Source organism: Megalobrama amblycephala, linkage group LG3 (genome assembly GCF_018812025.1).
Source record: "Megalobrama amblycephala isolate DHTTF-2021 linkage group LG3, ASM1881202v1, whole genome shotgun sequence".
In the NCBI taxonomy this organism is placed as follows: Eukaryota; Metazoa; Chordata; class Actinopteri; order Cypriniformes; family Xenocyprididae; genus Megalobrama; species Megalobrama amblycephala.
Window position 1 is genome coordinate 20,898,214 of NC_063046.1, and position 144,179 is coordinate 21,042,392.

The following is a 144,179-nucleotide window of genomic DNA, read 5'->3' on the forward strand; positions in this document are numbered from 1 at the left end:
TTTCAAACCGTCTCCCAGGGATAGCAAGATACAAATTTCAGGTGTCTTCATATGATAGGTCAGTGTATAATACAGTTATAAAACCTACATCTAGCATATCTCATATAAAATATTTCTAGAATCCTTTCTGTCAGTTATTTGGATTTCCTCAGGGAACTGCACAAACCATTTATACTAGGAAGAAAACTCCAGTGATTTTGGTGGCCACCAGTTTGTGCAATCCTCCAGATCAATCCCTGCTGGCCTGCTTATTAATTGAATTCCCTATGGATCGGTCAACTAACATTTATGCAATTTTATTATTTCTTTCAGGGCTATTTCTTATCAGTTCTTGTTGGTGTTTACTTGGTAATTGTTCAATTGGTCTACTCTTAATTCTAAGTAGTTTAGCATGTTTCTTCAAGCCGACATATGTTTTTGTTTTTCCATTTCTCTTAGTACTTCAGCTGTTTTTGAATGCAGTTTTTGAGAGGTTTGTCTATGGCTTCCCATTTTTTTAAAATCCTCGTTTCATCACTGTACCTAAATATTTTAAGTGGCATCCTCTACATACAAAGTGTCATGTGGAATTGAATTTGGAATTCGAAACAACTTTTTCAAACTATATTGATGCCCCTTGTGGGCCTATTGTTATATTATGACCCCTTTTGTGTCATTTAGCCTCTTCTTTTCGAATTCTGGGTCCATTCCTAAATTGTCACAGCTCAAGGTTCTCATCCAAAATCAAAAATTTACCCTCACCGAACACCTCCAACTGTCCACAGTCAATCCATCAAGCCGAAGTGAAAAATCAGTGTTGGCTAAACAAGTCTAAAACACAAAAGATTGACATTTTTCGCCTTTTGTATGGCAAGAAAGACAAAATTTTCACCACTGTTTAAAACATCCAACCAGACTGACAACATGGCCTGGCAAACCAAACCTTTCCGTCAGCTAAACATACCACCTCCACTCACCGAAACTCAACCAGGCCAACAGAAAAACCCAGATGTGACCAGTCACCAGAAATCCCTGACTTGGAGTGGTCCCAAACGTTTTAGATTGTATTGTATTGTATTGTATTGTATTTATTAATTTATAAAGCACTTTCCAGGCTACTCTGTAGCTCCAAAGTGCTGTACATTGTAAGCAAAATCAATGATTAAAATACAATAAATCAAACAAACAGCACAACAAAACACATCATCATCAATAACAGTCATCATCAATAATAAATACTCCTGTGTAAAAAACGCCAAAGAAAGCAGATGTAATTTTAAATGGCTCTTAAAGATACCTAGTGTAGGGGACGATCTAACCTCAAATGGAAGCTTATTCCATAGTCTTGGACCAGTGACAGCAAAAGTGCAGTCTCCCTTAGATTTAACATTCATTAGATTTTGGGATCACTAATAACATTTATTTGAGGATATTAGCATTAACATTGAATTTAATTCAGTTTTTGGCATACATGGCTCATGGAGTTGCTCTTTTATGTACTTTCTTCATTTGATAATTGTTTTCTCTACATCTTTTCCCTAAGTCTCCTAACCAGTATACATTAGCTCACAATCATTTACTTAACTCTTTAGTGCCTCTGCGTTGATTAACGCTTTGGGGAACGTCACGTGACCCAGGTGTCTGAAAGCAACTATCCAATAACTCCAATCCCTATTGGCCAGCGACAGCCTAAGACGTAATATGGCATGACCCGGACGTATAAAAGGAGCGCCTGGAGAAACAGAAGACATCTCATCGTCTTTCGGTCCTGTTCTGTCTGATCGCGACTATATCGACTCCGGTAGGGTTTTTGTATATGCCTTACAAACGTTCAAGAGGGCGTGTTTATCCGTGTCACGCCCTCGGCCTCCGGTGTAGCATTTGGAGTTCAGCTGCGTACTCTTCTCGCTGTGAGAATTTATGGTGCTTTTTCGAGTACTTTGAGTGGCTAGCCCCTCAGGGTGTAGGCTGTGGTGAAACATTACTGAGGTTTGGTTTGAACTGCATCCGTCTCCCTGAGCCTGATCTTACATTAGTTGAGCTAATAGCCACGTAGATGTATAAGGTGGATCTATTCAATGCTCCTAGAGATGGCCACTGGACTTATGCCATATGTCTAAAGGTTGCTAGGCCCTATGGGCCGCCTTTTTCAACATAGTGGTATATGTTGACGTGTATTTCTCTTTGATTCTCCCTTTATATACACTTCTGGTTGGCCAGGGGCCCAGATGATATTTAACTTCCTTTGTGTCGGTTATTTATCGTTCTTTGGTGCCTAAGAACACTGCCACGAGCTGATGCCATGTGTCTGTTGAGGTGATAGGCCCGCACGGCTCTTCCTCGACTATGTGTTGGCGTATGTTGTACTCCTCTTGCTTGAAAGAGTAAAAAAGGTGCTTTTACTGAGTACACTGCTTGTTGGATTGTGTTAGATAGATTATAATGCGGGTGCTTTGCAGCCTCTTATGCTGCCATTGAAGTTGCCTGTCTGCTGCCAGCAAGACAGGTGTTCAGGGTGGCCCCTCCAGGCCACTTTCTGAATATACTTCTGTATCATATTCAGTTACTTTCATGTTGTAGGCCCTCTTGGCCTCCATGAGTATGTGCATGGTCTACCTGTTAGGTGAGCTTAGTACTTCCCTTTCGGGTTATGTACGTAATAGTGCTTAGCTTCCTAAGCTGATCATGGTGGTAGGCCTTAATTAGGCCTCCTCCTAAGATTCAGCCGTAGGCTGGTTTGTGCTCCCCTGAAGCATCAGGTGTTTAGCGCACAGCCTCCTCAGTGCATTAATTAAGCACTGAGTAGATCCTAGGATGAGCGGATCATACTCCCCTCAATATGAGGGTTCATAGCACTCAGCTGAGTTCTGCTCTCCAGAATGCCCGTCTCTACGCGTGGGTTTGAGTTGCTCCTGCCCTTTTGCAGTTACTTTTACCCATTCCCTTCTGTGAAGGATGCGTTTTTGAGATTCTCTGTTCAGACAGGGATTGACCAAGACCAGGTCGGCCTCCCTGGTGGCATTGGGGGTGACTTCGTTCCCCTCTAGTGACTGGTCGGGGTTCCCTTTGGTTCCCTGGCCTCATTCCCTAGAAGGGACCACTTTGTCTGCGGAAAAGTTGGTCTCAGATGCTCTAGCGGCCTTATTAGGCCTTCTCTCTCTATAGAGGAAGGCCTTCTGTAGGCTCAGCTTGGGGCTGTTGGCCATAGGGAATGCCGTCACTGACAGCCTGGTGTGACCCGAGGGTGAGTTGCTAAGCGTTTCCTTCGAAACTGCTCGACGTTTGTCAGCCATATTTTTTGGCATGCACTCTCATCAAGCATGGCGGCATGGGTATATCGTTCCCCAAAGCGTTAATCAACGCATAGCGAGTTCCCTTTCGAAAGGGAACGTGTCAGGTTTCGTATGTAACCATAGTTCCCTGAGAACCAGGGAACAAGATTCTGCATTTCCTTGCCATGCTTCGGGTTGCCTGCCTACAGAACAGTCCCTCAAGATGATAGATGTCTTCTGTTTCTCCAGGTGCTCCTTTTATACGTCCGGGTCGCGCCATATTACGTCATAGGCTGTCACTGGCCAATAGGGATTGGAGTTATTGGATAGTTGCTTTCAGACACCTGGGTCATGTGACGTTCCCCAAAGCGTTAATCAACGCAGAGTCACGTTCCCTGGTTCTCAGGGAACTATGGTTACATACGTAACCGGAGACGTTTTAGGCCAATGCATACAGCAGGGAATAGACTAGGCACACGACTGTTACTTTGTGATTAGCTTGACACTAAAATAGAGTTATTAAATGAAATAAACCTCAGAAAACAACCCATTGTGGTACTCGCGCCATCTGACGCACACACAAAATATGTGCACAGAAAAGCTGCACCTCGAATAGCGCGCAATCCCAAATCCAGTTCTCCTTTGCGGCCCTCTAAGAGTCAAAATACCTGTCTCGTCGAGTATTCATATAAGCATAGGTTATGTCATTTTAGTTTTTAAATATATTTAAGGGTCAAATACATTTAAATGTCCACATCGATAGAAATTTACAAAAGTGATTTTATATGCATAGAAAGCACATTAAATGCAAGTAAAATGTCTACTTCTAAGGTTTCAAATAAGTTTTGGGAGAATAAAATGTCAAAATTTGGGTGAAATAATGTTCCATTGTCATTCAGTGTAATACTTATATTTATGTAAAAAATGAAACAACATACTCTCACCTGTACATATTAAAATATATAAAAGAATAAGTGACCATACTAAATTTTATTACATTTTAAATTAGCAAAACATTCTTGCTCACAAATGGGCAAAATAGGATAGTGGCAATTTTTAAAATGTAAAATTACAAGTAATTAACATTTGGGGTAAAAGTAATTAGACTTTAATGACATTTTAGTGGGTGTCTTCTGTAAATCATGGTAAAAATGAATAATATTTCATTTTTTGCTCAGAAAAACACAAACAAATTAATCCTCTATGGTATGCATTGTTTTCTAACTATGAATTAAACAGGACCCATTCTGATGTATTGAAAAAGTAACAACAACTCAAAGCTCTATTATACTTATTGTTTTGATGCTTGAAAACCCTTTTTCATCTTTGACCCTTAAATCAATATCGTATCGCATATTGAATTTTTTACTTTAATATCTTACAGCCCTACCTCTTTCTTCTACTCTTCCTGTTATGTCAGACATCTGTTTCTCCGAAGGATCATAAGGTGGTTCATGTGGAGACGATCTTTCCGTTTCCTTTTCATTTTTGTCATTATATCTCCCTTTGACCTCCCTAATTTTAATGATTTTTTTATCAATGATTCAGTTTCTCTGCACATAACCACATCAAATGTTTCCTCAGCTTTCCTTATGTATTTAAGCTTTTTGTCCTTTTTTCCTATTTTCTGGAGGCTGTCCTATAGTATATCTGTGTAATTGATGTCTAGACCTTGGCATCTCTATAGGTGTTGATGCTATTCTAAATTATTATCACTATATGTTTCCCACTTTTTTAGTAGGCTATACCTCTCTAATCCCAGCTTGCGTCTATTCTTAACTAGTTATCACCATGATGATCAGACAATATTAAGATATTTGATTAGTCTTTCTTAGGTATTTTAAACATGCAGTTCCTCTATTTCAGGTCCACTGGTGGGAATAATATGTTCAATAATCAAAATGTTGTTCAAAGTCTATGTTGGAATTTGTTCCCCACTTTCTGGTTTATAAAATAGTCAGAACCAGAAAGGGTGAACTTTTTCTCTTTGTCTTCCTCCCTCTACACCTCCCTCTACACAGACTTCTCTCCTTTCGCAGCCCTGCCTTCACTGCACTCTCAAGTTTTCTCCTCCCTCTGTCAGAGGCAGCCCCTCTCTTACTACACTCTCTTTATACAGTGCAGGCTTAATCACACACTCTTAAAACAATCACACACCCGGATTTTCACTCATGCAGCATACATTAAAAATTACTATACACCAGTTTTTGCAAAAAATGTAAAAACAGAGTTTTCTCTATTACCTTTTCCTTAATTGTTTTGACTTATTAAGGGCTGTGTTTCCCTGTCTGGATCACAGCGCTTACAGTCTGGAAAGTGTCCAAATAAATGATAATTTCTGGGTATGTTCTTAGTTTTTTTTAACAGTTCTTTTACAATATTTTACATCCCCTTTATAATGTTGGATTTTAGTGTCCATTAAAATCTTGCTTTTACATTTCACAAAACCTGCAGGAATATTCACATATATTTTAAACAGCACTCTCATATGCTTTTGTCAAATTTACACCAAGCATTAAAGCAGTATAAACAAAACAAGCAATTCTATTTTATTTTCTTCCTAATTCTGCATTATACACAATATTATACATCTCAGTCACTGTTTTTTTAAAGTCTCCCTCCCTTCACAAAGCTTTCTTTATTTTAAAATTAACAGTTCAGGGGCCTTATTTATAAAACTTTGCGTAGATTTCATCCTAAAAGTGTACATACTCGCAAAAGCTAGATTCTGCGTACGCAAAAAAATATTCAGATTTATAAAACCATACGTACGCCAGAACCTGCGCACAAATCCCTTTATAAATCCCATTCAGCGGAAGATTGTGCGTACGTGCATCTCCACACTGTCTCCTCCCCGAAATCACCATATATGGAGCTTATGACGCCTAGTTTTACTATGCATAACCTCATCTGCATATCATTTCCATGCATATTCCCATCCACGTGACACCATGGTTAACACCGCCAAAGGTACAAGACATTGGAAAATATTAGATATGGACTATAAATGCCATTTGTGCAATACACTACAGTGATAAAAAACATCCAATATCCTCTTTATGTTTTAGAATAAATATATCAAAATATCCATAAAAACAAAATTGTATCAAATGCTTCATATAAAGGTTTTAGAATAGAGTTGATTCTTCTGATTCCACTGGCCAAATAGTATTATAATAGTTTTAAACAATTCAAATCAAATTTATGCAGTTTTGCTGATAAGGTGAACATATCTTTTAGGAAGTTCATAGGCTATTTTTAGTGGAAACAGATCGGCCTACCTATTTATTGCAGTGTAAATACAATTGTCTGACTCGGCACTTCACTGACAAAGTATTTTAAAAAAGAAAACACGCAAATCTTACCGTTTTCCTCAAATTAGATCCTTCAAATACAGTGGTAATTGTTTAAAGATCCTTCACACAACATCAACACCCCCGTGCAGCTGTGGTTATACAGTTTCTTCCAAAATATCCAAGTTAAGTGTGCATCACTGATCGTCACTCTCGCTAAAATATTTTTAACATCTGCAGTTTAGTTTAAAGAGTAATTATTGTGCTCCGAGCGCTCCGAGCTGTCATTAAAACAGCGTGTCACAGAAAAAGTGATCGAAAGTAGCACATCTACTGTCTAAATTCATATAATTTTTGTTTAATTTCTCCATAATGACTGCGTAATGTAATTTCAGTGCTTATTGCCAATCGTGAAAGTGTAATATTAATGTAAATGTGTATATCAAATTGAAAACGTGAGATTCCATGCGAGTTTAAATCATTCTTTTATTTCTTTAAATTGTTATTGTGAACATGCACTGTATTTATGATTAGGACTTTAGAGTGGTTTTCCTTCATCTGCCATCAGTCCCTCAGATCACCATCGGTGTCGCCAAACTGCTCTGTCTCCAAAATGTTCGTACGCATGGGTCAGAGTTTGTGTGGAGGTGCGCAAATTTTCCCGTCAAGTTTGTTTTTATAAATCTCAACTTATGCGTAGAAACTGACATATGCACTTTCAGGGCCTGTTTTGTGCGTACACAAAGTTTTATAAATGAGGCCCTAGGTCTATCTGACAGCCAGCCAGGAGCCCCCGCTCAGCGCTATCACACAGACAAGCATGATCACATACTTCAGCAATAACGCGCTTCTTACACATACAGACAAATGCACTTCACATACAGACAAATAACGTTTATGTGCCCCACACAGGCAAATTTATGTAAACCCCACTCAGGAAGACATTTTGTGTCCCACACAGGCAGACAAAAAACGCACTTCTTGCGTATAAAGACAAACAACACTTAGACACACGCATGCGCTACCCCTGGGACCTGGAAGTTACTTCTCTTTTCCTTTAATCAATTTAATCAATTATTTAAATTAACTATTTTAAATTCTATTAATTTAATTTTGGTTCGTTTTAGTGAAGTCTTAAGGGGGTTGCACACGACACGAAGCTCAGCGCCGCGTCGCGTCTCGGACAACTCCCAGGTATCGCACACGCGCAAGCTCAATTTTGAATCGACTCCTGATAGACAAGCTGCACGATGGGTGAGTTTTATTTTGACAGGCAAACGTTATATATGCCTACGCTTTAATATTTCGCACTGAGGTTAGTGTATGGAAAAATGGCACAACAGAGCAAAATTAATGATAAAGGTACGTTTATTGTACTTTTTTCCCAATATTTTTAGACTTTATTCAAGCTGTTAAACTAAGAATGTAAAACTAATGTATCTTGCAGCACAGGGTGAAGTCAGTATGTACATTAACGATGATTTGAGAGAAATACAATATAAATTTAATGTAAAACAATGTAAATGGCGCTCTGTAGCACGTCAGGATTTTGAACAACTTCCTGAGTCATAGTTAGGCGCTGCGGACAGGCGCCGAATGGCGCCGCCGGTGTGCATACACTCATAGAAAACAATGCGTTCGAATTTTAAAGATGTGGCGCTGTGCGGCACTGAGCTTCGCGTCCGGTGTGCAACCCCCTTTAGGCAGTCACCACGCAGGTATTAACTCACAAGGGGCCACACAAAACAAATATAAGCAGAATTGCTTACCTTATTTGTATGAGGCCTTTGTTTTGTGAAGCCTCGTGCCAGCACGCCCACCGCAGTTCCACCCCAACCACTTCCTGACTCAGCGCTCGCCAGTTATGTTGTGGCAAATTCGATGTCTCTGTGTCCCTTCAGTTCTGGTCTCAAAGAAAAACTCTCAGAGCTGAAGTTCCAGGTCCCAGGAGTTTAACTTTATTGACAAGCAACAAAGTGAGATGCCAGCTCCACATCTGAATATCTCTAGCCAGGGCACAGTTTTTATACATTTTTCTTATCTGTTAAAACAGTGTAAGATCCACCCCTACAGTTCTATTCCATGATCTCATTTACAGGTGCTCTCCTCCCATTCTCTTCCTGGAGTCTCCCAAGTACTCCCCAACATTTTTACCACAGTCACTTCACCAATTAAACTGCAGGTGTTGCTTATGCAAGAGATAATTCTCTTTGTAAGGGTGGCCAATTGCCAACTAGTCTACATCTTTTTACTTAATCTCTCGTAGTGGAATTCTACCAATTAATGGTCAACTCTTTCTCATAGGCAAAATGAAACATTATAACAAAAACAATCAACACTCTCCAGAGGCAAGAAGCCTTCACATGACACCCTTAATAATGATCTTATTCATTTCACATCCTCCTGTTGTCTGGTGGAAAACTACTAGCAAAATATGCTTAGTGGCCAAGCTAACTTCTCAGATACATCTGACCCTTACAGTCACGTAGGCCAAGAGGCCTCAAAACACTTCTGGCTTTTATAGTAAGCAAACTAATTCTACAATTGTTTTCTGTAAGATAGATAAAATACTCCATCACTGGCAATAGCTCTGAACTAGCACCCAGTTCATGCTGGTGGAAAAGGGGTAACAAATATCTAATGATACAAATGTAAAAAAAAAAAAAAAAAACTTTTTCAAAGGATGCAATTTACTATTTCGTTCCCTCGATTTATAAAATCATGCAAATAGTAAATCGTGCACACGATTTAATTTTTTTTTCTTGCATGATATGTGCGGGGCTCCGTAGATCAGATTATCTTTCTTACAGTTAAATTTATATCAATTATTAAGTTGCAGTTTCTAATGAAGTTACTGGCCAACTGATGAGTTTTATTTATTTGACAAAGTCAATTTCTTTTTGTATTTGGTGCTTGGTTGACCCTCTTTTAATTAAATATGCAAGGGAAGATGGGAAGATCGTTCCCCATTCCCATGTATGGCATAACATCCTGCTTTAAAGCAAATTTAATCCACTGTAGTTTACTTCTGTAGTAGGGAAGACTGAACAGACAGAAAGTTTGTTTGTTTGAGATGTCACTAAACAGGATTACTTATGAGCGCCACTGTGTATCTCCTATGGCTGGAGACACAAAATTTCATTTGGAAATGGATTACATGGATTGAATGTATTAAAGTGATTTATGCCCAGGCATTCTCAGACAGATGATTTCAATCTCTCAAAAATCATAATAAAGACTAGAACCCATGGCTTTACTCTATCAAAAATCTGATACCCTATGCACAGTGACAGCGCATTGTTTTCCACCAAATTGTATGTCTAATTGCAAGTTAAAGTATTTTTGGCTACCTAATATAGGTCTGTGGTAATCAAAATATGACAAATAGACTAAAGTTTAAGTATCTTTTTTCCAAATAACACTGAATGCTCCATTGGGCCGACAATGTTATTTATAGTCGAATGTTATGAGAGTCCAATTAGTCGTTGATTTTGGTTTAGTCCACAAAGTCTGTACTCAGTGCCAGTCTCTCTTCATGTCTCCTTTTTAAGCCTCAGTGGGAGTCTATTTGATGACAAGTGTGCTTCTGTGCTGTTGTGTGTTATTAGGGCAGAAAAACAACTTTGATTGAGTGTGCTTCGCATTAACCATGTAACAAAAACACCCACCTTATATGTTCACAACTTCATTTAGGCCTGTGTGCGCATGAACATACAGGGTTGTCTTACTTTTGAACATCAAGATATGGCAATTCTCTCTGTCTCTCTTTCTGCTGTCTCTCTCTATTATTGCTAAATGTGATCCTTTTTTCTACCAGTTTACAACTGCCAATTACTTACACACCAGGGAGTCCTTGAGATAGGAAAATTCCCACAGCAGTACAGGGTTTTTGATGTTATCAATCGAAGCTTACATCTTTGTTGTGAAAAATCTGTCTTCTGTCTCTGCTTTTAACTTGCATAATCTCTGTCTCTGCTCTGTTCCCCTACACTCTCTAGGATCCACTGATTGCCTCCTTATATGGAGTAATATTTTACTATTACTGCAGTTTTCTTAGAGCAGGTATTCAAAATTTGTGAGAGCAGTTTTAAAACAATAATAAAAAAAAATGTAAACAATAAAAACTTCTCCAAATGTGCTTTATATATATATATATATATATATATATATATATATATATATATATATAGAATATTTCAAATTGCGAAGAACTACTCCACAGGACAGCTTACTATTTGGCACATTTTGCACTCTTTGTTTGAACATGTGTCCGAATTAGCCTACCTGTTGCATCCTCACCTGTCTCTTCATTATCGATCTCTTCCTGACACTTTCTATCTGTTTCAGCTGCCACAACAGCACTGGTTGTATTTGAATCAAATTAACTGGATAGTTAATCATACAGGTCGAACTGATCAGTTTTTTCCACAGTGTATTTTCCCGCTGTGTAAGTTTCTAACGCTGTTTTGCTGATACCACTCTTTGTGCCTCCTCAGGATGTGGCCTTTTTATACTTGGAAAATATTTTTCATTATTCATGTATTGATGGAGCAAACATTCAGCATCAAGAGTTAAAGAAGTTAACATTACAGTTGATATCATTTAGCCTATGTATATTTTCATTAATTGAAGCAAAATAAACATTAACTGATTTAAAAAAAACAAAAAACAAAAAAAAAACTTATTTTATTTCAACTAGTTATCATGGCAACATTTCTCATTTTTGTTTATTTTAACCTGAAGTACTAAAATAATAAAATCTTAAAAATAAAAATGCCAAAAAGACATTAAAATGGATAAAACTAACAAAAACTTAAATGAAAATGGAAAATATAAAAATAAAATTTAATTCGAAATATTAACAAAATTATAATAGTATACAAATGATGCTAAAATAAAATGTCTCGGATTACATACATAACCTAAGAGAGGAACGAGACGCTGCATCATGGTGTTGATGCTATGGGAGCGGTTCAGTCTGAGCCGGTGTCTGAAGCACGTGTCTAAATGTATCAACGCGTCCATAGATAGATGTCAAAAATGTGTGTCAACAGATTGAATTTGTCTGAAGAAGACGCACAGACATAGCCAGGGTGTGGCAAAACAACGCAGCATCTCATTACCCTATCACGGAACCAGGTTACATACGTAACCTGAGACGTTCCCTTTCTAGTGGAACTCAACACTGCGTCATGGCGTTGACGCTATGAGAACTTCAATTCCAATGGGACATGGGATCATGGGGTTAAATCCATGTCCAAATGATAAATGTGTGCAGAGAGGACCAGCCTGCGGCAACACAAACATCCTGTAAAAGTACACCTCTTGCAATATCGCTAGAAGAATATGCTACAATCCTAGAGGTGAAGCCACACCTCGTTGGAGAGGGTGATAGCATCTGTAATCCAATGTGATATACAGTGGGCTCCACAAAAATTGGCAACCTTGGAAAAAATTAGCAAAACTGTGAAAGTTTGTCTTTGCTATTTTTCCTCTTAGTCTTTCATTCAAAATATTCACAAAAAGCTAACCTTTAATTGAAGTTAATTTACACAAAATATAAATATGGAATAAATTAAATAAATATGTTTTCTCCAAAATATGTGTGTCAAAAAATAAATAAAATAATCTAACTGAAGTATATTCCAATTATGGTATGCTCACCTTAGTGATCAGGAAAACTTGTGAAAAAGTGATAAGTCATGACTTCCTGTTTCACAGGGCTCTAAATATGATGTGACACAGGCCATATTCTATAGTCTTCTATCACTATGGGAAAGACCTGAGAGTAATGATGTGTGAAAAAGGTTGTTGAGCTGCACAAATAATGAAATGGCTGTAAGAAATTGCACTCTTTGTTTGAACGTGTTCGAACTACCTGTTTAATTGTTGTAATACTCATTTCTACTACATGGGCAATAATTAAGTTTAAATTACCTGGAGATGGTAAGAATCTGCCTGGAAGGGGATGTGTGTCTATATTAGTGTTGTCAAAATTACAGACCACGCTTTTGATGCTTTGAGCACTGTTGAGTGGATTCATAAACATGTCTGATTGGCAGTTGTGTTCATGCGCTCATCAGATATATCTTTGATTGGCTAATGGTGGAACTCTGGCTTCTTCCAAAGTCATAGAGCTTGTAGCCTGTGCCGTGTGTCCCTTACAACCCTGGAGGGATGATTCAAAGGAAGAAAACCTCTACTCTTGAGCCCTTGAGGCAGAACTGAAATGGTCTCATGTTGAGCAGACCCAAGCGAATAATGTTGGCTGCTGCTGCTGCCATAGGACCTTAAAAGCCTCTAAATATCTAAAACAGAAAGTGCCTGCATCGTGGTCGAATCCCACACTACCCCTAAAAAAATGGTTCTCTGTTTGGGAGAAAGAACACTTTTCTTGGGGTTTAACCTGAGTCCCAGATGCTTCATATAATGCCTTAGACTGAGCTAGAATGAGCCAGTTGTCTATGTAGTTCAGTACACGGATGCCCTGAAGTTGCAGAGGAGCCAGAGCATGCTTTCATGCACTTAGTGAATATGCGTGGGGACAAGGCTAGGCTGAAAGGAAGCACTCGACATTGGTAAGCTTCCTGTTTTCTGGCAGAGTCTTGATGTAAAAATAGGCTTGGATTGGATTTCTGAAACTATGAGTTTGAGAGTATGCATCTTGAACCTGTATGTCCATAGAGTAAAGTTCAAGCCTCTTAGATCTAAAATCAAACACAGCCCCCCGTCCTTTTTGGGTACGATGAACTACTGACTATACAAACCTGCCTCTCTCTGGGAGGTGTACATGTTCTATGGCCCCTTTCGGCAGGTGGGAGCGCAGTTCTTAGTTGATAAATTGACTTAAATGTCCTTTCGTTGCCACGTCACCTCGGAAATGAGGTGGACGGGAAGCAAAATTAATTCTGTAAACTTTTGTCATAGAATTCAGGACCTACTGAGAGACGTTGGGCAGAAGTTGCCACGCTGCTCTGGGGATGCTATCAGATGGCGTGGGTTGTCTGCTTGGTTGCCTGGAGGGCTAAATCTGTGGCTCGGCAAAGCTTTTTACTGCCTAGCATGCTCCTCTCCCATACACATCACACACATCGGGTGAGAGTCATCCGCAATAATATAGCGGGTATAAGGTGACACACAACCTAAATCTCGACCCTGACATGTTGACAGATATAACTCCTGACTTCTTTTTCACAGACATGCAAGACAAACACACTCAACAAAGAAGCTGTCGGCATGCATTTCTGGCGTCTATTTATGGACTCTGTGATGCACTACGCTACGTCACGACATCCATACATTCAACCAATCAGAATGCCACATATGTGCTTCAGACACTGGCTCATGTGGAAGCGTCCCTGTAGCATCAACCAAGTGTGCTGCACAAGTCCTGAAAAGTGAAGCCAAAGCATCTCGTTCGCCCCCAGGTGCTTGGTCCCAGTATAGGTCATAAACTCCGCCCTCTCCATGTAAGCCCTCTCTAAACAATTAAATTACACTAATAATTTTTTTCCAATGATGGTTTCTGTCATTTTATGCAGTATTTATCATGTTGATGTAAGTTCAAGTGTTTAAAATAAGTTTGGTTTTTGTTAGTTATTTGATGCTATAAAAACGGGGGTGTGATGTCATGATTGACAGCTGTGATTGACAGCTTCTCTGAGCTAAGTAGTCACTGATGCACCAACAGACTTTTTTCGGGAGGAGATTGGAGCTTTAACTTTTATTTTTTACATTTCCATAACTGTTTATTTCACCCTGACAATGAGTTTTTCAGCAGTAAACTGTACTAAAAGATTCTGCTGGAGTGTGGGCGAGGCCTTGATAATTTTGATTCTATGACTTGAGAATAGACCTAGTACATGGAAATAATATTTTTAAAATAATTGTACAGGAAATAAATTGTAAATTATATGTAGAGTTGGTCATAATAATTTCTGTCCATCAAAAATGAATTTATTTAATTAGATTATTTAGATGATCATACATAGAAAAGAATATTCAGTTCTACTTGTTTATTGTTTACTTGTAAGTGCCTCAAACACACTATGGTTATTTCTTGCTTGTTTTGTGAGCAGTATAACTGAATACCTACTATGCCCTTTACAGTACTTTCTTAAACAATGAAAAAACTCAAATTTTGTAATATTATATATAAGGAAATGATAGCATGTAGCCAAAAATATAAAGAACCTAAAACCACACTGATGCCCTTTCACTGGAAGTTTGAGAACTTCCAGGGATGGCTGTCTGAAGTCTCAAAAGTTATGGTGTTTGAGAGAGTAAACAGGAAACACTGTTGAACATCACCACCAATCTTTGCTCAAGAGAGTGGAACAGAATCATGGCAGAAAGGAATGGTTGGTAATTAAAAGCACCCTCAGTGGCCACAATTGCTATTACTGTAAATTCCTCAGTGTGCAGTGGCCACAGCATGTGCTGATCCAGTCAGAATTTCTTTTGGCTAGCTGAAGACCCATCAGCCCTGCATTAACTGCTCATTTTCAACAATCAGATAACCTATAATGGTAAGGCTCTCAAGCATGTCCGAATCACTGAAATTAACCATACAATATTTATTAAAATCACAGAGGCTAATTTCATAGCTAGCATTTTATGTATCCTGAATATGCACAATTAAACAATATTTATACTTTTTGCAAAGTTTCACAAAATGACAGTGTGACTAGAAAAACTGCACAAAAATAACATTTCTGTTCAAATGACTTTTTTTAAACATTTATTAATAAACAATAACATTATTTTTATGTTGATTAATAATTAAAATGATTATTATTATAAAATAACAATTTTATTTTATTAGTAATTCTGTTTAATATTTAATATTACATGTTATTAGTAATTCTATTTAATTTAATAACACTAATACTACTACTACTAATGATTTAAAATAATAATTTGTATTAATAAAAATCAACCCCTGGTACATAAAAGTTAAATAATCTTCAGTACTGAAAGCTGAATGTTTGTATGAATATACAATTTTTCAGGAGTCAAAATCACATTCAGACTGTAAAGTGCTTTATACATTTTTTATGCAGGCTTCATGGAAAAAGTAATAGTGCATCCATTGTTTTGAATTTCTCCAGACAACAACACAGCTTATCTGGGTGCTGCAGTACTCCTACACATGCAATGTATTTGGCCCACCTCACTGGAAACTAAATGGAATATTAGCATCTACCGGAAAACAAAATTCCATATCCCTCATGTTTTCTGGAATCAGTTATCTGCACTAAACCTTGCAAAGGTAACTGACTGATCTACAATATGGACTGTGTCCATACTTTTACTTTCTGGCACAGCCTAACAAAAATAACCACTGGAATTATTTACTCTACTGAAGAAGACCATTGATTCCTGGCTTCCTCTGTTACACCCAAATAGTCCCTGTTAAGGGAGGAAATGCCCTGCGGTGAACCTGTTTTCTAACTTTTAGAGATGCAGCCCTCTTACGAAAGGCCATAGCACTGGCAGATGTCATTCCATAGGGAAAACAGTAATGGAAGTGGACGCTGAAACGGATTTCACCAAGTGCAACAAGTTCCTGGATCAACATTCCAATCAGGCAATCAGATTTGAGGGACATGTTTATTTCAAGTTTAGGCTTACAACCAGGGTTAAGTGCTTGCATCAGTGTTATTAACCCATCATTTTACTCTGGCTGGGTTAGGATTACATTTTCAGACAGGAATGTTGTTTCAGGATCTACAAAATATGTTGACCCAGGAACTAACTTGGCAAAATCAGGACGCGTGAAGTGGACTGTGTAATACTGCCATTCAGAAGCTAATACTAAGCATAGCTAAATCTGTGGCCTACTATATAATGGTAGAAATGAAGGAAAAATATCACTTATCAGTATGGTGAACTTGGATTAGCATACAGAACCTTAATATTTTATTTTATTATTTTTAATTTTAATTAAATTTCATACAACTCAGTTTGTTGAAGTGCTCATACTCGATGCCATATTATTTACCCATTCAGAATAATAAGCATGTTAAGGTGATCATTTGTTAGTGGTGCTTAAATTGGAAATTAATTTACAGTCTTTGTGGTAAGTTGCAATCTGTGTAATTAAAAATAATGAGAGGAATTATCGGGAGATGATTTACCGCTATGGAACATTTCTTCTTGTCAGCAGGGTTTTGCTAAATGTTGAATTAATCTTCTTTGGACAGCAACACACTCTCTGTCTCATTTGGCGGATTTAGGTCTTCTCTGGCTGTCGACAGAAAGTATAGATTTTATCAGTGCGGTCACATGGATTAATCTTCGGCGATTGGATTACAAGGAGAGAACAAGGCCCTCAATATGAAGAGAACCAAAAAACCTCTTTAATTGCATTACGGCTGCAGAGAGTCTGCAATTAGCTGGCTGTCTGTGGAGAGCCAGCTTGACTTTTATTGGCTAAGCAAATTTGATGAAAGTTTGTGGTTTTGACCTTTTTGGTGCATTAAGCAAGAACACAGGGCAGACCACAACAGATAAGATGAATAAGAGTGTGGGCAGAGGAGAGAGAGAAGGAAAGCAGAAGGAAAGAGGCAGGAGAAAGTGTTATCAGCACAGAATATCTATCAGTATCAGGAGCGCTGAGAGAGCAGAGTGCGGAAATTCAGAACAGGTCATCTCTCTCTCATCAGTGGAGGATACACAGACCGGAATAACTGAGTTTAGGAGGATGACCAAAACACAAATAAAATAAAATAAAATATAAGGTATCCTGAAGCTGAATTCATATAATTCATCCTCAGTTTATATAGTCTTATCCTGGGAAACACTACACTAGACATCCTATAGATCTGCTAATAGATAAGATCTATTTACAGGGAATGATGGGATTTACTGCACACTGATTGGTCTGATTGTGCTCATAGCAAACAAACTCAAAGTGATTGTTAATTAAGAGCATTTCATATAATTATTAAAGACAAATAATAATTGATAATAAATATATTTAGCCCAAATGTCAACTTCTCTCAAATTTAGTCAGCGTGTTGCAGTAATTTTTAACCAACCTAGAAATCACTCTTAAGGAATGTTAATCTTTTTTGCAATTACCACCATATACAGCTCAACTCATGCAATGCTGACTCACAATAAAACTAATTTTAAATCATAAATTAGTTTCAGTCTTGCTATTGTTTGCCTAATGTGTTTTTGAAAATGTCAATCTTGAAAAGCAATTATACAGTAATCTGACTCTATTGCGTCATTTACACACACAGACACTCTGCAGGGGAGCATTGGTGTATTGGTCACCCATTACCTTTGCTTGTTAAAGACACATTTACTGTAAGAGGTTGTGGATGGAGAGATCTTTCACCTCCAGGTTCCCTGATTTGTGGCATTTCAGTACAGTGTACAGTTAATGAAGTTGGCTTGAAAAAGAGCTTTAAAGCTACAACCACCAAACTCGGATCAGACCTTTAGACTGTTCTGACTCGGGTTGCTATATCTTTTTAAACTGATCCGACTTATGGTTTTCCTAAAAATGACGATTAAAACTTGGAAAAATCCCGTAGACTTTCATTGACAGAATACCATTACCAGTGAAATTAATGATTTGCCTATTATCTTAGCAAACTTTCTGGCTAGGCTTTTTCAAGCCAACTTAAATTTTGTCTACAAACTTTTCAATCTAGTTTGTATTAGTAATAGTATATGCTGGAGTTTTTACTTTATACACATTCTCGCATACTCTCATGTTGGTTGTCTTTGAATTTTCTTCATATTTTTCTTTATGCAATGTTTTCTGTCTCTTCCAGTCTGCGTTCATCTCTCAGTTGCAGAAGCTTGTCATTTTCTCTCCTTCATTATTTTCTGTCCCAAGATTAGACAAACTGAAGCAGAATAAAGCCTCTAATCTCCTTTCAGGCACTTAATTCCTGCTGTCTCCTGCTCATGTAGTCTGTTTGTCTTTCAGACTAATTGGCGTCGTTCCCACTTTTTTGTCTTTCAGCATTTTTTTTTCTTTATAAGCAAATCATTAATTTCTCAATACAAGGTCAAAGGTACATTGTTTCATTTGTCCTGTAAGATTACATACGGTGTGCGTGAGTGTCTGAGAAAAGAAAGAAGAAGTCCCTTTCCCTTTGCCAAATGTGTCATGGTGAAATAGAAAAGAGATGATTTTTATTTATTTTTTTATACTTTTTTGTTGTCATTAGAAATACTGAAATGATTATCTGCATGTTTATTTCTGATCTCAAGATTCAGATACAGGTTTGTGGGGATGCTCTTTTTTAATATGTACTCCAGAATGTACTAGATCAAACGTAGCAAGAATATACAATTTGGTGCAGTTGCTGATATTTTTATGGCCAAAAAGGAGAAAATTCTAATAAATATCAGTCGTCATTCTATAATATTCAAGTAATATGTCTTAGTAAGATGATATTTAAAGGTGCCCAAGATTCAAAAATTGAATTTACCTCGGCATAGTTGAATAACAAGAGTTCAGTACATGGAAATGACATACAGTGAGTCTCAAACTCCATTGTTTCCTCCTTCTTATATAAATCTCATTTGTTTAAAAGACCTCCGAAGAACAGGCGAATCTCAACATAACACCGACTGTTACGTAACAGTCAGGGTGTACGCCCCCAATATTTGCATATGCCAGCCCATGTTCCCAACATTATGAAAGGCATTAGACAAGGGCAGCCAGTAACGTCTGGATCTGTGCACAGCTGAATCAACAGATTAGATAAGCAAGCAAGCACAATAGCAAAAAATTGTCTTTCTACATGTTTCGTTAGCATGTTGCTAATGTACTGTTAAATGTGGTTAAAGTTACCATCGTTTCTTACTGTATTCACGGAGACAAGAGCCGTCGCTATTTTCATTATTAAACACTTGCAGTCTGTATAATGCATAAACACAACTTCATTCTTTATAAATCTCTCCAACAGTGTAGCATTAGCTGTTAGTTTGAGGCTATGCTCCGTGGCTCATTCAGAATCAATGTAAACATCAAAATAAACACTGTACAGTTTACGCGATTAGACATGCTGCATGACGAACACTTTGTAAAGATAGCTGTTTGAACTTTTTTTATGTTGTTTAAGGCAAGCGTGAGCTCTTGGAGCGTGGAGCACCAGATTTAAAGGGCCACACACCTTGAATCGGCTCATTTCTAATTATGCCCCAAAATAGGCAGTTTAAAAAATGAATTAAAAAAAAAAATCTATGGGGTATTTTGAGCTGAAACTTCACAGACACATTCAGGGGACACCTTAGACTTATATTACATCTTTTTAAAAAAAGTTCTAGGGCACCTTTAAATTGTTAGTTTTATGATCAAAGCTCTGTAGTTAAAAAAAATTAAACTACAATAAATTAAATTAAATATTCCTTACAGTATAAAAGTTGTTACACTGTAAAAAAAATATATATATATTTTTATTTACTCTAACAAACAGTAAAAATATAGTAAAAATGTATACATATTTACAGAACAACTTGTAAAGCCCTTTTCTGATGAATTAGCAAGGCCTTGATGCTACTTAAAGGGTTAGTCCACCCAAAAATTAAAATTCTGTCATTAATTACTCACCCTTATGTCATTCCAAACCAAGTGGCAACCTCCCACGGTCTCTCTTAAAGCCAACACGGAAATGACAAACTACAATTCATTGACTGGCCACCAGAGACAGACTCCAAAAGGGAGTTAAATCAGAGATTGTATTATTATAGGGAGATGAGAGGGTCTGTATCTCTTACCATTGGAGAAAGCGTAACGGCTAACTTAATCACGTGCGGCACCTCTGGTCTCCTTTCCTGCATACTGGCAGTCTTTACCGCATACTGGCAGTCTTTACCGCAGCTGCAGCATTAGCATTAGCTGTTATGCTTTTTTGGCTAATGGTTGCAGGCTTGTCGTCTAGTGGCTTTCTAGTGGCCCCCATGTTAAAATGTCCAAATTTACAGCAGAAAAAATATGTTTACAGCCTGGTACAAAAAGTGATTTTGGTCTATACAGCTAATTTTCCCCTTCATGACAATTGTGTGGAGGTGGATTTTTTTATAACTCATCCGGTTAAATTATATTAAGCCTTAAAGTTCTGCATAATTAAGGCTGTGGCCACTTGAGTGACAGGTGGATTGCCACTGCTGTTACTAACGCCGTGGTATGATGAGCACACTCGGGCTCTAAAACGAGCTGTGAGAAAAGCTGAACGTAGTTGGAAGAAAACAAAACTAGAAGTTTTTCGCCTTTCGTGGAAAGAAAAAATGATTGAGTACAGAACGGCTATAAGAAATGCTAGATCTACTTATTTTTCAAATCTCTTAATAGAAAACAAACATAATCCTAGGTATTTATTTGACACAGTGGCTAAATTAACTAGAAACAGAGATTCAACTGCTGACGTTTCCATAGAGCACAGCAGTAATGACTTTATGAACTTCTTTACTTGCAAGATTGATAATATTAGAGAGAAAATTAAAAACATGCAACCGTCCACAGTTTCGCTTCAGACAGTGCACTGTAGTGTCCCTGAGGTAAAACTAGAATCATTCGCCGCTATAGGAGAGGAAGAATTATCTAAACTTATCAAATCATCAAAATCAACAACATGTATGTTAGACCCAATGCCGACTAAACTACTGAAAGAAATGCTTCCAGAGGTCGTAGGTCCACTTCTTGATATAATTAATTCATCCTTAACACAAGGATACGTGCCAAAAACCTTTAAGCAGGCTATTATTAAACCTCTTATTAAAAAACCTCAACTAGATCCGAGAGATTTAGTAAATTACAGGCCAATCTCGAATCTACCTTTTCTGTCAAAGATACTAGAAAAGGCAGTTTCAACACAACTGTGCTCCTTTTTAGAAAGAAATGGAATCTGTGAGGATTTCCAGTCAGGATTTAGACCATACCATAGTACTGAGACTGCTCTCGTTAGAGTTACAAACGATCTACTCTTATCATCCGATCGTGGCTGTATTTCTCTATTAGTGTTATTAGATCTCAGTGCTGCTTTTGACACTATCGATCACAACATTCTTTTAAAAAGACTTGAAAACTATATTGGCATTAGTGGAATTGCTTTGGCATGGTTCAAATCGTACTTATCTGACCGTTATCAGTCTGTAGTATTTAATGAAGAGATGTCGTATCGATCACAAGTTCAATATGGAGTACCACAAGGCTCAGTACTAGGACCGTTGCTTTTCACTCTGTACATGCTGCCCTTAGGAGAGATAATTAGGAAGCATGGTGTTAGTTTTCACTGCTACGCTGACGATACTCAGCTCTATATTTCCTCGTGCCCTGACGAAACCTACAAATTCACAAAACTAACAGAATGCATAGCTGACATTAAAAACTGGATGACAAGAAATTTCTTATTATTAAATTCAGAAAAACTGATATCCTAATCTTTGGACCAAAAACTTCCTCACGAAAAAACCTTGAATACTCTCTAACACTTGACGGGTGCTCCATTAAACCTTCGTCCTCAGTTAGGAACCTGGGTGTGCTCTTCGATACCAATCTTTCATTTGAAAGTCATGTTTCTAGTATCTGTAAAACCGCCTTCTTCCATCTAAAAAATATATCTAAATTACGACATATGCTCTCAATGACAAATGCGGAACAGTTGGTTCATGCATTCATGACCTCAAGACTAGATTATTGTAACGCTCTACTGGGTGGTTGTTCTGCTCGGCTTTTAAACAGACTACAGTTGGTCCAAAATGCGGCAGCTAGAGTTCTTACTAGAACCAGAAAGTATGACCATATTAGCCCAGTTCTGTCAACATTACATTGGCTCCCTATTAAACATCGTATAGATTTTAAAATCTTGCTACTTACTTATAAAGCTCTAAATGGTTTAGCTCCCCAGTACCTAAGTGAGCTCTTAATGCATTATAGTCCTTCACGTTTATTGCGATCTCAGAATTCAGGCCAGTTGATAATACCCAGAATATCAAAATCAACTGAAGGCGGCAGATCCTTTTCCTATTTAGCACCTAAACTCTGGAACAATCTTCCTAGCATTGTTCGGGAAGCAGACACACTCTGTCAGTTTAAATCTAGACTAAAAACACATCTCTTTGCTCTTGCATACACATAACACATTATCAATACATTAACATTTTTCAAATCCGTTAAAGGATTGTTACGCTGCAATAATTAGGTCGGCCGGAACCGAGAACATTTCCTATAACACTAGATATACCTGTACATCAGAATAAGAATGGCATCTACGCTAATATCTGTCTCTCTGCTTATCCTGAGGTTTGCCGGGTGCTGGATCCAGGCCGTATCCAGATCAGATGGAGAACCTGTGTCTGGACCTGACTACAACGTAGCCCAGGAGACAATGGGCCTACAGATCCAGTTCTGGCTGCATCTATAATTCAGATTTTTAATCCCCGTATCCGCTTACATATATTTATATATAATCTATTTTTAATCTCTATAATAAAAATGTATAATTCAGATTTTGATCTCCATATCCATTTACATATATTATATATATCTTCCAAGGGGTTTTTTCCCTCCTAGGACTTTTTTCCCAGTGTTAACACGCTGGGTTTTTCTCCTAGGGGGTTTTTTCCACCCCTGGGAGTCAGCCGACATTGGCTTAATGTAGCACCATCTTGTATATGTTACATATTACCACGCTTGTTTGTACAGCTTATTTTTAACCACTTCCCTTTTTTCTGTGCTTCTAATATGTAAAGCTGCTTTGAAACAATTACCAATTGTAAAAGCGCTATATAAATAAATTTGACTTGACTTGACTTGACTACTAGCCATTTGTCTGCTGTCTGTGAGCCGTCACGTCACCTCAGCTAATTCCAGCCACTGAACTTGGCATCTCTGCAATGTTTGTGCTTTTTTCAGGATTATTTCAAACAATTATCAAATAATATGGCCTGCTGTGCAGTTAATGGTCAAGACAGATATATGTCTGCATACATGTGCACGCATGCAAAAGATAAACAGAACACGCGTTGTTGGATTGTCTTGTCATTGGCTAAAACTCTGTCAGATTTACTACAATGACAATGGCTGGAGAACACGCCTCTCAAGACACCACAAAATCTGACAGCACTGCTTGGATATTATAACTAAAACTGCTGCACTATTTTGAAAAGTTATACTTTGGACACGGGCTAATTTGTTTGTGAGAGTCCAATGTATATGATCGTATACAGTTTTACAACATAAACGGTGCTCAGATTGGATAATTTCTTGAAGAACGATGTTGGAAAGCAGGTCGTTCAGAAGAAATGTGATGCAAACAATGGATAATATAGCAATATTTCATGGATTTAATGCTTTTGTGGACAAAAAGTGCTGTTGGATATTTTTCACTGGACACTCATGGACATTTTACCCAAGTGCAATGGATTGGATTCATCTTGCGATCACTATTTCATTAAAAAGGTATGAAGTCCCGTTTTGATTTTGCGTGTTGTCATTTGCACACCCGACACAAATTACAATATTACTGTTGCTGGAGCATCTATATCATAAAACAGACAGTGTAGATTGACAGTAAACCCTTAGAACTTTAAAATGATATAACTTTTCTTTATTAATATTTTAGATAGTATCTAAGATAGATAGATAGCTCCTTAGCCTGAGCTAACTTGGTCACGTCGAGCTAGGTGGGTGTGGTTTCAGCAACCAGGCACCTCAGCTCTACCCACGTCCTGCCTCTTTGCCCATTTTCTGTTATTTGGGAGTGATGCACGGTGATGTGATGCCAAGATGGCGATGGCCCACTTTAGGCTTCAAAAATGCTCTTCAGAAACCTACGGGTGCAGTCAAGGACACAACATCCATTTTTTTTACAGTCTATGTTCCAAACCCGTAAGACTTTTGTACATCTTCAGAATGCAAATGAATATTACATATAAACATTGACCAGTGAACATAAACAGAAGCTCAACCAAACCTGAATGACGCTTGTGAACATATCTCTTCCAGAAGCTCAAACGTGCTGCGTAACACAAGAGAATGAAGAGGATGAATCAAAGTTCATCACAAGTAGCTTATTTTTACTTAAAAAATGGTACATTTAATAGAATTTTACTGTAAAATTACATTAAATGTAAAGTCTATTACAATTCCCTTTCAGTAGGTCACGTTCGACGTGACATACTGAAAGGCCCTGAGACGGGCAACCCAGAGATGGAGGGAGCAACTCTTTGGGAGATGGTGACTGCACCACTTCCTCCCCCGGAAGAGGGCAGAGTGGAGAATCTTTTGTTTCATTTTGTTTCTGTTCTACTGCTGGCCCTACAGCCAGCAGTACCCAAATTATCAAAGAAAGAGCAATTTCCTCATCTCTAGGTCCCAAGAGGGTATGAAGAGCAGTGGGTGGTGTCGAACCATACCACTTTCATCCTCCTCTTCCATCCCCAGCGGGCAACACAACCAAGACTTCTCATGCACCCTCTGGCCGTACCTTTCCAGGTAAGTGTTGCACCGCACACCCCACTGCGGGTACGTATGTAGTCCCACTGGTCCCGCTTGTACGGTCTCTGAGAGACTGGGTAGTGCTTCCCAGCCTGTCTCGATGGCTCATCTGGACCATCACGCCCAGCGTCCCCCTAAGTTCAGGGGCATCCAGTTCACCTCAGTGAAGGCTGGCAATGCTCATGTCTTGGGGGCGGAGACCGCAGTCTTACTGGCAAAGGCTGCGATAGGGTTCTACAGGCCCCTGCCTCATTGTACCAAAGAAAGGTGGTGGGTTACGGCCAATCTTGAACCTGCGAGTTTAGAACCGAGGCCTTCACAAGCTACCGTTTAAATGCTAACACAGACACACATTTTTGAATGCATCCTTCCTCGAGATTGGTTTGCAGCAATCAACCTGAAGATCGCATACTTTCATGTCTGAATTCTCCCTCGACACAGGCCGTTCCTGCAAGCATATCAGTACAAAGTCCTACCCTTCGGGCTGTCCCTATCTCCCCGCATCCTTACAAAAGTTGTGGAGGCGGCCCTTGTTCCCATGAGAGAACACCGCGTTCACATTCTCAACTATCTTGACGACTGGCTAATACTGGCACAGGGACTTGGTGCTCAGTCACCTCAGCCAGTTGGGACTTCGGGTCAACTGGGAAAGAGCAAACTCTCCCCTGTGCAGAGGTTGAACAGACAGCATGCCTCACAGAGGAATGTGCTCGGTCAGTGTTGAACTGCTTGAATTCATTCAAAGGCAGGACAGCGGCCCCACTGAAATTATTTCAGAGGCTCCTGGGGCATATGGCAGTCACAGCAGCAGTAACACAGCTCGGTTTGCTTCATATGAGACCACTTCAGCACTGGCTTAACAGCCGTCTCAAGATGGGCATGGCAACGTGGCACTCACTTGGTGACAATCACACCACCCTTTCGGTGTCAGCCAGGGCACTGGAAGGGACAGCATCAATGGCGCTTCGGTAGGGATTCCCAATTCATTGGTTTACTCAAAGTAATGTTGAACGCAACAGACTGAAAGGGAAGGTCTTGATTTCGTATGTAACACTCGTTCCCTGAAGGAGGAAACGGAGAAGTCACCTCCTGTCCCCACCGTTGCTGTACCACCGCTGGGCTGCTGGGTCACCAGCTCGGCTCCTCAGTGAAGTAGATTTGCACCCATGCTGCAGGTTGTGCCAGTCAGATGCAAAAATCGCATGTCAATGTGCATTGGCTCATTTAGTTACACTCAAAGAAGATTGGTCTCTCTAGCAAGATTCACAATTCGTCGGTTCACTCGACGTAACTTCTCCGTTCCCTTCTTCAGGGAACGAGGGTTACATACATAACCAAGATGTTTTTCTCTGTATATATTATGGGAACTTGCTGTTAACCAATTAACAAGTTTTTACAGTCACATTTTACTGTCTTCTACAGTTAAAATTTCAATCACTTTTACAGTGTACTTTATGAAAATCAGTGGATTACACCGGACATTTTTAAAATTTTATTAAAATGCCTTTTACTAGCGAAAAAGTATAAACTATCAATCGGATGACAGAAGACCTGTAGTTTCCGGATGTTGATAATGTAGAGACCTTAGAATTTTGCGCATCAAATGATTCATTAGGCTTTATAGGATTATTTGATTAAGCAGTAAAAGACAATATATATGCTATGTCAGTTTTGAATAATCAAGTTTGGTTCATAAAAATACTTGGTTTAGTGAATGTATTGCAAAAAACTATTTGTTTAAAACAGTTTAACAGACTGTTACATTATTCAGTGGATATTATGAGTACCATAATGGATCAGCCAATCCATCTAGCACTAACTTTTTTTGAATGTACTGAAAGAGAGGAGAATCTTCCAGGTTTTGAATTACAGTGTTGGCTTAGGGGCATTATGTGGCACATACTCGGCCTCTGTGGAGCTAAGGCTCTGTGTACATCCGGCAAAGAGACAGGTAAACAGAACACGCACAAAAAGCAGAATGCTATTGAGAGACAGAAAACAGCGCTGTCAGCCTGTGCTCAGCAAAACATAACACTGTTGTAGTCTATTATCAATATGACCAAGGGCCACAAAACAATGAGCACTGTCAAGTGTGTTTGTAGTAAAAACAAAACAACAGGAAATGCTCCATTAAGAAGACAAAACACTTTTTTATATTTGTGTACTGGAAAGGACTTTATTGTTATAATGTGCATATTTTGACTTCTTTATATATATTTGTCACACAATCAAAAGGACGAGTTTGTAGATGTACACATTATTCTGTAAGCATGACTCAGAAATGCCAGAGCTGCTCCGTTTACATTCATGTGGCTATGAAACCCCCGGTTACACGGAATAATACATTTCTGTATACTTATATCTTTACCGACATCACAAAGCATGATATAACAGTAGACACTTTGCTTAAAATGTTTTACATTCACGTTTTATAAAGAATTTGATACATACAATATTAGATATATAACAAAAGAATATATTTGTATCTCTTTATATTTCATAATCCACATATGTTGCTTGCTTCCTACCAGTGATCTGTAGTTTTTTTGTATTCAAAATTATTCTACACAAATAAATAAAACACAAACAAACAGGGAGTTGATTTTGGCACTTAAAAAGGTTTAAAAATGTTAAAACATTTCCTTCAAGCGAGAAAGCCATGGTGAACCACAAAATGTATTCGTCATCTTAAGACAAAAACAACCACATAGACAATTGATCTTGACTGGTTTGAAAACCTAAGAAACCAAACCTGTTATCGCACATGGACACACACACACAACCCATAAAAGGCTTGAAATGTTCAAAGGGACCACATGATAATGGGACTGTACCACAAAAGCTCAATTAATTGAATTGTCAGATTAAAGAGATTTTCAATAAAAACTTTTGTCAAATCAAACACAATTCGAAGTAAGCTAACCCCCTGCCAAGTGTATCCAAACACTAGTAAGCTTTACATGGTCATCTGGACTTCAAACAGTTCTTAAGTTCAAAATATAATGTGTTTGGTCTGTTGTTTTTGAATCTCTTGGAAGATGCAAAAAAGTTCTTGACATATAATATTTTTTACTCACGAATTTAGCTAATTGGTCCTAAATAAATGTTGCTCTAATTCAAGGCCATAATTATAACATGAAATATTGATCTGTTGACTAAAAACTAAAAATCACTTTCCCCTTATTTAGATTTAAATATAACAAAAGAAGAGCTCTTGAGCTTTACTTGAGGCGTATCATTGGATCTCAGTTCATTTTGAAAGCTACGAGTATAAATTCCCCTTGGCATGGAGTTAATTGAGACTCTCTCTCAATGAGATGCTTTAGTCATGAAGAATGTCCCTGCACTCTCTTCATAAGGATGAGAGGCTTAATGACAGGAAGTTTATGGCTAGATAAGGCACTGACACAGTGGTGTATGTCTGCTTTGTGAGGTGTGTCAAAAAGGGAAAAGATGTGCTTGAGATAATTCTTGGTGGACCCTTAATGTAAGCCAGCTGTTGCACAATCAAACCATTCTTGGGAAACAAGGTAAAATGTGAGAAACTCACAGCTGCATGATAACATATACTGTAGCAATGACTCAAAACGCTCCAAGCCTGTTATATGGCCTGAAAGATTTCCCGGAATATCAAGGGGGTTTCCATTTCTCACCATGTCACCTACAGTAAAACTTAAACCTAGGGTGTAAGTTATCCTGTCACACCCACTTATTCCATATGAACACACATTCAACTGCCAAACCATATAGGATAATATTTTACCAACAATGACTTATAACCATCAGAGAAACTAAAACGAGAACCAAAAAATTATTTATAAAGAGAAAAACATATGTGTTTAACATAAAAATTATGTGTTTTGAAGATTTCTGAGGTCTTTTGAGAGGTATTCGGAATAAAACATTAGGGTTTTTTAAAAAAAAGTACAGGCACAACATTTATTTTGCCCCACAATATAAAAAAAAATTCAAGTCAACCACTGAACACAAATGGAGCAGACTGGACAGTATAGTGTGTGGTTGGGGAAACGCACAAAGCCATCGCTTCATTCTGTCCTTTTCTCAGGGGACACTTTTCATACAGTAAAAGATCTTTGCAGAAACCTTTCTCTCTCACACACACCATATCTTCTCCAGCATTCAAGTAGCAGTAGGGAACTCCCATCTGACCCCTTCATCAGATGGATAACCAATGTCTGAGCTGGAAAAACAAGACATAATGGACAACAGAAAATGTAAGGACATTTGTTTTGCGAAAGTGCTACACTCTCTTAGCTAAATATTGGTAAACTGGTAATTGTAAATGGTACGTTTTGCATTATTACTCAGTTCTTACCTTGAACTGTCTGACATTACCCTCGGCCACCAAGTGATGTTCATGTTCTGGAGTAATGCAGTACGCTATCCTCTGCAATGGAAGAGAGTCAAAACATAAAGTGAACTAGCAGGCATAAACACAAAGCAATAATGAACCACAAACCTAAACAAAAACTCAATTATCTGCTTTGAAACAGAAGGCAATGTGGCATTTGATTCTTCATATGTTAGATGATCTCTGAAGCCATTTAAGGTAGAATACCGCTTGTGGAAAATATGAGTATGAAAGCACTGAGCCAGATGTCAGTAGCATGTTTGTGGCTTTGGGAAGTGACACATTTACAGATGAAAATATAACAGTTCTAGGACCACACAAAGTGATGAAGCAGATTTAAGTCAAGGACAGATTTGTGGAGGACATTGAACACAAGATGAGAATCAAATAAGAAATCTACAGGAGGCTCTGCTGGAAGTTTGTCTGTTGAGCGTTCTTACTAGTGAGAGGTGAAGGGGTGTACTAATGTAAAACCTACTATAATCTGACTTGACGTTATGTAAAATGTAATTATAATTTGTATTTTTTCAACTGAAGAACATAAGAACTAGGTATGAAAATGTGTGTGTGTGTGTGTGTGTGTGTGTATATATATATATATATATATATATATATATATATATATATATATATATATATATATAATTTCATTTACTCCCACTCAAGTTGTTCAAAACGTGTATGAATTTCTTTCTTCTGTTGAACACAGAAGAAAGAATATGGGTAACAAAACAGCTGATGGGACCCCATTGACTTTCTTGTTTTTTTTTTCCTACTATAGAAGTCAATGGCTACATCAACTGTTTGGTTACGGTATGGAAATTAATTCAGGTTTGGAAAAACTTGAGGGTGAGTAAATAATGACAGAATTTTCATTTTTGGGTGAACTATCCCTTTAAGATGTGTGTTATAGTATTAATAACTTGCTGTATGAGTGTATGTGTTTGCTAACCTCTTTGAAGCTGCCTGGCATACTGAGGAATTTGTAGATGGCATAGATGGGTACAAACAACATGGAGGACAAGGCTATGGACCAGCCCACAATATTTGACCAGTAAGGGAATGTATATTCATCATATCTCAGGTCGCCGGAAGTAACAATGCTGGCGATCACCACAAACTGCACAGAAAATAGAAGTCAGGAAGTACAGAAACAATAAGAAGTAATTCACTATTCTGTACAAAAGAATCAGATTTGTCAGCATAAGTAAATAAATCAAGTTTTTTTTTGGTTGAAACTATTCAATTGTATCAGCTGTATTTCACATCCAAATGAGGTGCCTGTTTTATCTGAACAATGAGGAAAAGTTTCCCCTTTTAGCCTGTAAGAACTGCTGTGGTACTGTAGGTTAGTTTTCATCCCAGAGTGAATATGTCATCCTTTACTCATATCAGAAAATATTCCAGACATGCTAAGAACCACAGATACCACATAAAGTACATTTTTAGGTTAACTGACGAAGCTAACAGTGGGTAGAGATAGGACATAATATCCCTAAAAGTCACATGCTTCGCTCTTTTTCACTCACCAATAAGAACACTGGACTGACAAACTTCCAGCAGAGCCTCCAGTAGATTCCTGGTTTGAAGCCCATCATGCGTTCAATGTCCTCACTAAATCTGTCCACGCCTAAGAGGCAAATACATGAAGAAATTAGCAGCATCTGGACATCATTTTAAGATACAGGAACCCAAGACCTTTCTCTGAATGGTGTCTTCTCTTCTTACAATATCAATGATGATCTGAACTCTCTGTACTGTACTCTTAGACAGAACTGTGTTCAAAAGTTATATAATGCAATTTAAAGGAGATATGAGAAGCGTTCGATGTCAGGAAGCAATGCCACGGAATGCAGTGGCGATAATCTTGAATTTTTTTAATCCTGAGGCTTTGAACTATTTGTAAATGTTTGCTCTGGGGGGAGTTACTGATCCTTATATTCATGAAGTAGCCAAGGATCTTTCCTGAGTTATTGTGAAAAGAATTTTACAGATAATGCATCTGAAAGTAAACAAACAATTTTAAAATTTCACAGAATACATAGTAGGACTATAATAAATGACCTACCATTCCTTGCACGGGTTGTCTGCAACTACAACTACGTATGCTTTGGAATAATAATAATAATAATAATAAAAGAAGATATATGTATCCACATCGATGAGATAAATGCTTGTGTTTCTCAATCCTGCTGGAAGATGCAAAAACTACACTGTTCTGGGGGCAGACTTTATATATATTTTTGTCTAAATATACTATTGCATGGTTGTCTGTGGAGAAAGATGCCCCCAGAATCCTGCACCAGCCATCGAGGTGAACTGCCAAAATCAAAAATGTGTGAAGCTGAGGACCCCTGGGAGTAAGACTGAAATACTAATACAGGAAGACTATAGCACACAACAACAGTGTGCTGTAAAACCTGTTACAGACTGCAAAGCACAATACTTTTACTAGATGCAAGAAATTATGTTATTACATAAACGAAAACATGAACAAACATACAGATTTACAGATTACATGGAAGGATCATCATGTAAATGTGAATTAGGTTGGATCAGTAGTGGAAGATGATCTATAAACATGAATGTATGTAGTTTATATCTGCTCACCATAGAACCAAGATACTCCAATGGCCTCAATCAGCACCCCAAATAGAATGGATGTCCCTGCAGCATACTTGTCCAACAAGGTCAACACATAGATCCCTCCCTGTCATGACCGAGATACAAGACAAATGCTGCTGAATAGAGAACTTCTATTGATTAATTCATCATTATATTGTTTGCATGTAATTTTGTATTGTGGATTTAGCCTGCTCATGATGTAAGTAATCATATAAAAATGTATTCACAAAAAAAAGTTCTTATTTTGAGTATAAGCCTATATATGTTGAAATGATCCACAGTGTAGCTTCAGTTGATGCAATCACATGGATGACAGCACTGAATCTAAAGACAATGAATACTGTAAATATTATGCATTAAAAACAGCACAATATTTACAATCCAAATACAATTTTGGAAATGTGATATTTATGTGACAAAAAAAAATATCAACAAGTGCATTTTCATATTGTGATACTGCCTAAACACAGGCAATTGTTGGACTTAAAATTAAATGTCAAAGACCCAACAGACTTACATTTGTGACGCACAGAAGGGCTACTAGGAATGTCCCAAATGCTGTAGCAAACGTAAATATCTTTCTATTCCTCTTGAGGATTTTGAAGTCATCTGAGAGCCCAGTGATTACTGCCTCCATGCCGCCCATCTAAACAGGACATTACATCAAATAAAAGGAATATATTTTACTCTTAAAGCTACAGTCTGTAAATTTTGCCTCTTTGTCGTCATCTCTGTTTGAAACCTGCAATTGCAGTTATTTTCGGAATTATCATCTTTACGTGGGTTGTGCATCGGCACGGCTCCTCAGCTAGGGTGAATCTAATGCTTGCTGTCAGTCAACACACCGGTGTGGATACTGTACTTCAGAATCACAGATTGGAAGTATGACCAAAGTAAGAATTTTCACTGGAAAATGTCATCTGTACAAGTAAGTAACATATCTGCCACTTTTGTTCTGACCAACTGAGAAAAAAAGCATTACAATAAATTGCGCTGCCAATGGTGATTAAATTTAACGATCGCCTAGCAAGGGTCTATGGAGGACCACAAGTGTCACAGAAATAGTAATAAAGCATATCATTAATTAATAACTAACATACAATACAAATGTGCATTAGTAAATGTGTTTACAAATTAATTAATTTAAAAATAAATAGATTAAATTGCAAAGTAATTCATAATTTTATTTTTTAATGGGCAATAAAAGCAGTAATTATAAAAAAAATATTTATAAATGGAATACTAATCCATCAATAAATGGTTCAAATTAAAAATGGATTTACTAAAACAACAAAACACTCAATAAGTATGTCATTTAAAAATACATTTATTAATTGATAATAAATAAATAAATAAATAAATAGTGGAAATTCAAATTTTATTTGAAAATGCAATTTAAAAAGAAATAATTAATAGGATTCAGAAATTGAATTACAAATATAGGTTCTAATCATGCATTAAAAAGGGCAATTCAATTAACCATTTGCATTTGCCCGCTGTTTTTCCATTAGCTATTCGATTTGCTTAACCATTTATCTTCTCTTTTTAGCCTCTCCGTTTAGCATTTCAGTGACACTTTGAGCCTTACGCACTAGGGAAACGAGTTAAATAAATAGTGGAATTTCAAATTTTATTTGAAAATGCAATTTAAAAAGAGAAATAATTAATAGGATTCAGAAATTGAATTACAAATATAGGTTCTAATCATGCATTAAAAAGGGCAATTCAATTAACCATTTGCCCGCTGTTTTTCCATTAGCTATTTGATTTGCTTAACCATTTATCTTCTCTTTTTAGCCTCTCCGTTTAGCATTTCAGTGACAGTTTGAGCCTTGCGTACTGGGGAAACCAGTTAAACGTGAGATGGGTGTAACAAGCTCTCTGATTGGCTATTACCTGGCAAGTCATGGGCAGACGTATGTCATTGATGTGGAAAGGAGAAGGTGATTGATAGAGAACCTAAAATCCTAAAATGGAAGAAACAATTTCCCACACACGGGATAACACAATAAATGCCATAATTTCTTTGGCTGACTATATCGACAGTAATGTCCCAGTTGACTATGACTATGCTCTGACAACGTTGCTTCATCTTAGGGAAAACTTGAAAGCATCCTTTTGGCATTTTGAGGACACCGTTTGATGAGGTGGAGCATATAATTCACCAAATGGGAAAAATCTCAGAGTTTCGGCCCTCTTGACATACAAAGAGACGAGGTTCAGCAACAAATCTCCCTTGGAATCTAGCGCAGGGAGATAGCAAAACGCTTTGGTGTGTCGTATCTTGTCTTGTCTATTGCTTTAGCTATGGCTAACGACTTGTAGCATCGTCATCCAATGCAGGCTGTCCTTAAAGTCCCCGACTCCCCATGAACCGGATTTGCAAAAGACTTTTCTCCAGTGTTGTGAACACTACATGTCGTTAGCCATAGCTAAAGCAATACAGCAATGTTTCTTACCTTATTTCCCAATGTGCAATCCTGCGATGGAGAGGTTTCAAAGACACACCAAAGCGTTTTGCTATCTCCCTGCGCCAGATTCCAAGGGAGATTTGTTGCTGAACCTTGTCTCTTTGTATGTCAAACTCTGAGATTTTTCCCATTTGGTGAATTATATGCTCCACCTCATCAAACGACATCCTCCAAATGCCGACAGGATGCTTCCAAGTTTTCCCTAAGATGAAGCAACGTTGTCAGAGCATAGACATAGTCAACTGGCACATTACTGTCGATATAGTCAGCCAAAGAAATTATGGCATTTATTGTGTTCTCTCATGTGTGGGAAATTGTTTCTTCCATTTTAGGTTCTCTATCAATCAATTAATTTGTAAACACATTTCTTAATGCACATTTTTATTGTACAATTAGTTATTGATTAATGATATTGTCCACCAACGTTTACCATCCAACCTGACAGAACAGGAGAGGATCTGCAAGGAGGAATGGCAGAGGATCCCCAAATCCAGGTGTGAAAAACTTGTGTGTTGCATCTTTCCCAAAAAGACTCATGGCTGTATTAGATCAAAAGGGTGCTTCTACTAAATACTGAGCAAAGGGTCTGAAAACTTAGGACCATGTGATATTTCAGTTTTTCTTTTTTAATAAATCTGCAAAAATGTCAACAATTCTGTGTATTTCTGTCAATATGGGGTGCTGTGTGTACATTAATGAGGAAAAAAATGAACTTAAATGATTTTAGCAAATGGCTGCAATATAACAAAGAGTGAAAAATTTAAGGGGGTCCGAATACTTTCCGTACCCACTGTATATTTTAGAGCCACACAATTTTAGTTTTAGTATTAATTGTTAGTGTATTTGTATGTATTTTTTGTCTATTCAATTTCATGTGAGATGGCACTGGCAAATTTTCTTTACCATAAAAAGACAATACCATCTGGCAGCATATGAACCTAGACAATAACAAGATTCATTTGTACTCACAGAGCTGTCAATTCCAAGTGTCAGAAGCATAATGAAAAAGACTATCGCAAAGAATGTAGATCCAGGTAGAGTTGAAATCGCTTCTGGGTAGATAATAAACACCAGTCCAGCTCCTGCACACAGATATAAGCAATTACAACACAGATCAATAGACAGACACTGCACTTTCACAAAAACGTTAGATTAGGGTCACACTCTGGTTAACCACAAAAGAAAGAAAAGTACACAGTGTAAAATTGAGAAACATGAAAAGGGCGAGTAATACATAAAAAAGACAGGACAGTGAAGATGTGGGAGTAACAGACCCTCAGTGGCCACATCCTTTATGTTGACACCATGTTGTTCAGCCATATACCCCAGTACTGAGAAGATGGCAAACCCTGAGAAGAAACTGGTTATGCAGTTTATTGTGCTGGTCAGAATAGCATCCCTGCAACAAAGCACAAAATGAAAGTTTACATTACACCTTAAGTCTCAAAACTGCTGAGAAGGATCTACGAGCACTTAAAACCCACAGTGAGGCGATGCCAAAGTTGTGGCTTAACCTCCTTGTGGATCCGCTCAAGTCTCTATCAAGATTCATTTAGACGGTTCCTGTGCGGAGCACAAACTATAAAGTTTCAGGTTTAGCGTTGTTTTTTAAAAGCTTGTTTCCATGTTCCCACAATGTTTGCCAGTTGCAATGGCTAGACATTACAATAGTCCAATTCATAACCAAACAAAGACCAGGTCTAAGAAGGAAGAATATAAAAATACAAATCATGTCTGATTTTGAACATTTTAAAGTGTGTGACCTATAGGGTGGAACCATTTAGTGTAGTCTGTGAAGAAGCACATAAATCTGAGCAGCCATCTGCTTGCAACATATTATCCTGTTGGCCAAATACTGAAAAGGTGAAAAATGCTGCAGAATATTAAATGCACTACCTTATTTAAATGTAAATAATGTGGACATGAATATTTTAAACTGATATTTTAATTGCTGTTCTTAATTTTATTTCAGAAACAAATATTTTGTTAACAAATATTTTGACATGACTGTAGATTTTAGGTCTTAGTAAAACATCTGTTCCCTGGAGAGCAAAAACCTGTTGGATCAGTGGGGTTCCAGCTTTAGACATCAACATATTGGGATGTGAAATCAATACTGCTGACTGCAAGTCATTAACGTGCTTTACTGACTAGGCATCAAAAGCATGTTTGAAAGCAATTTAACACAAGCTAACCTAAGTGGGCAAGATGAATAATCTGTATTTTGCCTCTTCACACTTTCAAAACACTTGAAAGGAAATCACCTCATCCATAAGCCTTTTGTGAAGAATCAAACTGTGTATCAATTTAAAGTTTAAAGGTACCTGACAAACTGATTATTAACTGAAAAACTTCTTCCATTCTTTCATCCTTACCCTGACAATTTCCACCTCTGCAATAAAAAACTTGTTAACTAGTCTTGTAATGTAATTGAGTATTATGTGATTAAATTCTCAGTGCACAACCGAATGAGTGGTGAAACATCTTGACCTCCTGAGAATCTGACTGTTATCCACAAAGCCTACAAGGTGATTGCCACCTGCTGGCCCCACCAACAACTTTTCCTAACTTTTGTCTCTGGAAACACCATGATGGAACTTCAACCCTTAAGCAAGCACAGCTTCACAGTCTCAGCGGACTACCATTGTTGAGCTGCAGTGTGGAATGGACATGGGCTAACAGATCAATAAATCAATAATGTAAGCTTTCAGGTAAGATTAATTTGCTCACATTGGAACCTGTTTTTAGTGACCGCTAAGGAAGAATCGGGTAATTCTGCAATTCTGATGAGAAGTTATTTTTAGAGAGTTTACCACTTGTATCAAAGATTTGTTGTACCTGTAGCAGTTATTGTCAAATTTATTGTAGCTAGCGAAGGCAATAAGGACTCCAAACCCAGCTCCTAGAGAATAGAAAATCTGAGTAGCTGCATCAATCCATACCTGCAGCAAACAAAAATAAGTGTCAATCTATCTAAGAGAAGTATGTTGTTGTGACTATTTTTTTAAGGTTCATGATAAATATATGGAATTATTTCATCAAATAAGTTGAGCCCTATTAGCTTGAACTTACTTGAGGGTTATTGAGCTTCTTTAGGTCAATGTGGAGATATGCCCTAATTCCATTCATTGCACCAGGGAGAGTGATGCCCTCGAATCAGCAACACCAACAACACTATGTAGGGCATAGTAGCTGTAATATACACCACCTAAACACACACAAATAAATAACTCTTTTATTTATAAAATTTTTGCCCATTGATTTGAGATCACTTTACAAAGAAAAGTGCTATATAAATTGAAAATATTATTACTAAATACAGAGAGAAATGTATTAGACTCATGATTGACAGAAAGGACAAAATCAATCATCTGTACTGCAATTATCATTTAAGAGTTTTTGCACCTTTCCAGAGGATTTGACTCCCTTCCATAGGCTGAAGTAGAGGATGAAGACGACCATAACAAGACAGATGGTGAGCTCCCAGCGAGGAAGACCCAGGTCATCGATGCCTTTACTCTCATGAATGTGCAGCACCCCCCGTCTGGAGGAGGAGAAATGGCAAGTCACATTAAAAAATGACTGTCCTAATTTGATATTTTGCGATAAAAGCATTTTATATGGCATATTTTCACACGTTAAAAAAATATATACTTTGGAATAATATAATATTCTTTCTAGAGAAATGTAGCGTTGTGCGCCTTGTTCAAAGGCTTGTCCAAAGAAGTGTCCTGGGCCACAATCCTTCTGGGACCACAAGATCCTTTTGAGTGTTTTCCTCATCAAATTATGGATGAATCATATCAATGAATCTCCAACAAATAAAACATCCATTATTATTATTATGTGCTATATTTTTAGTTGTGCATAAAAATATTCATCTTCACACAAAAACTGCTTTTGAATAAATACTGTCCAGGTCCATTGGTGTAAGGAACACCCTCTACACAGGGGTGTGGGGGGCCTCACTGAGTTACAAACCACTGAAATTCTGGGAGGATGTGGGAGTAGCTTGTCACTTGACGTCATTGCTCTTATAATACTTGGAAAAGGGAGATAAGTATCCCTCTTGAATGTATAAAATAGAAAGGGATGTTCATCATACAAGTCAATGTATGATGAAACCTTGTCCTAATATCTTAAGATCTTATAAAGAATCTACAATTACAAAGAATTTAGTCTATACCAACTCCTTCTAGGGAACTATATCTTGTTTTTATAGCACATTCTTACACCCTTTTATGTGCTTTATATGTTATGCTTACACTCACTCTTGTTTTATGGCAGTTTCCTTTAGATAGTCCTCTCTGTCCTGATGTTTATTTTATACTAACATTAACTTAATCTTCACAAAAGCTTTTATAAATTTGATGAAAAACAGGCATATTAACAAGCATATTATGAGCCTTTCAAAATAGTGAGGACCACTTCAAATGGCAGGTTTGACTATATTATATTAAAAAAACTGGCTCTCACTAGTGCAACAATGGGATCTCATAAAATATGGAGCACTGGATCCAAATGCAGTGTATGAAATTATATAACATAGAAGGAACACAGAAACGAGGAAACAAGCTCATCAAACAATACATCCATGTAAGGACAAGACTTGACAAAGAACACTGGAAATTACAAGGGCTTACAGTATATACACAAGGGCTAACTGGTAAGATATGGGTAAGAACAATCAGGGAATAACAAGGAGAAAGGAAACCAGGTAGAACTACAAACTAAAAATCCACATAACAAAAACACTCAGACATATAACCATTCAGCCAATTTCAGTCTATGTCACACACACCGTGCTGCGTCAATCGTTTCAAAGATTTTCCAGATCGTAAATTACCCATAAACCCCTTTTCCCCTCAGGTTCTATAGCTCCCCAAAAGGGATGACCTATGTTTCTAACATTTTTTATGGCTGCGTAAATAAAAAAGGGGTGAATAGTGTTTAAGACCAAAGGTTTCTCAACCATCCAATGATGAATATTATTGCTGGTTTCTAGCAAAATGTCTGGATAGACCCCATGAAAAGAGTCTCTGTAGAATGTGATCTAAATGATTCCTGTACTGCACCTCCCAGTGAAGTTCAAAGAGGAGAAACAGTACAGGCCATTGTTCTTACATTATAAACAAACCCCTATAGCACTGCCAGAACACTGCTGTAGCTTTTCCTTCTGAAAGAGGTATCTTGTAGAGGAAAAACGAAAGCTGCTCTGTTTGAATACACTTTGTTTATGAGTTCCAACTTTAGTAGCCATGATATGAATGGAAGCAGATTTGATCCATTTCTATTTTACCTTTAAAGGGACCTATAATGCCCCATTTACAAGATGTAATAAGTCTCTGGTGTCCCCAGAATGTGTCTGTTAAGTTTCAGCTCAAAATACCCCACAGATAAAGTATTATAGCTTGTCAAATTTGCCCCTATTTGGGTGTGAGCAAAAACACACCTTTTTTTGTATCCCTTTAAATGCAAATGAGCTGCTGCTCCTGGCCCCCTTTCCAGAAGAGGGCGGAGCTTTAACAGTTCGCTCTTCAGTTGCTCATCAACAACAAAGTTGGAGAATCTCACGCAGCCAAAATGACAATTGTCAGTAATGGTGTTCAGCCTTACATTGTTCAAACCGGAGTCGGACACTGATAGAGAAACTCTAGGAAGAAGTTACAACTTTTAGGGCTCATTCACACAGAACGCATCTTTGCGTCTAAAAACGGTTGTCAAAAATGGTTTTAAAAAAAGCGCAGAGCAGAAAGCGAGGGTCTCGAGATGCGCTTTTGAGACGTGATGCAATAATGGCAATAACAAACAAATAAAACAGTTGCCATGCCAACTTGCTACTGTAAACAGAAGCTCACAATGCTTGCCCCGTCTCCGAGTTCTTCTGATTGGTTCACTGTTTTGGAACTGACAGTGATGAGTGGCGCCGCGTGTAAAAGTTGAAATTCATTCAACTTAAAACGCTGCACTCATGTGAGAGGTGCTGCAAAAGAGGCGAGATGCAATAATAGTCATGCACGTCTGTCTAGCGTGTTTACATAGAAAAACAATGGAAAAGTAGCACAATGGAATAGAAAACCGCGTTCTGTGTGAACGGCCCCTTAGAATGCAACTGGATGTTTCTGAATGGTTAGTAGATAAATTGATGTAGTTGTTGTGGAGCTGATTCAATTCATCGACTAGCATGTGCTGTCATGTTAATCTCTTGTGCAAATCCATCATTGAATTGACCCTCGTTTGTGAAGCAGTCTGGCATAAAATGGCGGCATGGCAACAACACTCTACTACAACAACTCTTCCTCTTCCCTAAAGCAGCCCGACATGGCCTCAACCCCTTTGTTGCATGTTCTCGGGGCAGGGTTTATGTAAATCTTAGGGTTAGTGATGTCACTAACCTGGGAAGAAGCTCGTTGTAGTCCCTATCAGCCAATTGTTGTAGTCCTTAAACAGCAAATTCTTTAAAAGAAAATATCTCCTTTTGCATTGAACTTTGTGCATTGTAACTTTGCAGTCATTGTTTATGCTCTAACAGCAACATTACACACTAACTAAAGTTTAAAAAGTTAAATCATAATCAACCACCCCTTTAACACTCTGGAGTCTGAGGTATCGCCAGCGATACCGCCTCGGTTTTTTTCTTACCAGTGTGAAAGAGACTCAAAATACTCTGTCAATGTTGCACATACAATTAAGAGTTATACACATTTTAATCTGTGGAATATCTCGAAAACAAATATTCTCTGTTTATGTAATCTGTATGAAAAAAGAGCCACGTCAGAAGTCCGTGATTCAGCTCATTATCTGCTAATGCGGCCACGCCCACGGAGGGAGCACTGTTCAGACGCAAATTCAGAGGCAATACATGCATACATCGTAGCAATCGTGTATTTATTGTCTTCAAAAGTGTTTTGCATAGGCTGCAAGTATGAATTGAAAACACAGTATCCAGCGCTCACAGTGATGACAATAAATATTGAATAAATATTACTCCTCTGTATAGAAAATTGACATAAACATATTAGAATCCATCAATTTCTCCAAATGTGCATACTTTTAAGCTAAAAGCCTATATGAAATGCCACAGAGGTAACATAATTGTTCAGACACTTTGCATCACAGAAATACATCATATTTTAAAGAATATAATAGAATACCATTATTTTATATTGTAATAATTTTTCTGTATGTTTGATATACACCATGATGAGCTTGAGACATGATCACAGGTTTTTTTTTTCACAGCCTACCTGACTGAAACGTCTCATTATTTATGCAGGTCATTACAACTCATTATGCGATTATTTTATCTTCTCGGGTGTGAATGACCCATTATTCATGATGATTCACGCCTCCACGCATACTGTGTTTCTTGACAAAAAGTGTCTTACAAAATTTAAATCTCTCTATTGTTTTATATAAACAAGTAGGTAGGATAATTTTTACCTAATTTTGAAGCAAAAACTCTAGTCTACAACCTCCAATACCCAGAAGTCTTGTGAACACATATATAATATTATTTTTTTGGTCTTATTTCACTGACTTAAGTTTTTTGTTTTTTCAATAACGACGCATAAACGGTATTCCTTCATAAATACAAACATGTACATACATGTTCCTCACATATTATGGTAGCCTAGTTTGTGATGAATACAGTGTAATGACACTTTTTCCATTAATATGTTTATGAACAACTGAAAAAAGCACAAATGTCAGGGCATGTCAAAACTTCTCCAGGCCCCAAATCAGCCTCAGACTCCAGAGGGTTAAAACAAGATTGAAGACCCAGAATATTAGCCTTAGGACAGCTGTCAAGTGACAACGTGTCATCCCCAAATGATTCCCTTTTCAAATTCTTCCCCATCTGTTCAGCTCAACTGATTAATCTCCTGCATGTGTGATGTTTCTGCATAGTATGTCACATCTTAATGTTATGATGTAGACAGTAAATCAGTATCAGTGAAGGATTCAGTAAAGGTTTGGTGTTGCGATATTCTAAACAAAGGCACTTGTCTTTAGGAGTTACACTTTAAACTTTAAAGCTGGAAAAAGCTTGAAAATTGCTCAACTTCTCATCAAACAAGTAATTTGGTCATGCACTGGGAAAAAGGGAATAAATGTGAGTGTGAGGTCTACAGAAACATTGATGTTGAAGACATCAAGGCTGAGTTAATGAACAAAAAGGAAAGCCAGACAAACCCTCAAGGTTCAAGACACAGGAGACGGTCCAATCCCTGTCCACTCATTGAGAGTATTTGAAGTCTCCAATTTGCGTCATCATTGCCAATGACATCAAACTTGGACTTGTCGACCCGCCTGTCCTGCTACGGCTTGACCTTCAATCCACTCTCTGTGACATTTCATTTGACCCCTGGCTCTTTAACATTAGATCAGTCTGTCATGACAATAAATACTTTCACTCACATTTTACGCTATTTTATGTAAAATGTTACGCAACAAATGCAGAAAACTTGACTAGTGCAGTAGACTACAGGTATAACAAAATGTTGCATGTGACCTTAGTCTTAATGAACTTTTCAACATGCACAAACAAAAATAAATAAATAAATAACAATATGACATTAATAAGGCTGAAACATCATGGTCACCTTTTGTTCATTCTTTGACTTTAGTCTTTCACATGCACTTTTATGCTGCCTTTTAAAGGATCCCATGACTTGTTATTTATAGCAAATGACAAATGACAATGACAGATCATTGTGTTACACAATGACAAAAGCAACTGTGATAATTTATAGTCTAAGAACATGCAAACAGCAAAACCATCCTGGATAATCTTCCTAAATTCAAAAACACACTACTCTTTTCATTCTGTGGCAGCAGATCTGGAGCTTCAACTCAATCTGTGTGACAGTGGTTTGGTCAGGACAGATGTGAGCACAGCCTCCTCTAATTGAATAATTACATTAGATTGGTGAGGATCTTGGCAAGCGTTCCCTCTAGAGCTCTTCATTCATCTGATGTCCTGTCCTTGCCAAGCTAAATCCAAACACCTATGATTTCAACATATCCTCAGCTATGTACCCTAAGCCAGAAAACGGCTACAGAAGAGAACTCTGATGGCATGTGAAGTCTCATCACAGCTTGCTTAACTCTGGAGCAAATTATATTTGTTTTCATAACAAGCAACAGAATGTCCTAAGATGTGTTTGTGAAACCGCACATTCGTTGTGGTTATGGACCCCTCAGTCTGGCACGAGTTCAGTGCTATTTATATATATTTCATATTTTCTTCCTTTATACATTTGTAATTGATTGAAAACAAGCATTGCAAATAGTGATACTTATAACCTTCATCACATTAATAAGTGTACTTACTGAAAACAACCCTATGGTATTTGTTTAAACTTCATGATAAAAAAAACAAAATCAAACAACCACATTATAATGAACCTACATTCTAATAGTTCATTATTATGTGTTTGCTTATTATTTTATTTATTTATATTGATTCTTATTTAAAGGCACAATAAGCGTTTTAAAAATCTCTGTCTTGGCTGCATTTTGCAAATGATTGTATTTTTTTCCTCGAAATCCACTATTTCTGTCCTCATGACATCAGTCGGGTGTTAAATCTGAGACTGTGTATGATGTAACAAGATTTCAGTAATGATGGAATAATTAGATTTTGGACACCCGCTGTGTAAAACAATACAATGGAGCAGTAACGGTTCATTATTCTCAACAAACAGTGATTGACTCGAACATGTCAAGATCAGCAGAGACAGCATAGTGAAAGGATATGTGGGTGGCGCAGAAGATGATGAAATTGGCTTTGTTGAGCTTGTCATTTTTTGCTTTTGTCTGGTTGTCGGTTGTTTAGAAAGATGTGTAGCATGAGGGTTTGTGTAAGTCCAATGAATTTGACTGGGGTGTCCGGATTGATAGCTACTGGTTCAACAGCTGTTTCTGTGATTGGTTTGTAGCTCTCCCCATCATTTTAGCTATTCTGAGCAACACACTGCTTAATCTCAATATTCAGTGTTTGGCACACCTGCTGAGCACGTGAGTCTGCTGTATGCGTGACAGTAATGTACTGTGTGCTGTCCCATGATGGTAGGATTACTGGTGGCCGAAAACTATTATATTGGAGCGCCATGAGGGGGGAAGAGTGGAGGAAATGACAGCTTTCCACATCCCCTCACATACAGAAGACAGCTGGGGAAATGACACTTCAAAGCACTGCTGTGTGGGAAACCAGTCCAAAAGCAGGCAAGAGCACAGGAGAGGGAGAAAGTGAGAGAAACAGCTAAACAGACTGTGAGAACAAGACAAGCAGTAAGTACAAGAAGTGGTAGATCACCGGGAAAGACAAGAAAAGGGAAGAAGCAAGTTGAGGGTTGGAAGAATTACAATATATAATATGATATTATATTGATATTACAAGATATATTGATGAACATTCACACTATGAAGCAGTGACATCTCAGGGAAAATCAAATTTGTTATCCTTATCCAGGATACTAACTGAAAAACATTAGAAAATAGCAAAACATTTTAAGCTTACTTAAAAAAAAAAAAAAATGTAATCATTTAAAATTAATAAATGTATGATTTAGCAACAGTTTGTGAATATATGTGTCTGTATTTGGGGCTATATTTCTGTGTATTACACTTTTTTAAAGGTAATTCTCACACTTAACTTCTCACACATAAGACTTGAGCAATAAATTGAAGGAATGAATACACAGGAACCCTCACTAGAATCTGATGACATGTGTCTCTATGATTTTGTGGAAGTGATGTAGATTCTTCATTGTTCCACGCATTCTTCTGGTTTCCCCTAACACAAGGAGCCAGATTTTCCCTTAGACACAGAAAAGGACGGCTTTTCTTTGAAGTGCAAGTGCCTGCCTTTCAGTCTACATCAAAACTTTTACATAGCCCTGTATACATTATAGATTGGAGACTGGAGTTTCAGAGTTTTGAGTGCCGCATAAAAGTTTCAGCGATGATGACCTAATTTTGAGCACTTGTAAGCTAAAGTTTTTGCATCCGATCAGATAATCATTGTGCCTGTGTTCTACTCATGAGCAGCAACAGGCTACAATATACCTGGATGATTTAAAGGGTTAGTTCACCCAAAAATGAAATTTCTGTCATTTATTACTTACCCTCATGCCGTTTCACACCCGTAAGACCTTCGTTAATCTTCGGAACACAAATTAAGATATTTTTGTTGAAATCCGATGGCTCCGTGAGGCCTGCATAGCCAGCAATGACATTTCCTCTCTCAAGATCTATTAATGTACTAAAAACATGTTTAAATCGGTTCATGTGAGTACAGTGGTTCAATATTAATATTATAAAGACATGAGAATATTTTTGGTGCACCAAAAAAAAAACAAAATAACGACTTATATAGTGATGGCCGATTTCAAAACACACCTTCAGGAAGCTTCGGAGCATAATGAATCAGCGTGTCGAATCAGCTGTTCGGAGCGCCAAAGTCATGTGATTTCAGCAGTTTGGTGGTTTGATCCGAATCATGATCGACACGCTGATTCATTATGCTCCGAAGCTTCCTAAAGCAGTGTTTTGAAATCGGCCATCACTAAATAAGTCATTTTGGGTTTTTTTGGCGCACCAAAAATATTCTCGTCGCTTTATAATATTAATATTGAACCACTGTACTCAAATGAACTGATTTAAATATGTTTTAGTACATTAATGGATCTTGAGAGAGGAAATGTCATTGCTGGCTATAGAGGTCTCACTGAGTCATCGGATTTCAACAAAAATATCTTAATTTGTGTTCCGAAGGTCTTACGGGTGTGGAACGGCATGAGGGTGAGTAATAAATGACAGAATTTTCATTTACGAGTGAACTAACCCTTTAAAGTAATAGTTCACCCAAAAATGAAAATTCTGTCATCATTTACTCACCCTCGTATAATTCCAAATCTATATGACTTTCTTTCTTCTGTGGAATGACAAAAGAAGATATTATTAAGAATGTTGGTAACCAAACAGTTTTGGTGACCATTGACTTCCATTGTTTGGACAAAAATCTATCAAAATATTTTATGTTACAGTATGTTCCACAAAAGAAAGAAAGTCACACATGTTTCCAATGAGGGTGAGTAAATGATGACAATTTTCATTTTATAGTTGAAGTTTCCCTTTAATAATGAAAGATCTTATGATTGTTCAGTTCCCATTTTTTTCTCAAAGGCCTTCTAAGTTGAAATAACTCTAAAATGTGGCAATACTAATAAATATATGCAGACTGAAAACATTTACTTTTGAATTCCTCTGTGATTACTAAAGCCAACAAACTTGTCCAAATGGCTGCCCCTGATACATCTCTCTGAGAAAACCAAAAAAGAAAAATGGGTTTTAGCTTCATAGTTCTAGAAGAAATTATACCACTTATTGCTTTTAAATTTTCCTTCAGTAAGGATAACAATCCTCATCCACAAAATTATGATAACTGCTAGAATTGCTGGAAATCAACCTGTCTTCCAATACTAAACTAGCAATGATACACCTCTCCGGTTTAGTCTCTTTCATATGGCTTCACATTCAACTAGCAGCAGGGCTGGATTTATGCATAGGCATTCTAGGCACATGCCTATACTCGCACGTCCGGTGCGATTACAATGAGGAGATTACAATTTTTTATTATTATGTCACTCTAATGCTAACATTCTATAAGACAATTAAACTAAATGAACAAAATTTAAAATGTCAGGCAGAAACCTCGTATCTCCATTTTTTCTCAGAAATCATTACTATTGGTCAGCCTTTACATCTGTCGGTGGGTTTTGCAAATATTTAAGCAATGAAAAGTATTAAAAAGAGCTTCAGACTAAACCTCGTATCTCCATTGGATCCTAAAACTGTCAGTCAAACATCATAACTCCACCCTGCCTCTACTGTGAACAAAGTGCCGCACAAACTTTGGACCGTTTGCTTGTTTGCAATGCAAGGGTAAATAAAGAACTGATTCTTTAAATAAGAACATTGATTTCTTTACTCACAAAACTATGGAAGCTTGTTTCCACCACTAAATAAAAATAAAATAAAAAAGGTAATTGCGACTTTTTATCTCACAATTCTGACTTTTTTCACTCAGAATTGAGATATAAACTCACAATTGTGAGTTATAAAGTCAGAATTGCATGATATAAACTCAAGGTTGCGTCTTACAAACTTTTTTTCTCAGAACTATGAGTTTATATCTCGCAATTTTCACTTTATAACATGCAATTGCAAGTTATACAGTCAGAATTCTGAGATATAAACTCGCAATTCTGAGAAAAAACATAAGTCTTTTTTCCCTCACAACTGGACTTTATAACACACAATCAAAAGTTTATATCATGTAATTCTGACTTTATATCTCGCAGTTGTAAGAAAAAAAGTCAGAATTGTGAGATAACGTGTCGCAGTTATCTTTTTTATTTTTTATTTCATGGTGGAAACAAGCTTCCTTACGAAACACTATATATTAAGGCTATTGTTTTATGTATTTGAGGAGCGGAGAAGAGTGTCTTAGTCTAGAATTTGACTTCGAGTCTTAACCAATACTGTCTTAAATAGCCTGTGCAAATGACAAATGAACAAAAAAAACTGAGCTCTGACATATAGGCTACAATATATAGTGTTACGAAACACTATATATTAAGACTATTGTTTTATGTATTTGAGGAGCGGAGAAGAGTGTCTTAGTCTAGAATTTGACTGAGTCTTAACCAATACTGTCTTAAATAGCCTGTGCAAATGACAAATGAACAAAAAAAACTGAGCTCTGACATATAGGCTACAATAAACTTCATTATTACATTGATGAAAACGTAATGCGACGCACTTACTGCCTCAGGTGTGCCCATTCTAATGATGGACAAAACATGTATGTCCGACATTCACTGGTCAAAAAACTTTTAACTCAGTTTGAGCTCGATTATGGTAGGATGTTAATAATATAATAACGCATACAAGTGTTTGGCTATATATAAAGCCACAATATCAACTTTGAATACAGTGGCCCAAAAATTTATTTTGCCTTTGTATGTCACAATGCGAGGTACCTTGACTAGCAGTAATGATTAACTACAGCCCAAAACCCATCAACACAGCCTGACAGAAACACAGGCACAGCCAGGTTTGAAATGTGTTTTTCATCTTTTCCTGTCTGATCCAAAAGAAATCATCCATATCAGTAAGAATGTTTTCATGATCTCACACAGACACACACACACAGTTACGCAGCCAATACTGTGCAGATGCGCCATGATTGTGCCAGCCCTGCAAAACATTACATACTCAATGGAATGAAAGAAAGGATAGAAAACAAATCCCAAACAGCGATAGGTGAGTGATAGCTCCATTACATGCTATATCAGCAAGACTCCATAGGAAGCGGCAAGCAACTGGTACATGACAATTTGGATCAATGTCGAAAAACATCACAGATGTTATGAAGAATCAGGAAACACCTGACTAGTGAAACAGCTATATCACTCATAACTGATTATTTTGTTAGTGGAGATGTTTCATGTTCTTGTTTTAATGCGTTTAGAACATCTACTCACAAAATAAAATAAAAGAGTTTGTTTCAAGCAAATCTCAAGCTGACTGCTGTGGATTAAATAGTAAGCCTATCAACTGTCTGCCTGAATTCTTTTAACTGACATTGACATTGCTTCCCACCTTAAACTTTGTTTGATTTCATACTACTGTAAGTAAAGTCGTGCAATAATACACAAAAACTCAGTTACAACTGCAAAGCCACGGAGCAAAAGACATTGGTAAAAAGAATTTTTTAGACTCACTCGTAGAACTCTGCAGCCGGTGTGTTCTTGTACTTGGCATAGGAGGTTCCATTACCCAAGAAGGTGCCATTGATGAGCTTTGGATCTGTGCAGTTGGGGCTGTTCCACAGGTTATTACATCTGAGCCAGGGCAGCTCACTTGTCAATGAAGCATATAAGTAATACAGAGACCAGGCTATGATGACGTTGTAGTAAAAGCCCACATACAATGCTATGACGATCACAGTGTAGCCCACGCCTGAGGAGGAAAAACAAATATTTTGTTTTGCTTTATCTGTTTCAGGCCTCTGTTTGCTTTAATATATGAAGTTAAAAATGTGTGCATTGACTTCAAAGTCACATCAGAGCCACTTTATAAATGTATAGTTCACTGCCCCAATAAACAGAGTTGTCAGCTTTTGATGGATCGAGTTAATGCGGTTTGTGCTCGCCAGGTCAGTGTGAAAATGAAACATCCAAAAGGCTATTGTAGAACATTTGTTTTGCTGTTCATTGGGTAGTGAACTAGTTATACGTGTTGCAATTCACAGTGTTTTGAGAACATGGAACATTTCATCTCAAAATCTTTTATGATTACAAATTTACCTTTAAATACAGGGCAGATCTTCCAAACAGTAGCTGCTCCCTCTCTGTTGTACTGGCCCAGGGCGAGTTCCATGTAAAACAGAGGCATCCCAGCAATAAACAGGAACAGAATGTATGGGATCAAAAAGGCACCTGGGGGGACACATTATAGAATTTTACATTAGATTGCTGACAGAATTCTACAGATGGCCAAAGAATAAATGACAGCTGAACATTTCGTCACCTTGGAATTATAAGGTTCTATCTGACATTTTTGTCAAAATTTCACATTCACATATTCTTGTTCTGTGACGACTTATTTACATTATGTGATGTTTTTTTTTTTTTAAGTTGTGTAAAAAGTTGAATGGAATGCAAACATTTTGAAGCTCAATATCTGCTCAGATAGAACCATGTAAATCCAAAGTGGCGATTTGTCATTGTAGCTGCAAATGTAGCGAATGGTCCGTCCACAGTGGAGTTAGAGCCAGTTTGATATAACCATAGTTTTTAACTCTGACTTTGCCTTATAATATATTCAGATGTGAAAGATTACTCATGGTGTAGCCATTTCTTTAGAGGTGAATGATATCATGTCACATGCTATCTTTCCATTAAACTGTCTGACCCCTGACCCATGATGTTTTCAAAATCAGAAATGTTAGAAATCTACTCTGCTCTATTTGTATTTGCTGAAGCCGGTTTCAATATTATAGTTTTAATATTGTAATTGGTGCTTTGTTTATCATGCAAAAGGAAACATTTTGTCCTCTGCATAACATTTATGCAGAAAAAAAAAAAAAAGTTTATTTTACTAAAAGGCCAGTGATTGTCATAAAGCATTTAAATACACTTTTGCAAAAAAAAAAAAAAAAAAAAAAAAAAAAATGAATATTTCATTCATAAACACATTTCTGTCTCAAACCTGACCTACATGCCTAAAGAGTGAGAAAACATGTTTAGTTACTCATAAATTATAAAAGATAACAAAAATGTTAAACAATAGCCCACTAGTAGTTAATGAGTTCGCTGACACTGACATTAGTTCTAGCACAAAGTGCTGGCAGGTTGTTCAGAGAAACAACTGGTTCATAATTCTTGAATGATTTGAGTCATAATCATTGGAAAAAAGTGGGATTATAAAATGAGCTCTTTTCAAGTATCATTGGTCAAAACCTCTTGAGCCTAGTAAGTTTTTTTAACGTCTAAACAACAAAAACTAAAAAAAAACGCTTCTTTATGTGTGTTTCACTTTTTTTTTTTTTTTAAAAAAGGTTACATTCCCAGAACTTCATCGTAAAAATTCAGAGTTGATGTAAGTGTTATAGGATGGCATCTTGGTGACTGCATATGTTAGTTACGCGTGTCATTAAATTATATTGTGTTGATATGCCAACCTAACATTTATAGTTTAAAAGTATACATATTGCTTTGTTAAATAAAAATACAATAAAAAATATTCATGAGTAAATCATAGGCCTACTTTTCATTTTTGAAAAAGTTAAATCTTTAAAAAGAAAAATGTTTAATCTTTTAAAATATATATTTTTTCATGTGTTCTCATTTATTTTAAGATCCTCTTACTAATCAGAACAGCAATAAATTAATTTAACTTAAAAGTATTTCTGAAACAGGATGTGTTTTAAAAATTGTTTGAGACACGGTGCGTCTGTTAGCCTATAGTTTATGCAATTCAAATAAATTCCAAAGGCAATAACAAGTTTGTAAGCTGCTCCACCAAATAAGTATATATTACGTAAAACTCATATCGTTCATTAGAATTAGCCAGTAATGTAAAAGCAAAGGATGACCCTCAAAATAAATAAACCTTACCTCCTCCATTTTTGTAACACAGGTAGGGGAACCTCCAGACATTGGCCAGGTCCACAGCAAAGCCTATGACAGAGAGTAGAAAGTCCAGTTTCTTTCCCCATGTCTCCCTGTCCACTTCCTCAGCGCAGCTCGGAGAGGCCACGACAGAGGAGTTCGTGTACTGGACCCCATTCTGCTCCTTCACCAGGATCAGCTCCACTTCCTTTTTCTCTACGTTAAACTGTTTCAACGGGGCCACCGAGGACAGTTTGTGCTCGGGCAGGACTTGGATGTTCATCTTTGCGCCCAGGCGCTCTCGTGGCCCCGAGGATGTGGAGCAAGTGAGGAGCGTGCCGCTCGCACTGACGATGATGATGCTGCTGATGATGATGCTGAGGATGATGAGGATGATGATGATGAATAGGAAACGCTACAGCAGTTGGCTCTCCCGGTGAGGAAGAGATTGTTCATCAGCTGAAAGAGAGGAGAAATTAAAGTTTACTATAACAGTGAGACATGAAAGCATCCCATGCACCATCAACATGTTAAACAACCGAGCGCGCAAAACGATTTACAATCAATGAATGTGCGAAAGCGTTTTGTCGCTGGTAACGAAGAAAAGAAACTTTAGTGACAATCAGTCGACATTTCCTGTTGGACGCACCACATTTCACATAATAACTGTATATATCTGCATAAAGTGTCGCTTTTGGAGTCTGGAAAATTTAAAGATGACTCTGTACTTGTCAACATGAGGGGGTCCCTCCATGATCCGTCCCTCCTGCTTGATCCAGAAAATGAGAGACTGCTGCTTCTCATGGAAGTTTTACTCTCCCCTCCCTTCCAGCTTGGAGGCTATAAATTGTGATCATTTAAACCAAAATCCAGTTTCTCCACACGTGATATTTTCTATATGTTCAGCATCATCGTCGCTTGTTAATATTTTGAAGCTTCCCCTCCGCCCCCGAATGCCACACTCATCCACAAACATGCGGTGCGCCACCGCTGGACTTAAAAAAAAAAAAAAATTAAGCACCTTCGAGATTTTTTTTTTTTTTTTTAACATTTAGATCTACTACGAGTTTTTAAACATACACATTTTTTGTGTGATAGCCTTTTATAATAAAATAGCCGGTAACACGTACGATATGATCTCATTCGTTAACGTATTAGGCTAACTAACATGAACAATGAGCAATACATTTGTTACAGTATTCATTAATCTTTGTTAATGTCATATAATAAAATGTTCATGTTCATGCTAGTTCACAGTGCATTAACTAATGTTAACAAATACAACCTTTGATTTTAATAATGTATGAGTAGTCTAACTACTAAATTTGAACATTAACTAAGATTAAAGTGTTAGTTCACCAAAAAATCAAAATAATGTCATTTATTACGCACCCTCATGTCATTCTACACCTGTAAGACCTTTGTTCATCTTCGGAACACAAATGAAGATATTGTTGATGAAATCTAATGGCTCAGTGCGGTCTGCATTCACAGCAATGACACTTCCTCTCTCAAGATCCATAAAGGTACTAAAAACCAGGCACGCCGTCGGCACGGGGGACAGGGGGGTCAGGACCCCCGCAGTTTTGAATTTTTCTGCTTTAATCAGTCACAATATATCATCTTTTAGCTTAGGATATTTTCTTTCAAATGAGACCATTTTCACGTTTCTGTGAGCATTTGTTCGTAAATAATCAACTGTTTTGTCGCAGATGTGAACAGGAAATGCGCTCTCGAACGGAGAAACACGCGATCTCCAAGCAATCGATCACAGCGTGCTAACGTTTTAGGACAGGTCGATGGTATATAAACCGTGGCCGAACGTTAGCGTTTGTCAATCAAGCCAAACCGTCCAATTAGAAACCGAGAAATTTGACACTTTAAGGTAAGGAGGATGATCTATCAGGTTGATTACATCTAGAAAGTTAAAAGCATTGATGGCATCTATAAAAGAGATATCTAAAAGCGAAACGAAAGTTATTGCCTCGACCGGCGACACAGTGGGGAGGACGCACAAGAGGAGACCTGCGCGTTTAATTGGTGTATACTGTAATGCTGCATTTACAAAGCTTATCAGTGGCATTTGATCGCGAAAGTGAAAGTGAATCAGAGTATCGAATAATGATTTGGACCGCCAAACTGTTGAAATAACGTGACTTTGGCACTCCGAACCACTGATTCGATACGCTGATTCATTATGCTCTGAAGCTTCATGAAGCAGTGTTTTGAAATCGGCCATCACTAAATAAGTCGTTATTTTGTTTTTTTGGCGAACACCAAAACTGTGAACACCAAAAATATTCTCGTCGCTTTATAATATTAATATTGAATCACTGTACTCACATGAACTGATTTAAATATGTTTTTAGTACCTTTATGGATCTTGAGAGAGGAAATGTCATTGCTGGCTATACAGGTCTCACAAAGCCATCAGATTTCAACAAAAATATCTTAATTTGTGTCCTGAAGATTAACAAAGGTCTTAGGGGTGTGGAACGACATAAGGGTAAGTAATAAATGACAGAATTTTAATTTTTGGGTGAACTAACCCAAAACTAACTAACCCACCTGTTTTTGTGCGCCAAAACCCCCCCCCCCCCCAAATAACGACTTTTCAACAAGGTCTAGTGATGGGTCGATTTCAAAACACTGCTTCAGAGCTTTACGAATCAAATCAGTGAATCAGAGTGCCAAAGTCATGTGATTTCAGCAGTTTAGCCGTTTGATAGGAAATCCGAATCACTAATTCGAAACAAAAGATTCATAAATCTCAGAAGCTTCATGAAGCAATGTTTTGAAATCAACCCATCACTAGATATTGTTGAAAAGTCATTATTTTTTTTATTTTTTTTTTTTGGCGCACAAAAAGTATTCTTATCGTTTTATAATAGATAGAACCACTGAACTCGCATGAACTGTTTCAAATATATTTTCAGTATGGACCTTGAGAGGCCTCACTGAGCCATTGGATTTCATCAACAATATCTTAATTTGTGTTCCCGAAGATGAAAAAAGGATTTTATGGGTGTAGAACGACATGAGGGTAAGTAATAAATAACATTATTTTCATTTTTGGGTGAACTAACCCTTTAATAATCCTAAATGCTGTAGCATAATTGTTCAGTCTTAATTCATGTTAACTAAAGCAGTTAATGAAACCTTATTGTAAAGTGTTAACCAAATAGCCTAATATATAACATCAGGACAGAATGCGTTGCCACACAAAAATTTTCCAACAGAGGCTAACTATAAAAAACTATAAAACTATAAACACTAACTATAAAAAAGGCAGGGTATCGAAACAAGTTTTTAAAAGTTTAACCTCTTTTAATGTGACACAACGTTTTAAAAACACAGACGCTAAAACAAAAGAGTGAGATGCAACACAACAGTGAAATGGTCAACAGAGTGAAGAAACTTTTTTTGGCACAAGCTTCAAAGTCACATTACTATTGTGCCACCTGTAAATACTTTAAAAACTAGCAGCATGTACTACATGCCACCCACAATCAGATCTGTCACCCGATGAATGTTAAAACTCTTCTGCCAAAGGCATGTTTACAGACAGAAGCGTTTTAGCAAGGCACCTTCTCTGATGTCTTTTAGCTTACTCTACTCTAATCTAAATCATTACTGAAATGTTTGAAATTGCAGTGGAGGGGGGAAAAAAAGGCGTAGCATTGGGAGATACTAAGAAAAAGTACGTAGTGGGCCTATTCATCTGGCCATATATGATCTCAACATGTGGGCCCCCATGTGGCGATCTGCTCCATGTAAAATACAACAGCTTTATGTTCTATGAATCATCATCTTATTTAGGTGTGCATGCCTTTAAACATGTTTAGAAAATAGTGCTCACTTCCCCCTACAATAGTAAGGTCAAATCCCCCCAAATCCCTCTCTTAATTCACACCCTGAGTAATTTGCCAAAAAGATATAAAAAAAATAAATAAATGAATTACAACTGTTTGATCCATCTCCCATCACTACAACAGTTTTTTAAAGTCTGTTTTTATTCTTCCCTTGAGTTGCCTGTTTCTTCTCTCTTCTTCTACATAGATTCAATTAGTTGTTTTCTAAGAAGCAGTAAAAGCATTGTGTTCCATGTGTAATCTAATTCCACACCCGCTTTAGCCAAAGGCGATGATTTCTATTAGATATGGGCAATCAGTTCATCCCATTAAAGTCAATGAATGTCCCCTTAAAGCTATCCAGCGTTTCTTTTATGAAACCTTTACAGGCCTGTTTTTGTGCAGTTTTGTACATATTCTGGTTCAGATTAGATAATAAAAGGAAGAAACCGGGTTTTAGAGGCTGATTTATTTGTTCCTCAACACACATACTTCCTCCAAAGGAGCTGGAATCTCTAATTTCTATTTCAGGATGTTGCCATACTTGTGGGAGTGATGCTAAAGAAGGTCACCTTTAGAGCAAAACAACCTTTCCTTGAAGCATGACGGATATTTGCATAACATGCATCGATATTGCAATTAGACTTCTTTTGACAGGAGTAAACACTGGTATTACCTGGTATGCTCAAGGCATCTTATAACACGTCAATCGTGTTATAAACACAATCCTTGACCTTTGACCTACCAGTCTCATATAGACTGTAAAATCTCAGGACAAGAATTACAAACACTTATCTATTATTCAGACCCACTAAATTCCTAGAATGGATTTTATATATTTATGCTACACTTCAATTCCTCTGTAAAATGCACGTGAACCCCAAACCAGATTGACTGACGGTGTCAAAATGTTACTTAGTGCACCAGATAAGGGCCTTGATGTCAAGATAATAGTATTCTTGAAATCCCCTAATTATGCTGTTCCCAGTTCTGTGACAGATCAATATCACAAATATGAAGTCATGTGTGTCATTCAGGACAAGACTGATGAGCTAGGATCAGTTTTGCCCTTTTCGTTTTCTAATTATATTTACATGTAGTTTGGATATAATCTTGGATCAATACACATAATCTGCAATGTTTTACGAAACATATATTAACCATTAAATGCATATTCATATCCGCTGAGAGAGAAGAGTATATAAAATGAAAAATAGAAACATTGATCATGTCTAGAAGGTTTTAGTCATTTTGATTTTGAAAAGGAAATACAGTATAGCATGATTTAAAAGGAGTCATTGGCATTCTAATCCTTACTAATCATATAGTCAGATTGAAATTTTGAAGGTTTGTTACAGAGTGTTAAACAGAGATAGATTAAATTCGTATTTATGAAATCCCATACCAAAGAGTGTTGTGCATGCCAGTCATGAGTCATAGAGTCTGACGAATAACTCCTACGTTACCGGGAAACCACCACTCCATCACCTAATGTTGGCTAAATCTACCCTGACTCAACGTCACTCTTCTGTGTATATCAGCATGAGATCAATGTTGATCCCAATGTTGATGAATGTTACATTCTTTCACATTAAAGGTCTATAATTACATATGTTTATCAGTTTCCAGACTTGTTGACAGTAAGAGTTTTGGGCAGAATGAACAGTGAACCCACTACTTTAAAATCTTGCCTACAAAACCCAGCAGCTTGCAGCTTTCAATTTAACTAACATCAATATTACCCGATCTGGTAACACTTCAGTTTAGGGAACACATATTCACTATTAACTATGACTTTTCCCTTAATAAACTTCTAATTTACCGCTAGTAAGCTAGTTGTTAAGTTTAGGTATTGGGTAGGATTAAGAATATAGAACAAGGTCATGCAGAATAAGGCATTAATATGTGCTTAATAAGTACTAATAAACAGCCATTATTCTAGTAATATGCATGCTAATTAGCAACTAGTTCAAATAAAGTGTTAATAAAGTGTTACCATTGATCTATATGTCACAAATGCCGTTAGTTATACATATTAAAAGTAAAGGGTGTCCTTCTAATTTCCTCATTATCAAAACTTAATTGGAATTAAATTTGTTGCATATCATCGATAATGTTATACTTGTCATAGCGTGACTCATAATGTAGTCTAAAATCAGTACATATTTCTATTAAAGTACAGTGCATATTTCTGAGCTTTCTGTTTATAAAAGAATTATGAAAAAAAAAAAGTATTACGTTTTCCACAAAAATATTAAGCAGCAACTGTTTTCAACTGGCATAAAAAACAATAAATATCACGTCAATATCAATACATTACGATTATGTACAATAAAATCACACATTTACTCTACTTGTGATCAGATAAATGCAGCCTTGGTGGACATAGAGACTTCTTTTTTTACAGAACCCAAACTTTTTAGCAGTAGTATTAATTAATTAATTACTCAGTTTTAACTAGTCATAAGGTATCTACAAGCATACATTGCATCATTGTTTTCTGTGATGATAAGCATGAAATTGAATGTTGTGCTTTGCTTTTCCTGATTGAGAGTTCAGAACATTAGCATGAATTCATCCAGCGGTTTGCACAAGAATAATGCATGGTTTACTGTATATGTGCTCTTACTGAGAGGAACTTTAAGATGCATCTTGCCAAGGTCAGGGCCTCCTGCTTTGTGGGCATAACTATTTGGAGAGAGAGAGAGAGAGAGAGAGAGAGAGAGAGAGAGAAATTCAAACAATAAAACACAATGACTGAAAGCCATATTCTGACATTCTGACAAGGTAAATTAAAGTTAAGGTCTAGGGGAGAGAGAAGAAAAGGAAAACAGAAGTATGCAACACATTTCCTTCTAAGAGAAAATTATTTGCTCTATTGTCTACACATGCAATGGGAGTGAAGGGCTTGTGATTTGCAGCTATTTTGCAACCCGTCAATGAGCATTTAGCCTGTCGGCACTGACCTTTTCAGACGAGCCCCTGATCAGCCCCCTCATCTGTTTCAGCACAGACCTCCCAGCCAAAGTCCTAACAGCTAACGCTTGTTTGGTGTTGTGCAAATAAAACCCGATTACTTGGGCTGATTGCCACAATTTGACTAGGCAGACTCACCTCAGGCTGAAATAAAAATGAATGCTGCAATATTGTGAGCAAAATAAGGGAGAAAGGGAGAGCATGAAAGAGAAAGAAAAAAGGAGAGAGAGAAAGAGTGAGAAACAGTAACAACAATGTGACTTAATTGATTCCATGCAATCTCATCAATTGTGATTAAAATGAAATGCCCCCCTCATGTTTGAAAAGGTTAAAACAAATTGACGGTGGAAATCACAGCTGGTTATCGCAGTGTGTGGAGCAGCAGGACTTTAATGAAGTGAGTGCAATTCCATCCTTCATCCTGCTGTATCAGACGAGAGAGAGAGAGAGAGAGAGAAAAAGAGAGAGAACATTAGCTTCTCATAAGACATCATTGTCCCTGATCTGCCCTCTGATGATATTACATCGGCAAAAGCACTCTGTAAGTCACTCTCCGAGTACGTTTACTGACTGACTTGGTTTTGATATACTGCAGCTCAGCACAACAGACGTACATTATAGAAACCACTTAACGCTGAACTTATTTCTCCTTTAACACTCTTCTTTATAATATTCAAAAAAGACAGTTATTTCATCATATGCTGATGAGAAGGCATTGTAGCATTGTGTTTTTATTTACTGTATTTTTGCATTAGGATGAACCAATGTACTCCCTCAGGCCCTGTTCCAAATGGCAGTCTGATGGACTTGTAATGGCCGCCACATACATGAGCCCATGAAGTCCATGAGGAAATAGCTACATGTGTATGATCCCTCCCGCCAGCTAAGGTCACCGAATGAGCAACGTCTTCTTGTTCCTTCACAAGGCAAAAAGTCATTGTCCAAAACTTTCACCCTCTCTGACGGAACGATATTTCCTTGACCCGAACACCAGAGTCCATCATTATTTTTTAAGAAGCAGCTGAAGACATACCCCACACCCTTGAATCAATGCACTTACACAAAACAAAAACTGTTCTTCTCTGCATTTCTAGCTTGCTTCCTAATCTAGTAGTAAAATAATCCTGCCGTTGTATATTACGAATATTGTTGACTCCTTGAGAAATTGCTTTTGTTCGCTTTGGATGAATGTCTGCTAAATGTATAAATGTAAATAGGGGCTGTGTCTGAAAGCTGAAAAATGCTGCCTTCACAGGCAGTTAGGAAGGCAACAATGCATGTCTAAATTATATGGTTGTGTCACATTCTGTCTACTGAGATATCTTCATCTGATTGATATTTGAAGGCAGAATATATGTATTCTTCACTGTCTATGATATCCCACTGTGCGTTAGACTCCATGACAGTTGAGCTAAAAAATAAAATGGTGCCTGAAAGTTGTGGTGCTGGTGGTCACTTAGTTTGCTTAAAGGTGCTAAATAGGATGTTTTGTTTTATACATTTTTGCAATATTACTTGAAATTGTCTTTACTAACTGATAAAAGACTATTTATTAGATGCACTGAAAGGAATAATATTAATATACATCATCTGTGCACGAGGTAGGGCCTTAAAAACATCAGCCAATCGTTTACGCGATCATCGCGTAAACGATTGGCCCTCTGGCTTGTCAATCACTGCCATGACGTTCCTTGTGAGAGACGAGCGCGGCTGCGCGCTCCAGTAACTTTCCACACTCCACAGGCGCCGCATGCAATGTTTTTGTCAGGAGACAGGAGTAACAACTGCAGATTATGAGTTACCTGCAGTGAGTCCGACATAATGAATCCACTAACACGACACAGCGAATGCCGGTGGTAAACACTCGTGTTCCAATACTTGTGCACAAGTTTTGGGAGGCGTTCCCTTGAAATGAGCTGTGAAGGAGGGGGGTTGTTCTTGCATGCGCTCATTTCAAAAACTCATTAACAGTCTTTGGTTTCTCAGTCGACAAAAAGATCCTATTTAACACCTTTAAGACGCAATCATCTGGATCAACATGCACATTCCCAAATTTCTATATATCCTAATTATTGTTAATATGTAATTCATTTCTCCAGGAGCTCATTGCTTCTACCTTCAGTTAAACTGCTAACAGTGATTGTAAATTAACTGCCTAAATTATTACATTATTTGCTAACTGCATTCTTTAAATTGTAATGTTGACATGCATTCTCTGTAAAGCTGCTTTGAAACGATATGTATCGTAAAAAGCGCTATACAAATAAACGTGAATAGAATTGAATTGGTTATCACCAAGAATCTTTTTTGTTGAAGATCATTAGACTGTTATGCTGCCTGTCTCAAATCAGTTTTAGGAGATACCTTCATGCGCAAACGCTGCCTGTGAAGTCATTGCCCAATAGGGCAGAGAGGCACCAAGTCAAATGCCTAAAATTTCGGGTGCCGTCAGGGTGTCTCGCTTGTCATTTTGATGCAAACTTAAAATGGCAAATAGACCTTTTACAGCAAGGGTGCCAAACTCACCTCCAGGAGGGCCACAGTCCTGCAGAGTTTAGTTCTAACCCTGCTCCAACACACATACCTGTAGTTGTCAAATAACACTAAAGGACTTGATTAGCTGTATCAGGTGTGTTTAATTAGGGTTTAGGTTAAACTATGCAGGACTGTGGCCTTCCAGGAACTGAGTTTAGTAGCCCTGCTTTATAGCCACTATACACTATTCTGCAAAACAGGCTGCATCATTTCTGGTCCAGGTATTTTGTATTTGCTTTAAATATTGAGCTGTTTTACTCAATATGCCTTCAAAAGAGCTACTAAAGATGAACATTAGTGACAATATATATTGTGTAGAGTTCACGCAAAACTAAAATTTCTGTGTGATAAAAAAGTCAAGTTTACAGAATTTTAGTGTCAGTATTATAACTGCTATAAATATTAAACTATTATATATAATGTTGAATATAACATATAATAATGCAATGGGAGAATATTTGAGGGTCCTGATAATGTCTAATGTCTTATGTTATCAGTAAAAAGTGCATTATTTTAAATATAACTAGTCAGAGACAGAGTGCAAGCATATTCGTCAAAAACAATTCTGTATTTTCAGCGTCAGAATCATGAATGTTTGTATTCTGGTGTCACCTTTGTCCTGTTCATTGGGTTACCAGCACCAAGTCCCAGCCTATTCATTTCCACCCACCAGTGTAATGCCAAATTTAGCATTATAATCAACAGTAAATTTTTTGTTAACCTTTTACCATATGTCTTGGAGTATCGCAATAATATCGTATCGTGTTATTCAAATTGTGACATGAGTGTACTGTTACACCCCTAATGTTAAAGGTGATAGAGAGGATTTTTTCTGAGTCCAAAGACTGTTACTGAGTTTTTGAAATGAGCGCATGCTGTTCCCCTTCACTGCTCATTTCAAAGGAACGCTTCCCAAAACGTGTCCACGAGTATTGGAACACGAGTGTTTACCACCAGCATTCGCAGTGTCGTGTTTTTTGGATTCATTATGTCGGACTCACTGCAGGTAACTCATGATCTGCACTTGTTATTCCTCGTCTTTCACAAGGAACGTCATGGCGGTGACTGACAAGCCAGAGGGCCAATCCGCGCAAGTCTCTCACAAGGAACGTCACGGCAGTGATTGACAAGCCAGAGGGCCAATCGTTTACGCGATGATCGCGTAAACGATTGGCTGATGTTTTTAAGGCCCTACCTCGTGCACAGATGATGTATATTAATAATATTACTTTCAGTGCACCTAATAAATAGTCTTTTATCAGTTAGTAAAGACAGTTTCAAGTAATATCGCAAAAATGTATAAAACAAAACATCCTCTTTAGCACCTTGTGTGTGATAAATAAGTGATATTTTAGAATCACTTGTGACCATAGAGAAGTAACAAAGGGAATTTCTAATTTTACATTTTGCACACATGCATCCAGAAACTTGTACCACACTCTCATTGGCATAAAAGCAGGACTATATCCACTATTATGGATGCACATTTACAGTGTTTGCACATTCACTTAAGATTTGGATTTGATTTCTTTAGAAACCAGGAACGATTTATGCAGAGGATCCGCTTATATACTGGGAGTTGCTGTCACCTAGTGGATATTTTCAGTATAAAAAGTATTTGTTAATCAGCAGTTTTTCTTCCATATCTCCTGATAATTCACAAGAGTGTACAAACTCTAACAAGTTTTCATGCACTCAAACATAAAAGGGACAACAAATACTAGTTAAAATTCAAAGGGTTTTTTAATGGCAAAAAAACTAACTTTGCTGTGTTAACAAAATCATAATTGCAACCTGCATTGCTAAATAAGTACCACTGCAGTGGGATAATTTGGAACCAAGCCCTCTGGTGTGTGCTACTGTGGGCGTGTTGTGTTGCCTGTTTGCTCACAAATTGGCCTATTTTCAGTGGATGCAACAGAGTATTAGTCTGAACAAGCAGCAGGGACAGAACGCTAACTCAGCAACATTTCCCCTCAATGGGAATGCAAATAAAAACAAGATGAAAAGCAAAACCTTTGATTAAAACTCAGAAGTCCCTGAGCAGAGAGAAAAGAAAAGAAAATTAAAATAAAATAAACTTTGTATTTGTATAAGAAACTCTTTTGTAATATATTAATTCTAAAAAAAAATATGTAATAATGTTTCATAAAGTGAGACCTGTGTACAAGTACAGGATCTCCATGAATTGAATCATAAAATCACTTTTTTTTTTCTCAATTAGATTTAAGCAAATAATATTTATTAATTAGACTTCCTAAAATAAAATAAATGAAAAACTGAGCTGGGACTACAAGCTTCATGTCTAAAAGCTGAGAGGTGAAGAATAATCAACTTTTTTTTTTTTTTTTTTTTAAAGGGGGGGGGGGGGGGAATCACACAGTTTCTGCCAATCTCATGTTAATCTTGAGTACCTATAGAGTAGTATAGCATCCTTCATATCACTGAAAAGTCTTTAGTTTTATCATATTTATAAAAGATACATACGCTGTACAGTCTTTCCGAAAACAGCCGAGTGCCTGGAGGCGTGTCGTTGTGAGCGGATATAGAGTGACGAGCTGTCACGAGCACGCCCAGCTTTTGCGTAGAGATCAGCTTGTTTATTCTATATGCACTTAGGCGCCTATTGCCAACAAAACAGACATTTGAAGCAGTTTTACTCACCAGTTTTACTGACTCAATAAATATCATTATTGCTGTGACCGCTCCATCTTTCAGTTTCAAACGATTTGTAAATCCAGCATAGAACTGGGCCTTGTTTATGAAACTATAAGCGCCGATCCTGAGGGCTCGAACAGCCACGGAAAACACAAGATATTCTCCATTCATTTTAACCAATAAAAACGCAATTGCAACTATCAGTTTCTATGGTAATTTTAATAACAAATATCGAGAGCGCATCAATCAGCTCCACTTAACACTGGGTTCTTTGGGAAGCAAGGTTATCTTTCCCTCACAACCAAAGACACACTTCTTTAGTGACATTGTTGATTTTCTGAAGTCCTGTGACCTGTGCAGCGCTGCCGACGACTTCCGTAAAGCCGAACGCGCGTTGATGGGCGTGCTCTTGCTATCTCTCTGGTCGACGTGTGTGCGCGCCTTTGTGGGAGAAGTGCCCATACAAGGAATTCCACCCCCATTGACGTCACTCAGGCCCATACTCGAAAACCCCCCCCCGAAGTTTGTGAGGATTTGGAAGAGTATTTTTGGCACAGAAATACTCCTTCATACGTCCAACTCGTGTTTTGACACTTTGGCCATGTTTAGCATGATAATCCAACTCTTTAACAGTGTAAATAAGTCAGAATGCATATAGCAATATAGCAAAATAGCATTACCCCCCCCACACACACACACACCCCTTTAAAGGCAGGGTAGGTAAGAAATTTTGTTCCAAATTTGTTTAAACTTTCTATATATATACATGCATAATTAAAATGTAAGAACTCTGATAAAAAGAGTATAAAAATCGAGTGACTCTAGACCGTTTAATCTGTATTAAACACAGCTCATTATTTCCATCCGGGACGAAACATAGGATTGGCTTAGGCGGCTGTCACTCTCTCGCAACCATGGCAACCACCCTTTTGCCACACATGACCTGCCCACTTGCGCGCGCACGTTTGATTTGGGGAATCCAAGAGGCACGGATCCTAGGAATACCAAAACAATGGCAGAGAAACAGCAAGCTAAATTCACAGTATCGGCCTATGCAGTTAGTGAAGGCAAACCAGGCAAAAAAAGGAAGACAGTAACAGTACAAGAAAAGGCAATGAACAAAAAGTCTTTGGATAAACAAAGAAATAAAACGCGAGTTAATATCGGCGTGGCTTTCCAGCGATGGCGAGAACTGAGGGAACTCAAGGGGCTGAAAAGTGACTCCTTGATGGCTTTATTTCTGCTGGACAGGTAAATCTTTCTTTTTGTATTTTGATCATACATATTTTTTTGTTTATTTTTTCATGAAGCATGTTTCATTAGCACACGTAGCTGCGTAATATAGCTAACATAACATTACTTAGCGAGCCGTAGTAGAGACGATAAATAATGATAGCTATAGTGTTGAATTGTGCATAATTTTACCCTCTGTCTAAGTCTTTTACCATGTTCACCTGCAAGTTTACCTGCACGTTTTTTTCGCCTTTGTTTTGTTTTTATATTCTCTACCTATGTTTACTGATGTCTTTATCTTGTATCTGTGTGTGTCGTACACACTTTGTTGTATGTGTGTGTTATTATTTTGTGTCTGCAATGCAGTTGTGAGTTGATATTTGAGTGTATGTTACTCTGTTGATCTGTAGAACAACGTATATGTTATGAATCTTACACGAAATTCATCTTCATCACAGTGTAAATGATGGTAATGGAAAAACGTGTATCATGCAACCTGTTTTTAGCTTTGCCTTATAGATAACTAGCTCGTTAGCGAATCAAAAAATATATATTTTAAACTTTACCAATATCAATATGCTAGCTTGATAGTGAGTACTAAAATACATCTTGTTTGTTTATCTTCATAATTTTAAAGTTATTTTTATTACATGTGATTCTGACATGATGTCACTACATGCACTGTGCTCCTTCCTCTCCGCTCGTCTCAGGTAAATAATGCGTCTTCCAGCTCAGTGGTCGGAGTCACACGTTCATGCGTTTTGGGGGCGTGGCTTTGGAAGGAGCCCAGAAGGGAGGGGGTGGAGTGAATGGAAATAATGAGCTGTCTTTAAAACAGTCGTGAGAGGTCTACAGACACTCGATTTTTATACTTTCTTTTTCAGAGTACTTACATTTTAATTATGTATTGATATATAAATAAAGTTTAAACAAATTTTGAAAAAAAGTTTTTTATACATTTTTTTGCCTACCCTGCCTTTAAGCTGCAACATATTAAGAAGTGTTTTAGCACGATTATACATTTTAACATTTTGTAAACAATGAAAGCCTTTAAATAAATCTTTGAATAGTTTATGGAATACTTGGTGGTGTAAACAGAAAACCAAATTTGCTGATAGGGCATATGCTTGTGTACAAAAACACTCCACCCAATCTTAAGGCAAGTGTTCAAATGGCATGGCAAAGTATGAACCTCATAGCTGCATGCTTCTTCAACTGCGTCAGTCATCTTTCTTATCAGAGGTACTGTCCTCTTGGTCGTCATCATGAGAAGCAGAACAGAAGTAAGAAAAAGAGGAGTCACAGTCTGGCTCCCCACCCTGGAGACCCTGGTAACGCTGTAGCTCGATGTAGGTGGTGAAGAGCTTGGCATACTCTGGGTGTGTGAGAGCGAAGGAACGAAACTCATCTGAGAGAGAAAATGAGATCGGAAAGTTACTACAAATGTGTTTACTCAAAAGGAAACCAAACGTATCAAGTGATGTAACTGATTGGCAGTAATGAAATGATGTATGGTAATTAGAAGATTTACATCAGGCGCTGTGTAAAAACAAGCCTTATAGACTTAATTTTATTTTGGACACTCAAGTAGGTCCTATCCAATATATGCAGCTGATGGCCTGAAATCAACTCCCGGCAAGTAACACAAAAATGACTCCACATTTCAATAGGCAATCAGTCATTGTTTGAATAAAAACATGTTTCAATAGATTACACAAATAACCACAAGCCTTTACTTAAAAGTGCTCAAGATTGGACACAGATCTTTTCCAAGGCATTCACAAACACAGCATGGAATCACGTGCTGCTGACTGTGATGCTTTCATGTGCAGAAAAAAGCCTGGGCCTCTGGGTGATGTTCTTTAAATACCGTGGAAACTTTTGTTGGACTATTAAACATTTACTGCAGTACCACAGCATACAGTAATCTGCTAGTTCTTGCTTGCTGAATGCATTAAACAAATACAACAAAGACAAGGTTTACTTCAGACAAGTCAAGAACCTTGAACCTTGACATGAAATGATCTCTGGACTGTGAAAAACCTTGGATTGGTATAATCAAGTTAAATCCATTTTTTTTTAAAGCAGCTTCATGGGAAAAATACTACTATAATATCTATAATATCATCACCCAATCTAATTTCCCAGCAGCTTTTTGTGAAGTACTCATTGATCAGTTGTATTTAAATGTTCATTGGAAGAATTATGCCTCAATATATTTTTAAATCAATAAGATCAAGGCCCAGTTTCACAAACAGGGCTTAGACTAAGCCAGGATTAGGCATTCGTTCAATTAGGGCATTTAAAGGGATAGTTCATCCAAAAATTAAAATTCTGTCATCATTTACTCAACCTCGAGTTGTTCCAAGCCTGTATAAATTTCTTTGTTCTGTTGAACACAAAGGAAGATATTTTGAAGAATGTGGGAAACTGAACAGTTCTGGGGCACCATTGACTTCCATAGTATTTTTTCCCCCTACTATGGAAGTCAATGGTGCCCCAAAGCAGCCTGGTTACAAACTTTCTTCAAAATATCTTTCTTTGACAAAGAAATGTATACAGATTTGGAACAACTTGAGGGTGAGTAAATGATGACAGAATTTTCATTTTTGGGTGAACTATCCCTTTAAGTAACGTTTATAAACGTACCCTAGAAAAAAACATTACTGGTGTGCATCTTGAGACAAAACAATGGCACTGACATATTTTAAGATACGTCATTGCAAGTTGCTTTCAGTTAAAACAGCTCAAACCTGCATTTTAGTCTGGGACTAGGCTTAAGCCTTGTCTGTGAAACTGGGGGATTGTTTATTATTTAGATGATGTTAATACAATGCAATTCAGAATTGAGCATTTACTTAACACACCCTAAACTGGCACCCAAAGTTAACATTGCCAGTGTTAGGCCTGTGTTCTAATTTCTAATTTCTACTATCTAATTTGCCAAACAAGACAACCACTGTCACAGTGCCTGTGATTTGAGTGTCTATGTACAGATATGATTATGTAAATTCTAAATGGCATGTTGAAAAGCATTTGACCACAGACTATCTAACCGAAACTTGAGAGCCCACAAAACCCTTGATTACAAGTGCAATTATAATGGTAGGTTATTTGTTTGCTAAATTTCATACAATTAAAAAAAAAAAAAAAAAAAAAAAAAAAAAAAGTCTCTGAATGATAGCATTTCTAACATGCCTGACAGTCTTATCTCACTGAGGTAGTTGCTATACAGTTGGCATACAGACCATAAGTTATGTGTCCTGATCCATCTGCATCAATTTCTGCAAAGAGGCTGTTGACGTCAAGATCACACACTCCAAGAGCAGAACGTATCAAACTGCTAAACTCCTCTTGTGTGATACAGTTGTCCTCATCGATGTCAAACAGCTGCAGAAAGAGTTCACAGACACAACTGGACAATCTACCTCATTTTATACATATACATGAACCAATTTTGACAACAAATCACTTGAGCGTAATCCATCCATCCATACGCTCTGCTGCTGACTTGTTTCTTTTTGTCAAGTAGTTAGAGATTTTGAAAGCCACCTCAAGGTGCTAACAACCACTGACACGTTGGTGATTGTATGGTTTACCCTCATAACCACATTACAATGTCTTCTTTAACTATTTACCATCTTTGCACAATTATACAGTAGTTTGAGAATGTATGGATTGCAATTGTCTTCTCATAGTAGCATCAGTGTAATCTGTGATTTCATTACCTTAAAAGCAGTCTGAATGACTTCCTCATTATTAGCTGGTCGGCACAGAACAGTGACACCAATGACATACTCTCTGAAATCAATGGTGCCATCCCCATTCTACAAATAGACACAGAAAACATATGCTTTATATAGGCCACACTGTGAATAAAATATAATGCTGTTTTATTCATCCTGTCCCAGAGATTTATATTGGTTGTGGACTGAAAATAGAGTAGATTTTAAATCTTGTATTTCATACATTCAGCTTATTTTCTGTATCTTTGTGGGGCTCTTTTCCATATCTTACTCTACATGGTTAGTTATGGACACACTCACTCTGTCAAACAGGGCGAAGAGCTCATGTAGAACTGGGCTGAGAGGTAGTTTGAGGAAGCTGGCAAACTCCTCAACTGTGATCCTCCCACCTTTGCAAGAACAGGCTATGTTGGCAAAACTCTCCAGTTCCTTCTTCACGTTATCCCATTTTAATCTGAATTTACAACAGAGAAACAGAGATTTCAAGCTTAAAGTTGGCATAAAATAAAAGTTGAGATAGTCTTTTTATTCTTATTGTGATGTAGATCCATCCAAAAGAAACGGCTTCTTGAAATAGAAAAAAAAAAAGTAAGACTTGACTGGATGGTTGTGGTTTGCTATTGCTGTTATCTCATGTGAGTGACGTGAAGTTTTTTGATAAAAAGATTATGATGGCATGTGAGTTTTGAATTCATTTTAAAATAAATACTGCAATCTTACATAAAAGAACAAGAATTTCATGGAGCCTTTAAATGACCTTTTTTCATTTTGTGTAGTCATTTGGGCTACGAGTATCACAATATTTAATGATAACAAGGTTATGCACTTATTTTATATTTTTATAATAATATATTAATATATTATTTTATAATAGTCTTACTCCAATTTCCTGCTGATCTTGGTAAACTCCACGAGACCTGCCTCCATAGGCAGTGTCAGTTCTCCAGCTGCAATCATCAGACGACAATCTTCGTAAGTGTGGTCTGTGACCGGCAGGCTCAGGGACCTAGTAACAGAGTCAGAAATTGTGATACAATTCTTAAGATAGAAATATTGTATTATGCACACGTTGTAAATGTCCACCAAATAAAATCTTATAAAGACATGGAAGAATAAATAGCTTACACAGCCATGACAGATCTCACTGACTGGGCAAACTTGATAGGACATTTTTTCTCCATCTCAGTAGGAACTTGAGGGGGCAGAAACTAAAGCACAGACACAATACATATATTCACTGAAATAATTTGTATCTATATAAGATTTTTGAAGATTAGCTAAATGTGAGACTAAATTAATTAAGTCATTTGTTTTAGCATCATTTTTCTCCACAGCTTTTTGATGCTCTTTTGACATGTTTCTACATCAAAGGTGCAAAAAGCAGAGAATATTAGCATTAAATATGCAAATATTTCTTACAGACCTCAACCTCCACTGTAGTATAGAGCTGGCAGAGTGTGAGCAGCAGCAATCTGGCCCTATAACAGGAACTGGTGGTGAGGTTCAAACCAACAACATTTCAGGAAGCATTGCTCTCTATATAAAGTATGCATGACTCTGCAAAAAGGGTCTCAAGACCAAGCTTATCTAAGAAAGTGATCTACAAGACTGTAGAGAGGAGGAAGATAGCAATTTAGTCATCCTTTTTTATTTGATTATGACATTTAGCTCTATTTTTCTCTTAACTTGCATGCCAATAAACCAATGAAACATCCTTTTTGGCTCACCAGAGTGTTTCTTGCAGCATTCTATACATAATCCTGGCATTTAAATCAGAATTCTGATCACTTTTTTGCTGTAACAGTGATTGGAAAAGGCCTAACTGTAGAAGCATTTTGTCAGTTGTATAAATGCTTTTGGCTTTGTTTATGTTTAATATTACTTACGATTTTGGACCCTGCCATGTCCATGTGACTGTGTCCTGTAAGTATTAAAAAAAATACAAAAGTAAGAATTATTCTATTTTAAAATAAAAAAATTTTAACAGGCATGAACCCATTACAGCTTGAGCAAGACTGACATACATGGAGAGCCTTTAGCCACTTGTAATTTTGACAGGTGGCCTAATGCAATTGCATGCTGTTTTATGTTTGGTCTACTACAGTACTCTCTACTTAGTTATTAAGGTTATTTATTCATATGTACTTTACATATGTTAGAATTTATTTTGTTACTCCAGTGCATCATGAAAACAAGACTTCTGTTGAATTTATACTGACCAACTTATTTGGATATCTGATAAGAACAGGCTGTACCGGGACCCCTGGGACAAAGGCACCTATGGAGGTAAAGAGAGTAGCAAATAAGCACCTTTCATTCATTCTCTTTGTTCTTTTTGTCCTTTTAGCTACATTCATACCTCCTGAAATCTGCTCAGTACCACTGTCCCATCCGCTTTCTTTATGGAGAAATATATTTCAGAATAAAGTTAAATCCCTGTCTGACACTATTGATCACACCGTGTGCTGCGTATCAGGTCACAGCTATTTGACTGATTCTCAAATGGACAATCAATGATTATCAGTGAAGCAAACACTGTCCAAATGATATGACCTGAATGTAGATAAAACCTATAGGTATTACATAATACAACAATAAATCTCACTCTGATCAGCTAACTTAAAGCCTACTGCAAACCGATTTTGTTTTTGAAATATATTTAAATAAATGTCACAGACTCAAATGGATAAAATCTTAGTGGTGTGTGGATAATACCTATTCATAGACAATGCTCACTCTCTTTTATGTGCTGCTGGTTTTGCTGGCCTCAGCAGACATCATTCTAGTTTCTTTAGTACACCAAAACAAACTGTCAGCATTGGAAACCACTAATTCCATGATAGTTTATCTGCCCTGTTCCTTGTATACATTTGCATTAAGTAAATTAGTTTACTGATAACAGACAAGAAGATTTTCATATGGTGCAGTTCATACACAACTTTCATTATCTACCGAGTTATGGACTTTTGCTACAGTACAAAAGTCTGTACATCTTAACTGGATCTTAATATTAAGGGTTAGTTCACTCAAAAATGAAAATAATGTAATTTATTACTTACCCTCATGTCGTTCCAAACCCGTAAGACATTCGTTAATCTTCCGAACACAAATGAAGATATTTTTGTTGAAATCCGATGGCTCAGTGAGGCCTGCATAGCCAGCAATGACATTTCCCCTCTCAAGATCCATAAAGGTACTAAAAACATATTTAAATCAGTTCATGTGAGTACAGTGGTTCAATATTAATATTATAAAGCAACGAGAATATTTTTTGGTGTGCCAAAAAAAAACAAAATAACGACTTATTTAGTGATGGCCGATTTCAAAACACTGCTTCGGAGCATAATGAATCAGTGTGGCGAATCATGATTCAGTTTGCGTGTCAAACCGCCAAACTGCTAAAAATAACGTGACTTTTTTGCGCTCCGAACCGCTGATTCATTATGCTCCGAAGCTTCATGAAGCAGTGTTTTGAAATCAGCCATCACTAAATAAGTTATTATTTTGTTTTTTTGGCGCACCAAAAATATTCTCGTCTCTTTATAATATTAATATTGAACCACTGTACTCACATGAACCGATTTAAATATGTTTTTAGTACCTTTATGGATCTTGAGAGAGGAAATGTCATTGCTCCCTATGGAGGCCTCACGGAGCCATCGGATTTCAACAAAAATATCTCAATTTGCGTTCCGAAGATTAACGAAGGTCTTATGGGTGTGGAACGGCATGAGGGGGAGTAATAAATGACAGAATTTTTGGGTGAACTAACTCTTTAATTCTGCATTATTATGTTGTCCAATATCATAATTAACCTTTCTATATAACAAACAAACAAAAATAAACAGAATCTGCTAACCTTGTTTGAAGGTAATGAGACATGATCTGTTTGTACATGTTCCTTCAGGAAAAACGAGCACCTAAAAAAGAAAATAACACCAGTATTTTATATAATTAATATATATATATATATATATATATATATATATATATATATATATATATATATATATATATATATATATATATATATATATAAATACTTCTCAATAATAAAAATTCAGAAAACTAATTAAACTATGTTGTAAAATCCACAATGTTGACACAGGTCATTGTTTAGGAACAGGATATCCAGCATTTGAGGAAGTATGGGTCTAAGAGTAATTTCCTTCTTTCAAAAGATGGATTCACATTGTGAAATTCAAGTTTAAACGTTCAACTTTGTTTTATTTTTGACCATTATAAAGTCACACGATAAAATAAAATAGGAGTGGAGGCGCTCACCTGTGGCCAGTGTCCTCCTGACTTTGCTCTCCGCTCAATCTCAAGTATAGTGTTTCTACGAGAGTCTGGATCTTTGCGTGAAACAAGCACTGGCTGCACACAGCGCAAAAACCCTGGGGAACATAAAAACAATAAAACAATATTAAGTAATAAGATAAGTGGTGGCCCCTCAACGACACATTTAGGTCTGCTTTTCTGATTTGTTTCCTTGTGTTGACTGGGGTATTAGCAGTAATCAGTAATACCAAAACTGATCAGCTATATATATATATATATATATATATATATATATATATATATATATATATATATATATATATATATATATATATATATATATATATATATATATATATATATATATTTTTTTTTTTTTTTTTTTTTCAAAAGCTACTCGAGAACATTATCAAAATGTTATGGCATTTCATTTGCTTTTTGTGTTTCTTTTTGTAAATAAACACAATGCTTACTGCCAAAGATTGGTGCTTCCAGGGACTCTGAGCGGGATACGGTAGAGGGTAGACCAGCTTCAATACAGGCGATGGCATCAAAGAAAGAAGAGTGAGGGGCCACAGCTAAAATGGGGGCCTCTACACTGCTAGCCTGCTTCCCCTTCACCACCACCCTGAAACCCATCCCGAAGAAATACATGCGGCCTAGAAAGGTCATCACTCTTTTGTGCAAGAACCTATCCACAAAAACATATACAAGCACACAAAACATGAGGAATTATAGTGGATAATGACTTCGATTTATCAAACATACTGACACATGCACACACAAGCACAAAAAGCTTGCTTTAATGGCTTTGACATGGTGTGCTCATCGCGTGTCAGATCAGCATGTTGTTGCATCAGTTAAGATAATAACCACATCCCTCCAACAGCCGTGCAGCCTCCTTCCTAAGACTTAATTAATCTGATCAGTGTGGTCAGTATGAGGAGAAACAAGACACAAAATGAGCCTTTTCTCAAGAAACCACATGGCCTGTTTGACAGAGAAGCATGAATTAAACAGACTGGAAGGGCTCTGTAATGCACAACATATTTGCAACGGCTGATATGCAAACCACAAATTTCACATCACTAACTCACACTTCTATTATTAATTTAGGGGAAGCAAACACACCTAACAATATACAGGCTACTACGCACACAAGACCTAACAAATTACTATTAGCTTGCATTTAACAATCCCTTCTTTGCATGTAGCAAAATATACAAATCAGGAACAAAGACAAAATCAGAAAATTGTAAGAGGTTGTGTTATCTGTAAGATTAACTGGTTAAGATTTAAGGCACTGTGCTGTCAGGTTTAGTTAGCAGGCCAAGAGTATAAGTGTTTTATTTTGGTTTAAACAAGCTGTAACCTAAAAAAAAAAAAAAAAGGTGCATTTTAATCTTGTGCTGAAATGTAGGAGGTGGTGTCTCTGTGTGCAACATGAGTGTACAAGGAGTGGTGTTTACCTTCTCCAGCCAGTCATTGGCTCCACCGCTCCTTTCAGAGACTGTCTGAATGTAATCATGACAGAAACCGGCCACATGACCATTAGAACGAGAAGCAAGAAAATGGCACGGAGCGGCACAAGGATGATTCCTTGAAGAAAACACTAAACACAGACATAAGAGAAAAAACTAGACACAATCACATAATAATGTCAAAATTAAGCTATACAATGCAAATGACTTTCTATGTTTCTATTCAAGGCATCTGCAGCGATTCAACCTCAAAGATGTTTCTATAAGGGCTTTTTAAGAGCAAGACTGTGATGTAATTGGTTTAAGGGAAAAAAAAGAATTAATGTATAAAACAAACTCTTAAATAACTAATGCTAAATAAAACCCATCAATTCAAGACGGAAACTGAAATCACACTCCGCCCGCCCGCCCGCCCTCCTCATATAGCTATTAGAGTTCTACAGTACTACAGTTCTTTAAGAGTCTGGAATCACAAAATTGAATTGGTTAATTAATTCAACTGGAAAAAGCATCTGTCATAATTACAGCAGAAAGACCAAAAATATTAAATCATATAAGGGGGGTGGGTGCTTCAAATATTGTGTTGGACAACAGGGGGCCTTCAAGTCAAAAAAGTTGAGAACAACTGACCTAGCATGTCAGAAGTCTTGACCTTCTTTATAGTTTTCAACCATTAAACCATACAATTCCAGATTTTTCCACATAATCAATTGGATTGATATTCAAATTAATTGTAGTATAAACAATTTTATTGACTCATTTTAATGATTGTAAATTCAGAAATGTTAATATTCCCTTATTTACATTACCACATGTTGTGCTTAACTCTTGTTACTGCATGTTTTTCCCTTACTACAAAAGCTGTAACATTGCTTACAGTTGTAACATCCAAAAAAGTAACATAATTTGGACCCTTCATACAGCACAGATAGCAATTTTCAATCATTTAGTGATTAAACAGTTTCTCAATCTTCAGCCCTGTTAACCAAGTTATTGTAAGGCTTGTCAAAACTAAGGGAAAGAAGGAGGAAATACGGTAGCTTAAAGGGAAACATATTAAACAAATCAAATAAGATGTAGATACATTAATAAGATGAAGAACTGAATGACCTCATTGAAGAATAATATTGACAGCCAAGTCATAAATTAAGAGTATGGACTCACTTTGATTTTATCGGCTTTGGTTAAATTGAGGTCGTGTAGGAATGGGTTGATGACGGCGGGCAGCAGCAGGGAATGCTGTCTGGGCAGCGCGAACACTCTCTGCGGAGGCATCTTCACTCATCACAGCAGTGCAGTCTTCATGTGTCCAAGCCTCTGAACGAAGCGCTTCCTCGTTATCACACGCTCGACACGCCACCTTGTCTCGAGCCCTAGCGGTCAGCGGATGTGTTTCACAATCAAATAAGCTACCTCCCAACTAGAATCTTTTTTCGGCAAGTTTGTGCATCCCACGAGTGTGGTGTCAGAGCACAGTTTCTATGCATGCAATAGCTGACTCAAAATGCGCATAATGCTGTCTAAATAGGCAGTTTAGTTGGTTTTGAGACACCCCCCACCTCTTACGGAAATAATCCTATTAAGCCCTGTAGTAGTCACTAGGGCTAAAGGTGCCCTCGCTGTTTTTCCTCTATAGGTTAACCGTTTGAACAAGTGGCGTCGCTAGACTCTTTTTTTTACCGGGAGGCACGCCATAATAAAATCTTCCTGATAAATCATTATCTAACGAGGGGGTGTACCGAGCTGAGAAACATTTTCTTTGACCATATTTCAGCAAATACGTGTGTCCAGTATTGCTGACGGCGGTCTAGAATCGGAAGCAAGCTCGACTCGATAAAGAATCACTCGTTTGAGTCGATTCTTTTAAATGAACCAGTGCAGCGTTACAAGACTCTACTGCAGTAAAGACATTTTCTAACCAAAAGAGCATAAAAAAAACAACAACAAAATATCATTTAAAGTACTAAAGAAGTACAATTACATTACTATGTTTTACCCAAGACTATAAAGAGTAAAATACATGGCACATATACCAGTACAGAGATAGAGAACTTCGCTTATTATACAATGAACTGCTAGATGTCGCTGTTTGTCTAGATATGTGACATCTGAGTAATCATCAAAAGCATCATCACTAGGATGCAGTACAATGCTTTCCAAAAACTAATGTTAAATCGAATAGTTGAATGATAGAATTCCATTTAAAGAATAATTAATATTTATTTTGAGACAGTGACAAAGTGCACAAAGCATATTGAAAATAATAAAAGTAAAACATTACAAATATAAACATTGTATATGTCAATTCAAAAACTACAAAAAAAAAAAAAAAAAAATTAAAGAGTACAAATGATTATTAATCAGTATTCTCTTGATACTTGCTTGACATGAGTCCATCATGCAACAAACCCTATACAGTCTTCAGGCAACCCGTGCCGTGAATCTCTCTGTACCACAAGACGAAAGAAACAAGACTAAAAATGATATGCTTTGACAGTTGTTTGGTCTCTGTGTTTGTACACAATTATCATGTTTAAAATGTGTTCTCTTATTAAATGCAGGAATTTTTATTGGATAGTATTTACTACAAAATAAAACAAGAATTAAGTCCTTAATCTTTGCATATCAGTACTAGCAAAATATTACAATTGTGCTTTTTACATACTGCCTGGATGGATTTATTCTGTGCAATTTTTTAAAAAAGGAGATACATCTCACTGACACCATTACCACATTTACATGTAAATGGGAAATGTCAGAAGTCCTTTTAAAACTGATGATATACATGTAGGTTATATTAAGGGGTAGGAGCTGCACTAAACCCTTTCATAATTAAAAACAAGAAATATCACACGTTATGACAAAACAGCAAATATTATGGTCTTGTTTGCCTACTGTATGTCTGGCATGCAGAAATGGTCCTGGCAGTGAGGCTTTCCAGGCCTCTCTGGTTAGCTAAGGATGGGTTATAATCTAAGAGGCTCTGACTAACCAAGAGGGGCAGAATGGTAAAATTTGAGTGCTGTCATTTGGCACATTAACACTGGCCTTGTTTTTATCTAGTGATGAAGGTCATCACAGAGTGCCAGGGGCTGAGTGTTCTGCTGATGTTCAGCAGTGTAGCCAGTCCTTTTTGACCTCCCCAACTTTGACAATTTTCAGAGTGCTGTCATCCATTTTGAGATAGTGGGAGTCTTTGAAGAAGTAGCTGTGACCTGAAAACATTTAATAAGTGTAAGTACCAAATGAAAATAAGTTAAAGTTAAATACAAATGTACTCATTTCACTACAACAAAATAAACAAAGTTCAAATGTTTTTTTCTAAATATTTTTAAAAAAAAAATATATGTTATGCTCATCAAGGCTGCATTTATTTGATCAAAAATACAGTAAAGCAGTAATATTGTGAAATATTACAATTTAAAATAACTGTTTTCTGCAGCATGTTCTCTGGTCTTCAGTGTCACATGATCCTTTAGAAATCATTCTAATATGCTGATTTGCTGCTTCTTAATATTTTTGTGGAAGCCGTGATACAGTTTTTGTTCAGGTTTTTTTTGATGAACAGAAAGGTCAAAAGAACACTTTACTGTCATTTTTAATCAATTTAATGTGTCCTTGCTGAATAATAGTGAAGAATAATTAGTGTACATTAAAAACATCATAATACATCATAACAGAGGTAAATTAAATTGTGTCTGTTTAATACAGCTTGGTTAATCAATGGCTCTATGCAAGTAATCATTTTTTTCTGTAAAATTTTGGAGTGTGGGGTTGTGTTTTTGCTTGCTTAGCTCCAAACAGCCTAATTACAAATACACACACAGAGGAACCTTTCAGACACCACACAGGCCTGCTCTAAGAAGTATGTATGTGTGTGTGTGTGTGTGTGTGTGTGTGTGTGTGTGTGTGTGTGTGTATACCTGTATGAGTGTAAATGTGTGTTAGTGACAGCAGAGGAAAAAGTTGGGTGGTTGAAAAAGCATGCAGGTTAAGTAATTTCCAGTAAATCTAAATGAAACCAGAGTACCTTGCCTAAAACCATTATAAATCCTATACCCCTCTCTCTTTTAAGCTTTTCTCTCATTTAGAGTTTTTATGAGCTTTTCAGGCGGTTTCTGGAAAAAACTCCTCATCTTGAGTAGGGGAGAACCATATAGCTGGGGTTTTTTGTTGTTGTTGAAGGCCTAATGCCAGCAGTAATTGGGTTGGAGTTAACTGCCAAGAATTCTCTACTAGACTCTACTTCTCTACCAGACCCACACACACACACAGCAAACGGTTATTAAAACAAATCGGATGTATATGTGAGGGCTAACAGAACGTAGGTTAATTCAGGTTAGAGGTTACGTTTTACTTCTCTGCAGAGGAATACCACAGACAAAGCTGGATCTGAAACCAAGCAACTTTTAGTCTCTTACCATCACTAGTAAGGCTGAGGGCGGCATCTATGTCATCTGGAACAGCACTCCAAGAATCCGCAATAAGTTTAGGGAAGCCTGGATCCATCTTTTTCTTGGCTTCATTGTATCTGAGAAGTCATGGAAAAAAAGTGAGCATCTACACTCTTACAATCAACACATTTCTACATTTCTTTAACTTCAAAATTCTCTGACACTTCTTCAGTATGTGTGTAGTTTTAAAAGCATGTGTAAATTCCTGTAAATCTCAAGTATATATAACAGTGTGATTTACAGTGGAGAAACAAAGGCTTCACAAGAACTTTGATACGAGTAATATTCACTAAAACTTTGGGAATAATATTGTAAAGTCTGCTTTTTTTCAACAATTTTAACATTTGTGTAACTTAGGAAAAGAATTTAATAATTCACAACTGCCTGCTTCTACAGGGAGTGCAGAATTATTAGGCAAGTTGATTTTCTGATCATATTTTTTTCCCAAGCACATTTTACCAATTCCAATCCACATCAATCTTAATAACTACTATTAATATTGTTTTTAATCATTTATAAGTGATATATAATTGTTCATGAAGGCTGGAAATGAAAAATGCCTTATATTCAGGTGTGCAGAATTATTAGGCAAGTTTTCTTTTACAGGCAAAATGAGCCAAAAAAGAGATTTAACTCAGACTGAAAAGTCAAAAATTATTAAATACTCATGAGAAGGACGCAATACTAATGCAATACTAGAAATTGCAAAGTTAAAGCATGACCAAGGGACAGCAAAATGCTCATTGGGTCAGCGGGGTCAGACAAAAACAGGTGGAAAAGAAAAGACACGTTAACTGCAAAATAATTAAGAATTATGTGTGAAACCATCAGGAACCCTTTAGTCTCCAGCGCCACCATTTTCCAGAACTGCAACCTACCTGGAGTCTCCAGAAGTGCAAGGTGTCAGGATCTCAGAGACTTAGGTTAGCTAAAGAATCCTAAAAAATGACCCGCACTTGATAAGAATCACAAGCTGAAGTGTTATAAAATACATGAAGACTGGGTTTTTATAGGCCTTATAAACCGACAGCTTGAGAGTGACTCCTGAAGGACCAGCACCACATCCTCTTGTACCACTGTTTGAAGAATTTATCTTCCAGAATCTGGCAGTAAGTTTTGGAAGATCATTTTTAGTCCATCTCTGCAAGACAGACATTTCAGGATAAGAGATGGACTAAAAGTGAACTCAAACACCTTACTGCCAGATTCTGGATAAATTCTTCAAACAGTGGTACAAGAGGATGTGGTGCTGGTCCATCAGGAGTCATTCTCAAGCTGTCTGTCTATAAGCCCTATTAAAACCCAGTCTTCATGTATTTTATAACACTTCAGCTTGTGATTCTTATCAAGTGCAGGTCATTTTTTAGGATTCTTTAGCTAACCTAAGTCTCTGAGATCCTAACACCTTGCACTTCTGGAGACTCCAGGTAGGTTGCAGCTCTGGAAAATGGTGGCGCTGGAGACTAAAGGGTTCCTGATGGTTTCACACTTAATTCTTCACCTTAATTCTTAATTATTTTGCAGTTAACATGTGTCTTTTCTTTTCCACCTGTTTTTGTCTGACCCCGCTGACCCAATGAGCATTTTGCTGTCCCTTGGTCATGCTTTAACTTTGCAATTTCTAGTATTGCATTAGTATTGCGTCCTTCTCATGAGTATTTAATAATTTTTGACTTTTCAGTCTGAGTTAAATCTCTTTTTTGGCTCATTTTGCCTGTAAAAGAAAACTTGCCTAATAATTCTGCACACCTGAAATAAAGGCATTTTTCATTTCCAGCCTTCATGAACAATTATATATCACTTATAAATGATTAAAAACAATATTAATAGTAGTTATTAAGATTGATGTGGATTGGAATTGGTAAAATGTGCTTGGGAAAAAAATATGATCAGAAAATCAACTTGCCTAATAATTCTGCAATCCCTGTACTATAGTGTCTTAAAGAACAAGTATATTTTGTTCATTAATCTTAGTGAACACATTCATTATATAGCACACATATGTTAAGAGATATTGGGAAAAAGAAAAAAAAAAGGGATTACCTCCAGAACTTGTTGCCAGCAAATAAGTAAGTCTTCTTGCTCTTGTGGAACGAGTAGGCAGCATCAATTCTATGCAAATCTGAAGGAAGACCCATGCTGGAGATCTTCTTGGGATAGTCTCTCTCCAGAGTACTGGCAGAATATACCCACATCTCATCATCTAGAGAAACAATTAAAATATTTGTAATACAAATTTTGTTTGGACACACAAACAAAGAAAAATGCACACATACCACAAAAAACAAAAAACAAAATTACATAACCCAAACTTATAATCCTTGCTGAATAAATGTGTTAAACCCTTCAGACCCTGCACCCACTGGAATGGATATCACATGGTTTGTGGTTTAAACCAATACAATTTTATGTGTTTATTGTCATGAATGTGGCTCCCACGGTTCATCCTCCGGACCGCCGGAGGGAGCCATCACCGGAATACTGATTCGCTACCATAGGCCCTCATTCCTGGGACTGATTGCACACACACTATTTAAGGCACACACACACTCACTATCATTGCGAAGTCTTGATTTGCTACGGTGGTCATTTCTGAGCGCTATTCTGTGGACTGATATCTCGTTGCTACCTGGACCGTTTATTACCCTTGAACCTCTGCCGCCTGCCCTGATCCTTGCCTGTATTCTGAACTGTGTTTGTCTGCCGCCTGTCCTGATCCTTGCCTGTGAACCGACCCTGATTCCCTGCTGCCAGCCTCGACCCTTGCCTGTCCCTGTTTACGGTATTGCCTTGCCCTTGTCTGTAATACTGCTGTGTTTAATAAAGCTGCAAATGGACCCACTCTCTGCTGACCCTTCATTACATTTATAATATTTATAATATGACAGGAGGTCCTTTTTGGTCCTTTTTCTTTTTAGATTTTAATAAGCTAATTTATTGTTATTGTAGTCTCATCAACTTGCATTATTATAATCTTAATTGTATTAAGTGATAATATTCAAAGTTACTTTGAAGATCTTTCAGAGTTGCATAAGGAATAATTTACTCCGGTCTGTTGAATTATTAGAAAATAATGCACACCCGAGGTGGTAATGCACGGAGTGACCATTACACCTCGGTGTGCATTATCAAAACATTTGTCAGGTTTTTACCCTTAAAATACTCATGTGTGGGACTAATTCCTTACGGATCTCATCCCAAGCCTCTGTTGCTAATTCCAAAATGTCATTTCAGAACTAGTAAAGGAGGCTTGAGGCATTGATAGCAGACTAATACAGTTATTAAGGTAGTTATAAGAGAGAGATGGAGAGAGAATAAGCATCTGTGAATTAGCCTACCTGAGTCTGTGCATCTATCAGAGGTGTTCAGCAGCATTGTCTCTACTAATAGTGAAACTATTACCTCAAGAAGTTATTTCCTCGATGGTGAGAAATGTTATGTAGCTTTTAAGCTGCTAAACTATTTTACTGATTAATTCGTCAAAGCAGCACGTTTTTGTGCGAGTGTGCGTCCATACTGTATGTGTGTGCGTTTGAGTGAGAGAGCAGGAGAAAGATAGTATGTGCTTTCAGGAAATAATAAAATGTATTTTGTGGCAAAAAAAACATGGAAATATTTATTACATTGAAACTATTTATTAAATAGTCATTTTTATTATCTTGTTTACTATATTTGCTTGGTCAGTGTCGTTATGGGTTTTGCTTCATTTGCGTTTCCCTGAAAATAATTGCACATCTTAGAACGTTCATCAGCCAATCAGATTCAAGCCTTCAACAGCCCCATAATATAACAATAAAATGTCTAGTAGTTCTCTGCGGATACATGAGCGCTGAACAATCGCTGATGGCCTGGAGCTCACATATCCGAAAGCGTCTAAACAAATTTTCAAATATGCGCTATATATTCACATATAAATCGCATATCTGGGGTCTAAATAACTACTTTCTAGCCTAAAAAAACTCTTAAAAATACATTCCATTACAAAATAACAGTATTATCTATAAAAACATGTTGGGTTTGCTCGTCTGCCACGACACTCGCTGTGAGAATGCTTAAAGGTGCCCTAGAACTTTTTTTTAAAAGGTGTAATATAAGTCTAAGGTGTCCCCTGAATGTGTCTGTGAAGTTTCAGCTCAAAATACCCCATAGATTTTTTTTAATTCATTTTTTAACTGCCTATTTTGGGGCATCATTAAATATGCGCCGATTCAGGGTGTGTGGCCCTTTAAATCCCGTGCTCCACGCCCCAAGAGCTCGCGCTTGCCTTAAACAACATAAAAAAAGTTCACACAGCTAATATAATCCTCAAAATGGATCTTTACAAAGTGTTCGCCATGCAGCATGTCTAATCGCGTAAGTACAGTGTTTATTTTGATGTTTACATACTATGCTCCGTGGCTAACGGCTAATGCTACACTGTTGGAGAGATTTATAAAGAATGAAGTTGTGTTTATGCATTATACAGACTGCAAGTGTTTAATAATGAAAATAGCGATGGCTCTTGTCTCCGTGAATACAGTAAGAAACGATGGTAACTTTAAACCACATTTAACAGTACATTAGCAACATGCTAACGAAACATTTAGAAAGACAATTTACAAATATCACTAAAAATATCATGTTATCATGAATCATGTCAGTTATTATTGCTCCATCTGCCATTTTTTGCTATTGTCCTTGCTTGCTTGCTTACCTAGCTGTGCACATCCAGACGTTCTGCCCTTGTCTAATGCCTTTCATTCAGACGTTAATACTGGCTGCCCTTGTGTAATGACTCATTCATGGGCTGGCATATGCAAATATTGGGGGCGTACACCCCGACTGTTACGTAACAATCGGTGTTATGTTGAGATTCGCCTATTCTTCAGAGGTCTTTTAAACAAATGAGATTTATATAAGAAGGAGGAAACAATGGTGTTTGAGACTCACTGTATGTCTTTTCCATGTACTGAACTCTTGTTATTTAACTATGCCGAGGTAAATTCAATTTTTGAATCTAGGGCACCTTTAAAGCGGAGTGTTTCAAATGGGCTGGAAAGACCTATCAGCCAATCAGATTCGAGAACTAATCAAGAGCTAATCGAGAACCAGAATAAACTGCTGTACAATATAATATAATTAATATAATATAATGTAAGGAATACTTGACGACGGGCTGTTGAATTATTAAAAAATAACGCACACCAGAGGTGGTAATGCCAGAGTCAATTATTCCACTTATACTACGGTTACCACATCTCAAGACACTATTCAGATGTTATATTTCAAGATATTTGTCAGGTTTTTGCCCTTTTTGTCCCACACTTTTGTGTGTTGGACTGATTTCTTCCCAAGCCTCCGTTGCTAATTCCAAAACGTCATTCCAGAACTAGTAACGGAGGCTTGAGCCATTGATAGCAGACTAATGGTGCGTTCAAGTCACATCGGAAAGATCGTATTTACGAGCTGAACGCACATGAACACCACCCCAATATTGTAAATACAAGTAAATAGGAAGCTTGGGATTTTCTTTAACCCCCGATCTGTATGAGTTGGGGGCGTGTCAGTGAGAAACATTGTGGAATACAACAATACTTATAGGTGTTTAGCAAGTATATTGTCAGGCTTTTCTATTTACAATGAAGTAAGTGAATTGCCTGCACAAAATATGATAGCATTATAATATAACAATATGTTAAAAAAAAAAAAAAAAAAAAGTTTACAGAGGCTTCATAAATTAAGTAAAAAGCAAAACGCACCTAATGCACATTGTTTGTTCTTTATTTTTTTATAAGTAGAAAAGTGACTTGAACCAAAGACCCTTTCAAGGAAAGTCTCCAGGCAGCTATTTCGGGCATCCAAGACCAAGTCCTATCCATTTGAATGGGGGAATCCTGAAATCTCAAAAAATGCTTGCCAAACTCACAATTAAATAATATATTTCAAATCAGTAACAAAATCTGACATTATCTGTCCCATAAATGTTGTTTCTTATACTCAAATAGTGTTAAAAAAGCTTATTTTTTAGGCTAGACCAGTCAGTGCTCATGTGCAGTCCTAAGCAAGAGTCTCAGGTTTCTATGGTGACCAGAGCTTCTAACGGCAGCTGCAGTGACGCAATGACTTTACCAATCAGCGATTGGCTCTTTTACTTAGGAGGCAGGTAGTTTTCCGTATTGCGCGTTGCAGTTTCTCCCATTCACAAGTAATAGGAGTGAACAGACTTCCTAAATCTATAGTCTTTGCATTGAACGCCCTTGCCCTCGTAAACACGACTTCCCACCTCGTAAATATGAACTTCCCAGGAGGAATTGAACACACCATAATACAGTTATTAACGCAGTTGAGAGAGAGGAAATAAGCATATGTGAATTAGCCTACCTGAGTATGTGCCTCTCTCACGGCAGCAGTGTCTCTACTAATAGTGAAACTTTTAAGTTTATCTATCTCAAGAACTGCACAGTTATTATAGCCTGGATGCCAGCCAAACTTAGCCCCGCCCACAACATTTTGAGGTCGGGGAGTTCGGTCTGGACTCGATCTGTAGAGGAGTAATTATGCCCGAACAGAAACTGTTCGGACCAATCACATTTGTCAGGGCGATGATTGACAAATTATCACCAGAAACGTAATCAGCCACGTCATCAAAGAGCGCTTGGGTTGAATTAGTTTACAACAATGATGGCTGTTGTTGAAGAACTGAGATGTGTAGATTCCGCCATCGCGTCCGTTATACAGCGCATTAATTGGCAAGTACTCCGTGTATACTTATTCTTTTTACAACACCGGCAAAGATTGTTTACGCTCATCTTCTTCTAGTTCCAGCATGTGTGCAGTTGAGTTCTGTTGACAACTATGCGTCGCTCAACATACATCACTTACTCTGTAGCTCTGATTGGTTGTAGGTCTATCCAATTGAGGTCTTTCCTGGATCGGTTGAAATACGCCCCCATAATCAAAGCCCAATGGAGCAGTATCAGACTCATATTCGAACTAGAATTGAGTATGACCACGTCAGGCTACAGTTATTACCTCGCTGGTGAGAAATGGCATGTACAGTAGCTCGTTTTTATCCTATGTTTTTCTATATTTATTTGCTTGGTCGGTGTTGTTGTAGGTTTTGTTTCTTTTGCAATTGTAGGCTTTAAGGACCTTTAGAATTAACAAAAAACATTTGGTCAAATTAAGTGATATTGAACTGTAAAGCGGTCAAGACCAGCCTAGAACTACTTTAGCTGTGCGTTTCCCTGAAAATAATTGCACACCTTAGAACATTCGCCAACCAATCAGATTTGTGCATTCAACAGCCCTGTAGTATATTATTATTATTATTATTATAAATAAATATTATTTTTATATATATATATATATATATATATATATATATATATATATATATATATATATATTTTCCCCAGGTGGGCAGTCAGGGCCTAATGGTTAGATAGTTAGACTGATAACCCAAAGGTTCTCAATGCCTGCAGGAAATGACTGAGGTGCCCTTTAGCAAGGCACCTAACCCCTAATCGCTCCCCCGGGTGCCACAGTGAATGTCTACCCACTGCTCCAGGTGTGCATGTCCACGGTTTGCAGAGCGTGTGTGTGCACTAACTTGATGGTTAAATGCAGAAGACAAATTTCGAGAATAGGTTACCATACCTGGCCATGTCATGTCACTAATATGCTTTAAAAGCATGCTTAAATAATGCACAGATAATATGGAGTTAATGGATGATTAATGAAGAACTAAGCCATTCATTAATGATTACTGCATCAGCAATTAATAAAGAGACTGATTAATAATTAAGTCATATGAATTGCTATTAAATTAAATGTTCAAATAAATGTTTAAATCAAGTGAATATATAGTTAAAATGTGCTGGAAATATATATATAAAAAAAAAAAAATACTGATACACACACTGAAATCATTTTACCATGTTTTATATTGAAAACCAACAAATAAAATTAGCAGCACTATTGTCATGTCTGATTTTGGTTTGGTTTCACATTCATGTCTTGATCATTCTCAGGTGTATCTTGTTAGTCATTAGGTGAGTTCCACATGCAGCACCATGTCAGAGATGGTCTAATGCTGCATTCACCACACCCCATAATTACCGTAATCTTGAGATGACAACACGTGATGTTATTTTCGGAGCCGTTCATGTCCTCGGACTGGGAATTATGCTTTTCTATGGCACCACTCAACGCCTAAATGAATCTACAGTGGTCAGGTGGTACAACGGCTACGTGGTACACGTGGGAGCTTTCAGAAAACTCCCAGCTTACAAGCACACAGGGAACCGCCGCGATGTGACCAGGTACACAATCGCAACTCGCAATCAACACGGGCAAATGCTGTGAAAACAGCTGTTGAGAGCTGTAATATAGCTCAAAGCTCCTCTGGAAGCTCGTGGCCTCGCTGTAACGTGCCTTCACACAAACCCAAAGAAAAGAAGCTCTTCAAAGGCTATTCAAATGCAAATATTGCACGGCAATTCCATTGGCTTGTTTTAGTTCACTCAAAGCCAATAGGGCTCTCTGGCGATATCCCAATTTGTCGGTCACTACCGACGTACGTCAAATTTGACCGACTGAAAGGGAACAAAATACATTTCTAGTTTGAGTCAGAATGACAAATGATAGATATTTTATCTGCTCTGTGAATAATACTAGATTTATTATAAGCAGAATTGTTTAGATTTTTAGAATGCACATTAGCTTATTTTTGGTTACAATTTAAAACTTAAATTGCATAAATTTGGTCCGATTTTCACATTGGTATGAACAAAAATGGCAGAAAAGCTGAATAAAGATATAAATTCATTCTCTGAAAGTAGGTGCTGTTTATGGAACAGCAGCAATAAAGTGGTTTCCCCAGAAACCACTAATACAAAGCAGCTTATCAACACTACTTTATTAGACCTTACATGGAGGTAGGATGAAAAGAAATTGCCATTGAACAAAAACTTTCTTTAGGCAGCCCGTTCCCTTCAGCTATCTTTGCCTAATGCTGGACAGTATTTAAGAGTTTTTCAAGAGTTTTTGAAATCATGCAAGTCAAATACAGTTTTAATGATAATTAAAATATGAAATGGAAGTAATCTGGATGTGTTTGAGGAAGATATTTCCCTGTTTCTCCTAGCCCTGCTGGTCACGCCCAGTCCTGAGTCTTCCGTTTTATCACTGGTTCTGCCCAGTCCTGAATCTTCTGTCTTCCTTGCTTGTTCCGCCCAGCCCTGAGTCTCCCGTATCCCTGCTGGATATGCCCAGCCCCATGTTGCCTATGCTGCTTGTGATCCCTCCCAGCCTCCCTCTCCCACCTCCTTTACCCAAATTAGCCAGTTCCTCAGCCCCGCCTCTGCTGTTTCACTTCAGCCCTGCATCTCCTCTGGCTCTGCTTCCAGCCTACAAACCCATCACTCCACCGTGGCCTGTCGACCTATCGGCTGCGCCTTGGCTCTTCCCTCCCTCGCCTCCACCAGAAATCATCATTCTGACGGCTCTACCGGGCTCCCTCATCCCACCGGCTCCACCTTGGTCAGACGTCCTGCCTGCACCTTTGGCTCCGTCTGACTCCACCTTCATCCTTAATCCCAACAGCTCCTAACTGAACTATGTTCAGTTGTCAGGGTTATGTTCAGTTGTCATGTCTAAGTTGACCCAGTTTCCCAGTGTGTGTCGGTTTGTTCTTTTTGATTTATTCCGTTCACCTGTTGTCTAATTAATTAAATCATTAGTTCCTGTGTATACTCACTGTTTGGTAAAGTTCCTTTGTCTGGTGTCATTTATGTTATGTGAATGCGTTTACCTGTGTTCCTATGTTTCTCCTGTGTGAATTTATTATAGACTATTATTCCTGATTTCTCCCTAGTGGTGAGCTCTTTATATCAGGCCCCCATGACAGGTTCTGTGCTAACTTTAATTGGTAAAAATGTTTTCTGTGACCTGTTATGGATCAAATTTAAATGATCAACATATGTATGTATGTTTCATATTTTTCGTAACATATTTTTGGTATCTCTGCTCATGTGTTTTTGTATTCGCCACCATTACTTTGCCCCGCTGGTAGCCATAAATATTGCAGATGAGCCGTAAAGTCACATGACTGAAACCGATGAATAAGGTCTTGAGTGCAGGACTTAATGTAGATGGCTAAAATTTAAGTGCCACCTGGTTCTTTTGTTCTGCCCTTAGAAAACAAATGAGTATGTTCTGCTTTACCTGCAAAGAAGACCGTCTTCTCCTCAAGAGGATTCTCGTAAGCTGCATCAATCTTCTCCGGAAGTTCACTCCAGAAAGTAGCCACCAGCATAGGGCCTGTAGGCTTCCTTCTGACATCAGCAGATCTGAAAAGGAACCTGTAACAAAAGAGTTTAGAGTTAGACAAACAAGAGGCAGAAAAAGAAAAATGGCAACACTATATTTGTGCACATAAAAAAAGAAAAAGAGCAAATGAGAGAGAGAAGGGAGAAGAGATGAGAAAGAGATAAGATGGAAAGAAGAGTCTTCTACCGCATTCTAGCTACAATGAGGTGATTCACTGAGCAGATGTTTCTTATTATGGTTGAGGAGTGAGTTAAGAGGCAGTTGGACATGTCCAAACTTGCCTGCTGCCCCAGAATTAACCACAAAAACAATACCAACCACCCCAGAACTCTTTCCACTGACCTATTTTTCAAAAGGCCAAAACGTTTCAACCTCAGAGGAGAAGACAGAGAACTCAGGACTCAGGACTTTCAAGTGGCTACAGCTCACTGGAGTGAAGTAAAGCTTCTGTGAGCAGCAAACAACCTCTGTCAGCAGTTATTTCACCATATGTTAAACTTAAAAGGTACACTATGTAACTTTTGTCCCTCTAGCGGTTAAAAAACAAAACTGAATGCATTTTGTGGAAGAACTTTGTTTTGGTTGTGCGGATGAAAATGGCTATCCTTACAGCTCATAAAATTTCACTACTTTTCACTACTAGGCTCCAGTGTTTAGATGTAAAGAATCTCAAGCTGACTAGCTGGAGATTTTACTATAGCTTAACTCATTAATAGACACGGTACTTCCTTCAAAATAAATTCCAGCACAGCGCAACAACAACCATAATGAAATGACCCCTCACAATAGATAATGCTTTACAATGAACTCTGTTAGAGAGCAACATATGGCAATTTATCTGGTCAATAAAATAACTTACTCACCTGATAAGTAATAAAAACTCTTTTATAACATTTCATAATCTCGCTACCTCTGAAAAGCCAAGCCACTGTTGATTCTCATTTTATTAGGAAATCTGTCACATTCTCTTTTTTTCAGCGGACTCTCCTCTGGTTGGCGTTTTTTTGGCGTAAGTCAGGTAATTCCCCGGGGGTTCAAGATTTAGCAGTTCCCTGTCAAACTTTCTCGCTCATTGTGACATCAAACCTATACCACTCCCAAAGTAGCCAGAGCTGGAGCTGCACTCCCAAAGTAGCTGGACGAGACACGCACAGACAGGTGATGCAAGTAAGCAGTTTCATGTGAAAAGTATCCTGTTTGGTCTAAAATAAATACACTTAACAGGCTTACAATAGTGAATCAGGGTAACACGGTGTCTAAACTAAACGTGACTTTTTTTGCGTCACGGCGCAACAGCTAAAAGCTGTCTACACTGAACGCGACAAACCAACTGTTGGAAAGCACTTGGACTATGCTGGAAATAGAACTGGGAATCCGTTTACTGTCGGGAATTTGTTGTGCAGTGTCGCGCCACATCCAGTGTAGACAATATCACTGATTATAACAGGTTCTGTTATCTTTTGACGCGTCGCGCCGCTCGCATCCGGTGTAGGCACGATGTAAGACAAAAACATGTTTTGGAAATATATTGACTTGTGTAAATTTTGTTAAAAAAAAAAAAGTTACAAAGTGCACCATTAAGATCACAGCATTAGGTAAGAGTTAAACTGTAATCAAACATTTTGCCCCAAATCTTCACTTCTTCAGCTGTGCAAACACTTCTGAAGATCCCTCCCTTCTCTGTCTATGCAATTAAACGTGTTATAACAGAACACTCTTGTAGTTAAAACACTAGTTGAGTTCTCAGTTCAGCTCTTTTTTTGCAGCTGTCCTATGAACGAAACGATACAAGACAGATGAAGAATTCATTTTACCAAATGCCTCAGATGTGGCTTATAAATCTGAGCCAAAGATTAGATAAAATAAAGACTTTCTGTTGCAGCTGAATAAATAAAACATTGGTGAACCTTTTGGGGGTGCACTCTCTGGCCTTACTCTCTTCTCTCTATTCCTCCCTCTTTCTCTGTGGAATGGCTTAAACAGCTGTCACATTTATCCAGCTGGGTGAATATCTGAGATCTCAAGTCATCTTCTCCACAAAGTAAAGTGAGACTTTCAGCTCCAGGGATCCTCAGATCCACAGAATTACACTGTAATTTGATCATAACTCTTATGATAATGACATTTCCACTGCTGAACTGTTTGACTGCATGCCTGCACAGACAAATAGTATTCATCAGTGAAAATATGGAGAGGTTCAGACACTCGGAGAAGATTGATTTTTCGGTCAAACTCCCATAGGCAGGAACTGCCAGAAATCCACAATACAATATTATATCAATAATTGGATTGTATATTTTACTGTGAATTAGAATTTTTTTTTTGTACCATTAAGCATTTTTTTTTTGTCATAAATCCAGAATACTTGAAATTGAAATAATTTATATTACAATACTTTCTAACATTTAGATATTATTTATTAAAAAAAAATTGTAACACTTTACAATAAGATTCATTAGTTAAACATTAGTTAATGTATTAACTAACATGAACTAACCATGAACAATACATTTGTTACTGTGTTTACTAATCTTCATTAATGTTATTTAATGAAAATACAGTTGTTCATTGTTTGATCATGTTAGTTCACAGTGCATTAACTAATGTTAACAAGATTTTGAGAATGTATTAATAAATGTCGAAATTAACATAAACAAAGATAAGTCAAGTCAAGTCACCTTTATTTATATAGCGCTTTTTACAATGCAGATTGTGTCGAAGCAGCTTTACAGTGATAACTGGTATATAATTTTGGCTGCACAGCAGCTCTTAAAGTCCCCCTGTATTCAATTATTTTATCCCTTAAAACTCATCTTTGATCATCAAAATGACATATTTTAAAAAAGTAAAAAAAAATTAAAAAGTGCCTTAAAATAGCATGAATGTAACTCTACACCCTTGCCTATATATAATATACACGGATCAATGAATATGCAAATTAGCCCCACCTCCACTCGCTCACGCCAGCTCAGAGAGTCTACTGTTGCCATAGTGATGAGCAATTTATTGTTTGTGTTGTGGATATTTAAGAAAAAAGCTTGCTTCGCTTCGTATATTCAGTTTAATTTCTGACACTTAAAGGTGGTAAAGAGGATGTTTTGTTTTATATATTTTTGCAATATTACTTGAAACTGTCTTTACTAAGTGACAAAAGACTATTTATTAGGTGCACTGAAAAGAATATTATTAATATACATCATCTGTGCACGAGGTAGGGCCTTAAAAACATCAGCCAATCGTTTACGCGATCATCGCGTATTATGAATGTAAATTGATACTTATGACTGATCGCGCTCAAACACGTCCAGTCAGAGCCAGTTGCTTTCTGTCTGCGATTACAGTCGGTGTTCAAATTCCATGTGAAAGTATATAAATCTGCTTCAGGAGCAGGAAACTATCGCTGTATGTTGAGCATAGTCAGAATGTTTTAGCTAGTCGTAAAATGTGTATCATTTCAAACGCTCATTTCAAAAACTCAGTCGACGAAAACATCCTCTGTACCACCTTTAAATTTTGAAATTTTTTGAAATTATGAATTGGTAAAACGCCTTTGCAAAACGGTCTGAATCCACTTGCATTTCTTTGGATTGCTCTCTCACTGAATCACCTGAAGCGATTTCTCAGTAAAACAGACAGTATCGAGAGAACAAGCAGCCGTTTTCCACTGTGAACATGCGCTAAATGGATGTTTGACAATTTTGTTGCTTTTTGGAGTTCAGATTTAAAAAAAAAAACATTCAGATGAAATCCTGCAGGCGCCCGTGCCTTCTCCATACATGAAATAAATGCACATCCTTGAATGAGCGCGGATTTCCGGCGTATTTACTTGAACTTATCAGGTAGGCTAATATCTATGGTTTGGATCCATTCCAGAGGCGGCCAAAATCAGAAGTTATAATGGAGTGAATAGCTCTCTCAGAACTTGGTGTGCCATTAGGGCTGTCGCGATAACCGCAATATCGCAATACCGCGCTATTGACGAGCATAACCGCAGAGGAATGCAACAACCACAGCTACCGCGATATTTGCTTATTTTCGTTTTTGTAAGGTTACGGCACTTTTTGTTTTACACTTTGTGTGTTTGTACTAGATATTAGTAATGGTAACATAATATTAACCATGTTTATTTGTACAGAGGCTCAGTAGATTTGCACTTAAGTTTAAACAGACTGCAAATGAGAGAGAGATTGACTGATTGTGTGCGATTAGCTGCGTCTGTCCTTCAGGCAGAGTCATGTATATTTGTGAAAATAGGTTGTCATGTCCAAGAAAAGTGAAATCTGGCTTAGAATCGACGCATTGCTAGTCAGCTGAGCCTTTAAAAGTGGCGATCAAAGTTAAAATGATTTCGACAGCGTGTTTCATTAATATATCTCCCTATGAACGAGTCAGCGTTTCGAACGTGTAGTTGAATGAACGGTTTAAAAACTCACTCAAAGACGGTCTCTTGCCGCCACTTTGTGGTGTAACAATGAAACTGCACTGACAGCCCGTCTAGAATGCGCAGGAGAAATATCAACAGAAAAAGTCTCTTGTCAGTCAGATTCGAGGATCAGAACTAACTAGGCTAACGATAGACTAACGATCTTATCGTCAGGTTTATGCTTTATGTGGACCGTTATTTTGTCATTCTTTTCTTTTTACTTCACTTCCTGTTTCAACGCGATTTAGTTTCGGTTTCATTGCTTTCTGAATATGATCTCATTACATCATAGCACATACACTCAAATTTTATCTATATGCGCGGTAAAACCGCATACCGCGCTATTGAGCCACTCAAAATTACCGCAAGGGAAATTGCTTGACCGTGACAGCCCTACGTGCCATTCCACACTGAATCACGGTTACACGCACACGCTCAGAGCAATATTGTTTTAGCTATGTTTTATAGTATTAAAATATTTCAAAGGACAAAAACATGAACTTTATTGGCTTTACTTCAAGTCAGCTGTCACTTTACTTTGGTGCGAGCCCCTATGTGCTCACACACTTGGCACAGCCCTTGCAACGGTTCTGTCATTAATTAATATGAATTAATATAGATAGCCTTTTGCTTGACTACGTTATCAAACAGCTAATAATGTGTTGATGTTACACACACTGTTCCTGTTCTTCATCTCAGAGTCAGTCAGCTGCCTTCTAACAATCAGTATCCTTACAAATGCTTTGAACAACTCAGAACGTCAGTGGAGAAAGGCTTATAGTTCATTATAACATCGTAATAGACTCGCTATATTGATAAATCTACACAATTTTTCATATCAACAGAAAATTTACCAGGATAACCTGGCTTCTCTCGAGACTTTCCTGCTTCAGAGCAGTCATAGTTAATGATATGCTAAAGCTTGCCGGCACGTTGTTGTGATTGGTTACAAGGTAGTCTGTGACGTCACAAACACCCACGATTTCAAACCGCAGGTTTTAGACTGTCTTTGGTTTATTGCAGTTTCAAACATAAAATACCCAGCAATGGTGCTGACTTATGAATTTGCACATGGTTTGTCTTAAAGCATATTAAAAACACTACATAGACATATAAACAACATTAAAAACTTGATTTTCACCACAGGGGGTCTTTGAAGAAAACGGTGTCAGTATCCATCTTAAGTAAATTCAGTATTGATTCATTCCGATGTAAGAATCAATAGTTATTCATTTAGTTAATTTATCTATATCAGCACTGGAGTAAACAGTGATGTCATCATCCAGCTCAGTTCATTTAGCATACAATGGTGTCAATGCAGGCAGATCAAAACACTGTTGAATAGCAAATGTCAAGTCAAGTCAAATTAATAAATGCTGTAGAAGTGCTGTTCATTATTAGTTCATGTTAACATTAGTTAACTACATTAGTTAAATAATGAACCTTATTGTAAAGTGTTACCAAATAAATAAACTAATAAAAATACCTTTGGATAAAAGCATTTGGTAAAATGAATAAATGTAAACATTGTGAAATGAGGAAAAAAAATAAGAATAACATTCCCCTCATCTCCAATTACTGCCTTAGAGATAAATATCACTGTAAAGATAACGGAAATGTAAAAACAAGCACTGACTTGTGTGTGTGTGTGTTTGTGATTTATGTGGACACAAATTTGTACAATGCCATGGGTATGAGGATATTTCATGAGTCCTCATATTTAAAATAGCTTTAAAAACATACTAAACAATGTTTTATTAAAAATGTAAAAATGCTGAATGTTTTCTGTGATGGGTAGGTTTAGGAGTAGGGGTCGTGTAGGGGGATAGAATGTACAGTTTGTACAGAATAAAAACCATTACGCCTATGGAATGTCCTCACTTTGATAGCAAAACAAACCTGTGTGTGTGAATGATATTATATATATATGTATATATATATATGAAGACTTCAGATGCAAAAGCCTCTAAGTGCCAAATTTTTTCTTCTAAAATGTGCATTTTTATCAAGCTTGTATGTTTATGTTCAGTTATTACACTTTAATGGCAATGAAAATGACCTATTAATTGCCATTAAAGTGAAATTACTGAACCTAAACATACAAGCTTGATAAAAATGCTCATTTTAGAAGAAAATTTCAGATGGCACTTAGAGGCTTTTGCATCTGAAGTCTTCATATATATATATATATATATATATATATATATATATATATATATATATATATATATATATATATACACACACACACACACACAGTACTGTGCAAAAGTCTTAGGCCACCATTAGATGTTGTTTTGGCTATGATATAATGACCATATATAATTATTTCTCAGTGTCTTTATTAGAATTATAACAAGAAAATACAGTAAATTTGAATGCAGTATTCAAAAACAGAAAAAAAAAAAGACTTTAAAAAGACTATATGCTGAAGTGGCAAGTATTTAGTGACCTTCCTTTAGACTTGAGCAATAGCAGGAACCGGCTCTCTTAAACCTAAATGGAATGGAAAAGGACTGGAAGGCCAAGAAAACTTTCAAAATATGATGAGAATTTTCTCAGAGTTTCTTCTTTGAGAAACTGGAAGAAGTCCAGGAAGTCACACTAAATACTGATTTTTGCCTTAAGAAGCCATTTTGTCCAGTTTTTTTTTTTTTTTTTTACATTATGTGCACATATTTCCTTTATTTTTTCTTGGTATCGTAATAAAGAGACTGAAAAATACATATGGATGGTCATTAGAACATTGCAAAAACAACAAAGCTGGTGGTGGCCTAAGACTTCTGCACCACACTATATATAGTATTATTTTATATTATATATGTTGTTTTATGCATGGAAGATACATAAAGGGTTCTATAATGCATTTAAATAATCAAGTGAAACTGCTTTATTTAGATTTATGGAATGAACATGATCTGTATCCTTTGGATTAGTTTTTCAGGATCTTTCTTATAAGAGCCGAATGAGTGCTATACAGACGTATGCTCATACTCGGCATACACTCTTTGTGTGTGGTCCTGTGATCTCTGTGACTGCATAGCAGTCAGCTTTAAAACTGGAGGTGTGTGTAGGACTGTGGGTGATTATTTTTCGTTCCAGAGCTCCTGATCCATGAGCATGTTGGTGAAAATCTATGACAGCACTCTTTATATTCTTAGATTTGCTTTGGACACTCTTCCAAAATGTTAAAATGTATAAAGCTTACCTCTGATTATCTGAGTATTAAGTGTAGATCATGGATTGAAATTGGCTTTAAAGCAAATCAAACAGTAAATGATATTTAAATGCATGCAATACATGTGTATGGATTTATTTTTATTTTTAGTTTCATAGGCACCTACACAATTAGAGGGTTAACACAAGCAACTTAAATACTTTAGTAGAGGAACCTGAATAGTACTGTAAGAGAGGACAGAGTTTCTTGACTAGATGATACTTTTTAGGTAAACAATTTGTAACAATACTGGTTAAGAGTTAAATTTAGAATATAAATATGCTGTGTTTTCAAATTTTAAGTCTCCTATAGAAAAATGCTTTTAAAAAAAAGTCTGTACAAATGTCTGTAGTCAGTGATATGGAAACTGTCATGATCATGTAATAGATTAAAGCAGTCAGCAATTTTGGGCTCCCACTAAATCTTCCAAGTAAAATTTATTTAGACAATAACAATGTGCTCAAAGGAATAAAACTTCCCCTGATATGGTAATGTTTGTGCTGAGGTATTTTGATTTTAGGATGTGGGATCAGATTTTTGGACTTTCCCTACTGTACCCAGTCTCGCCACCACCACGCTTACTTTTATTTGAATTCTGAAATAAAAATGTGGCTAAAGCATCAGCATGATTCTTCTCCTACTTAAATCGTCATTCTGTTATTCCAACCACTATAAAGCAATTACTCCTATCCATAATGATTTTAAAAAGATATGCTGAAGTTTTTTAATAGGCAGATAAACTGGGTCATGAAGTTTTCCCCAGATGGCCATGTGGCCATTTCCTGTGCACGCAAGTACAAAGATTTTGAAACCACTGAAAACAGATGAATTGGGCATTCCCGGCCAAATGAAATAACTGCTACCCACAGTTGTGTGCCTGGTATTTGCTGCTGTGAATCATGGTAATCTCTTTGACTGGTCAGATTATTGCATAGATGTTTTGTGGACAAAAAGGCAAAAGCAAGCAGTATTGTGATCCTGCCTGAATATTCCAAAAGTTATTTTCCCTGTTGTATTCTATTCACCTTCAGAATAATGTTAATGTGAAAATTTAATTCAAGAGTTTCTTTTGAATTACCTGTCTTTAAAGAAGAAGATCTCTCCTCTGATCTGGGCTACAGCATCAAATATAATGTTCTCATTACATACATCCATTGGCGTGACCGGTGGGACATTAGGGGGTAATGGTTTGTCTGTTGCCACACCTGTACAGAGAGATGTGATAAGATGAATAAAGAAGACTAAGATAATCTTTTAAATATGATAATAACTTTTACAACATCAGAACAAAAGATATTATGAACATTATGCAACTACTAAAATACATTAAACAAATGATTAGTTGAAGCTAATCATTTGAATATCATCTTCGACACTCACCATACAGCTCCTGGATGCCTTTAATGTCATCATCAGACAACCTTAATGTTTTGGTGAATGTGTAGATAGGAGCCATAAGAGCTCCAGGGTCCTCAGAGTGCTCTAAACCCAGGGCATGACCAAACTCATGGGCCGCCACCAGGAATAGACTGTAGCCTGAGGGGGAAAAAAAGAGACAGAAGTCTATTTATTAATCTGACCAGTTACATAAATGTATAGCATCACAACATGACTTAGTAAGCCAGTGAGAAGACAAAGACAGAGGCAGGAAGTGACTGGGTGAGAAAGCAAAAAATAAAGATTTCATTGTGCCATCACAAGAACAGAATATTTTTGGTGAGCAACACATTACACAAAAAATGACACACAAGGATCAAAAATATCTCTATGCCACCTTGGTCAGGACAGAAACCCCACTTGCGGTCGTCATCAAAGCTTTTGGTGACGGCGCACCACATCTTTCCATCACTGCGTCCCGATATGGTGCAGGAGTCATACGTGTTGCCAAGAAATTTAAAGGGGAAGACACAGGGTGCACCATCTGAATTTCCTCCAACCGTTGACATTGCTGCATCATTTAAAATAAATAAATACAAAATGGAGGGTTTAAAAAATGATTAACAGTTGATTCTAAACATTCTAGATTCTAGATGCATTCTAAACATTTAAAAAGGGCCAGAGATTCGTGTCAGCTCTTGATTAGAACTAACTAAATGAAATAACAACAGTGCCTAACAACAACTGAGATAACAAGAGAGGCAAAATAAGTAAAGATATGGATCTGTTTTTCAAATATGATGTCAAGCTATAATACAAGCTGCAATTAGTGGTACACCCACATATCAGATCACAGCTTTTGAACCTAAAGATAAACTACAGGACTGGAGCTGAGAGAATCATCAGGGAGGAGCCGTTCTCAATTACACAGACTCAACAGTCTGAATCACACTGACTCAACAGGCTCAAAATGAAGGTCACACTAGTTTCATGGCATAAACAGAGCTGTGTTTTGTTCAAGTTCAGCTAAAGTATGGGACTGTGGTCCAAAGCTCCAATTTAAAATGATGGCTTGCATCACACTGGACTGTTTTTCTGACTCTTTTATTCAGCACATACACACATTCACAAATAGAAAAAGAGGGCTGCATTCCCAGGGAATTACAACCAGATGAGAATTTCTGTGCTTCTGGCTTGCTTATGCCAGTATCCCATGATAAAAAGAGAAACTTTTAGTCTGCTGGAAACTGAAGAGCGAATGGAGCACTGCTGACTGACTTTAAAAACCAAATACATAAACAGACACATCACTGATTTGAAGTGGCTGCAAAGACTTGAGCAACGTCTTGAGCAACATCTAAACATCTGCTGTTTTACATCAGGGTTTTTCCTTGCCTCTGTCCCATTTGGCTTGCTTATTGCGAAGTTTATAAAGTTCTATTCTTTGTCAAGCTGTTTGGAAGTGTATTCATTATGAAATTTCATTGTATAATACAATTTTTTTTTCAAAAGAAACAAACAACCTGACTAGAACATATGACAGGCAACAATATCTCTTCACACATATACAGTGTCGCCTACTTTACTGACATAACATACACTACCGTTCAGTAAGATTTTTTTTTTTAAACATTTTTGAACCAAGTTTGCATTTATTTGATCATCCATACATTTATTAATATTATCAATGTTGAAAACAACTGTTCTGCTTAATTTTTTTCTGGAAACAATGATATTAAGAATTTCAGGATTCTTTGATTAATATAAATTCCAAAAGAACTGCATTTGAAATGTATTTTTGTAACAGCACCCTTGCTGAATAAAAGTAGTAATTTCCTTAAGTGTTCATTTTTTTATTTTTTACAGACCCCAAAACTTTTAAACGGTAGTGTAAGTTAGATTTTTATTTTTTTTTTCTTCAAGGAAGTGAAAATAAATAACTAAATATTTCTCTGGATTGGAGACTTATAGACTGACCTGTCTCAGGACAGAATCCATAAGTCTTGTCACGGTCATAATCTTCAGTGGTGGCACACCAACGGTACCCATCATCCCTTCCTGAGGTGGTGCAACTATCATATTTATCTCCCTGGAAAGTGAAGGGGAACTTACAAGGTGCTCCATCAGCATTTCCACCCAATGTGAACAGGACTGCAACACAGGAAGGAACACAATGAGTCATTGATTATGACATACAGTATTACAGTCATGACATGTACCATTTCTTCCCCAGATTACATCTGAGGATTAACTGCCTGAACTTTGCATCACTTTGGATGGGAACAGTCTCAAATTCTACTGTACTATAAAACTCAGCACAAACGTTACTCACGCTCATGAGGACAGAAGCCATACTTTCCATCTTCATCAAAGTTGTATGTGGTAGAGCACCAAAGGAACCCATCATCTCGACCCTGAGTGGTGCAGCTGGTGTACTCTTTACCCATGAACAAGAATGGAAACTTACAAAACTCCCCCTCAGCATTACCATACTTCACCTTTACCACTACATCAAAAGGGAGAGAGAAAAGAGCTCATTATACTTATGACATTTGATGAACAAATTCAGTACTTTTCTTTCAATTGAGATACCTTGCCCTTCTCCCAATGTCCACAGCTCATCATCATCAAAGTGAGAATCTCCTCCAATACCAGGTCCAGGGGCAAAGGCATGAGCCAGCAGACCATCCTTTCCATCAAATGGGTAACCATCACCATGTTCTACAAAAAATGCAACACATTTAAAGGGTTGGTACGACATGAGAGTGAGTAAATGATAGAATTTCCATTTTTGGGTAAACTAACCCTTTAACTCAAATATCTGTTTAAATGCAATGCACCAGACTTAGTATTTTGGGTTGATAATTGCAGTTTTAATAGGGGTCTCAAGTTCAGTTTAATTTTCTTGAGATTTTATCCACAATTTGTTATTTACAGCCTGCTCAGAAAACATTTGTCATGACAGCATTTCCAAAGACCACAAATATAAATCAATCTCCAGTCTAAGAAGCTTTATACTAAAGATTTTCCAGAGTGACTGTGGTTAGTATAAAACTTAGTATTTTAACAAAAATTAAGAGCTTTCAATCCTGTGATTAAGAAAAAAATTAAACAAACTGAGGTTTGTAAATTTACACCACATTAATTTAGAAACTTTTGTACAGAAACTTTCTGGAATACCATTTCGGCCAAAATTAATCATGATGTCAGCTTCTCCATCCATGATCCTGGTGAAGTTCAGAGGTGTGACATCACTCCAGACTTTAAATGCACGATAGAACGCATCATCAATTGTTTCTTCATCCAGATCCGGGGTGTGCCCTAAGATCCTGTGGAAGAAGAAAACGTCTTTTTAAACTAATACTTCCCAATTTATTATCCCATATTCTCTGGAAATGCAGACACATTTATTAATCTATGGCCTGGTTTCATAGACAGGGCTTAGTCTAAACCAACATTAGCCCTTAGTTCAATTAGGATATTTAAGTGGCTTTTATAAACGTACACTAGAAAAAAACATTGCTGGTGTGCACCTTGAGACAAAACTATGACACTGATATATTTTAAGATATGTCAGTACAAGTTGCTTAAAACAGCTCAAACATGCATTTTAGTCCATGACTAGCTTAAGCCTTGTCTGTGAAACTGGGGGTATATGTATTTATCATTGCTCATTTATGTAAAATTTTAATATTTTAAGTTACTAATTTTTACAGAACTAGTTATATTAGTATTATTATTTTTTATAGTAGGTCGGCAGGTAGTGCATTTGCCTTTTGTCTTTAGAGTGGCTCAAGAATGCATCAGGTTAGGATTATGAGACCAGACAAAAACTCTCAGAAGTCATGTCATGTCCCACAATGACATCGTCAAATTCAAGTAAGTATTACATGCGGTAAGCCTTTGGATGCACTGCGAGAAATGCTTACTATGCTTATTTTTTCCCCCATTATTAAATAGACAAAAATGGTCTGCCACAATCTCTTTCTTCATCACAAAGAGACATGAGGATGCCGAGGGTCCAACCATTAGAGCCAGCTCAATCCAATAATCATCAAGCTATTACAGATCACTCACACACAGCGATCAGAGGACAGCTGGTTACACTGATCACCTGCTGCTTTGCAGCATGGTCTGGTTTCTTTCTCTTAAGGAGGGAGCTCTGCTTCAAACCAAAACCAGGACTGTCAAATCCAAACCTGTTCTGGCATTACAAGGCAGCTGGAAATGGTCCCTACAGAAAAATGGAGCAACATTAAACAAATCTGGCAAGTGCAAAAAAAAAAAAAATAAATACATCAAAAAATAAAATAAAATAAAATAAAAATCAGTAAAAGATCAAAAGCTCTCCAATAGTCCAAGAACAGCATGGGGTGAAACACTGTTATGCTGACCACCCTGGAAGACGCTGGTGATAGTACTAACTGACAAAAGAAAGCCATTTATATTGTACAATGACAAGGAACCTTCCAGGCAGCCTTTATCACAAAAAAAGAAAAGGACAAGAACATAAGGATGAATGATCAACAGAACTCTTGCCATAGTTTGGCAGCCTATGTTGTATATTTAAATGAAAGAACTTTATGAAACAATTGGAGGTGCACACTTATCAAAGCATCTAGTAAATGCTAACTGTGCTTGTAGCAATTTTCTCAGACATATTCAGTAAAAGTTATCCTATTTTCTAGTGCCAAACCACAGCACATCTATAAGTACACTACAGCAACTGGAAAAATAGTGCGGCTATGGACCAAAGTCAGAGTAGGCCTCATTTCATTTTATATGAATGAAAAGGAAGCTGTGAGGGATAGTACAGTCTGTTCAGTTGATGAAACACTGAAAATATGTTTTTCCCAAAAAATTCCAGTGGATGTTGAAAACAAACTCTGGAAAACATGAAATGTGAAAGATAGACGTGACCTTAATACAGCACAATATGTTGAACATTGACATACTGAAGGGAACATCTTGAGTTTTGAAACTGAAAAGAAACTGTGACAGAGAACAGCACACCATTCAGCAATGAATACATTTCTGTGATGCAGTTTTTATTACAATTATCAGGGCCCGAGCACCGATGGTGCAAGGTCCCTATTGTAATTGCTCAGTCAATTCTTCTTCTTCTCTGAAATGAATCACATTTTTGAGGGCCTAAACATGCTCGAAAACTCTGCACACTGCGTCAGAAGTGGTGAAAATTTATGTCAGATATGGGTTTCTGAATTAGGTGTGGCAAAATGGCTCGATAGCGCCACATACAAAATTCCAATTAAGTGCCTTTCACGCTACGTTTCACGTACAGGTATGAAATTCGTTATACACATATAACAGCCCAATACCTATAAAAAAGTCTGTGGGTGCAAAATCTGAAAACCCAACAGGAAGTGAGATATTTTGAATTTTCTCTGCACAATTTTTGCAGGTTTTGCCATTTCGAGACATTGTACTTTAACAAACTCCTCCTAGAGCTTTAATCAGACCAAGGTCATATTTGGTCAGTCTAATCTAAAGGCCTTTGAGACGTTAAATTGCGAAGATCTTGAGTTTTCGCTGAAGGGCATGTTCATGGCGGCCTGACAAATTTCGATGTTTCACCATGAAACAGGCATGTAGTGTCCGATCTGCCCCAAACTTCATGTTTTATTAGAGTCCTGACCTGAAGACTTCTACATGCCAATATTCAATTACAGTCATAGCACCACCTGTGGGCAACAGGAAATGTCAAGTTTTACACTGTGATTAACTCCTCATAGAGATTTAACCAGATTGAAATCATATTTGGTCAGTCTAATCTTAAGGCCTTAGCAATATTAACTTGCGAAGATCTTGAGTTTTCGCTGAAGGGCGTGTCCATGGCTGCCTGACAAAATCTGATGTTTCGCCATGAAGGAGGAAGCTGTTGTAACTCAGGCATAAAGTGTCTGAACTGCCCCAGAATTCACATGTGTGATAAAAGTCCTGGCCTGAAGACATCTATATGCCAATATTTAGTTAGTCATAGCGCCACCTGCTGACAACAGGAAATGGCACGCTTTACACTGTAATTCACTCCCAGAAACACATTTCAATATGCCACGAAGAACCAAACATACTAGGAACACGTTAAATCATGCAACACTTGGCTAAGTGCTAATGTATGCGATTAATGCCACAAAGTTGTTGTAACTCAGGCATACAATGTTCGATCTGCTTCAAACTTCACATATTTGATAATAGTCCTGGCCTGAAGACATCTACTTGGCAATATTCAGTAATAGTCAATACTGGCAGGAATTGTAGTGCATCAAAATGACATATTTCTCCTCTATTTATCCACTTAAATGAATATCGCCCACTGTTCAGTTTTCCTTAGGCCACCGAGTGACAGTGAGTATGAGGGCCCTTTCATCGCTGCTTGCAGCTTTAATGATTGACATTGTGTTGCTTATTATTAATTATTGTTTATATTAAGCCTAGTCCCTAAATACATTTCTTTCATAAATCTTAATAAGATGATGACAAAATACTAAATCTAAATATCTGTTAAATTAGAAAAGCTGATGTTGGCAGAAAATCTAAGGCTGAGCCATTTCTTCCATAAATCTGCATGGGGCCCTGCAAACTTTTATACTGGTAAAACAACATAGTTGTGGTTATGACTCATTAAACAGAACCACTGTCAGGTCTTGTAGCCCAGTAAATATCCTCAGGATCCCGACTCAGTCCTTCTTTTTGTTACAATGGACAGTTAACTACTTGTATTATGTTTGATTACTGGCCAATTTCTTTATTGATAGCAATTAATCAAAGGCCAAACTTTTCTTGCATTTCCTATAGTCAGCACAACTTTATAATCAAATATATATTATATTATATATATATATATATATATATATATATATATATATATATATATATATATATATATAGTTTAGTAAGCAGTCTCACACGCTGACTCTCAAGCTAATAAAAGTAATGACTGACAAACAGTGGGGAGCATTTGCTCTGCACTGTCTGAAGTAAACACACCTGTATGTAATGTTTTTCTGTCCCCACTTGGGCTTCCTGTGAAAGAAATTGTAATTGGCCACATCAGGAACTCCACAACGTGGTTTCTTCATGATCTCTACGGTCTTCTGATCAATCTCCCCTGTCTCCGGTAAAGCAAAAAACTTCTGCATCTTCTTCAGTGTGTCCTTTAGCACCATCAGGTTACACCTGTCTTTTGGGCAGCCATAGAACTTATTTAAGTAGTGCTGTGAAAAGAATAATACAATGAAGGAGAGAGAGAGAGAGAGAGAGAGATAGAGAGATAGAGAGAGAGAGAGTGGAGAGAGAGAGAGAGAGAGAGAGAGAGAGAGAGAGAGAGAGATAACTTAACTGGAACTGTTTACCACATTCCACATCCATCATATGTTATTGTGTTTTAAATTTTCCATGTATTCCAACCGTGAACAAAGGCTAACATTTAAATACTGTACAAATACTTCAAATAATATTTCCAATGTAATTTAAACATCTCTTAAATGTTTCTTTTGTTAAGGAAAATACATTTTATAGGCCTATCCATGACAAATAATAAACTTAAGCAGTCACTTCTAACGAAATTATAACTGCTTTAATTCTTGCAGTTAAATAAAAGTACACTCACCAGGGCCACTTCTTTGTCTGTGTGAGAAGTTTCATCGCCTGGGAACTTTATGATGGGTGAGGGCGCAGCAAAAGTTTGCAGGGAAGCAAGAAACTGCACAAGGAAAACTTTAAGGACAAAATGCCTACAGCTGAAAATCTTAAAGCACGTCATTTTGGTCCGGTTCCTTGATGTCCTTGTGTTGAAAATAAGGTATCGAACAGGCCTTTACGACGTGTTCTCCAAGCTCTAAGTTTCTCCGACTGCACTGCAATTTTTCTTTCTTTTCCTTAGCGACACATCCTGCTTTCGTGGTCAGTGGAAAAGGTTTCTGCTTGCACACGCACTTTTCTGATGCTTGAGTTGTGACTGCGCAGCCTCCAGATCCAAGAATTTGGGAGAGCAGTGAAATTGGAGACGCTAGCGGGAACGAGCGGGCAGAATGTGTGCGCGCGCACCATGGAAACATTCACAGAGAGGTTTGAAGTTGAAAATTTAAGTTTAAAATTGTACATTGGGGACTTCAAATTGAGTCCTTAACCATGAAATACACTGTTCACATTTTACCCTGGGTTAATAATTCAGCCTTGGTCCATCCTCAAGAGCCACTTTACTTACAGTTCTTAATCGTTAAGGGGCGTTCATACCGAACGCGATTTATGGCGCTGCGCAGACTGATCGGCATATAACATCAAAGAAGGCCTACCGCGAAAGCGATTGGAGAGCATAGGATTCTTTAAAGGGTTAGTTCACCCCAAAATGAAAATTCTGTCATTAATTACTCACCCTGATCATGTCGTTTCACACCTGCGAGACCTTCGTTCATCTCCGGAAAACAAATTAAGATATTTTTGATTAAATCCGAGAGTTTTTTTTTTTTTTTTTTTTTTTTTTATCTCCCATAGAAATCAACGTAATTATCACCATAATTCAAGGTCCAGAAAAGTAGAAAATCTTGTTAAAATAGTCAACGTGACTACAGTGCTTCAACCTTAATGACGAGTTTTGTGTGCAAAAACACCATTGTCTTTCTGCTACGCTGCTTAAAGGTGCTCTAAGCGATGTCACGCGTTTTTAGGCCAAAAAATTTTTTTGTCACATACAGCAAACATCTCCTCACTATCCCCTAGCTGCCTGTCCCCTGAACACACTGTAAAAAACGTGGTCTCTGTAGTCGCCACAAGCTCCAAAAACAGCAACAAAAACTACCTGGTGCAGCCTGGACCACGAATCATAATAAACATGCTCCAGCCAATAACTGACAAGAATGATTTTAAATGCGCATTCATGACTGTTTCAGGAAGCACGGAGGGGAGGGGGAGGGGGAGGGGGAGGAGGAGGAGGAGGAGGAGGGAGGGTCTAGCTAGCCTCTGTTTTGTTTGACAACACTTTGAACGTCAACAGGAAGTTACTCCACCCAGGATCGCTTAGAGCACCTTTAAGTTCAGCGCTTCCAGTTTCAAGGTCAGAAAGCCGACTCGCCCTGCGTTCCATTCGGAAGGGCTCATCCCTATGCCCTAATCCCTTCAGAGGGTTTACCCTCCGGAGTGAGAGCTTCGAAGGGATGAAGGGTGTAGGGGTAAAAAAAACTGTTCTTTTGGAACGCACTTCAGCGTCATCTTAACGAGACAATCAAGGAGGATAAATTGTGCAAGCTGCGCCTTTTGTTTAACGTTATTATTTATTTATTTATTTATTTATTTATTTTAGGTTTACCGCATGTAGGCTATATTGTATCTATGTATTTGAAACATTTGAATGGACTGATAAATGAGCTGTAAAGTATTTTTTTTTTAAGTACAATGTCATTTTGACCATAATAATGTACCAAATCTAACTCGTTTAAATATTACAGTAGTACAGAAAAATATTATACATACCTTTATAGTTAAAATCGAACTCCTAACCTCCTGTACCCATTCTGTGACGTCAAACAACTTCCCGATAGTCGGTGCGTTCCAAACGGGATACATCGCCCTCCGAAGGGCACTTCGGAGTGAAAATAATCATGGCCGCCATGTTGAAGGGCCGTTCCAAACCGAAGTGCTCAAAACTGGCCACTTCAAAGGGCCCTTCGGAATGAAGGATTTTGAAGGGTACAACTGATGGACACTTTGGGCCCCCATGATCCTTTGCACAGGGAAGTTCTTTGACGTCACAGAATGGGTACAGGAGGTTATAGGAGTTCGATTTTTACCTATAAATGTATATATATTATTTTTCTATACTACTGTAATATTTATACGAGTTAGATTTAGTACATTATTATGGTCAAAACGACATTGTACTTCAACAAAAATACTTTACAGCTCCCTTTATCAGTCCATTCAAATGTTTAAAATACATAGACACAATATAGCCTACATGCCATAAACCTAAAATAAATAAATAAATAAACTAACGCTAAACAAATGGCGCAGCTTGCACAATTTACTCCTCTTTGATCGTCTCGTTAAGATGACGCTGAAGTGCGTTCCAAAAGAAGAGTTTTTTTGACCCCTACACCCTTCATCCCTTCGAAGCTCTCACTCCGGAGGGTAAACCCTTTGAAGGGATTAGGGCATAGGGATGAGCCCTTCCGAATGGAACGCAGGGAGTATCCACCTTATTTTTCAGGTAAGAACGGGCGTGGCCATTTGTAAATTTATGTCTTCCGGTGTCATTCGCTTCCAGTCATTTTTAGCTGTACAAAATTATTACCATATTATTTTAATGTATTTTCTGAATTATAAACACGCTGGTTTGTATAGCGCAAATAGTTTTGCAGTTTACTACACTTTAAAATTCTTCTTGTTATTCACTATATAGTAGGCTATATAATATTCAGATGCAACTTAAGTATACACACATCCGAAGCTGACAAAATTTCTTTGAGCAAATACAAATCATTTGATTGACACTGTTACATAATGTTTATATGTGCAGTTTACTTAATAATGTTATGTTGATTACGTAAGGTGAACACAATTATTTTTTTTGTGAACAATTGTTTTTATTGAATAATCATTTATATAAAAGGGATACAACATATCAGAATGCATGTTATATCCCTTGTATCAACTAATACAAAGAGTAAACTAGGGGAAAAAAGTTGAAGGCGCCTCATGTCTTGTTAAGATGATGCTAAAGTGTGTTCCAAAAAAAAAGTTTTTTTGACCCCTACACCCTTCATCACTTAGAAGCTCTCACTCCGGAGGGTAAACCCTTAGAAGGGATTAAGGCCTAGGGATGACGAGCCTTTCCGAATGGAACACAGTGAGGGACAACTAATTAGGCTTTTTCACACTTCCGGGTTTCGTGTTTCCGGCGCTCAGCATCGCAGGGTAAATTTACTTCTGCCAATGTCTAATCGTATGTGTTGTTGTAAGAGACATGAAATATATTTTTTGTGTTCCCATTTGCTCAAATAGCAAAAGAAAAACTCCACAGTAGTATTTTCACAACTTTTAAAAGAGGAAAAAATAAAGAGCGATTGATAACGGCAGTCAGAAGAGGGATGTCAATTTGACCATCACTCCCACAGCAAAGAGTATGGAACCCAAGAGGCGACACTTTGATACTTTTTGGGTAACAGCCACTAGAAGGCGCTCCGGTAGCGCGGCAGTTAGCAAAAATGCTAACTGGACCATAGAATCCTTCACATCTATGCACCCAAATTCGGCGAATTTCGCTGCCAAATCAGAAGCGCAATGGAACAGTTTTTTTTTTTTTTTTTTTTTTTTTTTTTTTAATTAAGTCACCAGTAAATTGTATGGCTTCCACAGTAAATGTTGTATTGTCTTATATATGTTTTATTTTACCAGTTGGGGAATCCAACCACTCAACCATCTGAGGTAATGTAGTTAGCCTACTTATGCAACTTTACACATTTATTAGTAAATTAATAATTAATCCATTTAAGAGCATCATGTTTGCAGCAAACAATATATTTCAGACCTAGTGGAGTAATAGTAATAATAGGAAGTCCGTGACATCTGATCTCATCTAAATTAATTTGTGACAATGAGACCACAACTGGTGTCATGTGTAGCCTGGTCAACGGATTCACATATTGATCAATAGCTAATATAAAATATACAATGATGTGATCATAATTGACGTGAGTAGTTGAAAAAATATTTTGAATGAGCTGTTTAACCCATATGTTCTGTTCGGGGTCTCTGAGACCCCAGCAATAAAACATGATTAAATGCATTTTCCTTTTATGCATCAGGTGAAGCGCCATTTTTTTCAAAACAGCTGTCCCGACTTTCCGATACTGCATGACGTTCGAAGCTTCAAACGTCATCAATCACGTGGTATTGTCATTTCGATACAAGCATACAGTGTACAGTGTGTGAAAACTGGGTCGGAATCGGAGCCCCAGTATCAACCGTCCCATCACTGGGATTTTTCTTTGTTCTTGGAAATAACGTCTGGAACGCCATTCAAAGTAGATATTCGATCGATCAAACCTAACCTCTGCGAGACGTGTTGACGTCACTTAAAAAAAAAAAAAAACGTAAAAACAAACTGTAACATTAGACATTATTTTAAATAATAATACCTTCGTTTTTGTCAGCTGTTTTCAAAGCGATTTTATGTTTTATTCTGTTTTTGCCATAATTGACGTTGTGTCGTGGCGACATATGGTCAACATGTGAACGTCTGATTGCTCACTGAAGTCAAGTGGGACATTTAATTTGGGATATTCCCACGTCAAACCTGTCTGGAACAATGCATACTAAACAAAACCAAAGGCCTAGTCTACTGGTTCCAGTTAACGCGTTTTCCCTCATCTTTTTTTCTTTCTTCTTTTTTTTTTCTGTCAGATGCTAAACCGTGTAGAAGTTCCCCTGATTGTACAAAGCACAATATGAGGTAAGATTTTGTTTCGCTTATGGTTGTCTGATGCTCAACAACTGGGCTGTAACATTACCTTAAAGGGTTAGTTCACCCAAAAATGAAAATTCGGAACACAAATGAAGGTCTTTTTAATGAAATCTGAGAGCTCTCTGTCCTCCCATTGACCGCCTACGCAACTGCCACTTTCAAGCCCCAAAAAAGGTAGTAAAGACATCATAAAAGTAATCCATGTGACTCCAGTGGTTTAACCTTAATTTTATGTGCTTGCTCAAAAAACATATATTTACCTCTTTATTAACAAAATAATATTTATGTTTGCTGATCAATGTATATATGAAAATAAAAGCCTAAATTATATCTGTTCATCATATTAAGTGATCGTGTCTCTTCAGAAAATTTGGTCTAAACCGCTCAATTAATATTGATTAGTTATACAAACTCTTTATGAACGTTTTGAAGCATCGAAGTGTCAGTTGTGTAGACTGTCTATGGAGGGACAGAAATCTCTAATTTCATTTAAAAGATCTTCATTTGTGTTCTGAAGATGGACGAAAGACTTACAGGTTTGGAATTACATGAGAGAGAGTAAATGATAAGTAACTTTTAATTTTTGAGTGAACTAACCCTTAAGTTGACTTCTGTTTTCATGTTCTGATTGGCACAGTGGACTGTAGGGTAAGAGATGTTCTATTGAAACCATGTGTTTACAAAGGGCCCTATAGTTACTAACTAACTGTTTTAATTATTAATGTTCATATTTTAATGATTCAACTTAAAGGGTTAGTTCACCCAAAAATGAAAATTCTGTCATTTATTGCTCACCCTCATGCCGTTCCACACCCGTAAGACCTTTGTTCATCTTCTGAACACAAATTATGATATTTTAGTTGAAAACCGATGGCTCCGTGTCGTGAGGCCTTCATAGGGAGCAATGACACTTCCTCTCTCAAGATCCATTAATGTACTAAAACATATTTAAATCAGTTCATGTGAGTACAGTGGTTCAATATTAATATTATAAAGCGACGAGAATATTTTTGGTGCGCCAAAAAACCCTGAAATAACGACTTATAAAGTGATGCCCGATTTCAAAACACTTCAGGAAGCTTCGGAGCACAGATGAATCAGTGTATCGAATCTGCTGTTCGGAGCGCCAGAGTCACGTGATTTCAGCCGTTGGCAGTTTGACACGCGATCTGAATCATGATTCGATACGCTGATTCATTTATGCTCCGATGCTTCCTGAAGCAGCGTTTTGAAATCGGCCATCACTAAATAAGTTGTTATTTTGTTTTTTTGGCGCACCAAAAATATTCTCGTCACTTTATAATATTAATATTGAACCACTGTACTCACATGAACCGATTTAAATATGTTTTTAGTACCTTTATGGATCTTGAGAGATAGGGCTGTCGCGGTCAAGCAATTTCCCTTGCGGTAATTTTGAGTGGCTCAATAGCGCGGTATGCGGTTTTACCGCGCATATAGATAAAATCTGAGTGTATGTGCTACGATGTAATGAGATCATATTCAGAAAGCAATGAAACCGAAACTAAATCGCGTTGAAACAGGAAGTGAAGTAAAAAGAAGAGAATGACAAAATAACGGTCCACATAAAGCATAAACCTGACGATAAGATCGTTAGTCTATCGTTAGCCTAGTTAGTTCTGATCCTCGAATCTGACTGACAAGAGACTTTTTCTGTTGATATTTCTCCTGCGCGTTCTAGACGGGCTGTCAGTGCAGTTTTATTGTTACACCACAAAGTGGTGGCAAGAGACCGTCTTTGAGTGAGTTTTTAAACCGTTCATTCAACTACACGTTCGAAACGCTGACTCGTTCAAAGGGAGATGTATTAATGAAACACACTGTCGAAATCATTTTAACTTTGATCGCCACTTTTAAAGGCTCAGCTGACTAGCAATGCATCGATTCTAAGCCAGATTTCGCTTTCCTTGGACATGACAACCTATTTTCACAAATATACATGACTCTGCCTGAAGGACAGACACAGCTAATCGCACACAATCAGTCAATCTCTCTCTCATTCGCAGTCTGTTTAAACTTAAGTGCAAATCTACTGAGCCTCTGTACAAATAAACATGGTTAACATTATGTTACCATTACTAATATCTAGTACACACACACACAAAGTGTAAAACAAAAAGGGCCGTAACCTTACAAAAAAGAAAATAAGCAAATATCGCGGTAGCTGCGGTTGTTGCATTCCTCTGCGGTTATGCTCGTCAATAGCGTGGTATTGCGATATTGCGGTTATCGCGACAGCCCTATTGAGAGAGGAAATGTCATTGCTCCCTATGAAGGCCTCACGGAGCCATCGGTTTTCAACTAAAATATCATAATTTGTGTTCAGAAGATGAACAAAGGTCTTACGGGTGTGGATGAGGCATGAGGGTGAGCAATAAATGACAGAATTTTCATTTTTGGGTGAACTAACCCTTTAACAACAAAAGATTTTTAGAAGTCATATTTTTATGTCCATTTTACTTTTATTTTAGACTAGAGGTCAAATTAAGTAAAAAAATGGCAAAACTTACCCTGTTCTCCCTTGTATGCAAGTAAATTTGTTTTTGTTTGCTATATGGGAATGACACAAATGCTTAGGTTTTTTTTGTCTTTATTATTATTATTGATTTTTTTTTAAGTAAACTGCAACTTTAATGTAGTAGTCTTTTGTACTTTAATGTCATAATTTTGACAGTCTAATGACTCAAAGAAAAGGAAAAGTCTTCCCTCTAGTGGTGTAGTCATGAAAATACATGGTGAAATTAAAAGTTTCACAACACTTTTCTAAAATGGCCTACATTTTACAACTTTTATTTCATATTTTAAGAATGTATTTATTTGTAAGATTGATGTTAAAAGAAAAGATCTTCCATCCCATCTGCTGTACTAAACCAATTTGGGCCTGTATCTCTCACACAGTTGACAGTCTTTATGAAAACCTACCACTTACTCCCTTGTTTCCTAAACATGTGGTGGACACTGTCATTTCAGTGTTATTTAATTAATCTCATTTTCCTAAGCCCATTTTTAACCTTCACTAGTACACTTAAAATTCCATAACTTGTAATTGACTGTAATTTTAACAAACACATATTTTTTAAATTAATTTTGGTTGATGTAGCTGATTACACTTGTGTAGCTTGGCTATAGCTATTGTTTAATTTACCACAGCACAGCAGTGACAGACACAGTTAAGAGTCAAAGTTTTTTCTCTGTGTTGCAAGTTATTGTGTATAGCATCTTCAATATATTTCCAGTCTCTCTGATACCGCAGTGCACCACTTTGTACAACATTCATAGCTTGTGGTTATCCATAAATTGCATTTAATTGTTTATTACTGACTGAGTAAATAATGGTAATCTTACGATATAAACATCAGCTTCAATATTTCCAAAAATAGAGGTGCGAGGGATTTGTTTTTAAATACATGACGCTAATACATATAGCTAAATTAAAAATGTGCCAGCTTCTTATATTAAAATCTCTTTGTGGATATTGTGTATTGATATTGTGAATATGCGGGGACAGATAAGAAATCCACTGTAAATACAGCAGATTAAAATATATTAGCATCTGTCTGCATCTTTGAAAGAAGTCAACCTTAGTAAATGTGCCCTCTGGTGGTAGAAATAAGCCTTCACATGCTTTGATGTGTCCTCAGTGGGCTTCATTGAGCCTCAGCAGGCCCGCAGTTCACCCCTGGATTTCCTCTAACTCCTCTTGACGTCTCTCTTTTCCTCCAGTGAAGGGATTAAAGTCGACAGTGTATTGATGTGGGCTCTTTATAGGAGAAAGCTGGAAGACTTAGCATTGAAATCGAACAGGCTGAACGCTCTCAAAAAAGATTTCTACCGCATATCTCACCTGTCAATTCTCTTTGCACTGAGAGGAGTTTTTTATTATTTTTTTTTATCGCAGAGCGTTTGCAGATGGAAAGAGAGCGTTGTTCATTTGCTACGATGTGCGAGTGTTCATCTCATTTCACGCTCAGGACCGTAAACCGAAAGAAAAGCATTTTTTCCTCTTCTCTCTTCTTTTCTCTCTGTCTGCCTGGCTCTGCCTCTCACACCTCTTTCTCCCTGCTCTTGTAGGAGAAAAACGTTTGGCCTGTATTAGCGAATAGAGGTGTCCTGTGTTCTCTCAGGGCTTTGAATGCATCTGTGCTTATGAATGCATAACAGGCATAGGGAGACTGAGATGATAAACTTTGATTTGTATGCAAATTGTTTCTTTTGTTCTGCATTTGTTGGCTGCCAGAGGTCTTTTACTTATAGCTTGTTCTCCTTTTCTGTGTCTCTCTCGCTGTTGCTCTCCAACCCCCCCAAACACGCTTTCTTCCACCAGAATGCAAATGCACAGCTGATTCATCTGTTGGTTGATAAAACATTTAATCAACATCCCTGGCAGAGTTTAAAACTAAATAGGCTACATTCGTAAGATGACTCTGTAGGAGTCGGAAAATCCTTTGACAAAGTGAAAACATCATATTTCACTCTGTCTGGCAGTTCTCTCTAGTTAGTTCCTCTGGGCCAGTCAGTGTGTCTGTTCCAGGGCCATCTCGCTTCTCTCTTCCTCTCACATTCTCCATGTTGTCACTAGTGTAAGGGGAATGCAACATGAGGCTGGTGACTGTCCTCTTCCCCTCTTTCTCTCACATCCAGCTGGCCCTTACTTCTCCTCTTGAACCACCAGTGTGATTCTTGACTCCAGAAGTCCCAGCTGGTTGAATCAGGCCAGTCAACAGGCCCAGTGTATGTTTGGGTACTGTAGGGTGTTGGGGATTCATTTGGGTCATGTCAGAAGATCTGTCAACACATCAGTCCATTTGGGACATGTTTTGACCGTGTTCATATGTGCCACTGAGCTATGACCTGTCCCTGCTACATTGGACACTTGTGGTCCTGTTCCAATTTGGATGAAAAAGTGTACAAGTGCTCACAACAGAGTGAATTAATTTTTCGATGAAGGGCAAGTGTACAAGTCTGACCTACAAAGTGAATTTCAGGGCAGTGCACTCACAAATCATGTCAATTTGGAGAGGGTTTTGTGTACTAAGACTAGAACGCTTCCTCTCTTCAGTGAGCGTTTCAGGTGAAAATTCCATTTTTAAACTATAAAGGTGCATTTAAATTTGCATATATACTGCAATACGATACTGTCATGTGCGCAAACTGTTTCATCTTGGACAACGGACTCGTAAAGCAGTAGCTCTTAACGTTTTTGATGTCAAGGCCCCCATTATTCTAAAACCATTTTGAATACCTTTAGTCATTTGTGATTTAATTAGATAAGGATTTAAAAAAAAATATTTATTACACAATTTCTATTTTTCTATCTGTGTTTAATGTTCTGTTGGAATTTAAAAGGATTTCTGTTATGTCATTAGTCTGTTTGCGATAGTTAAATTAACAAGTGCATGTGTGCTATTGTTAGCTAATTGCAAGAACTTTGATTTAATGTTGGCAAGTTTATTGGTTTTAATAAATACAGTGAAGTTTCAGCTACACAAAGTATATGTAGGCTATATTAAGAAATATTCATTTTTTTTTTAGTGAATTCACATGAAATAAGTTCACATATGCACTCATAACTATTGGTTTCTAAACTTAAATGGACTTTGGCAGTCAGTTTCCTCAATTGAAATTTTCCTAACTTGTTGGGTTTTACAGTGAACCCAATAAAATATTTTAGAGCTTGGCATAGAAAAATGTATGTTTATAAAATGTATAAAAATGTCCATGGTGTTTGACATTTTTATTTACTTTTCCAAGTCTAGAAATCACACTTTTAAAATTAGGCTATGCCTCAGATTTTATAAAAATGTGGGAATGCTTAAGAGGTGAATTAAAATATTAAATATATTGATTTTTTTTAAAGGCCCTAGTTGGCCCAACCCCTTGTTTGAGAACCACTGGCCTGAACATATTTGCAAGTGAAATTTTGTATGTTTATAGCAATACATTTGAACGAAACTCTTTCAGTGCAGCTTTTATGTGGTATTTATGTGTCTTACAGAATTTGGAGCCAACAAAGAGCTGCGTCTGTGTGAAAGATGCTTTTCATTAAGAAAATACTGTGTGTTGCCTAAAAAAATGACTCAGAATTTTCTGAATTAATATACACAGTATTGACTTATTTTGTTAACTACCTTTGTCAAGCTAATTTCGTGAAGTACATGCCGCTACATTTACATGACACATATTATAGCGCGGTGATGGAAATACTAGGATGAATTATTGATCATAAACCCATTATCTGTAGCACAATTTATTCATGAGCGCATTAACAAGACTCAAACGCTTCAGAATGATTGTTTCTCTATTGTTCTTGCTATTTTACTCTCAAAAGCAAATTCTGAAAGGATGGTGATTCCATGGGCTTTTGTTTGATTGGCGTTTTGTTCATGAAAATGGCCCAGAACAGCATTTGTTGTATTATTTTGATTTACCGCTTTTTTCCGTGATCTTGTAAACACTGATGGAATAACACATTCCATAAAGACGAAGTGGGCGTGCAGAGTGTCTCATGTGGCATCTCTCCATCTCAATAATAGGTCAACAGCTGTATTTAAAAAATTAATCACATTTCTTGGCAGTCGCAAAGGTTAGCCCGTCGCGTTTGGAGATGCAACCAGAGCACTCTGATCGGCGGAAGCTCTCGGTGGAGATGAGCGGACTCGGTGCTGCCTTTGATGAGACCAGCATGTAAATGATTTGTGTCTTTTATAGGACACGCGTGTGCGTATTCTCCACCGGTGTAAGCGCGCTCGGTGAGCGCATGTGGAAACAAGTTCGATTGATTGCTTTGCGTTTGCAGTGAATGCATTTGCTCGGAACACACAATGTGCACACATACATATCCATTACAGAGCAATCAGACTGGAACTGACATTTAGATTAGTAGGCGACACTTCATCTAAACATATTCATACTAGGTGCGGATGATGCTGTGAATGGGTTTACCATCCCAAATCACTTATAGCTACCTGTAGTTGTTCAGTTGTGACAATTCAGATAGAGCCCTGGCTCAAATTTTTGATTTTGTTAATATTTTTCTGTAGAAAGACAAACATAAATAGTGATGAAAGACAAAAGTATTAAATGTCACAGATGTATATTTACTGCGTAATCCACTATTTTGTAAAGGGGGGTCAAAATGACAATTTTCACCTGAGATTTGGAGCCAAATTAGAGGGTGTAAAAATGACTTTAGAAAGATGACAGCATCATTATTTTTTTTTTTACACAGAGATTGGTTGGTCTATTAGTAAAATCTGTTGACTTCAGCAATCTTTGTTTCATTATATGCGAACAGTGACAGTTCAAAAATGGTAAAAAGCACTTCTTGGTTTTTTTTTTTGTTTGTTTGTTTGTTTTTTGCCTCAAGTTTGCATGCCTGTAACTCAAGAAGTATTAAATATATCTTAATATCCTTTTAGATTCTGGCTCTTAACAAACTTTCCCTTTGGTGTCTTCATTTTAAAGGCCCTCGATGGTTCAGTCCCGGAGATATGGCGATCTTAATGCGGCTCCATGAGTAAATTGGTGATTGTATGTTCAGAGGTCAAAAACCAAATGTGGGTCACTTTATGTTTGTCTTTCTTAAGAAAAAATATTAACAAAACCAAAAATTTAAGCCGGGGAAGTTGTCGAAATTTGGTCAGTTTGATACAGAATGACCTTAAGCCTCCATTCATTCATGAAGTGAAGCACATGCTTGATTTGACTGTATTTATTATAAATATTTGACATTATTTTGGTGTCTGACTATATAAATAGAATATAATTCCTTCCATGATTCCCAAACCTTTATATATATATATATATATATATATATATATATTTTTAGTTTTATGGTTTTATGGTTTTGTATTCTAGTACTCAAGAATCAATGAAAGATAATAATTCAGATAGAGCTGTGTAAGAAGCTCAGTGTAACCATTTGACTTTGACTACATTAATGTCTACCTGACATTAATACCTACCTGATGTTAAAGTATTCACACATGAACTGTCTTTACTGTGTTTATGTGTGATATATTAGATTAGTTTGCAGCACATTTGTCTTTCACACAGATTAAAATGTCTTATTTCTGCTATCCTTGATTGAGAGCTGTTGTAATGTGTTCAGGTAAACACAGTTAATCAGCTTTGATTGTGTGCTTTCAGTAATAGCTGGATTTCATTTGATATGATTTGTATCTGTCACACAGATAGCCTTACACCAAAGAGCAGATTTTCATAAATGTGTACAAATATGGATTTTACTGCATATGGCATTTATTTTATTTTTTAAATTTTTACCTAAATTAGTAACTCTTTACTTCCCAGGAAATTGACAGGATTAAACACAAAACTGCATGTTCGTACTGTCACAAGTTCCATTAGTGTTTTCAGAATTACTCTGCTTTTAAGTTGCTTATAAAGAACTATTTACATGACATTGCGCATACAAATAAACAAAGCAACTAAAGGGGAAAAAAGGGATTTGTAAGAACTATGGAGATATGCAACCTACATTTAATTTAACAAACAGAAATAGAAATAGATAGAAATGAGTGCTAACAAAATTCATTTTACATATTTGACTGATAGTTGATTTTGTGTGCCCTGTGTGTTTTTCTTTATCATATTTGATCTTTGGTCTCTGGTTGCCAAGTCAAAAGTCATTGAATGAGAGTGCTGCCCCCTAGTGACAATCTAAATACAGGCACATTAACTTTTTTTGTAATGGGACCTGACTAAGTGCTTGTTCCATATCCAGCCCACAGGCTGTAGTTTGGGGGCTTTTATATTACAGGACAGAGTCAGTCACGCTAGTGGGTTTTCTCATGAATATGTGGACTGAAAACAGCAGCGTGGCGTCTGTGTTGCTGCATAAAACTAGCACCTCTGTTGTGATGTGTGCATGTGTTTAGGGAGTTAGGATGTTGATTATACCGGTGCGGACGTCTTGCCTCCCCTCATTCCTGTTGCCTGTGATCTAAATGGCCTCCTCTCTTTTTAAAGCACTACCTGGCACGCCATCTCTCTCCTTTCCTCTCCCCATCTCTCTCTCTTGATTTCTCTCTGACTCTCTCACTTACTCATACCCCTCTCTACCCTCTCCTTCTCTGTTCAGGATATTTAGAAGGACCTTTGTCAGGAAGTAGAGGCCCATGGGGTGTTGGGGCGGTAGAGACACAAAGCAAGACTAGTGGATCACCTTTCAGTATGTAGGTAAAACAGATGCACTTTTAACTTTTTTTTAGACCGCAGGTACCAGAGACTTTTGGGTGAAAGAGTGCTGATAGAGTGGCTTTGTAATGAGTGTAATGAGAGGTATTTTATTGTGACTTTGATGGTGTTTATGTAAACTTGAAATTTGAAAGTTCAGTGCCTTTGAGAACCTTAAGTATAAATTATAATTTATGTGAGATGATCATTGTTTGCTTAAGGCATGGTTTTTTCAAACTGGTGCCGCAGGGGTGTGCTAGGGGGTTCACAAAATATTTGAGTGAAAACAAAACACGCACAAAAAAGATTGATTGATTATACACATTTACAATTATTTTATTCTATCGATAGCCCTGGTTTTTAGGGAAATTAATTTTCATAATTTTGTAGGGAAAAAAATTAAGTCTTCATCTCTCTTTCGGTGTTATTATGCACAATATGTTCAAAAAAGTTTGTATTTGTGTAACTTGCAGAGTTTCTCCTCACCACTGTCACAGCAAGCTCACTATTCTTTTAAAAAATATTTTGGAATATTTTTATATTAGATTACTGGGTATTTATTGTGCAAGTGCTGGGATTTTCACACACAACCACCTTTAGGGTTTCAGAGAATAGTACAAAAAAAAAGAAAATCATCCAGTGAGCGGCAGTTTTGTTGTTGAGAAAGGCAACAATAACACAAATAACCACTCGTTACAAGCGAGGAATGAAGAAGAGCATCTCTGAATTCTTAATATTTTTTTCTCCCACAATATATATGACAGTATGTTCTGTAGCTGGGGTCATCATACTTTGGGGTCCTTGGCTTAATCAATTTCATATTCTCTAATACTTCAGGTGCTCTATTGAAGAAGTACTTTAATAAATCCCAGTTCTCAGTGAGTCTCCACTGATAAGACACTGTAAACAATGTCAGTAGATCAGTGTCACTGCAGCATCTCAGATTTATATCAGCAAAGTACAGGAGATCGGTACTTCAACTGTAATCTTCTGTTAGAATAAAGACCAAGATTGAGAAAGACCCCTGTTATTGGGCTGTGTAGGGTTTCTCCAGCGTTAAAGGTATGTTTCTGTGTTGAATAAATAAATGTTGTGTTCTGTGCTGTCAGATGTTTGTGTGGCAGCTCCACAAAGATCTGACAGCCTATGAATCAAAAGCAGCCCTGCACCAGCAGCCATTAATATGCAAACAGAGAAGACGGCTTAAGTTTAATTTATATAATATTCCCCAAAGAATCATTATTATTCTAGGGATCTTGCCGGCAACATTTGGCCTATAAAGAAATTAACTTTGTCTCCTTGTTAAGTACACCAATGCATCAAGCAATAATCTCTGCAATAGATGAATCATATTTCATATTATACAAGACGAATGTATTCATATTTCATATTTTTCTAATTTTTCCTGTCTGACCATCTGTATGTATTAAGTCTCAGTAAGATTAATCTCTTGATCCTATTGGAGTGGGAGGCAGGTGTTTTTCCTAATACATCTATGAGTAAATAAGGCCTAGTATCAGGACATAATCCCCTGCATTATTTTTTATATCTCACGCCAATGTCACAATTTCTATTGTGTGTGCATGTGTATGTGAACGGTGGGGGTAGCATATGCCCAGACATTTCCTAAGAGCATCATGTGAATATCATTTATTGCTTGGAATGTCTCCGGATCATAGCGCTAAATCATTTAAAAGCTCCTTCCCCTTGAAACGTTATCCGTCTTGACAGGAAAGTGTGCATACATGTATGTGTGCATGTGTAAGAAATGGGGGATCTGGAGGGAACTGTTTAAAGAGAGAATGCAAAGGTCAATGCAAATGTGACCTCTATATATTGCTACATAATACTTTGCGATTAGCAAATCAGCTTCTCATTCACAACATAAAGTGATCGAGCATCAGCATAAGTCTGGCATCAGTCAAATCTGTCTGGTGGTCGCTTGTATCTTGTGCATAAACGAATATAGTCCGTATTCTCATTGCAGTGCGCAGCTCTCACAGATATACACATCCCTTTGGAGGCACTTTAGGCATACTGATTGGGATGGCCATTTGCAATATGAAAATGAATTCCTGAGCCCTCCAGTTGCCTTCATCTTGGATTGATCTCAGGTCAGCCCCCACAAGGCTCATGCACGCTGGGTAATTCATCCTCTGTATTATCTCAATAATGATAAATTTGTAGCCTTATGAGTAGAGATGTATCCGCTGATGGAGCTTTGGCTGTTATTTAAGAAGGGTTTTGGATCACTTTTGCCCTCTAATCCTACGGATAATGAGGGGGGGCTGTCACCATCACAGAATTGTATTGTAATTGTTAAGAGCAATTTATGCAATTAAGCTTATATATATATATATATATATATATATATATATATATATATATATATATATATATATATATATATATAGAATAGTTTTAAAGTCTTTGTAGTCATTGTAAGTCTTTGTTGGACTCTTTATAATATCCATTAAGGTTATCAAACCTCATTAGGAACAGTTGAACGCTGTTATAGTTTGTGTCTGTGTTTAAGATTAGATCTGGCCTGTCAGGCTAATTGATGACTACTGGGTGCATTTCGGAAGCCAAGGGCATGGAAACTCATAGGGAAAGTCCCTTTTGTGTGTCTCTTGGGCCTCTCATTGAACACTGAAAGACTGGCAGGGACACTTCAACCCTGCATGAAGTGGCTGGGTTACACCCACCCTCCTTCCTTCCTCCCAGCATGCATATGGCCTCCTTACCAGCAATAAGGTTAACACTTGTGTCTGGGGAGTGGCAGTGCCTGCTTTCAGTCTTGATACATGCTGAAATCCTATGTTTGTGTCTTTGTTTCTTTCTATCGCCTCTATCGTTTGGAAATCAGAGCAAAGACCGTAATCTACTTTTCTTTTTGTTCCTTGTAATACGTTTATAATTATGAGCCTTTGGGGCCTTAATTTTCATACAGACTTCATGGTAAAGTGTTTGTTCAAACATATACAGTACAAGGCAAGCGCACACACTTTTGTGCGGATCATGACTCCCGGCTGGCATTCATTAAGGCTTGTAATTGATTGCACATGGTGGCTGAATATGTGATATGGGTATGTTCCTCACACGAAAGGTGCGGAGGGGAATTGCCTGGTCGTAGCATTGTTAGCCATCTCCTGGGGGAACAGATTTCCTGTGCTTGCTTTGCACGCGTGGCATGCTGTTGGCCAAAGCGACGGGCCAGTGGTGAGGGAAATGCCACATGCCAGAAGATAAAATCAAGACTGTTAAGGCATGGAAGAAATGGGCACCATCTACATAAGAGAATATGAGAAAGCTGTCGCTTGCTATCTACCCATAATTTTTCATACTTATAAAAAGAGTTTAAGCAAAAGGAGAAATCCAAAAACAATGGCTTTTCGGAGAGAGAGAGAGTGAGGCCGACAGATCAGCTAACTGCTCATACTGGACATGTGTATGCAATTACGCCATGATGTACACAAACTCTTTGTTGTCTGTGAGATGACGGATGGCTGCAAGTAATCGCCACATCTGAAATTTGATCTTCTAGAGTTCTTTTGAAACCAAATCTAATCTGTATGTCAACTGACTATCTAAAGATATCACCACTTTTTAAAAAAAAGTCATATTAGCTATGAATGTGATGGCTTTGCAGAAAACTTATCTTTAGTAATAAACCAAGAAATGACAATAATAGTAAAATGTAAAATCTTAGACTTTTTTTTTTTGTTTTGTTATAAAGAATCCGAGAAATAGAGTTTAATATTTACCTTTGTAATTAAAAAAGCCACACATTTATAATTCATTCACACAATTTTTAATTTCCACAATTTATGGCCACATTAATTTGTTTCTCCATGTAACGCTCATGTAACCATTCCAGACCAGAATTTGGCATTATTGTGTCCTAAAGCTTTCATGTCAAAAACCAGCATTATTATTACGTGTCTGTATAGTGATGTCGCGTAAATGTAATTGATTCTATGACAGTTGACCACTACAAAACAAACCAGTGTTCGCCGTTACTTGCAAATTCCTGCCTGTCAAACTCCGGAGTATTACTTATAAACAACTGTTGCTCTGTGCAAATTGCTTTCATGATGTCACCATAATTCAAAATCTCTTTTTCATTTGTCCACAGGCATCTAGTAGTGCAATGGAAAACTAAACTCAACGTTTGGGTCATATTATGGTTTATGAGTCATGGATTGGATCATTTTTTCAGATCAGCAAAAAAAAAAAAAATTTTTTTTTAAAGGAGGTGAGGTTAATGTCACTTTGCTTTTCATTTATAACTTAAAGGATTAGTTCACTTTCAAATTAAAATTTCCTGATAATTCACTCACTCCCATGTCATCCAAGATGTCCATGTCCTTCTTTCTTTAGTAGAAAAGAAATTAAGGTTTTTGATGAAAACATTTCAGGATTTTTCTCCATGGACTTCAATGGCCTCCAAACGGTTGAAGGTCAAAATTACAGTTTCATTGCAGCTTCAAAGCATTCTACACAATCCCAGACGAGGACTAAGGATCTTATCTAGAGAAACCATCGCTCATTTTCTAAAAAAAAATATCTAATTAAAATTATATACATTTTAACCATAAATGCTCATCTTGAACTAGCTCTCTTCTTCTTCTTCTTCTTCTTCTCTATTAGAATTCCAGCAGTGTAGACACTGCTAAGTGTATTACTGCCCTCCACAGGTCAAAGTTTGAACTGATTGTTATATACTTGCACTAGCATATTGTATATGACAATTTAGTTCAAACTTTGACCTGAGGAGGGCAGTAATACACTTAGCAGTGTCTACACTGCTGGAATTCTAATAGAGAAGAAGAGAGCTAGTTCAAGATGAGCATTTATGGTTAAAATGTATAAAATGTAAAAAAAAAAAAATTAGAAAATTATCAGGAAATTTTAATTTAAAAGTGAACTAATACTTTAAAGCCCACTTTCACTACTTCGATACCACAGCAAAAATCTAGCATTTAACAATTAAACATTATTAAAGACAAGTGAACAGTAAGTAATAAAATAGAACAAATACACAAATTACAAGCATAGATACAATATAACAAAGTTACAAAATAAAGTAAGGTCTAAAGGTGATGATACACGGGGCAACTTTTTGAGCAATGTTGCTGGGCAATGTTGCCGTCAACGGGCAACCTGATGAGACACAGGGCAACTAATTAGGGCAACAGACAGTTGGCAGCAACTAATCAGAGAGGAGCAAATCTATTGCCAACTCAATAAATACTTTATTATGAACACTTGTTAGGCACTTTATTTCAACTTTTCAAATATTTTCTTCATTTTTATTAAAAATAAATGCCTTTCCGATCTGATTTGTGACAGGAAAAGGGAGAAGAGTGAGTTCGGCAAAAGGCGGATTCGAACCTGCGTCGATCGCATCAAAAGCTATTCAAATGTCAAACGCCCTACAGCCTACGCTACTACAGACGTTGAAAAAGCCCGTCTTTTTAGTATTTAACTGAAATCATTCAATAGCTTCATTACAGCATACACACATTACTTTCGGATAGTTGTTGGTATTTTAAGCAATATATGAGGTAAATTCCCTGTTTTGGGTTGACCCATGACAACTTACTAGCGTAAAAAGATAAAAGTTCACACTCCTTTTCTCCGCTCCACTGCCGCTGAGAGGCCGCCATCTTGTTTGAATTTTTTCTGAAATCTTCGAACCGGTCACGTGATCGGCTGCTAACATTCTGATTGGAGGATCTCAAAAAATTGCCCACGACCGATCTAACGTATCCACTATCCAGATATATATTTGTTGCTCATTCTCAGTGGGAAAGTGCCCAAGCAACGTTGCTCGGCAACATTGCCCGGCAACATTGCTCAAAAAGTTGCCCTGTGTATCATCACCTTAACAGTAGTATTCAGGTACAGAAATTATTCTTGGTTCGGTATGTGCTATGTTCAGGGGAAAAAAGGACTACTGTCAAATAAAAATAAAGAAAATAAGAACAAATCATCAAACTACAAGCAACAGCACAAATCAATAAAATAGATCAAAGATTCAAATAAAATAAGGTTTCAGGTTTTTCAGGTATCTAACAGTAGTTTTTTCCCTCTAAGACATAATGCACGATCCAGTATATACTGTTACACATGCGTTGTCTTTTTTCGACTGTTATACGTTTACTCAAGACATAACCGACTATGTTTGTCAGGATACTTGCCAAGACAGAATGTTGACATAATTTTTTGTGTGAATCTGTCCATTCAAACGCAAGTCTTGAAAGAGAACTTGTTTTTTGCTTGTGAGTCCTCTTTTGCGTCTTGCTCTTGAACATTTAAATTAGCAAGGCTTTAATGAGTTCAGTTTAAACACAGATAGCAACGTGCGCTGTTCAGGTCTCACCTGCTCGTGCGCCATCAGCGCCCGGATGATGACGGCGTAAATGACTGGTCATAATCGAGCATAGGACACTTGCAGTGAACCAAGTTTACAAAGAGTGACAGTTTTGTCCACGCTTTTTGATCATCGCTGTTGTAACGTTTTGGGAACCTGGAATGCGTATTCATCGACTGAAACATACATTATCCAAACTCTGTCTGTCTGTTTTACACATTGCTATTTTCAACAAACCATACTAGCCTATAGATGTGTTGTCATTCGAGATGAACCGTGGTGCAAGCGCATGCCGAACCGTTAGTGAAGAACGGTACTGTTCGATTTTTTTTTTTTTTTTTTTTACAGAGAACCGTTGCACCCCTAATTGAAATCACATGAATGTGTAAATTGTGAATAAAAAAAGCATGTGCAAATGATAAACTTTCACTCTGTGATGGTTAAACTTAGCAATTAATGTGATCAATTGCAACCCTACAAGCATGACTAAAAACTGTTTTGAAAAGTCTTTGCTTTTCTGTGACTTAAAACACCGTTTATATGTGGATGGGAGGCCAATGTTGTATTGTGGATGGGGCCTAAATCATACTGTGAATGAGGCATGAAAAATGTGTGCACAAACTCAATACTTAAAATCAAACCCAAATGAATATGTAAATGAAACTCGTGGATGTCTGTGTGCGTGGTGCATTCTTCATAGGTGAAAATGAAAAGTTTTCAGAACCTGTAACCTCTCTTCCCCTGCCAGTAATCTCCTCAGAACCCTGTAATCCTGGGCGCATGCAGATGCCGCGACGGGAATATTGCTGTTCATATTCTTAATCTGCTCTCAAATGCCTTTCTGTTCCTCTGACGAAGCGCCCCTGCTCGCCGTGTTTCAAGGGGAATTAAGTGTACTACACAGGATTCATGCAGAAGTAGATATCCTGACTCACTCAAAAATCCAACCGAGAAAATCACAGGTCGTGGTGGAGCTTTAAGGAACACCCGCGCTCACCCGTGGTCTCCGATGGTGTATTTCTTATAAACAGAGCTAATGAAAGTGTGGTGGTATAGAGGAAAGAAAGACAAGGAGAAAACTGAAAGCACTGGCATGATGAGTGCCTGCATTGGAAATCCAAGGAGGAGTAAAGCTGGTTTAAGTTGGCCTGGTTAAGCTGTGTGCCCGTTTCATGTGACAGAGAGAGACAAGCCTGCACACCTCATCGAGAGGCTGAATATTATGCATTAAAAGCTTCTGTAGACAGGTAGACAGATAGAAAGACTGAAGCAGGCAACATGCAGGGCCTCATATCAGTGGATAACCTATCACGACACAGCCTGCTGTAGAGCTTTGAGTCTGTTTGAGAACCTTTCCTTTAATCACCCTTATGATTCTCATGACTTATAATCACGCACGCTAATATGTTAACAACGTGTTATACTAACCTGATTCATATTCTTAATATGGATTATTTGTTTCTGAAAGCTTGTGAAAATGCTTTAAATTCGTACTCATTCTTACATTTTTGTACGATCTGCTCACGCCCCATTGACGTTTAGGGATGGACCTTAAAGTGCCCCTATTATGGATTTTTGAAAATTTCCTTTCATGTAGTGTGTAACATAGCTCTAAGTGAATGAAAACATCCTGCAAAGTTTTAAATCTGAAAGTGCACCGTATATAAAGTTATTGTCTCTCAAAAGTAAGAGTCGACTCTGAGTCAATTAAAAGAGTCGTTTGTAAAACAAATCCCAAGCCGTTTCGCTGTGATGTCACAACGAAACATTAGCATATTGCCCGCCCACTTATTGTGCGTGCAGACGCAAGGGAAAATTCATTTTTTCAACAATATCACAGCAGTACAATCTTTTGTTGTGTTCCCATCATTTTACTGAAGATTGCTTCTCAAACCTCGGGGAGTTTATGCAGGATTCACAAAACGCTTGGTCTTGAAATGAACAGTTTTGTTCCAAAACGCGATAAATGGCATTTTTATAAAAATTGAGTTTCTGCCAAAATTAGTATTGTATCTGGTCGGTATTGAAAAGTCCATTTTTAATTTTACGCAAAATGCGATATCCACCGTGTTATTCTATCATTTTTTCTTCCTTTCTTTCCAAACGGCGACAAACGCCAGTCTCCCTTCTCTGCAGAATGCGATGCATCCGCTCAACCAATCACAGCGTGCCATTCCACGCGTTGTAAACAAGTAATGGCGGCGCTTTGAATACACCCGGCATCCTAGTTTTCCTTATCTATTTTGTACTTTGTGATCAACAAAAACAGGAAAAATGAATACTTTTGACGGCATTGATGAACTTGTTGAAACGTAAGCCATCGAAATCTAATCATTTACGTGAGGAGATTAAGAGAGGCACTCAGGAAGAGGAAAAACGCTGGCTGTTGCTTGTTCCACGACAGCATCAAACTTCTGTCACGGTCCCCAAAACTGAATCATGAACAGTTTTTAAAAGCTGTTTGACCAAGAATGATTAATTCTCGAATCTGGCATTGCTAGTTTTGATTCTAAACTTCTGATAGAAAAAAAAAAAACAACAACAACATGATTGCCAAAATCTGTACTGTCAGGCAAGGATTTATCAGCTATATTTTACTTTGTCACACCAGTTTAGCGATGCCCCTGGGTAGTTTCAGTCAATTCCAATGTACTTGGCAAATGTGTTTATTTTATCCGTGCGGTGGCGCCAGATACTCTTTAATCGGTAATGACAAACGGAGACATAATTAATTTATAGCATTAATAAGATGACCCGTTGAATTCATTTTTGGAGCAAAGACTGAATGTATTTTTAGTCCAGTGCCTGTATATAAGATTAGTTTTGACAATGTTCAGAGGCTGTCATATATGTGAATCAACTTACTTTGTTGTGTTTTTTTCAGTATGAAAAATAACTTTTATATTGATTCAATGGATTAATTGCATTTTGAAAAAAAAAAGAAAACGTGTTTTAATGTTATTATAACCTAAAGATGCTATGTGAAAGTTTGAAACCGAAAATAGTGGTTTTCATCTTGCCTTTTTCTTGTCACTTTCTCATTTTTACTCAAATTAATCAAAATGGATTTATAGCGTTTTGGAACCAAACTCTTCAAATATGGATCAATAATGTGGGAGTTTATAACATCCTCTGCATTTTTATTATTACAGTAGAGTGGAGCTCTATCTGTATTGTAATAGGATGTTAAGATGCTAGTCCGCGCTAACTAGTTGAAGTATTCTCTCTGTAAACAGTAAACACCCATTGTAATGTCAAACAATGATATAGCCATTTTTCTTTGTTAATTGTTATGCCGAAAAAGTCTAAATGCACATCTGGCCTAAATGTTTATCTTATATTAGAGGTTTTCAGCTTCGCTTGGCATTCTGATACAGTTCCCACAGGTGCACCTACATAAAGTATAACAGTGACGCTGCTATCACGTCTTATAAATAACGTCTCGGTTACAAAGGTAACCCTCGTTCCCTGAAGGAGGGAACGGAGACGTACGTCGGACAGACCGACGAATAGGAATCTCGCCAGAGAGGCCAATCTACTTCGAGTGTAACTAAACGAGCCAATGCACATTGGCATGCAATCATCTGCATCAGCTGCTCGCCTCGCAGCGCGGGTATATAATGAGCAGCAGGTGCGTTGCATCTTCAGGTTTTCGCTGAGGAGCCGAACTAAGCAGGCGGCAGCACAGCAGGACAACAACTGTGGCGACGGGACGTACGTCTCCGTTCCCTCCTTCAGGGAACGAGGGTTACCTTTGTAACCGAGACGTTCCCATTCAGTCGGTCACGTTCGACGTACGTCGGACAGACCGACGAATAGGAATCCCTACCAAAGCGCCACAGGAGCTGCCCTCCTCCAGCGCTCTGTTGTAAGCCACCTGAACCCCCTTGCCTGCGGACGGTGGGACAGGGCTAACACACAGAGAGGGTCGATCACTGCTGTTCCCAAACCCATTCAGTGAGACTATTGGATAACGCTGGGAAAGCGTAACCTTTCATTGAAAGGAACGCTGCGGAAGCCACATCCTTCCCCGAAGGAGTTATGTGGAGAAGTACATATGGACTAACCCTGTAGGGCTGTGCTACATATGGAAGAACTGGGGTGACTCCAACTCGGTAGAGATGGGTTCTCCCAGAGGGAAAGACACGGGCTTCGTTTAGGAGCAACCGTGGAGAAGCCATATGGGATCCCCGTAGGGTCACACATATGGAACCCAGCCTAAATCCGGTTCTCAAGGATTCAACGGAGTATAGGCCTGGCGCCGGACGCTCCGCCACGTCGGCTGCCGAAGGGTAACCGGAGGACTCAACAGGGTCTGCCCGTAGGGACTCTCTGGAGCAAAAAAAAGCGCACGCAGCGCAGCAAGCCGACACTAAGCCGGGGCCTCTCCGTGCCTCTGACCTGAGGCGAGAACACGGGAGGAGACCGGCTCGACACGAAGGCTATAGTATCTAGCGAACGTGTTAGGTGTCGCCCAGCCCGCAGCTCTACAAATGTCTGTTAGCGAGGCGCCACGAGCCAGCGCCCAGGAAGATGCTACACCTCTCGTGGAGTGAGCATGCAACCTGAGCGGGCAGGGCACGCCCTGAGCTTGGTAAGCCAGGGCGATGGCATCCACTATCCAGTGGGCCATCCTCTGCTTGGAGACAGCCTTTCCCTTCTGCTGGCCTCCGTAACAGACAAAGAGCTGGTCTGAGGTCCTGAAGCTTCGAGTTCTGTCTATGTACAGTCGCAAGGCGCGGACTGGACAGAGCAAAGCCAGGGCTGGGTCTGCCTCCTCCGAGGGCAGCGCTTGCAGGCTCACCACCTGGTCCCTGAAGGGAGTGGTAGGAACCTTGGGCACATAGCCAGGCCGGGGTCTCAGTACCACGTGGCTGTCACCCGGCCCGAACTCTAGGCACGATTCGTCGACCGAAAATGACTGCAGGTCCCCTACCCTCTTGATAGAGGCCAATGCAACCAGCAGCAAAGTCTTCATAGACAGAATCTTTAAATCTGCCGACTGCAAAGGCTCAAAGGGAGCAATCTGGAGTGCTCTTAGCACCAGAGCGAGGTCCCAAGAGGGTATGGAGGGGGGACAAGGAGGATTTAACCGTCTCGCCCCCTAAGGAACCTGACGACCAGGTCGTGCTGACCAACAGATTTGCCATCTATGTGGTCGTGGTAAGCGGAGATAGCAGCAGAATGGACTTTGAGGGTGGAGGGGGACAGCCTACGCTCCAACCCTTGCTGCAAGAAGGAAAGCACGACACCGATCGAGCATCTTCGGGGGTCTTCTCGGCGAGAAGAGCACCACTCGACGAACAGGTTCCACTTCGAGGCATAGGCACGTCTCGTAGACAATGCACGAGCCGAAGTGATGGTGTTAAGTACCTCGGGGGGTAAGTCACCTAGAACCTCCGCGTCCCGTCCAGGGACCAGACATGGAGTTTCCAGAGGTCTGGACGCGGGTGCCAAAGAGTGCCCCGTCTCTGAGAAAGAAGGTCCTTCCTCAGAGGAATGGGCCAGGGAGGGGCTGTCGCGAGGAGTGAGAGTTCTGGGAACCAGGTCCGGTTGGGCCAGTAGGGCGCAACTAACAAGACCTGCTCCTCGTCCTCCCTGACTTTGCACAGGGTCTGTGCAAGTAGGCTCACTGGGGGAAACGCATATTTGCGCAGGCCCCGGGGCCAGCTGTGTGCCAGTGCATCTGTCCCGAGTGTTCCCCCGGTCAGAGAGTAAAACAACTGGCAGTGGGAGGTTTCTGGTGAGGCAAACAGGTCTACCTGAGCCTCTCCGAACTCTCTCCAGATCAGCTGAACCACCTGGGGGTGGAGTCGCCACTCTCCTGGCAGCGCAGCTCGTGATAGCTCGTCGGCCACACGGTTGAGCACACCGGGAACATGAATGGCGCGAAGCGACCTCAGATGCTTCCGACTCCACAGGAGGAGATGGCGGGCGAGTTGCGACATGCGACGGGAGCGTAGACCACCTTGATGGTTGATGTACGCAACGGTCGCAGTGTTGTCCGTACGGACCAGTACATGCTTGCCCCGTAGCAGGCCTTTGAGGCGGCCCAGAGCAAGACATACTGCCAGCAACTCGAGGCAGTTGATGTGCCAATGCAGATGGGGTCCCGTCCAAACCCCTGACACTGCATGCCCGTTGTACGTGGCACCCCAGCCGGTGGCAGAAGCATCTGTGAACACCACAGCATGCCGGGACACCTGTTCTAGGGGCACTCCTGCCCGGAGAAACAAGGGGTCCGACCACGGACTGAAGGTTCGGCGGCACTCCTGAGTGATTGGCACCCGGAACGTGCCGCGTTGCCACGCCCATCTCGGGACTCGGCCGTGAAGCCAGTGCTGAAGCGGTCTCATATGAAGCAGACCGAGCGGTGTTACAGCCGCAGCAGCCGCCATATGCCCCAGGAGCCTCTGAAAGAACTTCAGTGGGACCGCTGTCCTGCCATTGAATGTATTCAGGCAGTTCAACACCGACCGAGCACGTTCCTCTGTGAGGCGTGCTATCTGCTCGACCGAATCCAACTCCATACCGAGAAAAGAGATCCTCTGCACCGGGGCGAGTTTGCTCTTTTCCCAGTTGACCTGAAGCCCCAACTGGCTGAGGTGTCTGAGCACCAAATCCCTGTGTTCGCACAACTGATCCCGGGACTGTGCTAGAATGAGCCAGTCGTCGAGATAGTTGAGGATGCGAACACCCTGTTCTCTCATGGGAACAAGGGCTCCCTCCACGACTTTGGTGAAGACGCGGGGAGACAGGGCCAGCCCGAAGGGTAGGACTCTGTACTGATATGCCTGACCTTCGAACGCGAACCGCAGGAAAGGCCTGTGCCGCGGAAGGATCGAGACATGAAAGTACGCGTCCTTCAGGTCGATCGCTGCAAACCAATCCCGGGGACGGATGCATTCGAAAATGCGTTTCTGCGTGAGCATCTTGAACGGTAGCTTGTGAAGGCTCCGATTCAAGACTCGCAGATCCAGGATCGGTCGTAACCCGCCGCTTTTCTTGGGTACAATGAAGTAGGGACTGTAGAACCCTGACCTCATATTGGCTGGAGGGACCGGCTCTATCGCATCCTTCGCCAGTAGGACTGCGATCCCCGCACGCAAGACAGGGGCATCGACATCTTTCACTACAGTGAAGTGGACGCCCCTGAACCTGGGGGGACGCCGGGCGAACTGAATCGCGTAGCCGAGCCTGATGGTCCGAATGAGCCAGCGGGACGGACTGGGGAGCGCTAACCAGGCTCCCAGAGACCGCACCAGCGGGACCAGAGGAACCACAGGCGCACCCGCAGCGGGGCAGCGAGGTGGAACGCAGGGACGCGGCCCGGGAGGCTCTCTCTGCGAGGCGGCCCGAAGCGGCGTCACAGTGTGCTGTGCAACACTTACCTGCTTCCACGGGTGGACAGAGGGAGCAGTCGAGGCTTTGACTGCCTGCTGCTCGCTGCTGTCCGCTGGCGACAGAAGAGGGGGATGAGAGTGGTGAGGTTCTTGCCCTCCCACTGCTCTCCGAGCCCTCTTCGGACCCGGAGATAGAGGAAACTGCTCTTTTATTGAGAATTTGGGTACCGCTGGCTGCTGGGCCAGCGGCGGAACAAAAACAGAAGGAAACAAAAGATTCTCCACCCGGCCCTCCTCCGGGGGAAGGAGCGGTGCGGTCACCACCTCCTGTAGAGCAGTCCCCTCCATCTCCGGGTCGCCCGTCCTAGGGCCGCTTGGACTTGGCCTTGCCACCCTTCTTCTTGGGGGGTGGCGGGACGGGCTGGGCGCTCCGACCGCGACCGGCTCCACGGCGCCGCTTAGCTGGAGGCTGCTGCTGCTGGGGCGCGGGAGCGGGGGCGGCCGCAGGGGGGCGCCCTCGGCGACGGGCAGTCTGAGGTGCTGCGGGCGGTGGTGGAGCAGCAGCTGACCGCCTCGGCAGGATGTGACTGATGGCCTCAGACTGCTTTTGTACAGTCGAGAACTGTTGGGCAAAGTTCTCGACCGCGTCGCCGAACAGGCCAGTCTGGGACACGGGGGAATTAAGAAACCTGACCTTGTCGGTATCCCTCATGTCCGCGAGACACAGCCAGAGATGGCGCTCCTGGACCACAAGTGTGGACATCGCACGACCCACTGACCGCGCCGTAACCTTCGTCGCACGAAGCGCGAGGTCCGTCGTGGCACGAAGTTCCTGAAGAACTTGTGGGTCATGACCACCCTCGTGCAGATCCTTCAGTGCCTTGGCCTGATGGACCTGCAACAACGCCATAGCGTGTAGGGCAGAGGCAGCTTCCCCACAGGCCTGGTAAGCCTTGCCGGTAAGATCCGACGAGTGCTTACAGGCCCGGGAAGGGAGAGACGGCTCCCCCGCCAGGTGGAGTTAGGGCACAGTTGCATAGCAACGGCCCGTTCCACAGGGGGTATGCGCGTATAACCCTTCGCTGCCCCGCCGTCAAGGGTGGTGAGGGAGGAGGACCCACCGACACGGTTTCGGGCAGTAAAAGGTGCCGTCCACGTGCCAGTGAGCTCTTCATGCACCTCCGGGAAGAAAGGCACTGGGGTGGGGGGCTGAGAACCAGCCCTTGCCACCCCGAGATACCAATCGTCCAACCTCGAGGGTTCGGGACACGGTGGAGGATTCCACACGAGCCCGACCCTGTTGGCGGCCCGGGAAAGCATAGCCATCATTTCCGGGTCTGAATCGGGCACAGTTGTCACTCCCGAGGGAGGCAGCTGCGCCGAATCGTCATCCCCAGAAGCGTCAGGCTCACCCTCCGATGCAGCGATCGACATCCGGTCGTCTTGGGGAGCTCCGAAGGATACGGATGGTACACACCTCTGGGGTGGTCCACCGCGCTCCCCCGGCAGCTCTACTGGCTGCGGAGTGCAGGAGGGATGAGGGTTCCTAGGGGGTTGGTTCCCCGAAGGAAACGCGCTCACCGTGATCCTCAGGTCACCAGTGCCGCCGCCCGCAGCAACCCTCTGAGGAGGATTGGAACGAGGCAGCGGCACTGGGACTCCGCCCCTTTGCAGGAACTGGAGTCTAGACCGCAACTCCGAGACGGTCATCTTCCCACAATGGGTCGTCCACAAACGCCGCCTCAGCGTGCCTTAAGCCCAAGCACGCGATACAGCGTTGGTGACCATCCCGAGGCGCCAGGCAACGACCGCATCCAGCAGCACACAAGTAGAACGACATCTTTAAAAAGACGCGAACTACTCGTGTAAGCTCTTTCAGGGACTAACTCTCTCAGTGCCGAAGCACGCAGGGGAAAGCCGCTGCAGCACAGACAGGGAATGTGCAGCCTGTCGTGTGCACTCTCTTTGCAGACGCTGCTCTTACCAGCTGTAAGAACAGCCTTTTAGCGCTCTTAAAGCGCACCGTCACCAGCCGTGAAAACGGCCTTCACGCTGATACACAGCTTTTTTTTTTGCTCAAATAAAAAAGGCAAAAACGAAAGCAAAGAAGAAAAAATCGGCCCCGCTGCTGTGCTGTTCCTCCTGCACCGGATGAGAAGAGCAGTCAGAGAGAGAGCTGGCTCGTTGAAGTCCGTCTTCAAACACTCGCTCGTAGAAACCACCGTGTTTGCTCAGAAGTTCGGCTCCGAAGCGAAAAGCTGAAGATGCAACGCACCTGCTGCTCATTATATACCCGCGCTGCGAGGCGAGCAGCTGATGCAGATGATTGCATGCCAATGTGCATTGGCTCGTTTAGTTACACTCGAAGTAGATTGGCCTCTCTGGCGAGATTCCTATTCGTCGGTCTGTCCGACGTACGTCGAACGTGACCGACTGAATGGGAACTAAGGTGACACTTACCATATAGAAACGTCTTACTCCAGTCGTGATTGCGAATCAGTTTCTGGTTGATCGACTACTTCAGACGTTTCATCATCGGACTCAGGCTCGAATTGATACGGTACAATCGATGCTATCTTTTCTGTCCATACATTGTATACAATGTCTTGCGAATTGATAGCTGTCATTAAGTTATGGCAATAGACCAATCACAAAGGATTGGGCCATCTGACCAATCAGAGCAGTGTAGGCTCACGGAAAGGAGGGATTTAGAGAGACTGATTCTTTGAACTGCTTCTAACGAATCGTTTACAGAACAAAAACTCAGGTGAAATTAAATGTATATTATGAGAAAACGAAAGTGTTTTTTGACCTTGCATGCATGTAAACCTGTTGTAGGAGACTCCCAAAACAATATTAGGAACCTTAAAAAAGGCATAATAGGGGCACTTTAATTCTTACTTTTTTCTAAAAATCGTAAGTTTCTGTATGTATCACATTGTACATATTCATATGTCAACATTTAAAAAAACTGTAGTTACATTTTCTCATCAGATTGGGTTATTCAGAACAACAGCACAAATGAGACACAATATTGACAGTTACGTTGTCTATTTTTTTCAATTGTCTTTGAGCAACATGCAGTTGTAGTTTGTTGTTCCTTGATAAATCAGTGTTTTTGGATGAATCGTTGAATGATTCAGTGATGAAAGTTAGTTGTTTTGTTTCTAAATGATTTACTGTGTACTTTGAATGAATAAATTAAATAAATGGTTAAATGATGAATTCATAAAAACAGCCACTTGTCGCCTAAGTCGTCTACTGGTGTAACAGTGTAACATGCAGAAAGCCTTTTTGCCTCTTTTGCCTTTGTTGCTTATATGTTGTCCGATTGTTAGATCATCTACCCTCTAGTTTAAAATAAACGGTACAGTATAATTTCTAAACAAATAGGCCTACGTAATTTATACCATGATAGTTCAATAAAGGATATTGAAGCTTTTTTGTTTGTTTTTTTTGGGGGAAAATTTTTTCAACCAAAACCCACCTATGATTTATTTGTTTCTTTATTTTCTCTTATGCTCTTTTATGGATTGAGCATGCTCTTGTGTAAATGCTGCCAGTCATTTGGCCCTGTGTGTGTGTGTTTGTGTGTATGTGTGTGTTTTGTCTCAGCAGGTGAGTCCTGTGTGCCAGCGGAGTGTAAAATGTGGCAGTTGGATTGACACCCGAATGACAGATACCAGTGAAACTCACTCTCGCTTCAGACACCTGAGATTATTCTCAAGGAGCTGAAGCTATAAACAAAACATTATCAATGGCTGCACTCGTGGATTGCCATCCTCTGTTTTTTTTTTTTTTCTTTTGTGTTGCCATTTCTGCCCCACCCCCCGTTATTCAATAAAACATTGAAGAAGGCAAAAATGTAGCGAAGAGAAGATTTTTTTTTGTCGTGCCATTTTGTGAAGAAACACTCCTTCAATTATAAATGTATTGAGAGAAGCCTGTTCAACTCACTGAGCGGAACTAGGGGGCGATGGTGTGTGATGGAAATTCATTCTTTTGAGACGACATGCTGTACATTTGCATGTGATGCTTTTGTCTGAAAGTGGGTGTTTGTGTTAATTCTTCTATCCAAAAAAAAAAAGGCATCCCATGTCACAATCCTCAGCCCTGCAGAGTTAGTTCAGTGAACAGTGAATGAAATACGGATGGTGTTTTTTGTTTATATTGGATGCGTTTTTTCCGTTACTGCTTCGAGCCACACTTCTGTGCATCCACTTAATTTTCTCCGTCCCAATTTCAACGCCTCCCACGGAAAATGCTGATTAGTCTTTTACTTTCTAGCCCCTTCTTCAGGTCACCTTGTAAGGAGGGTCGTCTGGTGGTTGGGTGAGTGGAGGGGGGGGAGGCAGCCAAGTGCCACACACACTCCTTAAGACTTATGAGTGCATCATAACCTTGACCAAGACAATCTGTTCAACGACACTTAGCGAAGATTCCTCACGATGTGCCTCAGAGCCGCTGGGACACGGCTCTTCTGTTCTTTCTGTGCGCTATCAGCTCAGCGCCAGATCGCCGTCCTTACCGTTCAGCAGCCATTTCTCCATTTGCAAGATAAATCTGGACTGCCGTGTCAAATCAATCACAACTGTCATTTCATCTGCGTACACCACAGCACTAAATTGAAGCCTTTTTGCCCATATGCATTCCAAATAGTCATCAATTCTCAGCTGTACATTCATTGTTTGCTTTGACAGCTGCAATCAGGTAACGAATGATCAGGTAGTTTAATTTTGGTGTGGGTCGGCTCGGACGCTAGGCGGCAGTTGCTAGCGTCTTTTTTCTGTACTGCAATTGTACGTCTCATGTCGTGTGCACTCCATCACAGAGGGAATGCTATTATATCACATTTTCCCTTTTTTTGCATGGTTGTCATACACGTGTCGACATTGTCTGTTAGCAAGTGTCTGAAATGTATATCAGGGTAAATATTTGTGTCGTTAGGGACGTGGGTAAGAACAAACAAGTGTTCCTGTAGGCCTTCGGTGAGGGACCCTACAGGCTTACAGCATGTCTACGGTGTGAATACAGCATGAAAACAGTCGTTCTGCTCTCAGGCCACGGTTCTGATCCCTGTCCTCCTCCTTGTTAGTCTGTAATAAACATGGCTTGTTCACTAAAAGATGACATGGAAAGGAAGATTTAGTCAGCAGCTGCGGGTTTTATTTTTTTATTATTCGAATGTGTTATTCCTTTTTGACATTGGATTAGGGATGTTAGTTTAAATAACATGTCTTTTCAGCCGATTGGGGTCACAGCGGACTACGTGTCAGACGTAATTTTTGGGATGTTGGGGAAAATTCCACAAATGTTGGCGATTTGGTAGTCGAAAAGATTTTTTCCTTCTATCAAACGTATTGTAAACAGCAGATAGCACAACATATTTTGTAAACACATCCTGACACTGGAAGATAATCCGCACCCATGTGACTCATTTACAAGTGCTGTCGGTTTTGCTAATGCAAAAACAAGGATCACTTTACTTTCACTGCCAGATTTTTGCCTCTCTCACTCTGTCTTTTTGACTCACCTTGCCAAATGTGCTATTGTGTTCTGCGGAGATGAGAAATGAGGGGCTTTCTGTGCTGCTGATACCTGTTATTTGATATCACAGCCTCTCAACAATTCATCCTAATGTGCTGTTTAAAGGATTTGTTGGCTCATAATGCATTGATATTAGTTTAAAATATTGCTACTTTGCAAAGCAGTGCAGATGGGCCAGGCTGATGCAGCAGGCGTGAGGGAACGGGCTGAAACGCTCAGATATGAGATGTATTAAATGCACGAGTGATTCTGATGCGTTTTACTGTAATTGATTCTTTTCAAAGGTGTCTTCTCACTTTTCACCACCTCGCTCGCTCTGCCAAACTCTCTCTCTCTCTTTCTCTCTCTCTCTCCCTCTCCCTCCCTCTTTCTATATCACACACACATTCTCTCTTGAGCATTTTTATGAAGCACTGGAGTGTAACAGTATTTAATATTATACATTTGCCTGTTTCTTTAGGTCTTGACTCCTAATGGCTAGTTAAAAATTCTGTAGTCATTTACTCCCCCTCATGTCATTTCAAACCTGTATAACTTTCTTTCTCCTGTAAAATACAAAGGAAGAAATTTTGTAATTTTGTATTTTTGTCTATGCAGTAACTGACATTGGGGTCTAGTGCTGGTTTGGTTTGTATTTTACAGAAGAAAGAAAGTCATACAGGCTTGGAATGACACGAGGTGGGAGTAAATAATTAAAGAATCTTCATTTACTGGCAGATTTATTATGAGTTATTGTATATCATGTGAATGATCTGGACAAATATTATTAACAAAAGAATCATGAGAGTAAGTGTAATTAGAGTAAGTTTTCCATCAGTCAGTGCTCCCTAAACTTTCCATCCCCTTACCCAAATACAATAATATTTCATTTTTATCTATGATGGTTTTCCCTCACCAGCTCGTTGTTAATTTTTTTTTTTTTTTTTTTTTGGTGTCAGCGGCAGGGCAGAAGTGGGTGTTGACTGTATAGTGTAACCATGTGAAATAAAAAAAAGAAAATAATTTTTTTTTCCCAGAGCCATTACCTACATTCACTGTATTCGTAAACAAGGCACAAGTTATTTTAGAAATGAGGTAATTAAGCAGCTCCAAAATGAACCCAGCCCCCGCTCTGAGTGCTGTCATTTGCATGCCTTTGAATATGCTGCTTGTCTCTAAGGGGGTTTCCTGCTGATGAGATTCTCAACGCCATGCCGTCTTTGTTTTAAACACTGCAAATAAGCAAACAAAAGCATCCTGAATGCCAGACTGCTCTCTTTCTTTCTCGCTTTCTTTTTCTCTTTGTAAATGACCTACAGCCCCGATCCTGCCCAAAAAGTACATTTCCCTGGTCAGGGAAAAAAAAAAAAAAGAAAAGAAAAAAAAAGAAAAAAAAAAACTTGGTCATGGTGATTAGAAAAGAAGAGACAGAGGAAAAACAAGAGAAGTTGAGTCACAGATCTTTTCTTTTGGTCTTAATTAGAAAGACCATACATCAGTAAGGCAGTGCCTCTATTCATCCAGCTGATTGGGGACATGACAAATGAATGAGGGAATAAACAGGGTGTCAACAGAGAGAGGGAGAGATGGATGACTTTTGGTCTGAAGAGAATGGAGAGGTACAGTTAACCCTGGCTCTGGGCCAAGGCCTGTAGTCTCCTTTCCTCTCACCTCACCCTTCGGGCCTAACTCAAGCTGACACACCCTGCCCCGGCTCCTGACCCTGCCTCCACTTCTATTTATTAGGAAATCAACACCCTTAAAGGGAAACGCACACATACCTTCATCACTATGCATCGCTGTACCTTCGACTGCTGCCTCGTTTAGCAAAAGGGTGAACGAAATAATAAAATAACCATTTACAAGGTATTTTAAAGACTGATTTAATTAATTTTTTGTGGACCTCTGCTGAATGTAATGCTCAGAGTTTAGATGAACGAGTGCAAGAGAATGTGCAGCACTTGTTGTGAAGATGTAATTATGAATTAGACACAGTGAAAACAGCTGCCGTATTTGAAGAGAGTCGATTAAAGGCCGATCTCACACAATGCTCCGTTAAATTCAACCCGGCTCCTTTCAGTACTAGAGCCGGCCAGGCTAATGGGTTCATTCAAGTGTTTCACCGCGAATGAAAGAACCAGTGAGTGAGAAAAAGAGGTGGAAAGATTGTGAGATCATTGTGAATTACAAACTATTAAAGGCCACAAAGGAGATATCATTTAAGATAACACTTCATTTTCTTTCTTTGAAAACTGGGTGCAAACTGGATGTAGGACCGAATGGTGTTGCATAGATAAATAGTTCATTTTTTTCTTTGTAATTTTACAAAGATTAATGTTGGTTCTCCTTATCACCTTTCATTTATTCGTTTATCCACCCACTATTCAAGCAGACTTTGGCTTTCATTAGAAAATAGATAAATAAACAAATAAAAGACTAAATTGGTTTTTCAATTACTGGAGTTGAGCCACACACAGGCTAAACAAAGATATTCAGGCAGGAACCAGCCAGACAAGCGGAGATTATACATTACCTTAGTATGTGATTTTAATAACTCACATTTTCTTTTATTGTTTTTCTATTTTCATTCTACTCCTTTCCGAAGCTTAGGCACGCACTAACTGTTTAATAGTCAGAGAAAGATGCATTTCTTTCCACAGTAAGTGTTAACAAAGACGTCCAGAATGAGGTCGGTGTGCTAGCTGCAATACTGAGAATCCTCAATCAGAAGACTTGAAATTGGATTCATAGTTCACTTCATGGAAAGCAGCAGAAAATATTAAATCATTTTCTTTATTGGATTAAATTAATTATGGAGAGACTGCATATTAGATATAGGCTAAAAGGGCTTTTAATGTGCTCAATAAGAGCCTTCAGCATTTCTTGGAATAGGCATAAATCTATCTCTACTGCTTATTACATTCTGTTCCCTTCCACTGCCTGCCTTTATTTAAAGTATTAGTCATTTTTTCAACACAATATATGCCCTTCAAATTCCTAATCTAGCTTCCGCTGTTCTCCAAACACAGACATATATAAGCAGGCGTACGTGCGCACACACATTTTTTCTTTGTTTACGTGTTGGGCTTTAAACTGAAGGTACAGTATGGGTTGTCACACTTGTCACTGACCATTCTTCATGTTAAATTGATGTTTCTTATCTATTTCTCGAGCAAAGCCGTTTCTTTTTTGTTTGCACTGACCATATCATCTTTTGATGTAGGACTTTATGAAGCTTGAAGTGAAAATCTCATACTTGGGGATTTGTCAATGATGTCATCGCCATTCGGTTGCCGAAAGATGATTGATGAGCATAACAATCTGTGCAGGTAATTAAAATGCCAGTCACACTTAACTAGCAAGGAAAAGGAGACAGAAGGATTTTAGCTGAAACAAAATCCAACCAGAGGGACTGACTCTTTTTCAAAGTTCACTATAATCATTAGAGAGATAGATGACACCTTGTGTAGATGTGTTATAAAGGAAGAGAAGGAAAAAGCAGTCTTTAGTTTCGGCTTCATCCTGTCTGATGTCGTAGTATCAAACTCTCGGTATGCACATTCTAGAGATGCTATAAAAAGAACCAATGCTCGGTTTTGGCCCTCGGCAGCAGCAAGTTTGATTCTTGCAGAGAGTGAACACAGAAAACATTTGTTGAAACAGAGGGAGGAGGAAGATACACTGACTAATTGATTCTCATTCTTTATTACACTGTAGTCAAAGACACACACGGAGACACGCACAATCACTATGAAAGTCAGATTAAGGTACCGAGGCAGGGCAGAATAAGGGCATTGATATAAATCTGTCATTTGGATATTCCCCATGGTGCTTTGCTTCTTAGTGCAACTAAATAACCTCTAAGCCCTCTGAGGTTAAGACCTAAACATGTTTAAGTTTTTGAGGCAATCAAGGCTTATTTTCTGAAATTTTCCTTCTGGAGAAGCAAATTCGAGAGGACATCTGTTCCGTTATGAATTTCACATAAATCTTAAGCTTTCCAATGCTTCAAATGAGGCTTCATTCAAGCCAAATGAATGAAACATGATGGTAAACCCCTCACGCGCTGGAGGTTGTCATGCAATATTGAGTTGCGTATAATCACTGTGTAATCTGTCTGTGTGCCAGGGGAGGGTGGAGTGAAATCCCCTTATACAACAATATCACGCCAAGATCACAAACTCTTTCTACTCTCTTTGGTAATGAAAAGCTGTGAGATTCTTCTGTGAATGTCAAGCCATTGCTCTTGGGCAGATGAAGACACAGAATTGAAAGTGTGATGTTTGGAGCACAGTTCCTCCATTTAGATGTTGTGATCATAATGTTTGTTTGTGGTTTTGTTTGAAGCGACTTTGCACATTTGTCTCTTGCCATTCTGACTGTGAAAACTTCATTGATGTGACTGGTGAAATTTAGGAGTATGTGTGTGTGTCATTGTTTTTGAGATTTGTGTGTGTTGGACAGGCTTCGTATTCATTTGTTTCAGCCATGTATTATATATGTTTCTGGTGGTTTTACTCACTGGAGTGGCACTGTAAAAAATATCCTGTTAAATTTATAATAAAAAAAAAACTGGCAGCTGTAGTTGCCAGAAGAAAATGTGGTGACAATGTTTTAGATATTTCAGGAGGGCATACTGGTGCTTGTATATCTAACAACTTATAAATTATATGAGTTATTTCATTCAGTGATATAATGTTAATATACCAAGCTTAAAGAGACAAAATCAGCTTTTTACTTTAAAATGTATTTATAACCACCATTATTATACAGGTGGTACAATAGAAAATCACATGATGAATCAGATTTGATCTTAAGTGGCCTGTCCATAAAACAAGACCAACCCTAGACGGTGCACAGGGTTATGCACAGCACACACACACACACACACACACACACACACACACACACACACACACACACACACACACACACACACACACACACACACACACACACACACACACACACAAAAAACACCATCAGGGTGACACATGAGACTAAAATAATGCAGTAAATAGTAA

At 38.3% G+C, this 144,179-nt stretch overlaps 3 protein-coding genes across 3 annotated transcripts; all 3 read right to left on the reverse strand.

Annotated features, from left to right (window-relative positions):
- Positions 1-27,380: 27,380 nt before the first annotated feature.
- slc6a2 (solute carrier family 6 member 2) lies at positions 27,381-52,645 on the reverse strand. Its single transcript, XM_048184617.1, is given in 16 exon segments — positions 27,381-29,214; positions 29,350-29,421; positions 30,338-30,505; positions 30,915-31,015; positions 31,996-32,095; positions 32,528-32,656; positions 35,451-35,563; positions 35,756-35,880; positions 37,320-37,423; positions 37,554-37,634; positions 37,636-37,689; positions 37,887-38,025; positions 49,277-49,514; positions 49,862-49,993; positions 51,674-52,126; positions 52,396-52,645. Coding segments are annotated over 15 exon segments (1,857 nt in total). The 5' UTR covers positions 51,951-52,126; positions 52,396-52,645; the 3' UTR covers positions 27,381-29,190.
- Positions 52,646-65,975: 13,330 nt separating this feature from the next.
- On the reverse strand, positions 65,976-76,244 carry lpcat2 (lysophosphatidylcholine acyltransferase 2). Its single transcript, XM_048184619.1, has 14 exons — positions 75,593-76,244; positions 74,417-74,559; positions 73,421-73,638; positions 72,951-73,063; positions 72,526-72,586; positions 70,886-70,944; positions 70,553-70,587; positions 70,090-70,144; positions 69,792-69,874; positions 69,547-69,672; positions 68,967-69,120; positions 68,649-68,747; positions 68,169-68,310; positions 65,976-66,328 (listed from the first exon to the last, which is right to left on the reverse strand). Exons 1-14 carry the CDS (start codon positions 75,701-75,703, stop codon positions 66,141-66,143), a joined length of 1,587 nt encoding a protein of 528 aa, XP_048040576.1. The 5' UTR covers positions 75,704-76,244; the 3' UTR covers positions 65,976-66,140.
- Positions 76,245-76,628: 384 nt separating this feature from the next.
- Positions 76,629-106,196, reverse strand: mmp2 (matrix metallopeptidase 2). Its single transcript, XM_048184618.1, has 13 exons — positions 105,841-106,196; positions 105,219-105,445; positions 101,391-101,539; positions 100,803-100,931; positions 100,543-100,716; positions 100,188-100,361; positions 98,608-98,781; positions 98,214-98,369; positions 97,912-98,038; positions 89,089-89,225; positions 80,926-81,085; positions 78,850-78,959; positions 76,629-77,643 (listed from the first exon to the last, which is right to left on the reverse strand). Exons 1-13 carry the CDS (start codon positions 105,991-105,993, stop codon positions 77,540-77,542), a joined length of 1,974 nt encoding a protein of 657 aa, XP_048040575.1. The 5' UTR covers positions 105,994-106,196; the 3' UTR covers positions 76,629-77,539.
- Positions 106,197-144,179: the final 37,983 nt, after the last annotated feature.

What these genes read in the sequence shown, in the direction of transcription:
- mmp2 (XM_048184618.1), bottom strand. Translation starts at nt 105,993, where the DNA reads ATGACGTGCTTTAAGATTTTCAGCTGTAGGCATTTTGTCCTTAAAGTT. An exon ending in CAGAAAAACATTACATACAG is followed by an intron (nt 101,540 to 105,218) that starts GTGTGTTTACTT and finishes CTTCTTCCACAG; the next exon opens with GATCTTAGGGCACACCCCGG. An exon ending in ATCTTCTTCTTTAAAGACAG is followed by an intron (nt 89,226 to 97,911) that starts GTAATTCAAAAG and finishes CTTTTGTTACAG; the next exon opens with GTTCCTTTTCAGATCTGCTG.
- lpcat2 (XM_048184619.1), bottom strand. Translation starts at nt 75,703, where the DNA reads ATGCCTCCGCAGAGAGTGTTCGCGCTGCCCAGACAGCATTCCCTGCTG. An exon ending in ATACTACAGTGGAGGTTGAG is followed by an intron (nt 69,875 to 70,089) that starts GTCTGTAAGAAA and finishes TCTGTGCTTTAG; the next exon opens with TTTCTGCCCCCTCAAGTTCC. An exon ending in ATCAGGACACATAACTTATG is followed by an intron (nt 66,329 to 68,168) that starts GTCTGTATGCCA and finishes TTTCTCTCTCAG; the next exon opens with ATGAGTTTCGTTCCTTCGCT.